Genomic DNA, 142,426 nt, shown 5'->3' with positions numbered 1-142,426 from the left:
CACATCTTACAAAGAAGATGAAAACAGTATTTTTCCAGTCACAGGAGGGCCTTTGCTAAATAAGTAAAATACAAATAGAAATACAAGTGGCATCAGCCAACATAAACATCCCATGACATTCCCTCCTGTTTTTACCAATTTAGCAACCTTACAGTGGCTCCTAATTGAGCCTTTCTAAATGCTAAGGCTTTATTATATACAACGAGTCACATCATCTACATCAGTCCATGGCCACTTGTTGGAACATTTTTAGTCAGGACTTAAGCAGTGCCTTTATTACATTGAAGTTTCATACCAGTCAATGACCTCTTCTACATCATGTGGTAGGGTAATGTACATATTAATTGAAGCCGTTACCATTTTCGACACCATGTTCTTCAAACAAGGTATGACACATGAAGTAAACAGACATAGTAACAATAGTAGAACACCAACAAAAACAAGTCCTTTAATCAGCAGGTACTTCCATGAGCCGCTCAAGAGCCACGTGAGCCAATCCTCTGTGTTTGTAACATAGTCCTTTTGTTGTACATCCCGAAGTTGTCTGAGTGTTTTCAGAGCGTTGGTCATATTGGATGAATGTACATTATCTGGAATGTATGTGCAGCATGTGTTGTTAAAGAGGACACATAGTCCTCCTTTCTCGGCGAGAATCATGTCCAATGCTACTCTGTGTTGCATCACCGCAATGCGCAGAGCGTCAATTTCTTGATTCTGTGCGTCGTCGATTTTACATCTTTTTTTCGGGTGAGTGTTAATAAACTCACCAGGAGTGCAATACTAGCCACTAGGAGGACGAGCGTCTTCATGATGACCAGACGCACCAAGTCCTATAGGTGAGTAGACTAGGGGCGAGAAGAACAAGGGCGGGATTCTACCCAAACAGCCCTCTCTCCACCTTCCTAGATCACCTACAGGCAGGGGCGTCGGCGTCTCTTAGTCTATGTTGTCACTCACTTTTTTTACAGTGGCTCTGATGAATCCAAGAGGGTCTTTCGGCAATTTTGCACGCTGTTGGTGTGGTCAGGATTACTTAATATGGTCCTTCCCAACGGGGTGAGTTCCAATTCTTTCTCTGGAGTATTCGTATAAGGACCCAATCGCCTGGCTTTAATCTGCAAGAGACTGGAGAAGCGTTGCACGGCAGTTCAAAACAATATCCCTATTTTCTACTACTTTTGCCTTCCCTTCTATTAAAGTTGTCTCTCTAACAGATTTATCTATGGGTTCATTTGCATCAATTCATGCATCTTTTCACTGAGGTCTGATTCAAACTATTGTTCTTCTGATTCTTTCCAAAAATAATTTCACATGTAACAATTTGTATATGTGTGTTTTGTGTTTTTGTTTACCTCTTTGTTGTGATCTGGTGGACATCTCTAAACACCATCATGAGTTCAGGCTTCAATTTCAACCCAATTATACTCCTCTGGGCTTCACCTTCCCACTGGCCCCTGTACCCTTCTCAAAGTGTCCTTTGTTGTCTTGAATCTCCAGCAAACACAATCTGTTTCTTCTCTGTTTCTTTTCAGTATTGTCTTTCAAAATTACTCCACGCATGGCAAATCTGACAATCAGTGTCCAGTGCTTTTCCACAGTTCAACTGCCCAGCCTGTAATTCACAGCGCATGTTTCCATCTCGTGGTTCCTTACATGCTGCTGCTGGTGTCCTCAGTTGACAGTGTCAATGGTTCAGAAGCACTGACTTTTGCCTGCTATTAATTCTTCTCAAGTCCACGATGTTCTGTCGGTCTTCATCAGGAGATTAACTGTCCTTTGAGCTTCTTCTCAGGATCGTGACAAGTGGGAGGTCAAGCTGTAAAATTTTAAACCAAACTCTGGCTGTTTGGTTTAAAACTCTGTTTTCTCCCAATTATGTTAATCTATGGTTTGAGAAAAGTCCACCTTTATTTATTTGTGACCTGTATTGACACACTAAACCATACCATTAATATCATTTTCATTTCTTTTCTTAAAACCTCCATTTGCTTCATTGGGCTAGAGTCTAACTCATCTCTCTCCCTCTGGGTGCTTACTTTTATACTTTTTGTTAAAGGACCTGAGTACTTTGTCCCACACTGAAAAAACTTGATAATAAAATTATTTTAACATTAACAGGTCTCTAGAGTGCAACCAATTTGGTCGCAAATAATTTCTCAATGGTGTGACTAAAAAAAAGCCTTGACAGCACCGGTGCGACCAGCCCTTTGAGTAAAAAAAAGTCTCTGCAACTCAAAGTCTCTGTGTGGTCAACAACAGACACACATTATGCCCATATTGTGGTCGAAACCAATCAGAGATAGTCAAGGGCGGAACCTCTCAGATGCCCATGTCCAAGGTAAGATGTTCAGATATTGAGATGTTCAGTTTAAAGCCTTTGAGGCTCTTTTTATTTTGACTTTATTTTTATTTTATATATCTTAAATTATTTTAAGTTTAAATGTCAGCTCAGTGAAGCACTTTAAGGACAAGACCTTTTTCAGTACCATATTATTCGGACTACAAGGCGCAACTAAAATCCTTTCATTTCCTCAAAAGTGTGCCTTATGTATGAATTCTGGTCAATCTGTCAAAATGTTTTAGTATGTTTTAGTGGTAAGCTATGAAGCTGCACCGCTTGATGGATTGTTGGATCATTACGGCTACTGTAGTCAGGAGCATCGCAGAGTAATACGTACTGTGCTTCAACATAATATTACCATATTGTATGTGTATAAGGACCCCAAAATGGCACCTGTTAAGAGACATGCTTACGAAGCGGATTTCAAACTCTATCAGTCACGCATTAGAACATGGAAATAGAGCAGCTGCGAGAGAATTCCACATTAATGGATCAATGGTACAGAAGTGGAGGAAACAAGAAGAATTTGATGAGTAAAGTTTGACTTATTTGACTGTTTTGTTTCGCTTAATGCACCTTATAATCGGATGCGCCTTATGATCTAGCTTCTGTTTGTTGTAGAACTGTGCTCCAAATAAAGAACTTTGTGTTGACAAGCTTGTGAGTTAATCATTTACAAATCAATATTGTCTGTATGGACAGCAATTTTTTTTAAAAAGTGAACATGTAAAGCTGCGGTGTTAAGCGATGCGGTTGAAAAAATTTGGGTGCACCTAACCTTTGTGCTGGTGCACCTAAGAAAAAAAGTTAGGCACACCAGTGCAACCATGGCAAAAAGTTAGTTTAAAGCCCTGATTAACTAAAAAAGATGGATTTAGGAGAGATAGTTATTTTAAACTTTTCTACCAGTCCTTCACAAAGAGAGAACATTTTCTCCTGCTCGCTCCATATCTCAGCTGGTGCTGGCTCTTCTTTCTCCTCCTCATCCTCATGCAGTGCTGAATTTCTCCTGGTGTATCATCAGGAGTGGAACCACCGTCTCATCAGCTCTCCCTAAGAGATGATCACAGATGATCTGAAATAGTGGGTTTCTTAGTCTGTCCTGAATCTGGACATGTGCAGTTCTCAGACACAGAAATCAAATGTGTGATAAGCTGCAGGATTCAAATTTTAACTTATAAATACATGTCCATGGGAATGTGAAAGCAATAATTAGCTGATTGTCATGGTCTTCCTGTCCTCCACGGCTTTCTGCCAAGTTTTAGGCAGCATTCACAACCTGTCTACATGTTTCAGCTTGTTGTGTTTGTTGATATTCTTATATTATTTATCCATAAAATGGTAATCTCTCTGTAAGGTTAAAGTCAATCTTTGAATGGTTTGCATTTTAAAAAACTATTGGAACCTGAGCTGCATTAAGTACAAAATTTACTAACATAGCTTTGCCGACATGTAGCCAAATTTAACGTTTTTAAATCAAATCCCTTTTATTGTCACATCACATGTGTGAGTGAAATACTTCACAAACAACAGAGGTGTACCACCCTTCCTCCTCCGCCTCACAGCCCAAAGCGCTGTATGGTTTTGGAGGTTGTTGTGGACATACAACTGGACATTAGTGGTAAAAATAACAATAATTTAATTTACAATATTCATCAAAACCGTTTTATAAGATAAATGCATGGCATGTAGATAATCTTAGTACTTGTCATTCTCCACCCAACTTTATTTTAGGTCATTTACCCACAAGAAAAGAAGTCGCTGTATCTTGATCCACTAGATAAAATCTGTACCCCTCCCTAACTTTTGCTGGGAGGAGGAAATCATCTCCAAAGTTACTGTGGTTATTGGTTATACTCTGATTTATTTTGCAAATAAACTCCTTCGTGATAGCACCGCTAGTGTGCATTACAGAAGTGTAAACCCAGGATAAATTCACCGGAGAGCGATGTGTTGACATGATCCCGTCTGGTTTTACAGTATTACAGTGTCAACGTCTTTGTCTGGACAAACTATTCCCAGCAGGTTATTTCAGTGTACAGTTTAAGGTAAATAGTCTTCCGCACGGCACATTACAATGTCAGGAAATTAGTATTAAGATCCATTCACAAATCAAGTCTGTTATTTTTCAGCTTTTACGCTTTATTGCAACGACTGCAGATCAGTGACAAATAGTGTACAGAAACGAACCTGGGCAAGTGGCTCCTCCTACTTTGCGCGCTCTCGTAGCTCGTAACAGTTTTTGCCGGGGGTAACTACTTTGGCACAACACCTGTTGGTTGGCAATGTGCAGTGAAAAAAGTGGACTAATCGGCAGGATGCGAGTAAAGATGCAGGAGGAGAACTGTACCGGGGAGTTAACAGCATATCACTGCATCATACATCAGGAAAGGCTGTGTGGTAAAGTCCTAAAAACGGAGCATGTAATGAGCACTGTAACGCAAACTGTAAATATTTTCCGAGCTTAGGTTTAAATCACCGTCAACTTCAGTCCTTCACGCGGGAAATAGATTCAGAGTTTGATTCAGAGTTTGCCAACATTCCTTAACAAATAACAAATTTCCCACGCGTGGGACTATTAAAGGACTAATAAAGGTTATCTTATCTTATCATACAGAGGTCCGTTGGCTGAGTTGGGTAAAAGTTCTCAGTAGTCTTTGAGCTCAGCAAGGAAATCTCAGTTCATGGACATGGCATGTATGATGCCATGTTTTTATTCACATTTATTTTTAAAAAATATTGTTTTAGTGTGTTCAATAAATGTTTATCTTGTCTGACCTGCGACCTAAAGTGTGCAATTGAGTTTGACACCCCTGTTTTATGGACACACAATTCTTTAGAACTGTCACGTACTGCGGTGGCAGACCGTGGACTTGTGGGGAAGTGGGACCCAAACGCAGGACTCTGGTGCAGATGAAGAGTGAGTTTTATTTACAGTGAACCGTGAAACAAGAACTATGTACATTCCCAGGAACTGTGGTCAGACCCAGGCCATGACAAGAACCTTCTGAACTTAAATCATAATTTGATATCGCGTTTATCTTAAAGTATAAAAAAATCTATTTTATAGTTTGGGCCTTGGAATTGAACAGTTTATTTTATATATAGGCTCCACTTACCACAAACTGGTAATATGTTTTATTTACCTTGCACCTACCTGATGTTGTGTGCTGTTTAGAACCTAAATCTGCTCTATGTCTTCTTGTATATGATATTTAGCAAGTTTATTTATTCAAAATAGAATAAATATATTTTGCAAAACAGAATGCAAACAAAAATAATTTGAAACAGAAATTGTAAAGCAGCACTTCAACCAAACTGGAGGTTTGTTTGTGTTTCACCTTTTACTGATAAACTCTGGCTTGTATTACCTTGAGCTCTTTGCTTCACTCAAACAAAATCAATCAGCTTTCTCATTTTCATTTCACTTTTAAATTTTCTTCTTCCTTTGTACCAAGTCATAAAACACTAAAAGAGAAACTAGATAAAATACTTTAGTATGTTTCATAGCATGCGGTCAGATTAAAATACATCATCAAAGCTGAGAAAAATCATGAAATAAATGGAGGCTTCAGGAGATAATATGTAGGACAGACCTGCACTCTTTGGCTAGAAGTCTCTCCCAGTACTGACAGTCTGCAGCGCTGCCTGACATGGTGCCCAGCAGGTACGGGTTGATCTCTGTCACCTTGTTCACATCGTTGGATGCTGCAAAGACATGAATAAAATGTATTTTACAGTATTATTCCTAAAGTCTTGAACCACCTCATGACTGATAGTGTGTGTTTTTCTATACAGGTATGCTTTTACTGCATTGGCAGTGTGTTTGAGACTTCAGTAAACAGATGGATCAACTGAAGAACCAGACGCATCTCTTATGTTGCTGGATTTTTTTCCCCCTGTTTCTTAAGGACACAGTTTTCAAATTCTGTTCATTTGCTTTAGAAAGTTTTTTTTAAGCCCAACATTTCTTCTTTTGTCCTCCACTTGTTCATATTTTTTAGGACCCACTGCACACCGTGCTGAGATAGAATCTAATGAGCCAAATTTACAGTCTTCTGACAAGTGAAGCATGTAGAGCTTTTGAAATCAACCAAGACAGCTTGCAGACTTTGCAGAACTTCACACAAAGTTTGTGTTAGCAAAATCTAATTGATGCAGATCTCCTTAGAAAAATACACACAAGACAAAGTAAAAACACACTCCTCAAACTATGAGAGCCCTCACTGTCTGTGTGCTCTTTTAACAGCTAGTAGTACAAAGCACAGTGAAAACATGTGTATTTGATGCCCTCTCTTAAAGAAAAAAAAATGACAGGTTGGTGCTCAGTGAGTATATTCCTTCAGAAAAATATATACATATACAAGAATATATCTTTTTTTAAAATTGCATTTTGGGGTTGTTACAGTGAGATAAATAAAACTCACACGTAAGTTTTCATCTGAAAATGTTGAATTTGAGTAAAAACCAACGCTCCGTAGTGTGACTGTTGGCGTGATTTTGATAAAAGTTGTCATTGTTGTGCTTAAAACTGTAAAACTTGTCCTGAACTGCATGTTCAGATATTTTTCTGTCCTTCCCCTACATCTAGGATGGTGGGGGAGGCTATTAGCTATAGTGTTTAACCGCAGGCACACTTGCATGTAAGATTCTGGTTTCCTTATTTAGTAAAGAATGTTTACTTCCTGCCATGTATGGGCTCACCTGTACTTGTATATGGTGGACCAGTAAAGGGGTTAAGCCATATATATTGGCTGAATAAAAGGCTGCGAGGGGAGGCTGGTTTTTTTAAGTTGGCTGGGATCAGGTGAGGAGGTGGCAGCTCTGGATCCTGACCGGACTGGCTTCCCTTGCAAGTTGAAATGGATTTAGCTCTGAGTGTCTTGCTTCGTTCATGGTGATAAGTCTCTGAGCTAACGAGGCCTGTGAGTGCAGACCTAACAGTGATACTATCACTACAGGCAAAGTGGATGTTTAAAGCCATTGGGCGTGCATTTAAAATGCAACACGTCTCCTTATCAGCTGGAAATATTAAAGCCAAAACTTACAAGACAAAACTTATGACATCAATGCTGGACCTGTTCTAAAATTTGAATGCACATGCATTGAAATTACAGGTCTTCTTGAGTCATTAATCAAAAATGTCTTAATTTGTAGAGGTACAAAAAATTTAAATTTTTGTCTGCTTGAATATCAGTACAGCTCTACTTATCATTGTTGAATCATTTGTTGTTATCTGTTTGTGATACTTTTTGAATGAACAATTGGATTGTTTAAATTTTCCAAGAGTTAATTTATTTGTTTGGTTACTTAAGTAGTAGTCATATTGAACGCATTGTAAAGACCTGCACTTACATCCATCTAACAGTACAGGAGAGGCACAGCTCAGCAGGTTCTGAGGTAGCTGTTTACAAACTGTTGTATCCTATCTGAAGATTCTTTACAATTTTAAGTTGAGAAACATTATTCTTAAAATATTTGACCTGTATAAAGTGTGCACTATTATGTAGGTATTAATAAATAAGAACTTAAGAAGTGACATGCTTAATTTCTTGAGAAGCATAAAGATAGAGGGATCTTTATTCAGAAGTTGAAATTATGATTGTAGCTCAACCATTGTACAAAAACTTAAAAAATCTAGCGAGTGAAGACGTCCCTCGGGATAGCTCATCAAAATGACTCAAAAAAATCTTTTAATATGCTCAAAAGTGTGTCAAACCCATCTTTTCACCAAATCAATAACCTGTTGATTACTTTGGATATATTTCTGGGAGACTTTTGACAATGGTGAAGCCCAAACTTAAGAAGAATGATGCGAGTTATGTAGGCCTGGAAGCCTCTTCGGACTCACCTGGTGGGGACCCTTCCCCAGCACTGGAGAAGGAGAAATGCGTCATTAATTTCCTGTCTGATATAGACATAACAGTTTATAATATGGCAGCATCCCCCACAAGGGATATGAAGCCATTGCACACCAGCACTGCATTTATATTATACTTCAATCAAGATATAGTGTGGCGGAGGTGTGGTCCCGGGCGCGGCTGCAGGGGAGGAGTGGTGCAGTGAGCTCAACGGGGCGGTGCTGGAGACGCAGGTGAGAACAGCTGATGGCGTTTGGACTGATGATGGTTTCCTTCCCTTTTATAGTGAGACGGGAGAGGAGCGGAGGGGAGGCTGGAAATCAGCTGAGACCAGAGCTGTCAGACTGTGGTCGGTCATAACAAATGAAAACGATAAATAAACGTGGCATCTGGTGACAAACACTGTGCGTGTGTGTACGTGTGTGAAGTGCATTTCACAATAGTTATTGATTTATTATTGATTTATTTAGTTATAATTATTAGTATTTAATCATATTAGCACAATGGGGGTGACAAAAATATTTCACATACTAGAAATGCTGCTCAGCATTTCATAAATTACATTTTCAACAAATGTTGGAGTAAAAACACAGTTACAGTGAGAACGTGTCTGTCTGCAAATATTAACTAAACATTTCTATGTGCTACAGAATAGACATAATGGTAAATGTGCTGAGGTGAAACTAAACTTTAAATAATATTACCACTACAGTCTGTTAACCACCAAATTAATCTATGCTGGTCAGCTAGCTAAACGTCTTTACTTTAGCAGCCCAAATCAGAGGCTAACATTAGCATTTGTTAGCGTCAGCCAGGAAGGTCTGAGGCTTAAACTAGGGTTAGTGTAACTTTGCCTGAAACCCTTTAAAAGGTACAGTAGAGCCAACTGTAAAACACAGGTATTGATATAGTACTTTTTAGAGTCCTAGAATAATTTCTTCCTCTCTATACATCAGTAGAACCATGAAGTTTTTCCCAGTTATCCACATCGCTGACTTTCGCTAATTAGCTAATTAGCAGTCACAGCTGTGTAATACCTGGAGAGAAGCAGACAGCTAACTATGGTTATTATGAAAACTGGTTCAGCCACTGAAGGGCAAAACTGGAGGTTTCATAGCAAAGGTTATTTTAACATTAACTAAAATGGAAAGCTTAAGTCATGTTAAACCTAAATAATTATTATTTTAAAAATGAGTCAGCAAAATATTCCTGACTTGTCTGGAGACAGCAGAAACCAGTTAACAAATAAATTAACAATTCTTTCTAAATAAAAACGTGGAGTCTTTTGAGAAACATTATTTTAACAAAAGAAAATTTGAGTTTAAATATTTACCACAGAAATTTGAAGGCAGTTTCTCCAACTCCAGAGTCCAAAATCCAGATGAAGACTAAAAGAAGCCTAATGGCTACTCTTGCTCTTCCTTTTCCCTTCTTTTGGGGTTATTTTTCCCACAATGCATTGCAGTAGTTGAGAAATACAGAAAAATACCTGTAAATGATTAATACAGAAAATTCCTTCACATGTATACAGTAGATTGTACTGTATTTTTATGGATCTTTTCTACAATGCTTGGCTAAGGCGTTATTCTTCAGGACCCTCAGGAGTGCAGTCGCTGCTGTGCCTTCTTGATCATAGCTGTGGTGTTTGTTTTCCAGGATAGGTCACCACTCGGGTACAGGCCCAGGAACTTGAAGTCAGAGACCCTCTCCACACAGTCCCCATTAATGTGTAAAGGCTGAGGATCAGATTTGTTCCTTCTGAAGTCAACAGTTATTTCTTTGGTTTTTGTAGTGTTGAGATCCAGGTTGTTTTGGCTGCACAATGGTGACAGTTTTTCCACTTTGTCCCTGTCATCTCCTCCCGTGATGAGCCCGATCACAGTTGTGTCGTCCGCAGACTTCACAATGGCGTTGGGTGGGTGGGTGGAGGTGCAGTCATGAGTGCATAGAGTGTACAGCAGGGGACTCACCACACATCCCTGAGGGGAGCCGGTGTTAAGGCTGTGTTGAGGAGAGGTGGGGCCCTATTTCGACTCTCTATCGGCAGTCTCTGAGGAAGTCCTCGATCCAGAGTCAGGTGGAGTGTGGGAGGCCGAGGTCGTGTAGTTAGCCAAGTTAAAATCAATAAAGAGAAACCTGATGTAACTGTCCTGTTGTTCTAAGTGAGTTAGAATTGTATGGAGGGCTATGGGTATGGCATCCTGTGTCGATCTGTTCTTCCTGTATGCGAACTGGTGGGGATCGAATGTGGCTGGGAGTCCTTGAATGATGTGGGTTCTGACCAGTTTCTCGAGACACTTCAAAATGACTGGAGTAAGAGCCACTGGCCAGAAATCATTTAGGCACTGGCTGGTAGTTTTCTTTGGAATGGGGATTATGGTAGAGGACTTCAGGCAGGGTGGAATGGTGGCCTATGTTAAGGACAGATTGAATATTTTAGTAAAGACCCCTGCGAGCTGTTTTTTCCTTTAGCACCCTACCAGAGACGCCGTCGGGACCTGCTGCTTTCTTGGGGTTTACTGCCCTTGTGGTGGCTGTAGCTCAGGTGGCAGAGCAGGTCAGCCGCTAACCAGGAGCTCGGTGGTTCGAGCTCAGGCTGCATGCCAAATATCCTTGGGCAAGATACTAACCCCACATTGCTCTCCGATGCATCCATCGGAGTGTGAATGTGTATGAATGTTAGATACTTAGCACTTAGTGAATGGGTGTGATTGATTGTGTGAATTAATTAGTTGTGTAAAGCGCTTTGAGTGCTCAGATAGAGTAGAAAAGCGCTATATAAGAACAAGTCCATTTACCTTAGTACACACCTCACATCATGCTCCTCAACAGTGACGATGTGGCTGGTGGATGTGATGTAGCCTCTTCTGGTGTTTTCTGTTTGAAGCAGGCACAGAAGCAGTTCAACTTCTCTACGAGTGTAGCATCACCATCCACAGCATTTGTTCTGGGTTAGTAGTTGGTGATGTTATGGACTCCCCTCCAGACCTGCCTTGAGTTATAACTACGGAGGTGGTCCTCAATTTTGTTTTTGGAGTCTAGCTTAGCCCGTGTGATGCCGTTTTTTTAAGGTTTTCCCTAGCTGCACTGTACAGTTCTACGTCTACAGACCTATAGGCAGCGTTTCTTTCCTTCAGCAGGGTCTTGACCTCTCTTGTCATCCAGGGTTTTTGATTGGCATACACGCAGATATGTTTTTCAATAGTGACAGTGTCTGTGCAATGCTTCATGTAGGAGAATACAGATGTAGTGTACTCCTCCAGGTACTGAGATTGAAATATGCTCCAGTCTGTTAGCTTAAAACAGTCCTGTAGTTTTTCTGAGACAACTTCAGGCCAAGTTTTCACCGTTTTAAAAATGGGGGAGGTTTCTTTTCCTGAGGGGGGTGTGAGCTGGCAGCATAAACAGGGATATGTGAAGCTATATACAGTGCCATACCTTTACAGCGGTATGGCATCACACTGGAGCCTATCCCAGCTGTCATAGGCCGCAAGGCGGGGTACACCCTGGACAGGTCGCCAGTCTGTCACAGGGCTAACACAAAGAGACAGACATCTATTCGCACTCATATTCACACCTATGGGCAATTTAGATTTTTCAATTAACCTATCCCCACTACCTGCATGTCTTTGGACAGTGGGAGGAAGCCGGAGTACCGGGGGAGAACCCACGCAAACATGGGGAGAACATGCAAACTCCACACAGAAAGACCCCGGCCTGATGGTGGAATTAAACTCAGGACCTTCTTGCTGTGAGACAACAGTGCTAACCACCGTGCTGCCCCCCTTTACAGTGGTATTTAATGTAAATGATATCATAGTAATTATTTATGAGTTATTGCATATCTCAATGCCACCATGCATTGTGTACAATATCTGTTAGTGGAGTCTAAAAATAATAATATGAAACTTACTCTAAATACATAAATGTGCATTTGCTTACAAATGTGTAAGACTATAGATTAAAGAAGAGGTACCGACGGGCAGATAAATGGGACTCCTTTATTTTGTGATGAACTTACATTTCAACTGTAAAACACACAAATTTGACATGAACAATGATGCATCAGTTTTGATATTAACGAGTCAGAGGAGGGATAACAAGAATATTTTCATGGATGGAAACTATTTAGACATTATGCAAGATATTGACCACTGTTAAAGGTAGTTCTGCATTTCGGGACAATGAGACTTTTGCTGCGTGTGCTTCGATGGTCCATCGTGGAGGCATGCATGGGCTGGGAGGGGTTGTCCATGATACAAAGAAGCTTTTTTAGCATTCTCCTCTCAGACACCTCCTCTAGGTTCTTCGGTCTGACACCCAGGACAGAACCAGCCTTTTTAATCAGTTTGTTCAGCCTGTTGGCATCAGCTGTCTTCACCACTGCCCCAGCACACAGCTGCAAAGAACACAGCGCTCTCTACCACAGAGTGATAGAACATTGTCAGCATTTTCCTACAAACATTAAAGGACCTGAGCCGCCTCAGTAGGAAAAGCCAACTCTGCCCTTTTTTAAAGACAGCATTGGTGTTCTTGGTCCAGTCCATTTTACAGTCCAAGTGTACCTCCAGGTACCGGTAGTCCTCCACGATCTCTACATCAGCCCCTCTGATGATGACAGGGGTAGGAGGAGGAGCCTGCTTCCTAAAGTCCATAATCAGTTCTTTTGTCTTTGTGATGTTAAGTTGTAGATGGTTAAGCTCACACCACTCAACAAAGCTGTCCACCACACTCCTGTACTCCTCCTCCTGTCCATCTCTGATACATCCCACAATGGCAGAGTCATCAGAGAATTTCTGCAGATGACATGACTGAGACTTGTCTTCATGACATGTGAATTCAGAGCCACTGGCCTGTAGTCACTGGGGGTCGACGGGTTCATCTTTTTAGGGACAGGAACCAGGCAGGATGTCTTCCAGCGTGATGGGACCCTCTGCAGTTTCAGACTCATGTTGAAGATCCATTGTAGAACTCCAGACAGCAGGGAAGCACAGCACCTGAGGGCCCTGGGACTGACACCATCTGGGCCAGCAGCTTTACTGGAGTGGAGTCTGCCCAATTCCCTTTTGATGTTATCTTCTGAGAGGGACAGGGTAAGACAGGAGAGGGGGGAGGAGAGGGGGGAGGAGAATGGAGTCGATGGAGAAGATGAGAAAAGCTGGGTGTGGAGACAGGAGACGCGGGGCAGTCGAATCTATTGAAATGTAGATTTAGGTTGTTTGCACTTTCAACGTCCCCATCCATCCCAACACCTCTGTTTTGTTTCAGGCCAGTAATGGCCCGCATTCCATTCTACACCTCCCTGGTGTTGTTTTCCTGCAGTTTGATTTCCAGCCTCCTCCTGTAAGACTCTTTTCCCTCTGCAATCATGGCTTTCAGCTCCTTCTGCACCATTTTCAATTTTAGAGCTGAGCCCCAACAGAAACCTGCTCTAGAATAATGCAAGGACTTTGTTGATTTTATTTTATTGAAACATTGATTCACACTTCTACACATAGACTGGTGCACAATAAAAACATCTCTGCCTTTTTTCTCAGGAGTTCACACAGAGCAACAGTCATGTTTCTTTCTTTTACTTTCCCCAACAGTTGCAATTACATAACACTGAAACATAGCTGAGACTGTGTTAGAATAGTCTATTGCAATGTCTGAACATATACTACCCATCACACATGTCAGCTGGTTTATACGGACGAATAGTTTGCCGTAAAACAACTCTGCATAAATCCTGCACTCCACCTTAGGACTGCACAGTCCCCAGTCATTTCTATCAGAAGAATTCACTCTTTTATCATAAACATAGCCGTACTTCTTCAGCGTCCTCTCATTGTTGTCAGAGAGAAAGAGAAAAATACATGCATAGAACCTTATATTAAATTATTTTGTGACTATATCACTTGCTCTGTAATTTTTGAGCTGCTGTTGTTAGAATGCTGCTGCATTCGGTGTGGTCCATCAGAGGTGAATTCACCTGTTAGCTCAGGTAAGGCATCACAGGTCTGATGGAGAAGCCAACAGATTTGAGATTCATCACAGCTAATCACGTGAATGCTGCAAAGATTGATACAAAGTGCCAACTTGACTTGGTTCAACATAAAATTGATAGCAGACTGACTTGTAACCATTTTATAGCTGTTTAGACATCAAAGTCACTTTTAAGATGGCAACAGACTGGGAGAGGTCTCAAACCTGGTCCCTGTCTTTGAAGCAACCATTTCAATGTCAGAGAGACCTCAAACTGGTTAGACGTATTTGCAGTAATTTTGGTTACAGGGCATTCTCTAACCCTACTGTGACTGTAGTGAAAGTATCAGAGTAACTCATGATATTAAAACGGCAAAATCTGTCTTAAGTCCAAAGGCAGGGTAAGTAATACACCTGGGCTTTTTCTTCAAACATCAAAATGTGTTTTGTGAAAATCATCTACTTTCACTAAATATTACCCAGTTACTCATTATTAATAAATGAAAGGAAGCATTTTTACACAAGAACACATTTGTAATGATTTTCTTCAGCAGCTTTTAAGTGGAATAAACTTGCTGTGCTCTGTGGTTTTTTACTTTCAGCCACTCCATTTCTTTATTTTCTTTTTTGTGTTGCAGGAAATGTTTCTGCAAGTTTATTAAAACAGAATTTTATTTTTTTAAACCTTTCACTGTGTGAATATGACCTGAACATATCCTCTCATCCCTTACAGTCCCACTGTATTCATGTTTTGTCCCCTATCTGCACAGCAATTGACGACATCGCAAAGCAGCACTATTTTAACAGCTTTTTCAATGTTATGTGCTTCATTATGGCACAAAAGGCCAAGAAGATGTATATTAAGTATATAGGTTCTAATTTAGCTGCGACATATTCTTTAGTTTGTTGCTGATAGAAAGCAAATGAGAACTTCCACCTGGTAATATATTTTTAGCATTTCATGATGTTTTATTTTTAAAGAAATTATTTTTTATATTTTGTTATACAAAACATAAGTTTGTACCTGAAACTTGATGATTACATAACAGAGTGAGTTGAAGAAAAGTCTTTATTTGGAGCTGTTGTTCTGTAAGTAAGTTAACTTTAATCATTTGTCTTTTAACCACAAAACATATCCTAAACTGCATAAGCTTGTAGGGCTAGAGCATTGAGATGTTCTTTTACATAATGTAAAGTTCAATAACCAATAATCATGTTGAACACACATCACTGGATGATGATGATGATGATGATGATGATAGTTTGCTGATATTGGAGTAAAACTCAGAACATTCCCTTCCTGTAGCGATGGATCAACTCGGACACGTCCTCCTTACACACTTTTATCCAGCCGTCCTCCTGCATGTGGTACACTACAAAAACACACAAACACAGGTGAACACTTATAAACACATTATCCTGCATACATGAATGTGAAGACAAAAGATTTACCGCAAACACAAATGAATGTTTATAAAACTTTCAGACTACAGAGTTTTTAAAAATAATTTTCGATATATTAGATGTCAGGAAAAAGACGGTGAGAGGAAAAAGAGTAGAATCAGAGACATATTTGAGAAAAATGAATTCTGAATTGAAAACTATGAATTTTTTTTACAACAGCAACGTTGGTGATAGAAGTAGTATTACAGCACCACACACACGCTAGAAATTTGTTGGCTGCACATCCTGTTCCTGTTGCAATCTCCTGTTCCATCAAATCCCAAAGCTGCTCTATCGGATCGAGATCTGGTGACTGTGGAGGTCATATGAGTTCAGTGAACTCATTGTCATGTTCAATAAAATAAGTTTGAGATGATTTGAGCTTTTAAACATGGATCGTTATCCCACTTTAAGCAGCCATTCAAAGATGGGTGCACTGTGGTCACAAAGGGATGGACATGTTCAGCATCCAATCTCAGATAGGTTGGTGTGTTTAAACAATGCGAGTTTGTGCTAAGAGCTCCAAAGTATGCCAAGAAAATATCCCCACACTACTGCATCTAAAGCAGCCTGAACTGTTAACACAAGGCATGATGGATCCATGCTGTCATGTTATTTATGCCAAATTGTGACCCCACCATCTGAATTTGGCAGCAGAAATCGGGCCTAATCAGACCAGACTACATCAAATCTTCTGTCGTCCATGTTTGTTGAGCCTCTTTAAATTGCAGCCTCAGTTTTCTGTTCTTTGCTGAGAGGAGTGACACCTGGCGCGATCTTCTGCTACTACAGCCCATCTGCTTCAAGGTTTGGCATGCTGTGCTTTCAGAAAGCTCTTCTGCATGCCCTGTTTGTAACAAGTGGATGATTGAGTTACTGTTGCCTTCCTATCAGCTCAATATTACCCAGAGAACTGCCGCTAACTGAATTATTTTCTCTTTTTCTGACCTTTCTCTGTAAACCTTAGAGATGATTGTATGGGAAAGTCCCAGAAGATCAGCATTTTCTGAAATACTCAGACCAGCTCGTCTGGCTCCAGCCACCAAGCCATATTCAGAGTCATTTTAATCACATTTCTTCCTCATTCTGATAATCAGTTAGAATTTCAGCAGGTTGTTTTGAACATGTCTATATACCTAAATGCAGCAAGCTGTTGTGAGATTATTATACACACACATATATATTTGTGTTAACAAACAGCTAAACAGATGTACCTAATAAACTGACGGGTGACTGTATACTTCAAGGCCACTGTTCTCATTTCCTGTATTCTTTGAATATTTGCCAAGGTGTAGTTGCTTAAACTGTGTACATGCAGTATACAGAATACTGTATATATATATATATATATTTTATATATCTTATGCTACCTTATACTTCTAATCAAAGAATTGTTGAATCATTATAGGGCTAGAGGCCACTTTATGCCCTTGATTAAAGATTGTGCAATCATTACACTGTTTTATGATGCATTATATTGCTGAGTATAAGAAATGCTGCTTGTGTAGAATCATGGCCTTCCTTTTCTGATTACAAAGAACAGAACATACTGTGTAGAGGTTGTCTGCCCCATCTCACCAGGAGGAGATGAAACAGGAAGCCAAGGCCGTCACTTATATATATATATATAAATCTTTACACATCTTTATATGTTTATAATTTTGTTAACAAACAGCTGAACAGTTGTACTGCATCCTTCAAGGCCACTGTTCTGATTTCCTGTATTCTTTGAATATTTGCCAAGGTGTAGTTGCTTGCACTGTATACATGCAGTAAACAGTATATTTTAGTTTTTATCAGTTCTACATACATACTTTTATTTTAATTAATCAAAGGACAAATGTATACAAAACAACAGGAAATGAAAGACTGTCAGACTGCATTTGGCTCTTTGAGCTAAATACTAACATGAGCAAATTCTTACATTGAGTAGTTGTACCTTTATTGTCAGAATCAGAATACTTAATTAATCCCTGAGGAAATAATGTATTATTTACAAAGAAAACTTTGTAGTATTAGCTAATTAGCACTAAATACCAAATATCACTGATGCTAATATGAACCACTGAAGTTTGTGCCTGACATAGGGTGAGGAAAGATTACCCAAGTTCTTGGTTCTCTAGGGAACACCAATGTACTAACTGATCTATCCAGTAATTCAGATATCAGTCTGGCTCAAGTGAATTTATTTACTAACTGGTAGACCAGAATGGTCATTCTTTTAGTTATGCTATCAAATGGCTTAAAAAACAAACAAACAAAAAAACAACAACCCTCAAACAAACAAGAAGTTTCTTGTGCTCTGTGCATACTTACTGTTTACCACTCCACCAGAGTAGGCGTCTCTGTGTGTAGCGTGAGCGATGCCCCGACGGCCGAGTTCATACGCCTCCTCTACTGTCATGTCTTCCCTGTAACCGCTGTCCACCACACCGTAGGCATAGCTGTTCCCACAGCCGGTGGAAAACATGCGGCCAGACAGACGCGTCCCATTATCATCCACATAGTACAGACCAGGACCCTGCAGAACAGACAGTCTGTTATGTAAACTGAATTTTATTATTTTAAAGGCTAAAGTGGACATAGTGCATTTTCTTAAAATTATTCTCACATCAGCTGCTCTCATTAATTACCAGCCTGCACTGTAACATTACTACCTTTTGATTTTAGCTCATGTAATTATCTGATATATGCAGTACTGTATATGCTTTTACCTTCTAATGTCTTTAAGATTACACTGATGATCACAAGATTTTGAAGCCTATTAGATGGTTTCAGAGTCATACAACATTTTGATATTATTTCCTTTTATACATCATTTAATCAATATGTCATGTTTGTTGTGCTATTATGTATGTTTCTTTAAACTGCACAGACACTTGTGTGGTCTTAAAAGGGGTCACTGAATTTAAGGATGTGGTCATCCAACTTCTCGTGGATTCTAATCAAAACCACAATGTTACTAACAATGTTTTTACAACATAGTAGTGTACAATATTAGGCTCGGCTTTAGCTGAGCTAATGAAGTGAGACAATCATTTTTCAGTTGTGAACAGTAAAATCACACAAACCCACCCTCAGCTTACCTCTTTGTCCCATCCACAGATCATGCTCCCCATGGAGAGGCCCATTCCTCTGTAGCCCAGCATCATGTTAGATAACAGCTTAGAGGCAGCAGCCACAGAGATACGGTGGTTGTTCCTCAGCCTGTAAAGTCTGGATGAAATTACAATAAATTATTGATTTATGAACAAGTCATTTCACAAATTGTTCAACTATGTGGTCAGTCCAGATTATCCTGAATTTATAATCTGTCAAAAAAAAAATCCTCCATATAGCCCTCCTGATGTTTTTTTTAACATTGTCTCTTTCAAAATGGAAAAGAACAAGGGAACCGAGTATCACACAGTGGATAAAACAAATGATGGTGGCTTTGCCATTGGAGCGGATAACATGTATACTGAAAAGGAAATTGGATGTTTTTGAGAAGGTGTGGAGACCATTTGTGAATTTTGTAGAAGGATTTGTATTATCTGAGGAGGACGAGGACTGAGGGCAATGACATTTGATTTGGGATAATGATAAATTTAGGCCTTTAACGGAGTGACAAATCTGATGACTTTTTTGTTTTCTTTTTGCTGTCTGAGAGGAGTGTATGTTCATGTAGTATTTAGAATGTTGGACTGTTTGTAAGTCATTAAAATGTAAAAAAAATAATAAAGATATTGTTGGAAAAAAACATTGTCTCTTTCATTGAAAGAAAGCCCTCCTGATTTTAAGACGTGCAGGAAAGTTCACAGGCGTGGAGCATATATTTTGTTTGTTGTAATGAGATGAAAATAGAAAAAAATTGTATGTTTTTATATAAAAAACAAGGTATGTGATGACTACGTCAGTTTAATAAATCTGTATTCATTGTGTTTCAGTAAGTTATAATTCTCAAAGGCTTGACTTGAATTCCACACAAGAACCTCTTGTTGTGAAGTCTTAATTAAGCTCTTTGCTCCACTCAAACAAAATCAGTTTTCTTATTTTCATTCCACTTTTAAAGTTTCTTCTTTCTTTGTTCAAAGTCATAAAACATTCAAGGAGAAACTAGATAAAATACTTTAGTGTGTTTCCTATCATGCGATCAGGCAACAATACACCATCAAAGCTGAGAAAAATCATGAAATAATTGAAGTCTTTAGGAGATAATATGTAGGACAGACCTGCACTCTTTGGCCAAGAGTCTCTCCCAGTACTGACAGTCTGCAGCGCTGCCTGACATGGTGCCCAGCAGGTACGGGTTGATCTCTATCACCTTGTTCACATCGTTGGATGCTGCAAAGACATGAATAAAATGTATTTTACAATACTATTCCTAAAGTCTTGAGCCACCTCATTAATGATAGTGTGTGTTTTTCTATACAGGTATGCTTTTACTGCATTGGCAGTGTGTTTGAGATCATTGTCATACTGAACAATTAAGACTTCAGGGAACACTAGGTGGATCAGCTGAGGTCCAAGCGTATCTCTTAGGTTGTACAGATTTTTTAGGATCCGCTGCACACCATGCTGAGATATGCCAAGTTTTCAGCTAAGGACTGTTTTGGGAATCATCTTGTTGGTATAAAAATAACACTTTATGTCAAACTGTGTTATTTATGGCATTTTTCATAGATTCAGCTAAAGATATGCAAACAAATTGTGTTTTTGGCTGCTAGTATCAAAGTAGCTAAAGATAAAAATTTTAAATCACCTCTTTTCTAACTTGTCAGTTATGTGTGGACAGAACATTGGTTCCCCCTTAGAAGCTTTTATATGCTTGAATGAGTCAGAAGTCAGTGTTAAGTGGCTTACCACTGGAAGCAAAATTTAAAAGGGCGTCTCAAGTCTTCTTTTACAGTACTGTAGGAAATGTATAAAAATTAAGAGTAACCACATGGAGAAGCAAATCTCTACCCTCCTTACACACCTGTTGTGTAATATTTGGACATTTTACTGGAAGCTGTACCACCTTAATTGTGGCTGGACAATAACTGATTGGGTCATTATTCCCTTCGCCAAATGTGAATGCATAATGTTTCCAAATCATTTTGTGTATTTTAAGTGATAAAGATCCCCATTTACCTAAGTAACGCCCGGCTGAAGCTCTGGAGTCCACAGCCACGATGACTCCATGCCTGAACTTGAAGGCCAGAGTGGTGGTCCCGTGGTTCATTTCAATGCACACACCTCCATCGCTGTTACAGGACTTCAGAAACCCTGACGGCTGAAATGAAACCCCAAAATAAACAGAATGGGACGCGTGATCTGTGATAGCGCATGAAAAATGAAGTTTAATGTTTCTGATATTCTTACAATCACGATTGTTTATATAAGTGATTCAACAGGAAGTAAAAACGCTCAATGAGCACAACAGACGCGTAAAATTTAGGCCAGGGCGCGTCTGACGCTTACGGCAGGTTTACTGTAATCACTTTGTTAATTTAATGCCAGATTTAAAGTCACTCACCTCTACACCAGGCGGAACCGCAAATTCTTGAGTTTTGCTCCCAAATTTGTAGTGGTTGGTTCGGTCAACGAGGTGCCTCTGTCTCACTGGAAGAATCTGTCCGCGGACTTCAGAAAAAGACTGAAAGTCGCTCACTTGAAGAAGTGCCATTATCTACTTAAATAGATAAACTATATTTTAAATTTATATATGTTTATGCAGAGTAGGTGTCGAGTTTTCTAAAAATGACGAAGGCGATTGACACCAAGGGTGGTTTCCTTGTACGTGACAAAGAAATAGAAAGTGAAAGGGTTTTTAATGGTTCGTTTAAAATATTAAATTGTCTTTTCTTTTTTTAAAAAAGATACAAACATTGTAAACAAAATAATACCGAGATGCAACCATTTGCATATACGAATTTGTTTTAAACCAAAAACTTAGTTAATCAAAATAAACTCTGCTGCAGAAGGCTGAAAACCGAACTGACCAATAGAAAAACGTTATTTTGTCATCATCAGTCTCTAAGCGGAAATGCAGCCCTCAGGTTCTGTCACTAATGAGCTCACTAACATCAGTTATAAAAAAAAATTATAGCCATAATTTACTGCAGTTAGATTAAAATACAGTACAGTAACCTGCTTTGTAATCATCCTGTTTGGATATTACCATATTAGTTTTAATTATGTTTATTGTTATTTTATTCCTTTTATTTCTTTATACCGATGTTCCAGTATTGACTTTTTTTTTATTAATTTATACCTTTGCTTTCATTTTTTTCCTGTTTATTCCCTACACTAAGGCGGTTATATCTTGGTAGTTTGTGTGTCTGCAGGTCATTTTGTGTGTAAAGACAATAGCTCGAAAAGTTTTAAATTAAGGCTGATAAAATTTTGTAGGGGTGTAGAGTGGGGTCATGTTAATAATCCATTATAGCCCTTTAAGGTCAACTTAAAGATTTATTGGTCGGAAGTTCAGTCAGAAACTATGACTTTTACGACTGTGGTGTTTATTGTCAACATATAGAAAACACTGTATAAAGATTTAAACTATCATGCCACATTTGACCTTTGACCTCAGTAGATTGACCTGAAGGTCAAAGTGATAATGATCCTGTATAGACCTATTTAAAACTGTTTCTTACTGCCATTGTTTGTACAATCTGACAACATACAGACATATGGAGATTTTAAATGTCACATTATAGTTTGTATCCACATATGATGTCACATTTCGCCTCTGATCTCACTTTTATGTTTCACATTTGCCTTTCTTTCAAGTTGCCCCTAAAATGCGTTATATCTTTAAAGAAAGTATTGTCAGTAAAAGAGGATAAGCTGCCTGGTTAGTTAGAAATATAGTGTAGTATAATATCATTAAGCTCAAGTCCAGTTATTTAAAAATTAAAACACATTATCCATCACCCACTCCTATATAATGTTTGTACAAAGTACATGATCTACAAACATCTTAAAAGTAACTTCAAAAAAGTGCAAAGAAAAGAAATTGAATATATAAAGAATACAATACTATTCCCTTAAAAGTAAATACCACCCAGAGAGTGAGATGCCTTGGCGGAGGTTTGCTTCTTGTTTACATGCGTTTTGTAACCAAGTTTTGTGAAACTTGGAAAGTAAATGAAAGTGCTTTAATTCAGTTCCTTTTGTTTTAAATGTGCAATCCTACTATAATTATCCTATCGTTTGTATGTATACATGTTCCCTATCTCCTCCTAGACAAGTGCACCAATCGTATCATATGTTCTCTGTCTTCTGCACATTTGTTATTATAAATAAAATAAATAATAATAAAATAAATAAAAGTGTTTCAACTAACTTGACTAAAGAGGGTAAGTAAAACCTGTAAAGAAAAAAGGCAACAAAGGTCATGTAAATCGGGTTTTATTCAGTGTTTCAAAGATTATTCAGCATTGTAAAAATATCTCCTCTCTATGGCCAGCAGCATCCTCTATGTTTATAAAACCCACAATATTACAGCTTGTTTAATAGACCACATCATGCTGAAGCAGCAAAAATCATGATGAAAAAAAATGTCGGAGATGTTTTTCTATTAATTTTTTTTAGAAACACGATTCGAACATGATTGACTGAAAACAAAGATGGTGTGTATGTGTTGGTTGTTTGTTGTAGCTCAGGCTGTCTCCATCTTCTGCACAGTCTCCTGCACAACTTCCAGCTTTAAAGGGACAACTTTCTCTGTCAGGACTGGAGTAGTGCCTGGACGATATTTATACTTCATTTTCCTGAAATAAAGGCACATAGATAAAACATTCAAATCTGAGGATTTATAATGTGCAGTCAAGGTAGATTTGAAAACTTCTTGTGCATATAAAAGTCAGAGTTAGTGGATCTTTGTCCAAAATAGCATACAAAGTGTTTTACTAAGGTTAGATAAGAGTGAATGAGGACGAAACATGAGTGAAGAACTCAAAAGTTACATGTAAACATCCATTTTTAAAAACATTCCAGAAACGTGAGACAAAATAATGTTTCATTTTTTAAGTGGAAAGTTAAAGAATTGAAAAGCTTTCTTGTTTTTCACTTCTTTGATCTACTTTTGCTGTCCATTATTTCATTCTCAGTTTTGTTTGTGTTTTCTTAAGTGATTTGTAATTATACTTATTGTTTATAATTAATCTGCTGAGTTTCAGTTTTCCTGCTCTCCTGTGGTCCCCATGTCTGTTTAGTCTTTTGACAGGTAGCAGGAAATTTTCTTCCATTACTCCTGTTCTTGCTGGCTTGCACTGGCTGCCAGTTTAATACCGTATTCAATTTAAAATACTACTTTTCACATACAAAATTATCAATAATTTGGCACCGAGCTACGTCAGTGAGCTTCTTAGCTTACACACCCCTGTCAGCACTTAGATCATCTGCTGCCCAACTTCTTCTGGAGCAACCTCGTTCTCGGCTGAAGTCTCGCGGCGACCGTGCGTTTGCTGTAGCTGCCCCGGTCTTATGGAACAATCTTCCTGTTGCTATTCGGGCGTCTGACTCTATGCCACTGTTTAAATCACGGCTGAAGACTTATTTGTTTAATCTTGCTTTTCCACCTAGTTAATATTTGGTGTGCGTTGATACATTTTTATCCGTTATTCTTTGTTAACTACTTTTATGTATTATGATTGTCAAGGTTTTATAATTGATACGTGCCAGGTCCTTTCTCTTTTCCCTCCCATCTCCTTTTTCCTATTTTACTTTTTGTCAAGCACCTTGGTATACCCTTGGTTTTTTAGTGTACTTTATAAATAAAGTTTATTATTATTTATTATTATTATTATTATTATAGTCTCCATTTTCGTGTTAAATATTCCCATGCATAGTTACTTCCTGTTTTTGTTTGATAGTCTCTTGTTTCATGTGCATTGTATTTAGTTTTGCTTCCCCTGTCTTGTTATCCCTGATTAGTTTCAGCCATGCATGCTAGTGTTGCCTAATTACCTCCGTGATTATTTAAACCTTTAGTTTGCAATAGTTTTTGTTGTATTGTGCTGTTTGTCCACCATTGTCCCTATTTGGATTTTTAAAATTTGTTTTCTGCTTCACCAGAATAAAGGTTTATTTTCTGTTTATTAAGTCCATCTTTGAGTCTGCATCCACACAAACTATGAATGGTTATATGCATACCTGTTGTCTTTGTACTGTGACTCCTGGTAGGGTCTGATGTAGTCCACTCCTTGTTTGGTGATCACACAGATGTCGATGTTGTTGCCTGAGCCGAGGTCGTTCATGATGCCTGCTTGAATAGCAGCTCGCACCAGCTCCTTTGCTGGCTCCAGCTGAGAGCGGACAGAAAGCAGAATAAAAGAGGAGCAAAAAGAGATGACATCAAGCAGAAGAACACAGAAGCATTCATCTTACACACTCTTTCCTGTTTGGTAACAGAAACAACCATTTTATCAGCTGTTTGTTTAATTTAGATAAGGTTTAGTTCCAATAGTCCAGCCACCCTCAAATTATTCAATTAAAAATGAATACTATGTGAAATAAGTTTCTATAAAGGTTTAAATAACTACATATCACTTTACTGCAGAAAGAACAGTTTTTGTCAACTGACGTACCTCTAAGTCTGGTTTGAATCCATCCTCTAAAATCCCAAGAGCAGCCAGATCACCAGATCCTGCATGAACAAAATGTAAAGTCAGCTAAACACAGACTGTATGTAGTCTGTGATTGAATCAAATACAGACCTACAGCACATTAAAATGTCATTTATATTTGTTAACAGAGTCATTATCTCTGATATTTTCTTGTAAACAAAAAATGTTCTGACAGCTGAACTGCCAGGGAAAAAATCATCACAGAAACACCAACCAAGAATCCAATTAAAGATCATATGCTGTTGTTATTAAAAGCAGTTATATCACATACCCATTGAAAGGTAAGGCACCTTGTCTACATCCCCGTACGGCCCCACAGTGTACAGGTGGTTTCCAGTACAATCCACTCCCCCCAGAATAAGATTAGCACCTATTTGACCTCGATACCTGAGAGACAAAACATGTTTTACTAAGACCACAGACCACATCTAATGATCCAAACATCTCTGGATACATGTACCTGTTTCTGTGAATCACTCACCTGTAAAGCATGTCCTGCAGTATGTTCACAGCCATGACAACTCGAGGGTTCCTCCCACTGTTCAGGGAAAAGATGGTGAGGTTGGAGGACAGAAGGTCTGTGGTCTTTTCTGTATCTGCTGCCGTACCTGCTCCACAACAACTAAACACAAACAAAGAGAATGTAGAGATCATGAGAAACAAACAAACAAAAAAAGATTTGATAAGCCAGAGGGAAAAGATAAAGGAAGATAAAAAGAGGAAAAACCTGCTTTAAGAAACACAGAAAGCCATTATTATAAAAAAAAAAAAATACTGGTTGTTCACTCTCAGTGGTCTCAATATCCCATTACATCATGTCATTATGTGAACAGTTCTCAAGTATGTCATCTCTTAAGTTGAAGAAAGGGAGGCAGTTAGCAATTACATATGCTACAAAAATGAGAAATTGAATTACAGTAAACAGTGCAGATTAAATGTTGTGAGAGTATTGAAGTATTTCTCCTCTAACAACACTTACTATATATTTGGAGAGATGTAATGGATCTTGGCACACATTTTATCAGCCACCACTTCATCGGACGTGGCTCTGGTATCTGCACCCAGCACCACTCCATCCTGCAGAAAAAAATCAGGTTGTATGATACAGTTTTATTCCTTTAATTACAACTGTTAACTTTCTACTGCTCACTTTTATAAAAGTATACAGATATCTCAAAATCCATAAAGCTTTCAATTATATTTCAGTCATTTCTGTCTGTGTGATTTTTAACATTTTAAACTAGTTTTATGCAAACACGTATATCCATCAAAGTGAGAGCCAAGACAGAGGTTTGTACTCAATCTGTTATTAGTGTGCCTTTTGTCTGATTCTCTGATGCTAAGATTATTGCGTTAATACAAGATAAAGTTTGATTTAAGAAAAAAACTGGAGTTTGTGTGGCAGTGATGAGAGTGAGTTTGGTATGATTTTAATACTTCATAATCAAAGTTATAACTCATGGACTAAAACACAGCAGGTCACTATTTTATTCATTCATACTTCTATCAGAGCACTGTAATACTCACCTTGAACACCACTCCTGCGATGGTGGTGCCTGTTTTCATAGGTTTGGGAGGCTGTCCTCCATCAAAGAGACCCTTTAATGCAGCGTTTCTATAAAGAGGAGAGAGGTGAGGGGGTGCAGGCAGGTGGGGTGTGTGTGTCAATCAGTGCCAACGTAGTGTAATAACAGTTATAATTACACGGATCTTTGCATTGTCCCACTGTCTAATCTGATATAAAATCAGGAAAAGTTAGTTTCGTTTTTGATCTGGATGTAAGTTTGGTCTTAATGACGGTTTAGTTTGATTTCTGTCGTCACTGATTCAGTCTGCAGCTCTGAGAACATTAAAATAAACTCTTACCTTGCTGTATTATCGAAATTAAAGCCAGGTGCGGGAGTTTCGAAGACATTTGACAGCGCCATTGTGGAGGTGAGTGCGGCTCCTCTGCGCGTCTCGGAGCGCCTGAGGTCGCTGTTCTGAGCGTCAACTCCTTCCTCTCTTTCGATCCTGGAGTGAAAATGGAGAAACACTGCACGGACTCACGAGTCAAAGGAGTCAGCACTGGGGTAAGTAAACCTGCACCAGGGGACGAGTGTTTTTTATCTAAAGATGAAGCATAGAAGTCAACGTTTGTAAAATAAGAGGTTTAAGCATCTAGCCGATATCGTGTTTGAACAGGTGATGCGTTTACCTGAACACGAACCTAAAACTAACTTAAATCACATCCAGTTGATGCTTCATACTTAGTAAAAGTTAATTTGTGAGCTCTGAACAAGTATTTATTTTTGAAGATTCTAAAAAAGCAAACGATCAGCTTTGCTTTCGTTTTCAATGAGCAGCCGAAATCCTTTATAAGAACTCTAAATCCCACAATTCATAGCGTGGGTCAGTCTTCATGAATGAACAGAAAAGTATGAGAAAAGGTTGCCTGTGATTCTGTGTTATGTTTTTTTTTATTGTGTTCGGTTTCATATTGAAAACTGACCATCAGTCCCTCTCTCCTCCCTCAGACCACCATCCTGGCTGCTATTTTTGATGGAGGGGTCGTTATTGGGTCAGACTCCAGGGCTTCAATGGGAGGGTGAGGAAGCTACCTTTATTGTTATCTTTTAATGTAACAGAGGGACTGCTAAGTAACCCTTTTAATGAGGCAAACAGACAAAAAGATGACCATGACCTGACTGCAAATGAGTTTCAAGATTTCACTGATAACCACAGATTAAACATTTACTGAAATCTCAGAGTTTTGTGCCTTTGTCCACTGTAGTGACTTCAGGAACAAACTAAGAGTCACTGAGATGCTGTGTTTGGGGGTGCTGAGTCCTCTGAGGTGTTATTTAAAGAAATATCAGAAAAAACATGTTTAAAACACAACATATTAACTGCTCAAAAACAATCCAAAAAACTCACAATAACCACAAAAAATGTGTCACTCAGCGATCAATTTCCTAATAACAATCAAAATTACTGCTCCATGTGACTAATTATTAGGATGTTACCAAATAAACCAAAATCTAATCATACAAGAAACCATCACAAAAGAGAATGAAAATCAGCAGAAAATGATATTTTGTTATTTTAAACATTTATTAGGCTCAAACATTCATTCTCACTTCTTCTTCAGAGAGTATGTTTCGTCTAAGACCATCAACAAGGTGATTCAGGTCCACGACCGGATCTTCTGCTGCATGGCCGGTTCACTCGCAGACGCTCAGGCCGTCATCAAGACCGGAAAGTTCCACCTGTCCTTCCACAGGTATGACTTTCAGGTGTCTGCACAGAAAAATCATGTACAACACACACAGACATATGTTTTAGTAATCATTCTTTATCATTGATTAAACTTTTTTTTACTCCTCCAACACCCTTCTTCTCTCATACATACTGTACTTCAGCGGTCCCCAACCTTTTTTGCGCCACGGACCGGTTTGTGCCCGACAATATTTTCACGGACCGGCGTTTAAGGTGTTGCGGATAAATACAACAAAATAAAACTAGTACCGGTACCGAAAAAAAGAAGATTTATTCATAACACACGTGAAAAGACCCAGGAAAACCGAGTTAACGATAAAAAACGGTAACAAAATAACGCTGAAAACCGATTAAAAACCCTGAAAACCATACATTTCACACCCGAGTCTCACTCTCGCGGCCCGGTACCAAATGACTCACGGACTGGTACTGGTCCATGGCCCGGGGGTTGGGGACCGCTGCTGTACTTGATTCTTCACCTACACAAATTAAAAATAAATAAAGCTCTTTGTCCTCTGTGACCTGCAGTGTCCAGATGGAGAGTCCTCCTCAGGTGATCGCAGCAGCATCCGTGTTGAAGGATTTGTGCTACAAAAACAAAGACGAGCTGCAGGCCGGCTTCCTGACAGCAGGCTGGGACAAGAAGAATGGACCACAGGTAGGAGATCTCTGTGAAGCTATAAACAGTGATGATGACAGTGAGTCCACTCTGCTGTGTGTAACTGCAACTTCTCTCTTCAGGTGTACGTGGTGTCTCTGGGCGGGATGTTGATCAGTCAGCAGGTTACTATTGGCGGCTCAGGGAGTACGTACATCTATGGCTATGTTGACGCTAAATACAAACCCAACATGACAAAAGAGGAATGCCTGCAATTTGCCACTAATGGTATAGTTTTCTTTTCATTTTGTCAATGCACTCTAAAAGTTTTAACCTGATTCATATGAAAATGTACAAAATGGCTTGAAATTTGTATTTTGCTATCAAAATTAAGAAGTATGCAACGTGATGATTTTCCAAGTTAGTTAAATATTTACTGTGGGACAAGAAAGTTCCACAGCCAGTCAGAGTCATTAGCAAAGCAAGAACATACAGAGAGCCATGCTAATGATGCAGACAACATTAAATTAAAATAAAAAAAACAAACAAACTTATTAATATACAGTAGTCTGCTTCTACAACTTTATCAGTGTGATTTATTAAAATGCAGATTAGCTTATATTGCATTTTCCACCATGGAAGTAAGATGTAACATCATTTAGCATATGTGAGCTGTCCAGTTTGTTCCAAGTCAGAACCACTGAACATTTCTATTTATCTGTATATTTACAACAGTGTGTAAGTTATAGAGATGTTTGTATTTTTTATCATCTTTCAAGCCCTAGCTAAAATATGAAAGCTAAGCTAAAAATAACGTAGCTTTATAAGATGAGCTAACCAGAAAGAAAGAAAAAAACACAACACTAATTGAATTTTATACTTATAAGAAAAACATTTTAGGACATTTCATTTATTAAATATTTAAAACACAAACAAAAATATCAAATATCGTTATCTAACAAATCCGAAAATTCCCTCTTTTAATGAGGGATTGTGTTAGAGCTTACCATTGTGGTACCTTCACTATATTAAAAAAGTCACTGCCATATTCTCTTTGCATTATTAGGGATATTGGAATTACTGGTCTCAGCCGATCAGTCACTAATAAACCAAACAATTATTGATGACTTTTTCCCACCACAACCTACGAGACTATTATTTTGAATTTTAGACTGTTATTTTGAATTTGTGGAGAATTAATAGTGACTTTAAGAGTTAATTATGTTTATGTTGAACATCTTATCACTTTGGATCCTTGTTTACTTTGATTAAGCTGTTTTCATTTTGCTAGTTATTTAGTAAATATATTTGACTTATTTGTCTTTTTGTTGTTTGGTTAATTTTCATTAGTTCCTTGTTTGCTTTACTTTTTGGATTTATAGGAACGTAGCAAGACTAGGAGCAGGTATAAGGCCGGGGAGGGTCAGTGGCTGTTTTACCAGCACATTAGAGCAGATAAATTAAACTAGTCATATAATTGAACATCTTTAGCAGCATGAAAGGTCAAACATCAGTGAGATTATTAAGCTCTTGTCGCAAGACATAATTACCTGAACTGAACCTGAAATGTGTGGATGTCATGTAAGGAATTTATTTATAAGAATACTTCTGTTAAGAGAGTTAAACGATTGTTGGTGATGAAAAAAATTATTGTTCATAGCTGATTTATAAACTGTTTCTCTGCTTGTTTAACTGATTTTTTTCCTGCTTTCTTTTCTCCTCCTTTGCCTCTCTTTGCTTCATCCCTTCCTGCTCACAGCTCTTGCTCTGGCCATGGGCAGAGACAACGTCAGCGGGGGCGTCGCTCACCTGGTGGTGATAACCGAAAAGGGGGTGGAGCATGTGGTTGTACCTGGTGACAAACTGCCCAGGTTCCATGATGAGTGACTTGCTTCCTTCCTCCTGCCATCAAACCACCAATGAAATCGCAGAGTAGCTGTTTCAAAGCTGGACTTGTTTAACCTGTTTAGTCTGTTTAGGATCAGGATGTAACAAAGTCAGACACACAAAAAGCGAGATAATATTCAGCTAAATATAAAACCTGTGAACTACAGAAACACTGCCGTAGAAAATGAGTCTTATTATGAAATCATGAGCAGGCTCGTTTATACAGAATTCATCTGTCTGTTCTGTTTTGTGACCAAATTACATGTTTTTGTGTTTTTATGTGAAAAAAAAAAGGAAAATGTAAATTCAATTAAATAAATATTAAGATTTCCCAAAGCTTTTGTTTTCTCTTTTAGACAAATTAAAGGGAATCTAAAATAAAGTGTCTCAAGAGGGCGATGGGCCACCAGAGAAATTTCCCTGTTCTTTGGTTTAGATGACAAAATATTTAAACTCTGCTGGAGGAATGGAGGACACTTCTTCCAAATGAAGTGTCCCTATTTTGTAAAATATGATTCAGGTCATTTTCATTTTCTGTAAATCATTTGGTGACCCCTTATATATTAGAAATGTTTCATCACAGGACAAATGTGTTCAGCTATAGAGCAAATCCATGGCAGAAAACTGCCCTCAGTAGCATAGCAGAGCCACTGGACCCCCTCATTGTGGAAGCACTGAGTTCAGGTACCTGTATGTATGATTCATATATGATTCCCTAAGTAAAAAATATGGTGACTCTTCACTTTTTTCCTACATCTCTGCAAACCAATGGCTATTGTTTTACATCACTGAACTGCAACCTTGTTATAAAATCCTTTTCATATGGAACATCAGTAGATCGTGATCTAATCAAGCACATTACATTATTTTTCCTTTATATTTCAGATATATTTGTTTCCAAACCTTTTTACTGATGTATTTCTCATAGATATAAAAACTGACATCACCTTGGTCACTGTAAACACCATCAACCTGTTACTAAGTATGAAGCCATCGGTGCCCTAATGAAATAAAAGTCACAAAGATAGGACTCTCTCTTTCTGTCAGAAATAGCTAGGCGTTTGCAATCATACACGCTACCGAACATGATGTCTACTTTGTGTGTTATATTTTCCTTTAATTTGTCACGTGTTTACATTTTGTGTTCTGTAAATATGTTATTGTTGCCAGGCTTTATTTTCTGTCCTCTGTAATTGAACACTTATAGATGTATATATTATGCACAGTGAAGCTCAGCTGGTTGAATTACAGGCTGTGACGCTGCAGAGTTTGAACGATATAACTTTCAGTTTCAAATTTATTCAGGAAAACATGGCGTCCGTCTAAAACTTGACTGTAGAACCGATTTGGTCAATCAGACCCACTTTAAACAAAGACACAGTTTCGCCGAAGGTTTTAAAATCCTAAAAAGTAAAATTTAACCGGAGCTGCTCGGCAGAACATTTCGGTTTACGTTAGGAGTCACCTCCACTGTCCGTGTGTCGTTACCGGAGTCTCTGCAGTTCATTATCATGTTTGAAGAAACAGGACCAGAATGGCTGTCCGAGGAGGTGAAAACAGGAGTAAGTACCGAATTTTCCTTAATGTCTATAAGAAACTTGGTGAACTGTTACTGCGCTGCACTCTTTCTGACCTCGTGACACCAACGCGGAAATGACCGCTGCAGGTTTGTCGGAATGAATCCTGAACACAGCTGCTGTCATTGTGTGTCATTGTTTGCAGACAACCATTATCGCCATAGAGTTTGATGGTGGGGTCGTGCTGGGGTCTGACTCCCGAGTGTCTGCTGGGTAAGTTTCCATTCCATCATAATAATAATGTGTTTAACGCAGACATAACACTAGCGTGTGTGCTTAAATGTGCAACATAGCTCAACTTGACGTAAAACATCTAAAATGTTCGCCATATGTGCTTCTAGTCCCTTAAACACAGTTGCATTCTCTCCCTTCATCCTTCATGCAGGGCATCAGTGGTGAACAGGGTGATGAACAAACTGTCTCCCCTCCATGATAAGATCTACTGTGCTCTGTCAGGATCTGCAGCAGACGCTCAGACCATCGCTGAGATAGTCAACTATCAGCTGGATGTGCACAGGTAAACTCGTGAAAGAAGTACTAGGACACTGTGATCCTGTCATAAATTAGGATATAATTTATTATGTATAATAATGTACTATATTGTAAATTCTTCCTCTCACATGGAAGGTAGAATACTCCTCAAGCTTGGATGTTAAGGTGACACACTTCCCACTAGATATGTTTTATTACAATACAAAATAATTTATTTTTTCCAAAAGTTTCTAAATTACTGCATAAAAGAAGCTTAAACAAGTTGAACACTCCAATTAATCAAAATCTCACATGAAAAGAAGGAGCATAGATCTAAAATGAATGGGGTGGGGTACTTTGGCTGAGGGGGTTGAGCGGGCACCCACATGCCGCAGGGGCAAATGTGGCGGTCTGGGCTTAGTTCTGAGGCCCTTTGGTTCATGACTTCCATGCTCGCTTTTTACTTGCTTTCCTGTTTCCTGTTCACTAAAATTAATAAAGGAGAGAAAAACAAAAAAATGCTGTTGTTTTTTTAAATGAATGCAGGTATTGTGATGTGAGGTGGTAAAGATCAGAGCTGAACATGCAGTAGCATGTTCGGTAAGTGGTGTGATGGTGACCACAGGGTGTTCTGGAACCATTGATTAGCCACAGATGACATGCATCAGCTGATGAAGGAAAACAAACATTGTGCTGACTCAAATTTGATTCAAACAGAGTAAAAGAGTAATATGCAGCTCAATATTCAACACACAGTTTACTGTGAAGTTTTTCTACACAGTAAACTGAGATTTGACCATATTTCCGTCATAGCAAATGCAATCCCTCAACATTTTTTCTGATTGCTCAGTCCCAAAGACAGGTACGATCACACTGTGGTCCAGGAAGTGGGAGTATGTCAGAGTGCCTGTGCAGTGCTCCGTGAAACACATCAAACTCTCTCTGTGGCCTAATCAGCTTTTATTATTCAAGCACCTCACATTTAGCCTCATTTATGCATTTCCAGCTGTGTTTTCCTGCTTTAGATGGCAAGGAGAGTTAACTTGAGTTTCTGATCCAGTTTCATGATGTATTTAACTTTATTTTGTCTTCTGTCAGTGTCGAGATAGGTGAGGATCCTCAGGTTCGCTCAGCTGCTACTTTGGTGAAGAACATTTCATACAAATACAAAGAGGAGCTCTCAGCACACCTGATTGTGGCCGGCTGGGACAGACGAGATGGTGGGCAGGTTGGTAAACGCGTTTTTAGCTACAATGTAAAAGGAAGAATTCAATTCATTTTATTTATATAGCACCAAATCTCAACAACGGTTACCCCAAGGCAGTTTAAATTGTAAGGTAAACCCCACAATACAGAAAAACCCCAACAATCATATGACCTGCTATGACTTTGGCAACAGTGGGAAAGAAAAACTGTCTTTTAACAGGAAGAAACCTCCGGCAGAGCCAGGCTCAGGGAGGGGCGGGGCCATCTGCTGTGATTGGTTGGGGTGAGAGAAGGAAGACGGGACAAAGACATGCTGTGGAAGAGAGACAGAGATTAATAACAACCGTGATTCAATGCAGAGAGGTCTATTAACACATAGTGAGTGAGAAAGGTGACTGGAAAGGAAAAACTCAATGCATCATGGGAATCCCCCGGCAGCCTACGTCTATTGCAGCATAACTAAGGGAGGATTCAGGGTCACCTGATGCAGTTCTAACTATGTGCTTTAACAAAAAGGAAAGTTATAAGGCTAATCTTAAAAGTAGAGATAGTGTCTGTCTCCTGGCTCCAAACTGGAAGCTGGTTCCACAGATGAGGGGCCTGAAAACTGAAGTCAGCGGATTAAAAGATCACAGATAAATTTTATGCTAATAATGTGAAAATAATGTGTCTGAACTCCCTCTGAGGTAATATATCAGCATATAAGCTGCTTTTTAATGCTTTTAATAAGACATCTTACCGAACCAACACACTTGACATTTGTTGTGTTCCTTTGCCCTTTGACCTCCAGGTGTTTGCAACTCTAAAAGGGCTCCTGACACGTCAGCCGTTTGCAGTCGGCGGCTCTGGCAGCTCGTATGTTTACGGGTTTGTTGATGCTGAGTATCGCAGAGGCATGAGAAAGGAGGAGTGCCAGCAGTTTGTTGTCAACAGTAAGATTATTATTCCACTTTTTTTCTGGCTTTTGTTTAAAAAAAATTTGATTTGACTACCAACAATATTTTTCATTAAAAATATTTAAGTATTTTTTCACATGTTCTCTGCACCTGTCTTACTGATGCTCTTATTCTTTGTCACAGCTCTCTCTTTGGCAATGAACCGTGATGGCTCCAGCGGAGGTGTGGCCTACATCGTCACCATCGATAAACACGGCACAGAGGAGAAAGTCGTTCTAGGAAATCAGTTACCCACCTTCTTTGATCAGTGACATGTTTGTTGTCCTCAGAGCAGCTGTGGCAAACCTGTCAACCAAGTCAGCTTGTAATATGTAAACACTGAACAACACTTTTTGCCAATAATTAAATAAAAGAAAAATAACTCCCATGTTTCTGTTTATTATCAAAAGTATATTGTTAATGTTGATATTGAACTATTGAATTTAAAATATAACAACAATTAAGCTTATAATATTTTATCTTTGATTTAACTACCATGTTAATTTTATTGGTATTATTTTTTTTAACTACTTGACTTACTGGAGGAAATGCAGTTAACATGCTTTTCTTTGAAATAAAAACCCAGAAGTTTCTTAAGCCTGTTCGTAGACATACAATTTATACACACTAGGAGCAACAGCAGCTGTCTGAGGTATTTAGCCTGGGAGACCCTCCTCTTAAAACTGAAAGTCGGAGTTGTTTCACGGATCAAGAACAGTAGCTTATTCTTCCCAGTATTGAGAATACATGGAGCATAATTAGATTCTGAAAATGACAAACATATGACAAGTCTGACGCAGTCCTATGAAATTCAAATTGAAATATCATTAAATCTTTCAACAGTTTATAATCTTCCTTTCAGCAAATAATCACTTTAAAGGCTGTTTTTAAGGAATAATGTCTCACACACTGAATGTACAGTGTTAGTTTTAAAGAGAGTGATGCCTGTTTGGACAGCAGTAGTGATTATGGTTACTTATTTAGCAGGCCTGCATCGTGTTGCCTTCTGTATTTTGGATTTATGGGAAACCCCTCATCCTGTAAGAAAATGAAACTGAAAGCAAACTAACTCTAACGCTCTGGTTCTGCGACACAGCAGGTCATTTGAGGACGAGTGTTGCCGAAAAATGGCAACGATCACAGTAACGAAAATGCGCAAAGTCGTTGCTTTTATTTTAGCAGTTTCTGTCGACCTTTTGCTGTTTTACGCGTCAGGATTTGCGGTGTTTCACAGCGTCTTTGGACACTTTACGCGTCTCTGGCTCTCTGCGGCTCTCCGCTGGTTGGCTCTTATCGGTGTCTCTCTTCTCACGCTCGGGGACCCCAAAGCGCTGCTGATTCGGTTTATAACGGCGCACAGTCTGCTCCCCGCGGTGTTTGAGACCGGGACCAACGCGTTTTACAGAGAGGAGAGCGAGTGCGGTCAGCTGGGAGATGTGCGCTGCTGGCTGCTGTTCAGCGGAGCTTCACTCGCTGCTGCGCTGTTTTGGGAGATCACCATCCCGGACACCGAGGAAGAGGCCGAAGGTAAAAAGAAGAAACAGAAGGCGAGAGTGCTTTTCATGAGAGTCCTCCGCCTGTACAGACCCGACTATCCCCTGCTGTTTGGAGGACTTGTGTTCCTGTCGCTGGCTGTCATCTGTAAGTAGATTTAATATTTTAGGATTTGACAAAGGTGGTAGTGATGCTAAGATAACAGTAGTGTTGACATATATATACATGTACAGTTTGAGCCCTTGGTACTTCCCCGGCATTTCGTGTTCCTTCTTTCTGGCTCAGAGAAGAGCTCGAGAAGATGTGGAGGGTGAAGGTAACAGTGGGCTCAGTGGTAAGAGCACTAGGTGCAATGACTCCTAAGCTAGGCGAGTGGCTCCAGCAGATCCCAGGAACAACATCGGAGATCTCTGTCCAGAAGAGCGCAGTCCTAGGAACGGATAGTGCGCAGGACCCTCAAGCTCCCAGGCCTCTGGTAGAGCTTAAAGGACAGACCGCCAGCAGGGGAATTAATATTTCAATTTCGGAAAACAGCCTCAAAAGAGCTGGTATCTAATGGCTGGTCTGTAATCTAATTTTCAAAGTGGTGCTTTCGATTTGGGATTTTCTGGGACTGATGAATGTCATTATAAATAATTTCCTCAGGGATTGATAAAATACTCTGATTCTGATTGATATATCACCTGGAGCATCTCTTCTCAGGTGAGATGTTCATCCCTTTCTACACTGGGAGAGTCATTGACATCCTTGGAAGTAATTACCAGGAGAATGACTTCCTGTCTGCGCTTATTTTCATGGGCCTTTACTCTCTGGGAAGGTATGAGGCAAGCAGTGTTTTTCCTCCACATTTATCCTCTGTCTGTTCCTCACAGGTAACATCTAACAGATTTTCTCTTTGATTGAACAGTTCTGTGAGTGCTGGCTGCAGAGGGGGTCTCTTGACTTGTGCCATACACTCCTTTACTTGCAGAATCAAAGTTATGCTGTTTGGGGCTTTGACCAAACAGGAAATTGGATTCTTTGAGACCATAAAGACAGGTAAGGCTGACATATGCACACAAAGGACAAAGCATGTCAGATAAAGCCTGAACAGTTGGTTACATAATAGACTGATGATGGCACAGTGACCTTTTTTTTTTCTCCGTGCAGGTGAAATCACATCCAGGTTGTCCAAAGACACCACCCTGATGGGAAGAACAGTGTGTCTGAATGTCAACGTGTTGCTGAGGACATTCATCAAAACAATGGGCATGATCTCTCTAATGTTGAGCCTGTCGTGGAAGCTCACATTTCTCGTACTGATGGAGACGCCCATCACCGGCCTCATACAGAACATCTATGACACACATTACCAGGTAAAAGCAGGTTAACAGGAGACAATGAATTACAATTTGATCTGCAGAACGTCTTCAAACATTGTCAACATTCTGTCTTGAATCAATATAATTCCCCAGAGACTTATATGATTTCACACATCCCAGTTTGAGCTTTGATGTTTGCTTTGATCAGGTGTGTTGGAATTTTTCCTCAAGTCCAAAACCATGCCCTTGGTTTTTGATATGTTGAGCTGGAGATAAGAATTTTCACACCACCTGACAACGTGCTGATAGGTCTATGGCTGGTTTGCACAAGAAAACCAGAAAAATTCTGAAACATTGGTTCAGATGAAAGGATGTGTATGTCTTACAGACTAAAACAAAAAAGATTTCTCCTATGTGTAATATTAAACTCTAAACATATCTCCTTCCACTATAATGATTGATTTGTTCATGTTGATAACACAGGACTCCTGTTCCCTGTGATCAAGAGCAAAATTATTAATAATACTTAACTATATTTCTATATTTCCTTCTCCTTTATACTTTCCTCAGAGATTGTCTTTGGCGATGCAGGACTCAATGGCTTTGGCAAATGAAGCTGCAAATGAGGTAGTGTCCGGTATTCGCGTGGTACGGAGCTTTAACACAGAAAAACACGAAACCCGTCGCTATGACAACTGCTTGATGGACACACACAAGCTCAGCATTCGACAGTCCACTGTCAGGGCTGTTTACCTGCTTGCACGGAGGGTGAGAAGCTACTTTTTTTTGTGTGTTTCTCAGAGATCATTGTGTATTACAGTTTTAACACCATGTAATGTGTGTGTGTCTACAGCTGACAGGGCTGGTCATGCAGGTCTTTGTGTTATACTACGGTCGGCTTTTCATTCAGAGAGGACAGATGACCACAGGGAACCTCGTTTCCTTCATCCTGTACCAGTCAAATCTTGGAGACAACATCAGGGTATCCCATAATGCTTTGTGCTCTATCATTTACTTTCATACAACCACGGCTCACATCTGGCATGCCAAAGTACTTTATTACTTTTGGCAGGACAATTCATACAACCCGTGGCACCATTTATGCATTTGCTGATAAATAAGAGGTACAATTTGTAGACTCTTAAGGTAAAAGGCATTGAATACAAACACATATTATTGTTGGAACATAAGACCTTACACCAGCCTCACAACATTTTTAGGTGATCCTCAGCAGAGATGGCAGAGAGAGCAGATGACCTAAGATGTTTCAGTGGTTCAGAGCTTTTAAACTAGACTAAAATATATATAATATTACACTTTTTAAAACATCTGGTTATCTGAGAAAATTAATGCATTTAACATACTGCACCTATAGACACTGTAAATTAAAACATGTTTGTTAATCATGTCCTGTGACTCTAATCTTCCAGACGCTCACCTACATCTTTGGTGACATGCTGAACTCAGTGGGGGCTGCTGGGAAAGTGTTTGAATACCTGGACCGAAAGGCTCTCGTCAGCACAGATGGCAAACTCCAACCTGATCAGCTGAGAGGACACATCAGCTTCAGGAGTCTCAACTTCTCCTATCCTGCAAACCCCAACAAAACAGTGCTGCAGGTGAGATGGCAGGACAGATGGTTTGGTTAGTGGGGGTGTGATTGTCCTATCCATTTATTCTGTTACCATAACCACTGCTGTTCTTAAATTTATCACTCTTTTCAGGACTTTTCCTTGGAGCTAAAGCCTGGTCAGATGATGGCACTGGTGGGTCCATCTGGAGAAGGAAAAAGTACCTGCGTGAGTCTGCTGGAGCGTTTCTACGAGCCTCGGGAGGGAGAAATACAGCTGGATGGAAAACCACTAAAATCCTATGATCACCAGTTCCTCCACAAGAAGGTGATTCATCATCAGAGCTTTTTCCTGATCAATCAAGCTGTTCTTTGATTAGAGCGTCAGTCTCCTGTCTGTTTTTAAATTACCTCTTTGTTCAAATTTAACAAAAATAAATGGTTATGGTATTAAATGTGTAAATTCCTAATTCAATTCAAGTTTCAATTCAGTTTAATTAATATAGCACCAAATCACAACAACAGTCGCCTCAAGACACTTTATATTGTAAGGTAGAGACCACACAATGATAACAGAACAGCTCAACAATCAGATGAACCCCTATGAGCACGCACTTTAGTGACAGGGTGAAGGAAACACTCATTTTTGAGACTGGGTTGGGAGTGAGGGGAGGGAGACGAAAGAGATGAATTATATTAATAATCTATGTAAGAAGTCCATATGTGTCTATATGTATGATGTGTTATGGTGTTATGTGTGTTCAATAGATTGCTGTGGTGAACCAGGACCCTGTGCTGTTCTCTGGCACTATCAGACAAAACATTGAATACGGACTTAAAGGCTGCCCTTTAGATAAAATCAAGGAAGCAGCAATGAAAGCCAACGCCCACGACTTCATCATGCAGCTGGAGAAAGGCTATGATACAGGTGAACACTCCTCACAGGCTTTTTTACATGGCTGCATGCAGACCTGCATTTGTATGTCTGATAAAATTTTACAGCAAACTAGACTCTGTGCATAAAAAAATGCATTTTTTTGAGAGTTAGTGTGATTCATGTTTCTTGTATTTTCGGTTGTTTCTTTTTTTACATTTTACATATTAAATCTAAATCTTTGATTTTATGATGTTGTCCATTTCTAAGAGGTGGGTGAAGGTGGAGGTCAGTTAGCTAAAAGTGAGAGGCAGCGGATCGCCATCGCTCGTGCTCTCGTCAGACGGCCCAAGGTCCTCATCCTGGACGAAATCACCAGCTCTCTGGACACTGAGAGTGAAAATAAGGTATTTTACATATTTAAATGTTTCCTCAGCAGACAAAAGCTTCTAGGTTTATGTCTCAAGCATGTCTGATACTAGAGATTAAACAGTGAAGGGTCCGCAGCTTCACCACTCCAGGAATCCATAAATAGGAAAACAGTTCTTACTAAAAACCGACTAAAGTGGGAACATTGCTTTTAGGATACTGAATATAAATTGCTTGTTTAACTTAGTTTTCAGTATGATAATCAGTGTCTGATTCACAAAAATGAAATTTTCACTCAAAAATGCAAAGATTAATGTGCTTTGACCCCCCAACGTAGTGTTTACTAAACGCAAAAATACTTATAGCTTTAAGTGGTGCTCTAGCAAAGTGACCCCTGCGAATTTGAGAAAAAAACAACACAAAACACAAATTTTGGTGAAAAAAACCCTAAATATGCCCAACAAAATGAAAAACATGACAACACTCAGCGAAATACTCGAGAGAGCTGCACGTGGTAAACTGTTATGATGCAGGAATGCTGGACTGCCGGAGAGGCATTAAGGAGAAATGAATAACGCTCTCTGATTGGCTACTTTCAAACCTCACACCTCTGAGTACACGGGTATTTCACCATTTAGGTATTTCAACCTTTACAGTTGCTTTGTTTTCTCTCCATGGTACTAAAACATGCACATAGATTTATATATTGTTTATGGAAACTTAGCGGTATTTCTGTTAACAATTTATGTCTGTTAGTGACAATTAGTGAATTATATTGTTCTAAATAATTTAATAATAAAACGCATGACAAATTATATATTGCCATAGAAAGACTGTAGAGGTTATTTACAGTTTCTGTGAAATTGCCAGTGTTTCCATGAATTATTAGTTATGTTTCAAGGATCTGTTGCTAATCAGTCTTATCTTTTATTTATTTCACAAAACGAAGTGTACTCACAGAATTAAAACCCAACACACCTCTTATTTAGGATCATTGAATGTATAAAAATAAATGTATTTCAAAACAAAATAGTAATTGCTTTAACAGAACAGCTTATTCTGTCTCTGTTATGTCAACTAATATTTGTTATTAATTTATTTAAAACATGTCCTGATAATGGGAGTGGTGTATTTTTAAATTCCTTCTGTGAATACAGCATAGGCTCCTACTGATGTCCATGAACACTGCTTTCACTTAAAAACAGACTCAGTTGGTACTAATAACATTTTTTTCCTTCTGCCTCTGCACAGATTCAACAGTCTCTCTCTAGCATCCCCAACCAGACCCTCCTGGTGATCGCTCACAGGCTGAAGACCATCGAGAACGCAGATCAGATCGTTGTTGTAAGTGGTGGAAAAGTTGAAGAGCGAGGGACTCACAGGGAGCTGATGGACATGAAGGGAAGCTACTACAAACTGAAAGAGGAGCTCTTCACTGAAGGAAACTCACCACAGTGAGAAACCACTGAGTCTGTGCTGAAGCTCGATGTCCTGAGATCTTTGTCTGTAAAACTCTGCTGCAAACAGATGTGTGAGAACGAGCCGGAGGTTATGTAAATATTGAATATATGTTGTTTTGTAAATATTTGGTAATAAACCTTTGATTAAATTATACATATGTTTAATTTTTTTCTTAAATATGTATCTTCATGATATAATCTTGTTCCATTTCCTGGCTTTTGATAAAGGTGAATAAATGTTTAACACGTCAAACGTATGAAGCCATAAACCTTCATTTATCGTTAATCAGAGAGATCAAAGGTTACTTTATTTCCCTCCAAAAACATCACAGAAAATTAATCACAGACTCATCTAAATGTGCTGGATTGTTTTCCCATATTTACTTAAAAAACCTTTCACTGGACATTTAATGGTTTTGGCCATTTGATAAATTTTTCCCAATGAAGGAAAAACTGAGATGGTCACATTTTCAAAATGCCACAAAATCGGTGCAGCTGAAATTAAAATAATAGTAACCTGTTACGTTACTGTGACGGGAAAAACAATTAAAAAATAATAAGTAATTGTACTAAACACCCAAATTACATTAATACTCATGCTTGTAGTAATCTAAAGGTTTCTGTGATTACATATCGGTGCCTCTCCTGTTCATCGCGTCTCTGGTATCTCTGCTTTTGAAGGATCTAACTGCATTTTTTGCCCAGAATGAAAATGAAAGAATTTTCGATACATGCCATCAAATCTAAGCGAGGGTTGGGTTTTATTGTTCGAGCTGATGGAAACTCCCCGAGTGTCAGAGCTGTTTTTACTGGCAGGGAAGTTTCTGGAAAGTTGCCTGATGCCATAAACACAAAACACAGCAAAACACCAACCCCCCCTATCGACAAAGATCAGGCTCACCTGAACCAACGTGTCGCCATTTGGTCATCAGTCTGTGAATCCACAAAATGGCGGCTGAGGTCAGGTGACTCAAACAGGGTCAGAATTTGTTTCTTTTGATCATTAATGAACTTTAAAACTTAACCAGCGCTGTGACTTTAAAGTTTTATGAACATGTTGTATTTGTACTGCAGCCCACAGCTAAATGTGTTCTGAAACCTTGTTAACACTGCATTTATAAAAGATGACATGAAAACTCAAACGATGGAAACATCCCTGCTGTGTCTGCTAACGACAGGACATTTAAAACAAGTTTAATCATCTTCATTTTTAGCTCGTTTTGGTGCCATATTTTCCCCTAACATTAGATTAACTTATTTTCATTAGCGTGGAGGTTAATATTCTTGTTCAGGAGTGACATTTGGTCTTTTATTTTCACCTAAAACTCCGTGTCACAGTCCATCTGAAAACAAAGACTTTTCTTCGATGGTTAAACTCCGATAGTTTGAAGTTCCCAGGTTTCTGCTGCAGGTGTGACTCATTGCTAAACTTGGCTGTTTCCCATCCACAATCCTGCACCGCCTGCAGGTTAGGAAGGCAGGAGGGCACAAACTCCCATCCGCCATCTTAGGCCGACACTGAACACTGAGTCACAAAATGGCTGACGAGTGCAAATAAAGTTAGACACTCGGTAAAATGACAGACGATTCCCCTCATAGCGTTGGCATAAAACAAAGTGTTGTGTGTTTGGTGGAGACTCAATGTGCACCTATAAATATGTTTATGCAGCATATACACGTGTGTGTTTCTCTGCGTGTTTGTGCCTCGAAGCTTTTGCCTAATCACGTCAGCACCACACGCTGCACCACACCACCGAGGTGGAAAGTCCCCGCTCTTCATGCTTTCACTTTCTTTTTATTTGATAATGCTTTTTATTCTGTGCCAAACTTATCCAAACCACAGACACGCCCAAAGTCTTGTGACCAAAAACATTATGTCTGTGAGTCTCTTTTTTAAAAACAATACATACACCAACAAATTATTATCGACACTAAATTGAACGATATCGATCATGTAGCTGCAGAGGATCGCTCTAAAGGTAGAAATTTCCTCCTGGTGTTTATGTGGATGTTACTTTGGCACGCACCACCCGCTGAAACACTGCGGCAGACCGAGTGTAACAGGTTTTATTTTTACTCTGTGCTATGAAGGCTGACGAGGTTTAATCTGACACAGACAATGACGTCACTTTTCTGGAAGATGCATCTAAAAGAAATATAAAAACTGTCATGTTAAAATGTGCACTAACAGCAGCGCCCCTCCACGCATCGAAAATGTGAACTGAAGCACAAACTCACAGATCCCAGTCTGAGCAAGGAGTCAGATCCACAGAGGGTCGACCTGCAACCCACCCAGACCCAAAGCCTCCATCACCAATGTCCAGACACAGCAGGACACCTGCAGAGCTCCTGTCTCCACCCATGCCCTGATGCTTCACAGCTGCACATTTTTGCATATTCTTAATTATAATCATTATTCCAAGTGAATCTGTTTGTTTATTCCAGTACAAAAACACCAATCAATCATTTATCCAACTAAACTGATCGTGTAGTTACAGAGCTTTGTTCTGCAGGAAAATATTGTGTTTGCAGGAACTGGTGCATTGGTTTGGCAACAATAACAGACAGCTATCAGGCGCCATTTATGATCCTGGTGATTGATTTTATTATAATGAATAGAAAAAGAATGATTGAAAATCACATTTAACAGACATAGTTTGATGAACCCAAACTGAGTTTGACGTTTGGTGGATTTGTCACCTGACAGGTTGTATTTGTGTTTGATTCTATATTTGATATTATTTAGTTCAGTCTGCAGGCCAAACAACTAAAACTGAACTACATGGATGTTTTTCTGTGTTGACTCTGCTGAGTCATCCTCACAGACTGGACTCAGTATAACATTACACTCACTTCTCTCTAAATCAAATGCATCAAATCAGCCGATGCAGCACGACGCGCAACAGAATGACACCAATGCAGCTTTATGTCATCACGTGTTGCTTGAAACATGAGAACGTGAGTTTGAACAAAGCAGAAATGAGCAGAAAAGGATTAGAAGAGACATGAGGAGCGTGCTGCTGTATTAAACCTGAAAAACTTCACTGATCTTAGAGAAATAAGGTGATTCTTGACAATTATTTTGATCTAGTTTTTCCTGAAGTAATAACAGCTGCATATCTTCACTGTGGGGTATTTTATATTGTTTTACTGTCAGGTAAAACTCCCCCAGTCTTCTGTGAATCCCCCAAATTCCCCAGATGATCGCAGAAGTTGCAACATTTAAGGCAGGACATTTGTAAGATTACAGTCGAGAAGTCGTTTCCCAGCTTGATTGCAATGAAATCTCCAATCAAATACATGCTGTGTCATGCGGTCAGCTGGGGGAAGTCCCGGCAAAAATACTGAAGCACTGATCTGAGATCTGCTGTTGAGTCCAGAGAAAAAAACAGAACACATGACCTGGATCTGTGATACAGGCAGAGTAAGAGCGCCGCGCCTGGCTGTATCTGGCACTTTACCAGCAGCCATGTGACTTACTGTAAGTCAGTTTGGTAAAGTTCGGGACTCTCAGAGAGCTCAGCACTGAGAGGACTGACTGCAGATGACTGACATCTAGTGAGAGAAAAACAGCTGAACATGGAAAACAAACTGCTCTGACTCATAAACCACAACAAGTGGTTATAAGCAGCGCTGCCACGCTTCTCACACCCGTCAAGGCTCTTTGTTATAAGATTTATTTTTCCCACGCGTGGGAAATTTCTTATTGTGTTATGATCAGTGACAACAGTGTGTGAATCCACAGCAGCTCACAGAAACCCAACAAAACCAGATCAAACAAGACAGAGAAGGCAACTTTTCCTGCTTATAACTATAATGTGATTTATGTGCGTGACTCACTTTACATATAGTTAAGCTCTCTATATGTCAGCAGCTCTACAGATAGACCCTCATTATGTTCTTGGACTCTGCGAGAGGCCTGACACAGAAGCTTTATTCAAAGGTCACACGAGGACAGGCAGACGTTCAGGATGTCGGGGCTGGTGGGAGGATTTACTTAAAAATAGAGCTGTGATAAAGAGCATTAGAAGACCAGCAGACCCCCAAAGTGCTGATCTGCAGAACTTTCACCAGAAAACCGAACACGTGACTTCCTGTAATTCAGCTGCTCAGCTGCACTCTGTCACTCTGGCTGCCTTATATCTGGGCAAAATATTGAAATAATAGATATTTAGTTTCCCACTGAAAATATTGTATTAACACTGTTGTATTACTCAAACTCACACTTCTATTTGAAATTCTTACCAAACTGCCCAGAAACACCAGACAAAGACAAACTGGGACACCTGTGGACCAGTTAGATTGAGCTCATCTGGTTTTTATGCCAGTTCACTGGAACTGATTCCAAAATCCACAGACTCCCGTTTTAAACTTTCTTCAAATTATTTCGTAACAAAAAATTTGCATTATAATAAACAGGATGCTGTTTTTAGTAGCAAATATTCTTATTCCAGCTTTTTATTATTACAAATAGATTCAACAATTTCTCTCCAACATTCCCGACCAGATCATTTTGGTGAGATCACAGGCTGAAGACCATCGAAACGCAGATCAGGTTGTTGCAGTTGGGAGCTGATGGACGTGAAGGGAAGCTACTGCAAACTGAAGCTTTTCTCTGAAAGAAACTCGCCACAGTAACAAACTGCTGAGTCTCTGCTGAGATCATTGTTCTGCACAACTGTGCAGCATAAAGCTGTGTGAGAATGCACTGGAGCTTATGTGAATATTTAATAAATGTTGTTTTGTGTTTACTGCAATTAAAGGTGAATAAATGCTTGACACACATACAGGAAACACCATAAACCTTAATTTATGATCAGAGAGACCAAAGGTTGCTTTATTGGTACTTTATATCCCAAATAAAGATTAATAAACAGCATCAGAGATGAATCTAAACGTGTTATGGAATTATTTTTTATGCTTTGTGTCCCACATTTATTTAAAATAAAACCTTAAATACATTCACAGGACATTTAAATGACTGCGCAGTGAGAACAATGGATTTGGCTGAAAGGTGATCCTGTTTCTTTTACTGAAGTAAAAACCGATGGTGCCACTAAATGGGTGTGACTGTAGTTTGATGCAATGAATCAAAGAACGAAAGAAACTGATGAATGCCTTCACATCTAATGGAAAGTCCCTGACTATCAATGCTGTTTGTTTTTGGAAAACTACCAGATCTCCTCCCACAAACAGCATAACACCAACTCCCTCTGTCGACAAACATCAGCCTCAGTTTGACGAACACGTGTCGCCATTTTGTCACCGCTCCGTGCTTCCACAAAACGTCACCTCAGGTCACAGCCGGACATCAGTCAGTGTTTGTTTCTACTGAACGTTAATAAACTTTTGTCATCTTTAAAGTTTAGCCAGCGTTGAAGACTTTATGAACAACACAGGTATATTTAATATATACCTGTAGACGGGTTTTGCTGCATTATTTTTCCCCAAAACTTTGGAGCTACTTATTCTCATTCGCTGAAGTGTAATAGTACTTAAACTCTGACAGCTGCCAGGGTTTTGGGCAGCATGACTCATTATTATATTTGGCTGCTTCCCATCAGGAGTCACGTACCGCCTGCGGGTTACGAAGACAGGCGGGCACAAAATTACAGACCGCCATCTTAGATTGACAATCAACACACATCCAGTCACAAAATGGCCGACAACCATGTAAAGAATGATAGATACCTAGACTGATTACCACAAAAGAAAAGAGTCGTGTTTATACTCAAACCTGTGTGTAAATATTTTAACGTACGTGTTTTTGTGTGTATGTCTTCGTATGTACGTTTGTTTGCGTCTCGAAGCTTTTGCCTAATCACTGTAGCGCCATATCACCACACTTCAGAGGCGGGAACTCCCCGCTCTTCATGCTTTCACTTTCCTTTTTGTGTAATGCTTTTCATTCAGCGCCAAAACTGACCAAACTAAAAACACGCCCAAAGTCTTGTAACTGAAAACATGACGTCTGTGATTCTCTGTCACAGTTTGTGTTTTGTTTTTTGCAGTGCTTTACATCAAACAGCCACATAATTAATATCACTAAAGTGAATAATACTGATAATCTGATTTCAGAGCTTTGTTCTGCAGGTAAATATTTCCTGCTGGTGTTTATGCAGATGTTTCTTCGCCACGTTCCACCCACCGAAACGCTGCTGCAGACCGAGTGGAACAGGTTTTTACTCTGTGCTATGAAGGCCTGATGTCTAATGACAAACACTGACATCATAAATTTTACTGAAACAAATATCTCAGAAAATCATGATGAAATATGAAAACACTCATGTTAAAATTTATGCACCTCCCCAATGGCAGCGTCCTCCACTGAACCCAGCACACTTCAAAGAAACGGACCTGATGGCGTTCACCCGACTCTCAAACTCACAGATCCCAGTCTGATCTGATGGATCAAGGTCAGATCATCTGAAGCCCACTGTGTAAACTCCAGGACCCAAAGGATCAAATGCCAACGTCCAAACACAGCATGACACCCTCCACAGGTCCTGTTTCCATCCTCGATGGTTCACAGCTGGACCGTGTTTGGATCTGTTAGGATGTGAGGATCCTAACATGGAGGATTTAAACTTCAAGTCACCAAGTGTGTGCTACACCATTTTCAGTCTTTAAAGTATTTCCTACCATGATATGGTTCATTTATTCTCCAACAACTTTTCATAGTTTTCACAGGGTCGTGGAAAGTTCTTGCTTAATGCCCAAAGTGTCAATGCAGACAGAGCAGAGTAATTTCCTTTGGGCTAAAAATGACTGAAAGCCATGTTTGATGATATTTAAGCATTTTTAGAATATCAGTCGCAGATAAAGACGAATCATTTTATTGTCATTGTGTCTTCATACAATAAGATTTTATTTTGCAGGTCTCAGCACAGAAAAGATGAGACACTAAGCTCGCCCTTTTACATGCACATAAACACGCACACCTGGACATACACACAAAAAAGAAAGACTATATAAAGCAGCGCTATCAAACTCCACCATGTGTGCGGGTCTGCAGAATAAACATGAGCAAGAAGTGGATTTCACAGCTCTGGGGAAGAAGCTGTCTCTCAGTCTGGTGGTGTATAAAGAGTCCATTTCCAGGGTGGGTGGGGTCTGCAGCGATACATGTGGCCTATTTTTGGATCCGTCCAGCGAGTCCAGCTGTTAAAGTTGACTTTGAACAATCCCCAGTGCTGTTCTCACCACCTGGGCCAAATTCTTTCTGTCTCGTGGTGCAGCTGCTGTACACTTTCATACTAAGACAGAGGATGCTTTCTGTTGTTGCTCTGTAGAAGTTCAAAAGCAGCTCAGAAAGTCTGGCCTGTTTTAGCTTCTTGAGGAAGAAGAGCCTCTGTTGGGTTTACTTAGCAGTTTGGTTTGATTCGGCAGCCTTTAACCAGGAAACAATGGAGTCAAAAATTAAATCAGCTGTGCAACAGAAAAACAACATTTTTGGATCTTTTGTATATTTTACATTTTTAATATCCAAAAAAACTCTGGTTGCTTATCTCTGAACCTTCACGGCCCGTGTAGGATAAAGAAAATACTGACTTCACAGACTGGTTTCAGCATACATTACACTCACTTCTCTCGCAACTGAAACTAATAAAGCAGTCGATGCAGCACAAAATGACACCAGTGCAGCTTCATCATCACGTGTTGTTTGAAACATGAGATCATGAGTTTGAACAGAGTAGAAATAAATGGAAAAGGACTGGATAGAATAATCAGGAGGAGCATGGCGCCATATAAACATCACTGATCTTAGAGAATAAGGTGATTCTTGACAGTTATGTTGATCTGTGTTTTTTCCTGCAGTAATAACAGCTGCATATCTTCACTGTGGGGTATTTTTATTGTTTTATTGTCAGGTAAACCCCCCCGGTCTTCTGTGAATCCCCTAATTTCCCCTGGGTATCGCGCCATTGCAACATTTACTGCAGGAAGTTCGTAAGGTTACAGTTGAGAATTCGTTTCAAAGCTTAATGTTAATGAAACAATATCCAGTCAAACACGGTCAGCTGAGGGAAATCTGGGAAAAAATACTAAAGCACTGATCACCAGAGAGGAAAAAAATACCAAACAGAAACTGATCGTCCGTCAGCAAAACAAAACCCATGACCTGGATCTGTGACAAAGCCTTTAAGGCAGAGTAAGAGCGCCGCGCCTGGCTGTGTCCGGACCTTTACCAGCAGACATGTGATTTTCAGTAAAAGCTGTGAGCCTGGCAGTTTGGTAAAGTTCGGGACTTTCAGAAGGCTCGACGCTGAGAGAACTCACTGTGCACGACTGTCATCTAGTGAGAGAAAAACAGAGCTGAAAATGGAGAATAAACAGCGATGACTCATAAACCACAAGAGGTGGTTATAGGCAGTGCTGCCATGCTTCACATGCCTTTGAAGGGTTTGTGTTGGTATGTTATGTGAGGATCAACAGGAAACCAAAATCATGTGAGTGACAGGAGTGTTTGAAGCCACAGCGGCTCACAGAAACCCAACAAAGCAGCTCAGATAGGAGGCAGCAAGTTACAGAGAGCAGCTCCTCCAGTTAATGAAAACACTGCTGTAATTTATTTTCAGTGCATGAGTCACTTTATATGTTCAAACTCTATATTTCAGCAGGTCTACAGATAAAAACTCCATGATTTTGTTTGACTCTTGAAGCCTCGACACAGAAGCTTTATTCAGAGGTCACATGGGGACAGCCAGACTCTCAGTGTGTCTGGAGTTCAGCAGCCTGGTGGGAGGATGATGTCATTTACTTAAAATAGAGTCGGGATGAAGAGCATTCAAAGACCAACAGCACCCCGAGTGCCGATCTCCAGTATTTCACCAGAAAACCGACCACGTGATTTCCTGTAATTCTGGCACAGCTGCTGGGTTGTTGTTGGCAAAAGATCTGAATGATAGACTTCGACTGTCCCAAGTGGGAGGAAATAAACCTGAATTAAATGCTGTGAATGTTGTACTGACACTAATACTCCGGTACTGGACCTGGTGTTGCTCAGACTGCAAAGCAGTTTGGTTTGATGTCAGGACACAGTAACAGTGTGTGAAATGTTATCTCATTAAAACTGTTGTCGTTACTGGTTACTGGAGGAGCAATAGCACCTCATTTGTTGATCCGAGACATTTTTCAAAACAAGACAACCACCTGATTTCCTGTAATTCAGCTGATCGGGAGAACCATCAGCTGCACTCTGACTGGGTTTGGTGTTGACAAAATGTTTGTACGTAGATCTCGAGTGCCCCCCTGTGGGATCAAATAATAGTGAATAAAAGGACACTAACACTCAGGTGTTGTTCAAACCAACGGCTTTTAAATTAAAACCAAACTACTTGAACAACTTCAGGAGCTTAAAAATGAAGCTGACATAAAGTGTGCAAAACTATTGTTTCTATATAGTGCAGCAGATCATGTAACATTACAGGGAACTCATTCACAGGTGGATACAAGTACCAGAGTGAATCCACCATCTGACCGGGGCCTTTCTGTGGAGTCAGCATGTTCTCGCCTGTTTGTGTGGGATCTCTGTGGGTACTTCGGCTTCTTCCCACAGTCCAAAGACATTCAGTTAGCTAGGCGCTAACTGATGATTCTAAATTGCCCATAGGTTTGAATGGTTCTGTGTCTCTCTGTGTTAGACCTGCAACAGACTGGTAACTTGTCCAGGGTGTACCTCACTTCTTGCCCTTTAGCTGATGTAAGATACCAACAAAGTCAGAATAAGTTTTTAAGTAATATATTTGACCTCCTTATAGTCAAAAGCATGGATATCCAGAATGAAACCTCTACATTTTTATCTAGTGGTTGAAAGTCTGTAGTAAAGCATCTGTTTCCTAAGATGGAAATTAATCTGAAAATGTAAAAATTAAAACAGCTGCTAGGATTTTTCAAATTACTGGAACAAACAAAATTGTGGACATGTATCTGCTTTCAATTATCTATGGGGCACTTAATTTAGTGCAACATGTTACTGGCCCCTCACATAACATCACATGATGTATTCTAACTTTGTTCATCTCAGTTCCAGTAAAACTGAGGTTCTTGTGTTTGGCCCTGACAGTTTCTTCTACGGAGGTCAGTCAGTACATCGGTCCTCTCACCAGTAACATCAAATTACCTGCTAAGCACCTTGGTACCATCTGTGGTCTTGGATCTCACATCTCAAAGCTCATCCAGCCTTGTTTCCTTCACCTCAAAAATAAATCAAACCTTTACTGTCAGTTAATCACCTGAAACTTTTAATTCACCCTTTAATTTTCTCCTGCCTTGATTATTGTTACTCACTTTTCAATTCAATTCAATTCAAATTCTTTATTGTCCCAAAATAGAAATTAGTTTCACATCTCTCAGTCCTACATAGTTTATCGTCTCAAAGAATCACAGCATCGAGGCCCCTAAAAAAACTAGCCGACACACCTATTCTTGCATCACTTCATCTTCCAGTGAAATTCAGCGTCCACTTTAAAATCCTGCTAATTTGCAAAGCTCTACATGGACAAGCCCTCTTTATATTGCAGTGGACTCATCACTGCAGCTGGCCTCTCTGATTCCCCAACCAGGGTCTACTAACTGTCCTGCTGATTTTAAAACCAGAAGCAATTGTGGTTTTAAAGCTGTGGTGCCCAAACTACGGAACAACTTTCCTCAACCTACCTGGTCGGCTGATTCTGTGGTTAGTGTTAAATGACTGCTGAAAATACATTTTTACAGGTAAGCCTTCCCATAATCTTTTCACCTTTATTTTGGGCCATAGATTACAACAATTTGCATGTATGGAAGTTAAGAGGATGAATAACAGCCTGTTTATAATCTTGAGGGACGGATGATAATCAGTGAACTGTTGTTACTGTAAACACACACGGCCCAACATTACAGAAAACGTTGAGTAAAAAACATGGATGAAACATCAGGAATATTTATGTTATCAACCGCAGTAAGGATGATATCAATATTAGCTGAGACATGGGACGGGATGAGAAACAGAAGGATTTATGTAGCTTTGATATTATTAATTTTTCCAATAAAAACAAAAAGTTTTCAGTCTTCATTATGCTGAATGGCTGTGGCATTTTTGGATTCTCTCTACTATTACAATCGCCTGAGAGGAATAAGCAGCCCTTGAATCTTTCAAATGTGATGTTAAAAGAAAATAGAAGTTCCTCTAAATGAATGAGGTGGAGCTGTGTTGTTTTCCATAAATGCTCCACTATCAGCTTTGCTGTGGTTCAAGCTGCGAATCTTTGTGTTTATCCACGAAGCGTAATTGTTAAAAGCAGCATTTCTCATTTTAAAAAGAGCTTTTCTGTGTAAAACAGACAAACCCTAATATTAACAGAATCTACAATAATGTAAAATATTTACATGAGAAAAGGGAGAAGCAAATTTATCAGCAGTAAGGTGATTAAAAATCACATGTGGAACACAGAAAATCCAAATTAAGAGACAATAAAAAAAAGCATGATGAGAATAAAATGTCCACAGAATAAAGAGAAAAATAACCCAGAGTAATAAGAGGATCTGAAACATGTCCTTTGTTATGTATAGGGCCAGCACATGTTGGGTCAGCTTTAAAGATTACATCAGTGTGAGGACCTTTCCAACATATTTATCTAACGTTCATCTATGTGAATGTTAAAATCTCCAACAATAAGCAGTCTTGACGGGATCAATGTGGAAGACAAAGAGTCACAAAAATCCTTCAATAAGGAGGTACATGGACCAGGTGGATGGTAAATAACAACCGTAAAACAGATTATTTCTTCCATCTTTAAAGATCTTAGACTCAAATGAAAAGGTTTTGGAGCTCACAGCACATAAAGCTGCAGCCAGGCACCACATCCTGAAGAATATGAGCTGAAGAATAGAAGAGAGTTTCACAAGGGAAGTGTGTGTTAGCCAGAAACAGGAAATCCATCTCCTTGGACACACTATAATCATTCAGAATGAAATTGAGGAGGCCCCGAGGCAGACCCAGGACACGCTGGAGAGATTATATCTCTCGGCTGGCCTGGGAACGCCTTGGTATTCCCCCGGATAAGCTGGAGGAGGTGGTTGGGGAGAGGGAGGTCTGGGCCTCTTTGCTTAGGCTGCTGCCCCCGCGACCCGGCCTCGGATGAAGCGGATGAAGATGGATGGATGGATGGAAGATGAAATTCTTATTTGAGTTCCTGAGAGGAGATGAGCTGGGATCTTCACTGATGACAGCTGGGCAAAGAACACGAATCACCGTGCACATAAAACTCATCGGTGGGGAGACCACAAGACCTGCAGAAGTTTTCCTTCTGTGCTGATCAAAGTTTGACTGAGGTAAGTGCACTTGGGACAGAACGCCTTTCGTTGCAGGTCGATTTTATAACTGTATGATCAAATGTCTTGAACACTGAGGTGAAGAGAGGCGCAAAGCTAACAACTGATCACTGCCTGGTGGTGACTTGGATCAGGTGGTGGGGGAGGATGGAGAGGCCTGGTGTACCCAAACATATAGTGAGGGTGTTTGGGGAGAATCTGACAGCATTTCAAAGGAGGCTGAAGATATTGAGTCCAAGTGGACTGTGTTCCACACCCCACTGCCAAAGCAGCTACAGAGAGCTGAGGCGGGTGATGGGCGCCTGTCTGGTCAGTAATTCCAAAAACCAGATGGTGAACATCAGAGGTGAAGGGAGCTATTAAGGTGAATTATATTTATCTTATCAGGCTCGGTTGTGTTCTACTGTGAATAAAATATGTATTTATGAGGCATTTTATTTAAATTTTACACAGTGAACCAGCTTTTGAAACTTGTTGTATACTTCCACCCTCACACATGGTCACAAGTTCTGAATAGTGACTATAGGTCACTGAGAGGCCACCTGATACAAGTGGCAGAAATGAACCCCCTGAGAAGGATGGCTGGGCGACAGAGTGAGGAGCTTGGTCATTCATGGAGGCCTCAGAATATCTTATTCACAGTATAAACTACATACAGCACTTTGTAAAGCACACAAACGCTGATGATTCTCCCATTTACACAGAAATACTGTACATGAAAACAGGACACGACCCAAACACAGCCTGAGGCACAGCTGCTCCTATTTGAATAGAAGTATGTTGAACAATACCCACGTATAGTACCAATACAACATATTAATTGCATTTCATTCTTCTCCTTCTTTTTTTTTGAATCCCGCCAGGGGGCACTCATGTTCAAATCTTTTGGCAAGAACAGTCCCACCAGTGTACTGTTGACACGTCACCAGGCCAAATAATTTACATGAAATCAAAGGGTAATCTGGCTTTATGGTGAAAAGTAAAACAAACACACACACACACACACACACACACACACACACACACACACACACACACACACACACACACACACACACAATGAGGTTCCAGTGTCTTGACTTAAAAACAGGCGCCAAACCAAACTGTTCTCGTTTTGTTTATCTGTGCTGTGTTTTTATTTGTTAAAAATAAAACTATATAGGATAAAATTAAATGTTTCACACATTTATTTTAAATTCAGAGTTACACAAAAATTATTTACAAATGTAGCATACTTGTAGCATGCACCTATAACACCTTATAAAACCACCGTATCAGTTTTACTTCATGATATTAAACTAATTTATCCATAAAGGTTCAGATATGCATTATATCACATCATCACATCGCATAGTGATGGACTGACATGACGTATTGTAGAGCAGGACCTTAGCATTGCTGAGGTGCCACAAAAACTGGCAAATTTTTCCCAACAAACAAACTCAAATCAGTGAATACAACTGCTCAAATGTATATAGACATTTATATAGACACAAAAGGAGAAAGTGTGACTGTAGAACAGTGAATAATAGAGCCTGAGGTCCAAGAAGGAAGCCAGGCAAGCCTCAGGTTTCCAAAATGTTTAGATGGGAGAAAACAACACTCAGGCTAAAATAATGGGAGTGCTCAATATCATTTCTCCTGAGACACTCATTAAAGCTCTGGTGAAAAAAGTTTAAAAAAGACTAACAGACTACAAGAAAAAGAAAACTGGGTGATTACAAGGGCCATATGATCTCTCAGGCTGAGACGAGGAACTCACTGCAATGAAAAAATACATTAAAATTCTCCAGCATCAATGGGACAGTGCCAGAAATTACACCATAAGTGACAACATAATTTTAATGAGAGACAAGAACATTTAGTATACGATAAGATGAGATGATAAGGTGTCATAGAACATGTCTAAATCAGCAGATGAATCTAGGCTGCTGCTGCAGTGATACGGATGGTGCACCGGTCCCTCAAGGTAAAAAGCCACAAGGGACCAGTATGTCCATGAGCTTTAGTAACCAAAAAACCAGGATCGCGATACAAGCGGCAGAAATAAGCTTCCTGGGAAGGGTGGCCTCTTTCTTAGAGAAGGGGTGAGGAGTTCAGTCATTTGAGAGGCGCAACACTAGTCCTCCACATCGAAAGGAGCCAGTCGAGGTTGAAAGTTTTAAACAGACTGCTCCCAACTGTCCAGCATAAGTTACCACAGTGATTTAACCAGGTAAAGCTGGGCAGACACTGTGCCATTTTTTTCAGTCGCGTTATTCAGCTTCTGCTCAAACTGTACGATTGACTCACAGGGGTTAGAAGTTCGTAGGTCACGATGCAGAGGCTCACACTATACGGCCCGATGCTCTGATGCGACCTGAGCGCTCGCACTGTGCGTCCATAGCATGAAGGTTATAACACAAAATCTGTCTTTTCCTCTCTGTCTTTCACTCACACAGACACACACACACACCACCATCACCTTTGCTAAATTGCTAATGAAAAACATTGACCAGGCAGCTGCAACTGAGCAGCATCCAACTCTTTTCACGGTTGTTGTGGTCGTGATAACTTTGTGAGGCCACATCGAAAAGGCTCGGATGAGCTTGCCAAAGTACTACAACCTGGGCATCCATCGCTTGTGTCCAGATCACACGCTGCACTGCTGTGCTGCTCCGTCTTTTTCACTTCAATTTCTGTGTTTGCACATGCAAGAGAGGTTGCGTTGACACCCTCATGAGGGGCGACAGGATTTCAAACAGGTTTGATTTTCTTGCGATCCCGATTGCTGATCGGGAGCTGGTTGTGAGGTGTTAATCGCTTCTTGTTACCCCATGTATACAACACGATGCACGACACACGATTAAGGTGAAACTCGGGTCGATCCCCAAAACGGTCGCACGACTGAAAAATCTTCTCACAATGGGCCAAAAATCGCACAGTGAATGCCCAGCTTTTGTGACACTGTAAACTCTGACTTTAAGCTAGTTTACGTCTCTGGCAAACTGACAACATGGCTCAGTTCTCACACTAAACAAAGTCGCACTTGCTAAATCAGGAAAATAAAAACATGTGGGTAGCAGCATGAAGCATTCCCTGAGCAACCTGGGATTTATAACAAGAACTTTCTGATTATTAGAATTTACTGAACGTTACAGCAGCTTACAGCATCAGAACACTTTTTAAGTTACATACTTGTTAAAATTATTAAGTGATTGTGATATAGCTTACTTCCTCTTGGGCTAATAATGGGGCAAATAAGTGAAAATGAAACACTACATGTACGAAGGCTAATCTACACCATGGAGCCCCAACGCTGAAAAAACTAGAATTTTTCAGGGTTCTTTTTTTGTTACTGCTGGCTGCACTGAAACATGACAATCCATTCGTTATCCACTTTATGGATGAGGCCTGTTTGGAGGAGTGCCCGTTTGAGTCAGGTGCACTGGTGCTTCACTGGGCCAACGAGCTGGAGTCGGAAAGACTCATCAGGTCAGGTGTACACACCAATAAGTTACTAAACGCATATCACACCACAAACATAACTAAGCTTATTCTGGAATCGTAACATTCGCATGTCTGTAGGGGGAATAAAATGAAAAAAAACCAACCAAACAACAACAACAAAAAACTGTAACCTTCTACATAATCTGACCTGCACCTCCTGAGAAATGTTACTACACATTGTGTCAGCACATAACACAATGACTTGAATTCCATGGAAAGCTGGCATGTAGTGATAAGAGGAGTTTCCAGTTACAACACGAGTTAGGACGTAGAGTTCCCGCAAAAGCCTAAATCAAGTCTATAAACTGCGAGCAACAAACGAACCAACCCAGTGATGCCACATTGTGTACTGGCACAAGATGGCGCTAAACATGCTTAAAATCTTTAAATTAAAACACTTTGTAATTCCAGCTGTTTTTTTAGTGAAGCGTTGTTTGTGAATGAGGTGATTCTTCATAGCGAACAACAAGAGCCGAGTCCCTCCGAGCAAACCCGAATCTTCAGCCCTGCTGAGAATCCATGCAGGCAGGGCCGGGGCTACGGCTCCTCACACCCTCCAGCAGATGGAGAAACCTTTTGAAAACAAGCGCGCTGATCCAAACAGGTGTACACACAGGTGTACACACAGGTGTTCACAGACACAAACCACACCTCTCTTGGCTGCTACCTCAAAGCACATTGTGCGCTGTCGGTCCTGCGTGCTGCACAACAACATTCAATATTTAGTATTTACTGTTATTTACACTCAGATGGATTAATGTGATGGTGCTGTGTTTATTATGTTTCTCTCTCTTTTTGCTTGTTTTCTCTTTTTTCCTCTCAACAGGTGATCCGGGAGGTTTTTTCTTTTCAAGTGTCCTTTCTCACTGTCCCTCTTCCCCCGTTTTTCTTTTCCTTCATCTTTCTTTCGCCCTTTCCTACCCCCAGCCATGTCTGTCAAATATTCAAGCTAACATTGATCACAGCATAGAGATCAGATTGTTTATGATAGATAACTAGCTAGCAGCTTTGTTGCTACCAACACAGATTCCTGGAACTCAATAAGTTATTTATTGTGAAGCAGCGGGCCGGAGTTTGCTTCAGTTCACGTCGCTGCTTCATTCAGACTGAATATGTCGGCTGGTTCAACATGACGGGCAGAGCTTTGAAACTTTGGCACAAGACTGTTTTTAAGATGACTGAAACACCTTTTCACGTATTGTACCATTTGCACTGTGCGTTAGTAAAAAAGTGTTGCTTTAGTGTATTTTGGACCCATCAAGGAAGCGTTCGCAAATGTGGGAATATTTTGAGTTGGCGACACCGAATAAGATGAAATACATTTACTCTCAGTGTTTAGTCAAATATACTCGTGCACACTAAAGACATCCTAAACAACTCTGATGACCCATTTTAACATTTTTATTGTAGAAAAAATAAAAAACAAACATCAGTACTTGTAGGCTCTGCTCTCTCCTTTGTAAAACTGAGATATAAAAAAATCATTCACTGCCTTCAGACTTTTCAGTTTTCATACAATAATACGCGAGCTGTGTCAGACATATCAATTTCCCTTTGGGATCTATACATTTATTCTTATTCACAGTGTTATATTATCAAGGGGTTCCTTTCTTACTGACTGTAAATAAATAAAAGATGAAGATAATGTAGGGAAATAAGACAGAAATCTGGAGTGAAAGCAAAAATAATGACACGAGTACAGACTTTCCATATAAACACATCACAGCACATCAGTCACACCCACTGCTTCATTAACATCTTCCCTGTCCAATATGTAATGTATAATCAATGACAAATCCATTTCTCAATGCTTTTATAAAATTATTATTTTCTAGATGAAATTATTCAGGCAGGTGGTTTTTTTATATGGAATACAAATAACAAATATATAAAATTATAAAATTAAGTCAGATTGGGAGGACATTTGAGTGATTCTTGCAACATTAGTTACAATTCTAGAAAATGTTTGAAAGGTGAATCACATATGTGAGGCTTTATGTGGCAGTGCAACAACCACTGTTGCCACTAGATGTCGCCCACCTTCATTTTCATGCACTTTCATTTTTACTGCTGCACCTAATGAGGAATGAGTTATTTACTCATTAATCACACAGCTAATGCACTAAATCAAAGCTCTGAAGACAACTGTCTGCAACTTTGTGATTGTGACAGGACAGCAGAGCATGTGGTCTCCTGCTTTCTGATATATATATATATATATATATATATATATATATATATATATATATATATATATATATACACACATATTACATCTATGTATATATATATATATATATATATATATATATATATATATATATATATATATATATATATATATATATACATTACATCTATGTATATATATATATATATATATATATACATATTACATCTATGTATATATATATATATATATATATATATATATATATACATATTACATCTATGTATATATATATATATATATATATATATATACATATTACATCTATGTATATATATATATATATATATATATATATATATACATATTACATCTATGTATATATATATATATATATATATATATATATACATACATACATACACATAGATGTAATATATATATATATATATATATATATACATTACATCTATGTGTATATATATATATATATATATATATATATATACACATATTACATCTATGTATAATTAGGGGACCACGTCAACTGTTCAGTGTATAAAATAGATTTAGAGCAGGAAAACTGAACTTTTGAAGTATTGAGGATAGAAACTGGATAGATGTCATGGAATTAAACTGATACCATGGTTTTATAAGGTGTTATAGGTGCATGAATGCTACAAGCGCTGTGTTGTTGTAGCTCATTGGTAGGTGGATGCCAGGTAACATGATGGAGCCATAATATGTGATATAGATCCTCTAGACTTCAGGAACAAGATATACCTGTGTGCCAAATTTGGATGCTAAAGTTTAGGAGAAGTTTCTAGATTTTTTTGTAATATATTTCAGATCTGTCACTCTAATTCTTTTTCTAGATTTACCCTGTATCCAATGAGTGTGCTGTTAATGGTTCAGAAGGATGACTGAACTACAGGAAATCATATGATTACATAGTTTTATGGTAAAAATGCCTGAGCTTTGAAATTGGGGTACAGTTTGTCTTCTACTGCTCTTCATTGTAACTATATTTTACCCATTTACACATAAGTCTACAGCACAGAGAGTATAAAAGATGGACTAAAATATTTTAGCATTTTGCAATGTTGTGTTTTTGGAACCAGAAGTTAGCGCAAACAGATGAAAGGTTAAAGAGCGAATTTAATGATTCATTTAGTTACAACTCCAGCTTTGACACACATCATTACAAACTATCATGATAAATATAACTACATCATTATCATCATTATAAATTACAGGGGTGCAACGCACAGCCACACATATCAGCTAATCAGTGCCAAGTAATACACTAATAAAATAATGTAATTTCACTCATTAAAACTGATGCACAAACCTCTTCGGGTAACATTAGTCGGATAATCCATGAATCCAACTTTTGAGAGGTTACAAAACTGCTAAGCATAAATGATTTGTTAGATATAAGGCTATACTGTTAAGCAGGGCAATAACTGCAGGACAGACAGAGGCTTACACCGCACAGTAATTAGATTATTAAGCCTGGATGTGAAATATGGTCAATGTGAGATGATAATAAACTGGAACTGGTAAAGATGAGGTGGCTGACCTTGAGACTGGGAAGCCAGGCGGAATAACAGTGGTTTGTGCAGTTGGTGGAACAGCAGCCGTCCAGGGACCAGGTCCAGGCAGACTAATTACGCATAATAATTAAGACTGACTAATTGGAGGGACAAGTACTGATGTTGAGAAAACACGTAGGTCCTTAGCTTGTGTGGTGGCCACGGGCGAAAACTCCATGATAAACTCGTTGTTATTCCTGAAGTCCAGCTTCAGACGGGTATCGTCCTGTAACACTGAGTAATGTCCACACACAGCATCGCTTGAGGTTAGCAAGCTGCTAGCAGACAGGCTAAAAACAAAGCAAACCAGGGTAGCCTACGTAGCAGACAACGTCAGGAAACCAGCCTAAAGGGGCGTGCTGGGCAGCAGCCGTTACGCCGAAAGAGCTGAAGAAGATGTTATAGTCTCACCGCGACCCAAGATTTAGTAAATCCAGAAAAAACGTTAAAAGCCGGACAAACTAGGTATCCCCAACAGAATTTGTTTCCCCTGCGTCGGGAGCACACGCTGGACTGTCCAAATCACGGACAAACAGTATCCCACATTGTTGGTTTTTAGTTTACAAACACTTCTTATAATGACTAACTACTCCTGACATTTTTGAGATGTTAGCTCTTTATACAACGAAGTTATAGTGGGATACAAATAATACCAGGCTGATCCTGCCACAATTTGTTCCCCCTGTGTAAATCACGGACAAACAGTATCCCACATTGCTGATTTTTAGTTCACAAACACTTCTTATTATGAAGCATTACTCCTGAAACTTTGGAGGATTTAGCTCTTTATATAGTAAAGTTACAGGAGAATAAAAATAGTTATCAGCCAAAAAGGTAATGGTTTATTAAAACAATCCCATCTGATACCCCATGAGCAATAAATATATAATTTTCTGTTGTAACCCTCAAACTGAATGGTAATGTAACGATACTAATTTTTCACTTTTTCACAAAATGAAAACATCAGTACTTCCTGCGTGCTCCCAGCACAGGGGAAACAAATTCTGTCGGGGATACTTTGGCACGAAACCGGTAAGATGGACAAAGCGGTCCGGAAGTTACGTCAATAAAAAAAAGCTATCTTGGCTCAACAACAACAAGAATATTCCATTCAATTTTATTTATACAGCCCCAAATCATAACAACAGTAACTTCAATTCGCATTACACACCTCACTGCAGTTTGTATTGAGCAGAAGGGTGGAACAGTATGAGGTTTTTCAGGGAAAACCACACGCTGGTAAGTGTAGAAAAGCTTACTGAACCATCAGACCACATCATCCACATAACAGAGAAGTGACAAGTTTAAGAAAGCCCTGCAGAGCCCTACACAGGAAGTGGTGGCACTTTTGATTTCTTTCTTTTTCCTGCCATGGGCATGCTTACTGTTTAAAATAAACAGTGAAAAGAAAAGAAAAGAAATGAATCATAATAATAATTTCCACTGTTATGCATTTAATATGTACATTTTAGGAGTTGCAAGTTCATTGGTGCTTCACTGAGCACAGCAGTGGCGCACAAATTAGAGGGGAGACACTTGCTTGTTGAAGTTAAGGGAATCTATGAGCGATTTACAAGCTCAATAGAACTGGATCTACAGAACATTATTTTTTCCTTTTTTCAGCTTTAATTGTTTAGAAATGTCTGTGTGAACAAATATGTATGAAAACCCAGCCACTTTTACAGTCAGCCAGACATTAACTTAGGCTACACCAATCTTAAGATGTATATTTACAGTATTTTATATCTTAAGTCTGCAATTATTTAAGTTTGTTTAGAACAACAAAGTTCTCATAAGCAGAAATGTTTTCTTTTTCTTCTCCTAATGTTCATTCAAAATTCCATCACAGTCTGCCTTTCTGCAGACTTTCAGCCATTTGGGAAGGAAAATCATTTGTCCTCATTTAGTTTAAAAATGTTTTCTCTCAGTTTAACTGAAGCTGATTTGAAGCATCAGCAAAGTTTATAAAATCAGGTGGTTAACTTTAAAAAAACAATGCCTGAGATGCACTGGAGCAGTAAATAAAGAAAAAAAAAATGAGCATAATACTAAAGAATAAGATAATACCTTTTTAATTTATCTCATTTTATTCTGAGCTGTAATTTGACCAATAATAAAGATTTTAATTAGTTTTGAGAAAATATGCTGATTCTAGAACATAATATTATTTTGCTATTATTAGTCTGTCAAAGCCAAATTGTTTGGAATAAAAAAAAAATAGAAAACTAGTATAAAAACTACTTTTATTTCATTTTCCATAATGCCTGAGCTTATTTAAAATAAATAAATACAGTTTGCACTTTTGGAGTGACAGTATGCAGGAAACCAGGAGCATAAAATATGTTTATTTTAAAGTTTCACATAGTCGCCATCAGATGGAGACATAATACAATTTAAATACCAAGTGTGACTTGTGCTCAGTAGATGGCGCCATATGTTTTTCTAAACAGGTTAGTCGGTCATGCCCACATCAAGTTTCAGGTTCAGGCTTTTTCAGTAATCAGAATATCGTAAATGTGAGAACACGTGCACACAGATGAGCTCTAAATGGAGAGACTGTGAATGTAAACATCAAAACAAAGCTTCACATGGCTCATTCACAAGAGGGCGCCGCATCATGCAGCTCCACATGATTCACTAAAAGCTTTGAAAAATAAAGCAGACAGACTCATGTTTTTATAAGGATAATAAAATGTTTAATTTAAGGGTCCATAAACAAATGCAGATACTTGTCTAATTTCTCTCTCATTATCTACATCTTAGCCTTTTGTTGGTAGCTCGTGCGACTTCTCCATTCAGAGCTTTTCTTGCTGCTGTGTATATACAGACTATGAAGATGCATCAGGCCTCTGCAGCCACAATGGAAGCCCTGAACGAAAAGTTAAGCCTCAATATATGTGGGGATGATCCGTCCGATTTTGTAGGCAGCTAAGCCCCTTCGAGTGTTTAGTAAAGAACTTATATGTCTAAAAATGAGAAGTAGGCCATAAATGAAACTAAGCTGCAATGAAGGAGAAACTCTGGTTTGTGTTTGTGGGGTAATAATTGCAAAATCATCATTAGGCTGTAACACAATGAGTGATGTAGTAGGGTTTCAATGGCAACACTATTGTCTTTGGAACAACAGGTCAAGGTTCAAATTTTGCATCCAGCAGGGGTCATGAGGCTTGCCCCCCCCCATGCTACCCAAGCATACCTCAGAATATGAGCAACATACATAACTGAATGCCAGATTAAAAGCAAGGTAAAAAGGGTTCAGTAAGTGTAGTTATTTGATATTCTACAGACTGCAGCTGTGAACTACAAGATCTGCTTGTAAGGCCTGCAAATAGACTCATATCCAGATGGAACTACAGCGGGGAGAAGACAGTTGTTAATAAATATAAATGTACTGACATAAAAACATTCATAACTTAGTTTTAAAACACAATTCAGAAAAGTTTAGGATTTAGATAACTGAGCTCTCAAAGATGTAGATCAGATCTGTTATACGAGCTCCTGTTTTACAGGTTGGACACAGACAGACTCGACCACACAGCAATTTATACACTGAATGCTTAAGTTCAAAAACAGATAAAAGATCAAATTAATATCTGTGTAAAATTCTAAATAAAGATCTTGTTTGTTAAACTTGGAAACATGATTAGACTTGCAGATATTTCCCCTCCTCTTAATGACTTCAATGCACAAAATAAAAATATATCCACCCCAGAGGAGAGCTTGTTGAAGGCTACCGTAGCGTTCCTTTTCCACTCTGTAAAGCAGTGGTTAATCAAACATGTCATAACTGTAAGTCTCGGTTTTAATAATTTTCTGTGTTTTAGACATTGTGTGTTGTGTGCCAGTTTTTCAGTGCTTTTTAATGTTTGACATGTAACGTTATAGTGCTAATGTTTTTGTTTCACCATTCCTGTGCTTAGTTTCTTAAACATGTTTAGATGAATCTGTATCTCATTTACAGACAATATCTTTCTTTATTGTCTGTAAATGCCATCAATCTGCAGATGAACATTAGCTTGGATGATTAAAGCTGATATATTTATGAACTTAAGGGCTTGTGCAGATTAATGTGCACTGTCGCTTTAAATAAAGTAAACAAAAACACAACTCAAGCGTCTCAAGTCTGAAAGCTCTCCCTAAAACTGAATCTCCATCATTTTGATTTACGACTGTGGTCAGAAGTTTACATTCACCCATTGTGGGCATAAAGTCAGTAATTTAGCCTTTTAATAACTTATTTGAACTGGGTTTTTTTCCACGGTGAAATGATTGTACAGCATACATTAGAATCAGAGGATCAGAGGATGTTGTCCTCATTTTGGACAACATCCGCCTCTCTGACACCACCTTAAGGGAGTCCAGCTTCATTCCCACAACATTACTAGCCTTGAGTCTGCTGATATCTGCGACCCTCAGCCTGCTACCCCAGCATGCAACAGTATAGATGATGACACTCAGCCTTACTCTGTTCTTTCCTGCAGGACTGAATAAACAAGCCAGTTAAACTTTCTACCAAACCGCCGTTGGAGAGTTTCAAAGGTTTAACAATTGCACTGTTTTGCATATTCCTGTGAGAGGTAAACAGACGAGGAGAGGAGGCACAAAGGGATGATAAGCCTGCCTTCACACCTGAGGACAACCGTTTTTCTGGCTGTTAAACACACTGAAACAGTTCTGTCTCTATGTTGTCTTTCACTTTCTTCTTTCTCTGTACTTTGTATATTGTAACTTTCTGCTGCAGCCTTAAAGAGTGTCCAGCAGCAGTTCACAGCTCCACCCTTCAAACAAAACTAGCAGCCTCAGAGGCATATGCTCCAAAAGAGATTACTCGTGTAGGATTAAGCATGATAATCTCATCTCTTGTTCATGATTATCTTTGTTGATTTTGCTTTGGTGTAGCTGGTTTATGAGCTGAACAGTGAGCAGAGTGCAGTGAAAACTGTTCTAAACACATTGATCAGAGCACTTTCATTTCATAGACTCCCGTCTTTATCTCCACCCAGGAAACCTTCCTCAAGAGAGAGACCATCTCTATTCATTTGGAAATGTCTCACCTCTCTAGTCACGACTACCCTTTTGTTTTTTTGTGAAGTGTCCTACTCAGTTTCACACAACTCCCATTGCATGAATGCCTAATTAAGCTACTGTTGTCTTCCTAGTCATTACTTCTTGCAGGAGTCCAGCCTGTGAGTCTTTCAGTTTCAGGATCTCTGCTCTTTAAACTGCTGAAAGTATCAATGAGTAAATCTCAACGTGAATGTGATACAATAAGAAGCTTAGAGGACTTTCTGTATCTGTGACAGCAAAAGTGAAAGGGATGTTAGAGAAAGTGTAAAAGCTGCTCTAAATGAAAATGTAAATGACACTCAACAAGTGTGTGTGTGTGTGTGTGTGTGTGTGTGTGTGTGTGTGTGTGTGTGTGTGTGTGTGTGTGTGTGTGTGAGTGAGTGAGTGAGTGAGTGAGTGAGTGAGAGAGAGAGAGAGAGAGAGAAATCAATATTCATATTACACCTTTAGGGCTGTGATCATCATCCTAATATCCTCCTGTTGCTGCCTCGACAGGATTGCGCTCGTTTGTATCCTCCTGATTCGTATCTTCTAACAATGAGACCGTTTTGAACCTCTGGTGGGGATTTTGTACCTAATGCAGCAGTGCAAAAATCTTCACAGCTGCATGCATGAGTAGGCCTACCCATTCATTTCAGATATTTCCATTCAATTATACACTCAAACTGAAAGTGAAGCATTTACAACACTTTTCTAGTCTTAGAAAACTATTTCCAGTTTATAAGACCAGTTAAGCTAAAATGTGTTATATGAAGCTTATCTGGAGCACCTGGAAAAAAAACAGCAGGAACAAGAAGAACAAAGGCAAACAGCCTGCATCCATCCAGTCTTTGCTAACCCAACACTGACATACAAGACTGACAGAATGTATTTAAAGTTTGTCCTGTAACTTAAAAACACAGAAAACTGTGAAAACCTAAAAACTGCAAAATATAATATGCTCTATATTGATGTATCTTATGTATCTTTTACCTCAATATCTCCACACCTTAAAATGGTGCTAATATGGAAACTTACATACACCTTTGTGGTCCTTGAAAAGGTGCATTGTTGTCTTGAGGTGCATTAAGCCCACATTTGTGTAGACGGTACCTGTAGGGCAGGGCTGCCCAATCCCGGTCCTCGAGAGCTACCGTCCTGCAGCTTTTAGATGCATCCCTACTCCAACACAGCTGAATCAAATGGTTTGATTACCTCTTCAGCATGCCATCGTGTTTGGCAAAGGCCTGATAACAAGCCATTCATTTGATTCAGCTGTGTTGGAGTAGGGATGCATCTAAAAGCTGCAGGACGGTAGCTCTCGAGGACCGGGATTGGGCACCCCTGCTGTAGGGACAGAAACAGACTTCTGCTGAACCCCAGGTTCTGTGTTTCTGTCACGGCTGTCGAGGCGAGCCGTGTGGTGTTGGAGGGAAAAGGACCCAAAATGCAGGCAGTTGACTGATAATGCAAGTGACGTTTATTTACATGTAATAGGGTGACAGAGCTGACAGTGAGAAATGACTAAAGAAACCTAAACTGGAAAAACTAATTAACAAACCTGAGAACATAAGAAACGGGGTGTGGCGCAGAGAGAGGAACGAAACGCCATGGAACACAGACAAGCACAGACTGACACCCACTCACACACAAGCAAATCAGGTAATCACACACAGGAGGGAAGAACAGCTGATCCCAGTACACAAAGACGATCTGGAGGATACAAGCTGAACACAATGACAACAGACACAGACCTTCAAAATAAAACAGGAAATCCAGAACACGAACAGGGCACAAGGGGAGGACACAGAACACCAAAATCAGAATAACTAGAACAGAAGAAAATAACCATAAAACACAAAACGCTGGGTCAACGACCCAGCACCATGACAGTTTCTGTGAGTGCATGTTAGCAAAGTGAAAAATGAAATAATAGAGGCATGTGCATCAATAACACAATCAGCCCAATGGAAACAGTGCAAATGTGTTCAGCTTTGCAAAGCAAACAGTGGCACATTGGGATGCAAATGAAAAAAGCAGCGAATGGAAAATCAGCAAGTCATGTGATTCTGCACATGTGAGCCCGGCTGTTGACATAGTAAGCATGAGTTAGCATGTGGGTGACATGAGCGTTTGCAGGGAGAAGGATGTTTAAGCGATATCAGCACAGAAACGCTGCTGAACGGGAACCTGAACTGCACAGTGAGCTTCTGTATCCGAACACTGCTCCTCACATCAGCAGTAAAAGGAACTGTTGTTGCTAGGGAAGGCTTGTCAGCCATAATGAGTGAATGGACTGAAGCAGAGAGCTGCACATACAAGGTTACGCAAACACGAGGACAAAACCCAGGCACTCAGAAAGCGTTTATTGTAGTGCAATCAATTTAACAACATCTAAGATCCCCGAGTCTGTCTTTTTGTAAGGAATGAAAAAGCTTCCCTGGCAACTGTTTCTGGACTGATTGCTCTCATGTGACAAGATTACGCAGTCAAACATGGAAACAGAGGGGGGAGTGTGTGTTTGTCAGGGAGAGAGCAGGGCTGATGAGTCAGAGGAGGCTGATTCTGACGCAATCCTCCCTCCTCTTCCTCTGCCTACATTACTGCTTCTTGAAGGCTGATCCTTCTTCCCCTGCAAGAAACAAACATAAAGGCATTAATGTAACTGACCTACTCTTTACCATCGCTGATTCCATATGTTATGTAATTCTGGATATACTTCACAGTATTTCTTCAGGTTATCATTATATGAGCCTGAGCATTAGTCTTATGCATTACATTTGGGAGATTATTTCAAGATATCTCCAACTTTAGACGTACACTCTACTTAAATCTAATGCTATGATATCTAGAGGTACACCTAGTTTAAGTGTACAGGCCTGTGGATTGTTGATTATTTGGTAATTCAGTTCTTTTTAGTTAAAAAAAACATTTCAGATATCCACAGGGACATTATTTCCACATCCACAGTGGTTATACTTACACATCCATGTTATTTGTCCATGAACAAAAATGACTCACGAGTCGTTCATGAGGCTTTCACTTTCACTAAATACAGTTTCACTTTTTCATTCTTGAAAAAAATCCTACGGTTCAAATGGTTTTCTTTTATAATTTTTCAGATAATTTCAGATACAAATTAGATTTTAACAGGTAAAAGTTTCACTTCAGATGTTTAAAATTAAAAGTAAAACTTTTTAAGATAAAGTTGCAAATATGTATAAATGTTTAGCAGTGGACAGAGGATTAAAAAGCTCCACTGACTATTAAACTTATGACATCAACAACAACATGTGTCTCAGTCAAAATTATATTCTTTATAGTGAGAACCAAGAAAGACAAAGTCAGTAACTGTACTATAAATAGAGTATCTGTATTTTCTATGAGATACTTATCAACAAATACTGCAGTACATATACACCACCTATCAAATTTCAGCTTGCACTGGTGAATGCAAGTGTTTACTTTTAAAATGTGATTTACAAAAGTTGCAAGACTGATAAAGAAAAATTATGTAAACAAATTTATGAAATGTGCATCTTTGTTGTCGTTATCAATATTGCCTCTATAAGCTCACCAGTAAAAATATTTGTTTAACAATAAACAGTCAGTCGATACAAAGATATGATCACATACAGGATGTGCAGTTCAGTTTCCATCCACTGTGCAACATTTTCAGGCCGGTTGCACAATAATCACACCCTTATTGTGCAGATTGAGTTTTTATCTAACATCCAACAGATCACCGGCTGTTCCCTGAGTGTGCCTGGGGGAACATGGTTTTGAATAACTGCTGTCTAAATGAATTACCTGCTAACTGAAATCTGGGATCAAAAGATGTTGCTTTTATTATTTTGATAACACAGTTACGTGTCTGATAATCTCATTGGAATCCAGCAGTGAAATGATAACTCCACTTTAACGTGATGCAAAAGTCTCGACTCATCAGGGACTACTTCAGTGAAGCTTATTGTCCATTTTCAAATCTTATTTGAAATACAAATACTAAGGTGCACATAACACTCCACAGGCACATAATACCTGAAAAATAACAAGACTAGAGAAATACCAAAAACATTTTTCAAAATTACATTAAAAAATAGAGACAAAAGCGGAGATGATGGATATGCGTCTAAAGAGACATACATACTAGATAGGACAGGGTAGGGGAAGGAATAGATTGTAGTTTAATGTCAGAACAAGTTAAATTGTTGTTAAAAAACTATTTATATAAAATCCCCAGTTTATCCCCTTTTCCTGCTTTAATCTGTAAAATAACACTCATCACTTCCAGCTGAATCCCACCTCCTTCCAGGGAACACTAAGTGCAGAACACAAGAACGTATTTTATGGGTAAAGCTGCTCCTGGATCAGCGTCGCTCTCGCACACTGGGGGCATTGTTGGCAAGGCGTCTACGTGGGATAAGCGCATGCGCCATGTTTCATGGTGCAACGCAGACGCAGATCGACAGCAATCACGATCAGAAGAAAAAAACAGATGTCAGTATTTTTCTTTGACAAACTCCGACAAATGAGATGTGGATTATTACGGCGATCATAAACGGATTACAGGTGCAAGAGTTCGGCAAACAGCGCAATCAATAAAACTGCAATCGTTTTTTAGTCACGTGGTCACGCCTGGCCAATCAGAATGAGCCAAATCCTACGGAAAGTATGTCCTTTGTTCGGATATTTCGACAACTTTATTCGCCTAATTGTGGCGAATAATCTGCGCGTCTCTCTGGATATGGACACGGTGTTTTTATGAGCTCGGGCTCGCGTTGAACACATTTTATCGCGGTGTTTGCAGAATGCCACGTGTCCAGATTTGATGAACGGGCACGAGCCGTCACATGACTCCCCTCCCCCACCCTGCGCAGGGAATGGGGGAAGAAGGCGGACATGTTTGAGGGAAATGTGTTGGTTAAAAAGTATCGAGGTGGAAGACAAGAAGATAATTTGAAGAAAGGTTTCGCATTATTTTGGGATTTATCATTGGAATTTCTTACTTACTTTACATTCCAGACTTTATTGACTTATACTCAACATTCATTTTATATTTTTTATATATATTTTTAAAAATGTTTAGTTTAATGTTTGTTTTTACAGCACAATGTTATGAAAACGTTAGAAATATTTGAATCTGTATTAATATGTGCCAGTGCTGTATTGTGTATTTCAGTGACATTGCAGAGAATTTGTAACCTTGCTGTGGGGGATGGGCGCAGTGGTTAGGTAACCTTTTGTGTGTCGTCGTTTCAATGAGTTTAAGTCGTTTTGTTTTTTTTTTTTAAAAAAAGAAGCCGCTTATATAGGTTTATTAAGTACGATTTTTGTACTATTATCTTGATGTTATTTGGTCTTTTTATTGTTTGGTTGAACCACAAAGGTGTGGTTTGATGGTTTAATCTTTAAAACAATAGTCCAATCTTTAATTTAATTATTCCCTTGGACTGTATTGGTTAACGTAGTTGTAAATATTTCGGTTGGAGCTTGATTTAATCAGGCTTTGGATGAGGTTGTTAATGAAAACTGCTGTGTCATTCAGGCGTTGGTTTCTGTGACCTTCTTATAGGTGTTCGTGTTAGGTTTTTATTGCTGATGAAAGATGTAAATGATGGCTTCAGCACAAACATCGTTTAGTTAAATTATGTGTAAGGCCTGATCTGCGCCCTTTCACAGCGTGTAACTGCGGGTCGTGGAGGCCTCGTTTTACAGGCTTGGCTGGTCTGACTGTTAAAATTGTGGCGCTTTCTTCACCAAGTGTTGGGATCTTACACCGTTTGCGCGTGTAAATCGAATATACGGCGTTTTACAGGTTTTTCTTGACATTGTGTGTTTTGAGTTGAGGGTTATTTGATCATATTACTGTCTCTCAACGTGCTTAAAGATGGCGGCTGTGCTTCGTTTCCCTTAGATAAAAAAATGCGGATGTACTGTTTAGTACAACGCTCGTGGGAAGAAGCCCTTGGCTCTTCGAGGGTACGCGTGACTGGATGCAACAACCAATAGGCTTCATGGTATTTACCCTGAAAGCCCGCGTTACAGCAGCTTTGACCAATACCCGTCGTCGCTCTCAACACGTTGACGTAATGTAATATGATATGGAGCAGGCTGGCTTCCTTGCCCTCGCTTTCTGGAGGGATAATAATGGCGGAGCCAGTTGCATACAGTATATCTTAAAGGCTGTAGAAGGGTGGACCAATAGTGTTGTGCAACTTATTTGACGGACAGGAAAATCTTGCGAATAGGCTGACATGAATTGCAGGTTGGAGAGTTTCAGTATCCAGGGGTGTGGTCATTTTAACTTACGTCGTGAACAGCCAGTAGAAATCCAAGGGGCGGGGACGTTTTGGGGTGGTGTGTCCAATGGGTTTTGCGACGGGTCTATAAAAAGCCGGGTGTAGTCGCATAGTCGCCATTTCAGCGAAGCAGATTTGAAAGAGAGCTCCGTGGCGGGGAACGGAGAGATCTGACGACTGGAGACGGATCCTGGTTTGAGTGTAGCTAAAAACAGAATCCGGATCCATCCCGATGGAAATGGCTGTTAACCCGCCCATTGACAGGTATCTACCGGTATAACTGACTCTCAGCTTTCCATCAGTCGGAATATTGTGAACATTTATGGTTATTTATTTTAAATATAACGGAACGGGCACCCTGTTTGCTGTAATGCCAGTTGAAGAGAGGTGGACGCTGAGTATGCTACAGGAAGGACTTTATCGTGTCGTTACAGGCATTAGAAGTGACTTTCATGTGGAAGAAGTAAGGTTGTTTTGGGCTTTTTAACATAACAAACTGCGACTGTTGAGCGCTGTGCCGGCGCCATTTTCGGCTGCCGTTGGCCGCTCTCTCACACTGTCTAGCAGTTAGCATTACTAGCTCTAGCCTGAGCCCAAAGGGTTGCTCATGAGACGCGTAAGTATCACGTTTGGTGCTGTATGTCTGCGTTTATTGACAGTGACAATTGACAATGCTGACCTGGCATCTTTTAAGAAGGCTTTATCTAATGTATAAATGTGGCATTTGTGTAGCACAAAACCATAGTTAAACTTGATCGTTGTGCAAGTACATACGTAGGGGGGTCGGGCGCACTGCCACGGCAGAGTCACTGCGTGTTTCGCTGGTTTGTTGTTGTAGCCATGTGGCGGTCATGGGGTTGTTGTGATCGCCGGTGTAACGACTCCATTGTAGCATAACGGCTAACGCTCCGTTATCAGTAGCACCACTACCAGTTATTTATGTATTATTAAAGTAGTATTGTCACACATACAGAGAGCCTGTCAATGTCTCTGGTAAATGTTATTTTTAATGTAGGGTTATTAGTATATATGTTGGGTGTTTCCCTTGGTTGCCTGGTTACAGCGCACACTAGCCCCAGTAGTTAGCAGCTGCTATCATTTTGAACTAATCCGATAATGCCAAAAAACTGTCTCTAAATATGATAAATTTTTAATACTTTAATGGAGAATCTATTTTTTGTCTCTTAATTTGTTAAATATTTTTTGGGCCAACATGTTTTTTGTGTAGTGCTGTTATATTTTGTACATGATTATTTCCCTTTTTAATAATAAAGTACACTAACTGTCAAATGTGTTTCCAACAGTTGTATCATTTAAAATGACTGGTTTACAATAGCTTTGCACTCCTTTTGTTGTGTCATGTTGCTAATTCTTCTTACATTTTGTGTGTAGGGTGGATCAGTGCAAACATACCTTTAGGCTATGCATAGGAGACTTAAGCTACTAACCCCATGGTTATATTACTTGCACTGTTTGCTTAAATGTGGAACTTAAAAAAACCAATTTTCTGTTTTGACTTAATGGTAATGGTGCAGCATCCAATAATACAACACCAGCTGTTTCAGGCTTTTGGTAGAAACCAGTTTTCAGGCGGGTGACCTTAAATACCCCCTCTGGCCTTGGTTAGTCTTGTAAGTCTTGTGGTTCAGATGGTGGGCCAGTGAAGGTGGATCATGGTGAGTCAATACTTTGCAGCACTGAAAGAGGACAACTGAATAAACAGAATTGCTGGTTTTTACATTTTTCTTTTTAAATTAAAAATACTAGCATTAGTGTCACTGTAGATTTGATGCTAATGCCACCAACAGTCCCCATCCAAGTAACCAGACTCTGAAAATACTGCACAGTTAATGACATAAAATACAACTACTGTTACTTTATATCCAGTACCCGTAACTATGCTGTTTGGCTCTAGAGTGTATAAGGATATGCTTTCTTTACACCTTAGTGTTATTAAAGGTACACATGGAGGCACAATGGTAAGTCAGGTCAACACCAGAGTTCAACAGAGATGGTCTTCCTTCGCTGGTGCAAAGTGTCGTGTTACGTATTGGTAATGTGACTTTTGTATAGAACTGTTTTCTCCTGTCATCTAAACATAACTCTGAAGTCACCAGGCGCTCATAGGTACAGTCATGGTTGCAGAGAACGAGTTTAGATAGTCGGTGTCTCGCACCTGTCAAACACAGAACAACAAGAAGTAGGAGTGGCTTAGTGTTAATACTGTGACAAGTTAATGTGTACCCTAAGCTCTGTTTATATATAATCACAATCCTGTGTTAATGACTAATGGGTGGCTTGTGGTAGACAAGGTTAGGAATTAGAATTTGTGTGTAAATTTTCTACACTATTCCAGTCATTACAGTAACATGGCAGCTTAAACTCCTCCCACAATCTAAGTTGTTGTTTTTTTTTAAAGCATGGAAATGGGTGTTGGGTTTAAGTCTGAGTGAGACGTGTAGAAGAGGAAGTGCTTGTACCAGTTCACCCAGTGTGAGCGCTCAGGGTCAGGCAGATGGGTGCTTGCTAACAAACGTGTAGTATCCTTTTTGACTTTGTATCAAATTTGACATGATAACAGGAAGCATACGTCAACAAGGGAACACTTATTTATTATGAAAGTTGATTAGCTTACATGGTAATCCCAGGATGTACAGCACAGAATATTCATTGTAACCTTTCTATAATGAGAAGAAAAACTTAATAGAATTTCATCATCACAGCTCAAACCAAAATACTCAGTTCCTTTGTAACTGTGCTCTCTGCAGCTCCCATGTTGGGCCCGATGCCAGTATGTTGGGAATAATGATGGATCAGAACTGTGGCACAGCTGGAAAACGCATCCGAAAACCTTCACTGCTCTACGAGGGCTTTGAGAGTCCTGGAATGCCCCCCCACAGCCAGATGACCCCTTCCGGGCCCCCGCAGCCCCCGGTGAAGGACCCCAACCGCCAGGGGAGGATGACCAACCAACTGCAGTTCCTGCAGAAAGTCCTGCTCAAATCTTTGTGGAGGCACCACTTTGCCTGGCCCTTTCACGAACCCGTGGATGCTGTCAAGCTCAGCCTGCCGGTGAGTGTATAGTTTCAGGTTTCAGTTCCTGTTTAAAGAGTGAAGTTTGAATGTTTCCTACCCTGAAAATGCCTCTCTTCCTCCAGGACTATCACAAGATCATAAAAAATCCAATGGACATGGGCACAATTAAGAAGAGATTAGAAAATAACTACTACCGCAGTGCCAGTGAGTGCATGCAGGACTTCAACACCATGTTTACCAACTGCTACATTTATAACAAGGTAAATCTGCCCTGGTCAATATAACCAAAAATTGTAAAAATATATAGTATAAAATATTTAGAGCAATACTACCCTTGTATATTATGTATCTGTATATAATTATGTCTTTAGATGTTGCCTATAGTTATTAACTATAGTTAATGAATGTATTATGTATAAAGTGTGTTAATATCATTGTTTTAAAACCATTTTGTGTGAATTTCCTTCACTGCAGCCGACAGATGACATCGTGCTGATGGCTCAGTCTCTGGAAAAGGCGTTCCTGCAGAAGGTGGCTCAGATGCCTCAGGAAGAGTTGGAGCTGCCTCCCCCACCTCCACGCAGCAAGTCTGCAAAAAATGGCAAAAAAGGGAAAAACAATGCAGGTGAGCAGATGTGTCAGGCCAGCAGCTGTAGTACACTCAGGACAAGATCAGTCACTTCACAGCCTGATTCTCCTCTTTCACTCTTTCAGTCTCTGGAGGCGTGACAACAGCTCATCAAGTCCCAGCTGTCTCTCAGTCAGCATACTCGCCTCCCACTCCAGAAACGCCCGACTCAATCCTCTCCACCCCACCACAAACCATTTTGTCCAAGAGCATGCCCCACGCCTTTCAGACTGAGCAGACCATGCCCACAATCACAGGTCTCCTGCCCACCCAGCCCACGGCTAAGGTAACTGTAACGCTTGACTTCTTGTATTTATATTTTTGGAATGTGTTCTAAAATTCATGGAGACTAGACATGAAACGGGATTCCTCTGACTTCCTCTGTTCTTCTTTTCTCATCTACAGAAAAAAGGTGTGAAGCGGAAAGCGGACACAACCACTCCGACCACCGTACCCATGCCTATAATGAGCACGATGGGCGTTAGTGGCATGGGGCTGGGGCACAACTCACCGCTAACCCTGACCTCTCTGAGGGTGGACCACAACAGCGGCATGGGCATGGGGATGGGAATGAATATCAACATGAATATGGGCCGACCAGCAGTGGTTGTAGGCACCAAAGGAGCAGGAGGGAACAGGAGGGGAGTGAGCGGACGACCCATCAAACCTCCTAAGAAGGACTTACCAGATTCTATCCTGCCGCCGCCGGTGCGCCGCAGCAAGCTGAGCCCTCAGATGCGTTACTGCAGCGGCGTCCTGAAGGAGCTGCTGTCGAAGAAGCACGCCGCGTACGCCTGGCCGTTTTACAAGCCTGTCGATGCCTCGTCGCTCGGTCTTCACGACTACCACGACATCATTAAACAGCCCATGGACCTCAGCACCATCAAGGTACGCATTCATTCCACAGACTGAATTTATCACTTCTGAAACTGAAGTTCAGAGACTGTTTATCTAAAATCTTTTCTTTTGTTGTTTTAGCGAAAGATGGACGGCAGAGAGTACCGTGAGGCGCACCAGTTCTCCGCTGATGTTAGACTGATGTTCTCCAACTGCTACAAGTACAACCCTCCTGACCACGATGTGGTGGCCATGGCCAGAAAACTCCAGGTGATTTTCTTTATTTCAATGATTAAAAAAATTAATTGGAACTTTTAAATTCTCGCAATTTGAAACTTCTACTTCTCATTTTCAGTTGCATTTTTTTTAAACCAAACCATTTTCTCTCTCCAGGATGTTTTTGAGTTCTGTATTGCTAAAATGCCAGATGAGCCTCCAGCACCACCGAGCTCTTCCTCGTCTTCCTCATCCTCTTCATCCTCCTCTGAGAGTGAGCTCAGCAGCGAGAGTGAGGAAAGCGACAGCAGCCCAAGCTCCGACTCTGAGGAGGAGAGGGCGAACCGTCTGGCAGAGCTGCAGGAGCAGGTGTGTACAGCAGCATGTCTGTAAACACATGTTCACACACCGGTTGTTCGCAGCACTGATGCCATTTTATCTTTTTATTTTTTTGATCTTTCAGCTAAAAGCTGTTCATGAGCAGCTCACCGCACTCTCCCAGGGCCCCATCGCCAAACCCAAGAAGAAGAAAGACAAGAAGGACAAAAAGAAGAAGAAAAAGGTTGAGAAAGAGAAGCACCGGAGGATAGAGGAGGATGTGACACCTGTCAGGCCGCCCAAGACCCCGAAAATGACCAAAACTCCAAAATCTAAGAGCAAGAGTGTGCCCTGCCCCGTGATGCCGATGAAGAAGGCACCGAGCAAGAAAAACAACAAGAGCAAGTGAGTGCTGCCACCTACTGGACAGTTTATGAGTTGACTGCATTGTGCACATTTTTATTTTGTTAAACACTCCCTGCTTTCCTCCAACAGATCCAAAAAGGCCAACGTCATCCCGCAGGTGGCCCACGATCCCCTCGTGAGCCATTTTGACTCAGACGAAGAGGAGGAGACGGCGCCTATGTCGTACGACGAGAAGCGCCAGCTCAGCCTGGACATCAACAAGCTGCCCGGCGAAAAGCTCGGCCGTGTCGTTTACATCATCCAGTCCCGTGAGCCGTCGCTCCGAGACACCAACCCCGAGGAGATTGAGATAGACTTCGAGACGCTGAAGCCGTCGACGCTGCGGGAGCTGGAGCGATACGTCATGACGTGTCTGAGGAAGAAACCCCGAAAGCCTTACAGTTAGTGAACCTCATAAAACATTGGGAAGAAAATGAATAAGCACTGGGTTAGTTGATCTTTGGTTAAAGTTCTCCAGCTCATTGATGTTCTCGTCTTCTGTCTGCAGCGAGTAAGAACAGTGCTGGAAAGTCGCGGGAAGAGCTCGCTCTGGAGAAGCAGATGGAGCTGGAGAGAAGGCTGATGGACGTCAGCGGTCAGCTCAACTCTGGAAAGAAGCCGATGAAGACCAAACGTAAGTCGTCCATGGTTGAAGAGTGAAACTTTATCAACAACGACTAAACTGGTCCCGGTGTTGAAAAATGACCAAAAACTACAGCCATGGAGCATAATGTAGTTTTCCTTGTTTTCCTCTGAACACATCTTGATGTTGTTTTGTTTTCTTCCTCCAGCCGAGAAGCCTGCAGCCGACACCCACACCCAGCCGTCGCGTCTCAGCGCCAGTAGCTCCTCCTCTGACTCTTCTTCATCATCCTCTTCGTCCTCGTCCTCAGACACAAGTGAGTCAGACTCCGGCTGAGAGACAGACTCTTCATATGAAAAGATGTCCCGTTGGACTCTTTTCTCCCCGAGTGGACTGAACTTATTTAAAGCTGCTGACGGAGCTGCAGGAAGGGCTGGCGAGCCCGGCAGAGATGGAGCGTTCCCGGCGCTCAGCTCCGACATGAAGGAGGTTCCTGCTCTCCTCCCTGAAGAACCGGCCTCGGCGGGTGGAGTGAGGGATGCTCCATCTCCTGCACATAAAGAAGATTGAGGCGTGCGTTGGAGGGATAAGGGTGCTAGAGCCAGAATGTGTCTAATTTCTGGAGATAATTTTCCCTTCTCACCGTGCTCCCTGTCTTTATGCTGTATAGACGAGGTGTACAGTACTCAATACATTTCTTTTATAAAGAAGCATTTTATGGAGCTAATTTATTCCCTCATTGTGGGAACAATGAAACTGGCATGAGCGAAGTCGTTTTTGTTTGTGTTTCTTTCTTTTTTTTCCGAGTGGATAAAGAGGGGAAATATTTGTGTGTGTGTTTCTGTGCGAATGACGTCGTGACGTTCTTCATAGTTTTGACGCAGGCGTTGAAAAAGTGGGTCTGCACACAGAAGCACCTTCAGAACGCATGAGATACAGAGGAGCTGACGAACATCTGCACACATCTGTTGGAGGGGCATGAATGTTTCTGTGTCGGCTGTTTTCTCATCCTTTTCTCTGTAAACGTGTTGCTTTTTCTAATGTGACCAATCTGCTAATAAATTGTGGGGGCGTTTCGTCCTGTGCTCAATAACATCTGTTCCTCTGATTTCTTTAATTCAGTCACAAAAACATCGGATCAGAGAGGTTTTAAATCCAGAAGTTTGTCTTTAAACAATCGGCCTTCGAGATCGACGGCAGCTGAAAGTTTCAGTTTTATTTGACTTTACTTTGTGTGATTAAACTTTAGTACAGCAGGTTAGAGACGGCGAGTTTGTTTTGATCGAGTAGACGCCGACGATGGATTCGTGTTGTTGTGATGATGCACTGTTTCGTTTTGTTTGTACTACTAAACCAGTTTGTGATTTTTAGGGTAAGGTGTGTTTTCTGTTCTTCTGCAGCGGATTATTTATTTAGGAGGAATTTTAAAAAGGAGAAACTTTTCATACTGAAAGCAAACGTTTGTGGACAGGTTACGTGTCGGGATTGTGGAGGTGTAGATAACCTACAGCCTCTGAGCATGTTTTTGTTTCCCTTTGATTCCTTTTTTAAAGTATTTTCAGTCTGAAGTTTGTCACAACCCTGAAGCCTGTGTACTCCATCGCTTCACCTGAACATCTGTACATAAATAAACTGAGACGTCTTTTCACCGACTTTGGCAACGTTTTATTGACATCCTGAGTTCAAACAACACGACATAAAAAATACATCAAAGTTTTCAGTTTGGCGATCAAAGAGAGGCGCAGATTAAAGTATTAACTGCAGTTTGTTTATTCTTTTGCTGAAAGAACTTTTTAACCCTAATCTGGACTTTTTAAAACACGCTCTCATCACAGAGGGGAACAACACACAACTGGAACTGAGCATTAAAATCGAGTTCCTCTGAATGACGTTCTCACAGTGCCTGACTTCATGTATCCTCACATGTGCAGCCTGCATCCTGCTGCAAGCAGTTTTCCTGCATATTAAAAATCCTGAGATTCTCTGACATGTTTATATTGATTATTAATAATTATTACTAATAATAAATAAAAGGGAACAAGAAGACAAAATCCATTTAATACTCCAAAACAGTCCTGCTGCACTGTGTAACCCCACAGACCAGCTGAAACTTCCAAACATGAGTTTTTTGACAACAGATAAAAGTCCAGAATAACACAGAAGATCATTTAAGTATTTGGTGTCACATTTAAAATCTATTCTTAACTTGGGAGTCTTAATAATATTAAACTGAACCTTTTATTAACATTTTATTAATGATATATTTATATCAGCCTTTAAATGTATTCAGTAATGATGCTGACAGCTGGGACAAAAACATGTAAAGATATTTTTGTGATATTTTAATTGGATTTTATGTAAATTAAGGTGTTTTATCTGTTGCAGCCGAATTAGTTTTTGCTCTTAGTCTAGTTTGGCTCATTTTTCATGAAAGCTCCTTGAAAGATGAAAGTGAAAACCAGATGAAGCAGTCAGAAGTTACCAGGCAACAGGATCTCTTCTTGGAAAATAAATAGAGCAAAGAGGACACAGTGAACTGGACTTCAGCACATCGCTGACGCTGCTGATAAATTTCTGTTTCATTTCTCAGGAAAAAGCTGGACTAGAGTTTTTACAGACACTTAAAAGTGCAAGAGTAAAAACAGACAACAGAATTATGACGGAGACGATTGTAAATCAAAGCCACGTGTGGCTAAATATATAAATGTTCCTCTAAAGGTTTCTGCAGCACATCAGTGTCAGATTTACTGATCATAAGATATTTAATGAGAATATTGAAATAAATCTACCCAGTAAATGAGGAAAATTAACTATATTCTAAACTATAAACGTTTCTGAGTTCTCACTGCGGTGTAGACTGATGCGTTGAGTGTTTCTTCTTCAGTCATCTTTCTCACTCACTATGTGTTAATAGACCTCTCTGCATTGAATCATACCTGTTATTAACCTCTGTCTCTCTTCCACAGCATGTCTTTATCCTGTCTTCCTTCTCTCACTCCAACCAGTCGTAGCAGATGGCTCTGCCCCTCCCTGAGCCTGGTTCTGTCAGAGGTTTCTTCCTGTTAAAAGGGAGTTTTTCCTTCCCACTGTCGCCAAAGTGCTTGCTCATAGGGGGTCATATGATTGTAGGGTCTACGTTACAATATAAAGCGCCTTAAGGTGACTGTTGTTGTGATTTGGTGCTGTATAAATAAAATTGAATTGAACAGACTGATAACAGAGATTGACTGCCCTCCAGTGGCCACAATACGTATTTACACCACTGGTATCCTGCCACATGTAAATACTTCCGGTATTGTGGCAACCACAAGAGCACCTGGCTTTAGCCACTGTAAGGTGAGGAGCGCCACAGTAGGCGGAAACGTGTGACTTCGACTTTAATAGCGAAAATTAAATTGCGTTTTGACCACATTGACAGAGCAGAGAAAATATACTAGACAACAGATTAAGTTGAAATTATGAGATAAAAACATTTTGCATGTAAAAAAAAACAAAACAGTTTAGGTTTCAGCAGAAATAACATGTTACACTTAGCATGTAATAGATTTGGGGAGAAAAGTCTTTACAAAAAGATACTTTACAAGATACTTTTGTAAATTGTATGTATTGACATACAATTTAATAAAGGCTAACTAAACTAACTAACTGGGCAATAAAAGACATGAATAAAGTGCAATGTGCAGTAAATGGAACAATTTACATTGATGTTACAGACAGTGAAAAGTAGTGAAGTGAATTTGTTCAATAAGAAGCAAAAAACAAATACATTTGAAAGTGACCGCTACATAGGTGTCAAAAGAACACATTTTTCTTTACTCAAGTAAAAGTATAGATACCTCTGTTTAAAAATACTCTAGTAAAAGTATTGACTCGTGTTTTTACTCAAGTGGAAGTAAAAAGTACAGGCTCCAAAACATACGTAAAGTACAAAAGTATAAAGTAAGGTAAAGTAAAAGTAGAAACAAAAAAGTAGCAAAGTAAAGGACAGATACCCCAAAAGTCTACTACTAAAGTACAGTAACAAAGTATTTCTACTTCGTTTCTTTCCATCTCTGATGCCAACAATAAATCATATTTTAATGCAAAATGTGGTTTAAAGACTCCAGCTCTCTTACTTAAATATTCCCATGTTGTAACGCATGATCAGTGTAAGCGGACTTGTTGATTCCTACTAACGGTGAATGACTCTGTTCCAACCTTTACGATCCACTTGCGCGGTTTGCAAGTCACGTGTTTCTGCCTACTATGGTGGTGACGTGTTTCCGCTTACTGTGGCGCTCCACAGTGGCTGCGCTGGTATTTAAACAGCTGTAAATGACATGTTAGACTATAATCTGTGAAACATGTTATGAAGGAAATTTCTTTGTTAAGAGTGAAATAACAACAAATATAACATAAAAGTGGCCAAAAGTTTGGATTGATTATAATGTAGAAACAATAATCATACAGTCATAAAGTTGCCTAAAAACAGGGCATTTATTTGTTTTGTGTAAATCCTGTTCACTACAGTCTATTTGACATTTTAGGTAAAGACGTTACACATAAAAACATACACAACATTTTTGGTAGACGGTCACTTTTTGGCCCAACACCGGTATCGATTTCAAAATAAAATGCCTGTATTGGCTTTTATTTTTTTACTGATGATGTTGGGTTTTGGTCATTACATTAAACACTGTTTACCTTTTTTCATCGTTTTTTATCGCCGCCTGATGGACAAACCTGAAACTACAACAACAGCAAACTGTCATGGCGGCTGCCACAAGGCTCATCTCAAGGTTGACGCTGGTCACCGGTTAGTTTATGTTTTATTACGGATCCTTCACAGAGAAATAAACCCGACCGTTTCTTTTTGTCTCAGATGTTTTTGCTCCGTTAAACCGGGAGAGGTTTTCTCCGTTATCTCCGCAGCTGAAGGAAACTCGCGCTTCATTAAACTTCTCTGCGAGTTCAGAGGAGCTGTGAAGTTTCAGACTGACGTTCAGACTAAGGAGATTTATTTTGTATCATGTGAAGCTGTTCAAAGTATTCAGCAGCAGCTGATTCATATATAATTAGACGCATCTGTGCAGCTCGGTTATTGTTGCCGTGGAATAAACTGACGACAGGAAAGGCGAAAGGATCGTTCATATAGCCCACTCCTTCTTCCGGTCAGTTTCTCTAGCAAATATTCCCAAAGATAACAATACATTATTTTTAATGCACACTAATTAATTATTCAGAGTTTAGGCTGCTTGCAGGTTATAAAGAGATTAAAATGTAGGCTCCAGCTCAACATCTGATGCATAATAAATTTCACCTGTGGAGAAAATGTGAGTTCATATTGTGTTTTAGTGGAGATAATGTTTTTTATCGTAGCTCAGGTTAGTTTCCTGTCATTTGCTCCTCATGTTCAAGTCATTTGTAGTAAATCGCAACCTTTCATTTTAAAACAGGAAACACAAACATCAGAAACGTTCATTTCCAGGCAGGTGTAACCCACATAAAAAATAAAAGAGCTGCATCTATAACTAAGCCGAAATTTTAAATTCCAATTGGGAGCGTGCCCGTGAAGGCATCGCGACGCGTCATGGCGCGTGTCTGCACATGCCTGTTGTGACCAATCACATTCGCGAGGCACCGATATATGCCTTCCGGGTTGTCGTCTCGAAAAGACGCGGGGGAGAGGCGTTAGCGGATGGAAGCAACAGGTACGTAGGGCGAGCGCTTTTCGCTGTTTACTATCTTGACTTGTTTTGAATTAATTGTGGATTGCGTTCAACAGTATTTTGATACCGCCGTGGGTAGATGCGTGGGGCTCGTATGTGACATCGCACGTAGTGAATGGTGAGTGAGTCTGAATGTTTGTTTGTGTAACCTGTATCAGTATGCCAGTGCTATTAGCTGATGGGATGGCTGAGGCTTACTGCATTACTACTGCTCTCACTTTATGTGGCTGTAGTTTTGTTATTTGAGATTGTCATTTGTTTTAATTCATTACAATGGTTGGATATGTATTTGTTGTATTTTCTCATGGATTTTATGTGTACACTGGAACTAAAGCTAGCTTGGGAAGTTTAGATGAATTTTGCTAATAGTGGTTTTGTGATTGTAGTGCAGGCTAGTGGTGCCCTGGAGAGACCACAGCGACACCACTACTTTGGATGGCGAGCTAGGCCCAACGAGCCAGAACCCCAGCTACAACTTCCTGCGGTCTGGTAGGAGGCTGCTGCGGCCTACACTCTCCCCTCTTGGTTTAGTCCCCTAAATCTCACTTCTGAGATTTCAGCTTTGGAATCTTAGTGCTGATCATCCTACTTCAAATTTCAACCTGTCTAGACTGTCATACGCGTTGGACTTATATCACTCATGAAATAAACTTTATGGACATTGTTGCCAGAGGTTGGACGAGGTTCATGCACTGCCGTGCAGCGGATATTTTACAAGCTTGAATTGTTTTATTTTTTCCTTGTCTGCAGATTTTGTAAATATTGGTGTTTGGTAGTTGCACTTTGTTTTCACTATAAATAACATTTGTAATCACAATATTTGTGGTTGTACGTTTATTGTACTTCACTCACCTCCTAGAGCCGAATCTGATATCTTCTGAATTAGCCCAACTATTCATAACCAACTTAAATTATTTTAGCTTATGTACTTGCTACATAAGACAAATTAGTGGCGAGCCAGCCAGGAGGTTGTGTCAAGTATAATATTGTTGTGTACATTCAGTCTCACTATCTCACCATATTACTATGAACATGGACTTGTTGGAGTCATTAGGTGTTAAAATACCAAACGCGGTGTTGGTCAGTGGCGTCCCCGCATATGAGGTTGAGGAGGTTGAAGATTTTCTTCTCCAGTATGGTGCTATTGAACGCTCCGTGCCAATAAACTCACCCGGTTCTGAGTTTAATAATATGCTCGTTGTTGAGTTTAAAACGGGGTCTGCTTTTGATTTATTGGGTCCGATTCTGCCGTATACATTTAAGCCCTTAAATAATGAATATCATATAAAAAGCTTGTCTAAAATCTATGCGGCTACTGTCGGGTGCACAAAGACTAAGACTTATTTAGCTGACTTAAAACAAGTAGCAAAACTGTCTGGTCAGGATTTTGCTGAAGTTCTCCAAGAACTAATGACCCAAATAAATGGAGCTGTTTCAGAACTGCGCCCAGGAAAACCAGAAGGGCTCAAGCAGGAATGCACTGCCGCATCTGAACACAAAATGGCTGCCACTCCGGATCGACAAACCCACAACATGGCTAGCCCTGTCACTTCTTCAGCTGCCCTACATCCTACAACAACAGAAGGACATTCTATCAGTATGTCTGCGGCTGAGTTGAATCCACCTGAAGTACAGAGGTATGTTGTGGAGCATATAGTAAAGAGCGAAGATGTAAACATACGCTCATCCCATAAGCTGCGCATGTTTTCTGGGAGACTACCACACCCACAGCATGAGGTGGACTATGATACATGGCGCTCTGGAGTGGATCTCATCTTAAAGGATCCAGCCATTTCAGAACTGCGAAGATCCAGACACATCCTTGATAGTCTTTTACCACCTGCAGCGGACATAATCAAGCACCTTAACCCCGACCTACCAGCAGAGACTTATATTCAACATCTTGATTCTGCTTATGGAATTGTACAGGACGGGGAAGAACTTTATGCGAAGTTCATGGACACGCTGCAGAACTCGGGTGAGAAGCCATCCGGCTACTTACAGCGACTTCAGGTGGCCCTGAGTTTAGCTGTTAAGCGGGGAGGGGTCAAGCAGGGTGAAGTGAACAGGCACCTGCTCAGCCAATTCTGTAGGGGATGTTGGGATAGTAACCTTATCTCTGAGCTCCAGCTGAAGCAGAGAAAATCCAACCCACCCTCTTTTGCAGAACTGTTACTCCTATTAAGAACTGAAGAAGACAGAGAAGCTAGCAAAACTCTGAGGATGAAGCAACATTTGGGAACACCAAGACACAGAGTTGCAGCTCAAGCTCAGTTCGCAGTAGAAGAAGAAAAGGGGGTCTGTGCTGCGTTGTCCACTCTCACCCAGCAGATGGCGGAGATACAAAAGCAACTTGCCGCCTTAACTGCCTCCCAGTCTCACCAGTCCTGTACTCCTGTTCCAAAGCAGCACCCGAAGCAAAGAACGGATACACAGGGGAATATATCATCTAACCCCAAGCCTGGGTTCTGTTTCAGGTGTGGGGAAGATGGACACATTAGACCACAGTGTGAGAACAGACCCAATCCCGCATTGGTCAATGCAAAACGCAAACAGTTCAGTGAAAAGAAACCAAAATGGCAGAAGCGGAATTCATCAACTGGACATTTAAACTAGATACAGTTTCTGTAATGGGACGTACAGGAACTGTGCAGGACCCACATTGTCCCGCAAAGGAGGAAATTGTTCACTGTGTAGACCTACACACTTGTCCGAAGGCAACTACAATGTTACCTCATGGGTTAGTTGGGTCAAGATGCACAACAGAGGTGACCCTAGCAGGCCATCCACAGAAATGCCTGCTTGATACAGGATCACAGGTTACTACAATACCTGTATCCTTTTACAACAATCATCTTCATGACCAACAAATTCAACCACTCCATGATCTTCTCCAGGTGGAAGGTGCTGCGGGTCAAACCATTCCATATCTTGGATACATTGAGGTTTCCGTCAAGTTCCCCAGAGATTTTGTTGGTGAAGAATATGAAGTAACAACATTGGCTCTAGTTGTTCCGGACGTACACCCTGACGTCCCCGCTACTGTGCTAATTGGGATGAACACCCTGGAACCCCTGTATGAACAGCATCTTAACCAGCATCCGAGCTATCAGCCTAGCACTCATGGGTACAGAGCGGTGTTGAAAACACTACAGCTGTCACACAAGCAGAAGGAGAATGGCAGCATTGGGAATGTGAGGCTACTAAGCAAAGCTCCAGTGCGTGTTCCGGCCGGCCGCACTATTGTCATCCAGGGCTCTGCCAAAGTTTCCACCCCGTTGTTTAGCCAGAGTGTTCTCCTACAGCATCCTGCTTCCACCTTACCTGGGGGGTTGTGTGTCAGCAGTTGTCTCATCAACTTCCCAGCTCTTTCTCCATACAAGGTTCCTGTGGTTATTACAAATGAGTTGGAGCAAGATACCTTCATTCCACCTCACAGTGTCATTGCGGATTTGGAAACCTACCACTGCATCTTGTCTGAACATCGCGTGACCCATCTTCCAGTCAGGAACACTACCACCAGCCTGAACTTTGATTTTGGTGATTCTCCACTGTCACCTGAATGGAGGATGCGAGTCATAGGCAAGCTGAATGACATCTCGGAGGTCTTTTCGCATCATGACTTGGATTTTGGATGTACATCAGCTGTCAAACATCATATTCCACTCCATGACAATACACCATTCAAGCAACGTGCCCGGCCAATCCATCCACAAGATTTCGAAGCTGTCCGCCGTCACCTGCGTGAGCTCCTGGAAGCCGGCATTATAAGGGAATCATCGTCTCCTTTTGCTTCGCCTATCGTGGTGGTCAGAAAGAAGAACGGTGAGGTCCGGCTGTGCATAGACTACCGGAAACTAAACCTTCAAACCATCAAGGATGCATACCCCTTACCTAATTTGGAGGAATCCTTTTCAGCACTCACTGGTTCTAAGTGGTTTTCAGTGCTCGACCTGAAGTCCGGTTACTACCAGATCCAGATGGAGGAGGAAGACAAGGCAAAGACTGCTTTTGTGACTCCTCTTGGGTTCTGGGAGTTTAACCAAATGCCTCAAGGTGTTACCAACGCCCCAAGCACCTTTCAGCGCTTGATGGAGCGATGCATGGGGGACCTTCACCTAAAGGAAGTGCTCGTTTTCCTGGATGATTTAATCATCTATTCGGACACTCTTGAGGAACACGAACGAAGGCTGCTGAGAGTCCTGAACCGGTTGAAGGAATATGGGCTGAAACTGGCACCGGAGAAATGTCGATTCTTCCAAAAGTCTGTAAAGTACTTGGGTCATATTGTCTCTGAGGAAGGAGTTCAAACAGATCCTGAGAAGATAGAGACCATCAAGACATGGCCGGTTCCCCAGACTCTGAAACAATTAAGATCTTTTCTGGGTTTCGCTGGTTATTACCGCCGGTTTATAAAAGACTATTCCGTCATTGCCAAACCTCTCAATGACCTGACTCGTGGATATTCTCCAGTTCAAAGATCAAAGACTCTGAAAGCTCACAAGATACCCACCTACAGGCCAAACCAACCCTTCGGGGAGAGGTGGGATACCAAATGTCAAGTTGCATTTGAAACCTTGATTGAGAAGCTTACAACTGCTCCGGTTCTTGGGTTTGCAGACCCGTCTCGTTCATACATTCTGCACACCGATGCGAGTGTGACCGGACTTGGAGCAGTGTTGTATCAAGAGCAAGAGGAGAAACTCCGGGTCATAGCTTATGCTAGCCGCGGATTGTCGCAGAGTGAGAGCCGTTATGCAGCCCACAAGCTGGAATTCCTCGCCCTTAAGTGGAGTGTGACCGAGAAATTCCAAGATTACCTGTACGGGGCAGATTTTACAGTGGTGACGGACAGTAATCCACTGACCTACGTTTTGACAACAGCTAAACTGGACGCTACTGGACACCGTTGGTTGGCTGCATTGTCAACGTACTCCTTTAAACTTCTGTACAGAGCTGGCAAACAGAATTGTGACGCTGATGCGCTTTCGCGGCGACCTTACTCCTGCTCCAGTGATGAAGTTTCTAATGACCATGAACTCATTCGTCAGTTCATTTCTCAACACACAGCTGATTCTGATGTCCTTCCAGAAGAGACTGTGAGAGCAATCTGCCAAAGTCATTTGGTCAGAGCCACACGGCCGGGTGACTGCGGTGAGGTTGGCTTCACACTTGTCGAGTCTTTGTCAGTTCAAATGGATACCATCCCTGACAGTTACTGTTCCGAGGACTGTCATCGGCTGCCTGTCGTTCCTACTCTTAACATCAAAGAGAAACAACACTCAGATCCCTGCATTCGAGAGCTTATTCACCAGCTTGAGACGGGGGAGAGGGTTCCACCAACAGCTAGAGCTGAGCTCCCTGAACTTCCGTTCCTGCTCAGAGAATGGTCCAGGTTGGAGCTGGTGGATGGAGTCCTGTACAGGAGGAGACGGGACAATGGAGACCTTTCATACCAGCTTGTCCTTCCAGAGGAGTTGCGACCATCAGTCCTGAAAAGCCTCCATGAGGATATGGGCCATATGGGGATTGAACGTACACTTGACCTTGTCCGTACGAGATTCTACTGGCCTAAAATGGCAAAGGATGTTGAGCAGAAGATTAAGACTTGTGGCCGCTGTGTGCGCCGAAAAGCCCTGCCGGAAAAAGCTGCTCCACTTGTCAGCATAAAAACATCTCGACCCCTTGAGCTTTTGTGTATGGATTTTCTTGCTCTTGAGCCTGACACTAGTGGCACTCGTGATATCTTAGTCCTGACTGACCATTTCACTAAATTCGCTGTTGCCATTCCAACACCCAATCAAAAGGCAAGAACTGTGGCGAAGTGTTTATGGGAGAATTATATCATTTATTATGGCATTCCTGAGCGAATTCATACCGACCAAGGGCAAGATTTTGAGTCAAGACTAGTAAAAGAATTGTGTGAGTTTGCAGGCATTCAGAAGAGCCGTACAACCCCTTACCATCCGAGGGGAAATCCAGTGGAGCGATTTAACAGGACGTTGCTGGCAATGTTGGGGACCTTGGAGACAAAACAAAAAACAAGGTGGAAAGAGCATGTGAAACCGCTGGTTCACGCCTATAATTGTACCAGGAACGAGGTTACAGGGTTTACTCCTTACGAACTCATGTTCGGTAGAACACCTCGTCTACCTGTGGACCTGGCGTTCAATCTGCCACTGCGGGAATCCCAGCAAAAGAGTCACTCACAGTACATTAAGTCACTCAAATCGAGATTGGAGGAAAGTTTCAGTATTGCCTCCAGTAACGCTACAAAGGCTGCCGACCGAAATAAGAAACGCTTTGACAATCGTGTGATATCATCAGCATTGGAACCAGGTGATCGTGTGCTTGTGAGGAATGTCCGCCTTCGAGGGAAGCATAAACTTTCAGATAAATGGGAGGAAGAAGTTTATGTGGTTGTCCATCGGGCTGGGGACCTCCCGGTCTACAAGGTAAAACCTGAGAACAGCGATGGACCTATGCGGACCCTTCACCGCGACCTCCTCCTTCCATGCGGCCTCCTCACGAGCAGTGAGGTTAACTTGGAATCACCAGAGCAATCGCTTCCGCACAGACCAAGAACTCGGCAGCAGAACCCGGATTTAAATTCCTTCACAGAACCTCTGGTTGAGGATGAGGATACAGGAAGCTTGGTTTCATTATATGTTAATCCTCCAACGTTGCACTTCACTGTGGAAAAACAGAATCATTTTCCAGATTCATCTGACGGTGGGAGCCTAGGACCACTGATTTTGGATCCTTCAGTTGAAGTGGAAGTGCAAGGGGAACCAGCCTCTGTGTCCAGTGTTCTTCCTCCAGCAGTGGAGTCTGGTGGTGGGCAATCTGACTCTGATGTGGAAGACATTTTGCTTGAACTTATTGAAAGTCACCCTGAAGATAGAAATAGCTTACCTGGAAGTGGAGACATACTTGTCAACATTCCTGTCGTTGCTGTTGAAGATTCTCCTGAAGAGTCTAGTGTTATTGAACAGGACACCGACATAGGTGACGGGCTAAGACGTTCACAACGACAAAGAGCACCACCTGATCGACTTCACTATTTCACTCGTGGTAATCCTCTGGTTTCCGTTGTCCAAACGATGTTGCATAGTCTTTCCGATGCATTGGGCCATAATGCTAGCCGTCCTTCGTCTGTTCACGTTGTCTAGCGTTTAACATGCGACGGGACGTGCATGGTTAAGGCGGGGAGGATGTAACCCACATAAAAAATAAAAGAGCTGCATCTATAACTAAGCCGAAATTTTAAATTCCAATTGGGAGCGTGCCCGTGAAGGCATCGCGACGCGTCATGGCGCGTGTCTGCACATGCCTGTTGTGACCAATCACATTCGCGAGGCACCGATATATGCCTTCCGGGTTGTCGTCTCGAAAAGACGCGGGGGAGAGGCGTTAGCGGATGGAAGCAACAGGTACGTAGGGCGAGCGCTTTTCGCTGTTTACTATCTTGACTTGTTTTGAATTAATTGTGGATTGCGTTCAACAGTATTTTGATACCGCCGTGGGTAGATGCGTGGGGCTCGTATGTGACATCGCACGTAGTGAATGGTGAGTGAGTCTGAATGTTTGTTTGTGTAACCTGTATCAGTATGCCAGTGCTATTAGCTGATGGGATGGCTGAGGCTTACTGCATTACTACTGCTCTCACTTTATGTGGCTGTAGTTTTGTTATTTGAGATTGTCATTTGTTTTAATTCATTACAATGGTTGGATATGTATTTGTATTTTCTCATGGATTTTATGTGTACACTGGAACTAAAGCTAGCTTGGGAAGTTTAGATGAATTTTGCTAATAGTGGTTTTGTGATTGTAGTGCAGGCTAGTGGTGCCCTGGAGAGACCACAGCGACACCACTACTTTGGATGGCGAGCTAGGCCCAACGAGCCAGAACCCCAGCTACAACTTCCTGCGGTCTGGTAGGAGGCTGCTGCGGCCTACACTCTCCCCTCTTGGTTTAGTCCCCTAAATCTCACTTCTGAGATTTCAGCTTTGGAATCTTAGTGCTGATCATCCTACTTCAAATTTCAACCTGTCATACGCGTTGGACTTATATCACTCATGAAATAAACTTTATGGACATTGTTGCCAGAGGTTGGACGAGGTTCCTGCACTGCCGTGCAGCGGATATTTTACAAGCTTGAATTGTTTTATTTTTTTCCTTGTCTGCAGATTTTGTAAATATTGGTGTTTGGTAGTTGCACTTTGTTTTCACTATAAATAACATTTGTAATCACAATATTTGTGGTTGTACGTTTATTGTACTTCACTCACCTCCTAGAGCCGAATCTGATATCTTCTGAATTAGCCCAACTATTCATAACCAACTTAAATTATTTTAGCTTATGTACTTGCTACACAGGCAGCTCCTAAACTATTAAATGTGGATGTTTAATCAGAGCAGGAAGCTTTGAGTGGACCTGAGAGCCCTGCAGTCGTGTTTTCACGACTAACTCTAGTCCAGATGTTTTTGTGGGGGCTTTTGTTTTCATTTCAGAAACATCCTGAGCTCCTGACGCCTCAGACGCTGCTGTTTCCTCCTCTCTGCTCCTGCTCTGACTTCACGCTCCTCTCTTCCCACCCAGGTGGAGGCAGTGGGATCGGGCGGGCGGTGTGCCAGCGTTTGGCCTCTGAGGGCGCCTCCGTGGTGGTCGCTGACATCAGCGAGGAGTCGGCCAATGAGACGCTGGGGAGTCTGCAGAGCAACCTCAGAGGGCAGGTCCACACGGCGGCTGTAGTGGACGTGTCGTCTAAAGAGAGCATCAAGAAGCTGGTAACGAGCGTGCAGGTGAGAACAACGCTCCTGCTGTGCGTTCGTCTTTTCCTCCTCCTCCTCCTTCTTTAACGTAAGCTCGTTCCTCCTGCAGACTCGGTACTTCCAGCCTCCCTCGGTGTGCGTGAACGCAGCCGGCATCACTCAGGACGACTTCCTGCTCAACATGGAGGAGGAGCAGTTTGATAAAGTCATCCAGATCAACCTGAAGGTAGGCGGCGCTGACACCTGGCAGCTTCTCCTCCATCTCACACTGCAGGCTGAGAGACGACTGAACACAGTTTAAAATGATGCGAACAGCAGAACAGTGACGGGCTGTTTATTTGTTTCCTGTTAGTGCTGTTAGTGATTAAATCCACTCGAGCTCACAGGTAAAAATATATTTGAATCTTGTGTTAGGTCAGAGTGAAAGGATTCATTTTTCATTGTTCTCTCCCAGGGTTCATTCTTGATCACTCAGGCGGTCGCTCAGGCTCTGGTGGCCTGTGGAGCGCCCAAAGGATCCATCATTACTGTGGGCAGCATCGTGGGAAAGGTGAGATATGAGCAGGCGCGGTTTGGGTCACAGTTTTGTACAGAAACATAAAAAAATGAGTCAAAGTTGGAGATTTTTGTTCTTTAGTTTAATTTAAAGGGAGAAAATAAAATAACAAAAAGAATTAAAGACAGAAAAAAAATCTCATTGGTCATTATTCTGTTTACACACACAGAAGTAAAAAAACACCCGAACATAAACCTGTAGGCAGGCTTTGAGTTTACAGTCTGTATAAACTGCCCTGTTTATGTCTCTGGTTCCAAACCTGCACATTATTAATAAAACTCTGATTTTTTTACTCTGAGAATGAAGCTGAGCTGACAGCAGACTGAAGTCTCAGCAGTGACTCGTCCTGCAGCTCCACTCTAGTCGAGATGCAGTCAGTGTCCTGTGAGACGATCGAGTCACGACAGTTTCAGCGTCAGTTTATTTTCCTGCTTGACTTTTCTTTGAGTTTCTTCGCATCTGTTTAAAATTAATTGTATTTACATTTTATTTTTACATCTTAATTGATATATTTGTGTAAATAAAAGCTCCAACTCAGAATTGGATCTTGTGTTTGTGCTGGCTTCAGGTAAAAGTGCAGTGCATCATCCTGCAGATGATGTCTACTGAAGTTTTTGTTGCCTTGAAGTTTTCAAAGTAAAAGATGCATGAAAGATATTGTATTCCTGAAGCAGCTTTAAAAACCACTGCAGGTGTTCCTCTCTCTGCGGGTCCTTTATGGTTTATGTGGCCTTTATCTCATGTCTGTGTTGTGGTTGTTGTTTGCAGGTAGGAAACATCGGTCAGGCTAACTACGCTGCCTCTAAAGCTGGAGTCGAGGGTTTAACAAGGACCGCTGCCAAAGAGCTCAGCAGGTAAAACAAAGTGATGCAGCGACGCGCATGAGCTGACCGGAAACTCACCTGTGTCTCCGCCTCTCTCTCTCTCCAGGTTTGGGATTCGCTGTAACTGCGTGCTGCCAGGGTTCATTACGACTCCAATGACAGATAAAGTGCCAGAGAAGGTTATTAGCAAGGTACAACACGCACGCACGCACACACAGGTGCACACACGCACACAGACATCCACACAGACACACACAAACAGGTACCTGCTGAATGTGACGTGAATTTAGTTTTTTCCTTTTTTTAAAACAATTTCCTGGAGTCTGATCACTGCAGCGAGCTGTTAAACATCATAAAAACTCGTAAAAATATTGTGACTGAAACAAAGCTGCCAACATATTTATTTACTTCCTGCTCCTCAGTGAAGCTGCGGCCATGTTTGTGTTTCAGATCGAGTCCTTGGTGCCTCTGGGAAGGATGGGCGAGCCGGCGGGTCAGTTTCATATCACTGATGCTTTTCACTGTCACTCTTCATCCAGGACATCAGATTCATACATGTGTCGTTCTGCTCCGGCCACACCGACACCAGCTGCGTTTAAATGAACACAAAGCTGTTGGATGAGTGGGATTTGTCCAAACATCTATATGGAACATGAGAACATCAGTGTTTCTGCATTTTAGAGTCATCAGCCACTTTAACGAGTGTTAAAATAGGACTGTGCTAGAAAACAGGAGTCACACTGAAACTGTCACACGCGGTGAAACAACCGTTCAAAATACAGACAAAATGCACTTTTTTGCGTTTTTCTCAGAGAATCACGAGAAACAGATCAAACATCTGTTTCTGTTACACTGCTTCATTAGGATGATGCAGTTTCAGAGTTGACACTGTGACACTCACAGCTGGGAAACAATGATTGACGAGTTGAACTTTTTCAAACAAATGTGTTTTTCAATTCTGAAACAAAAGTTTAGAGGGCTCAAAAATGCTGAAACAAATTATGCATTTTAAAAAATGCATAATTTCAGCCCAGCTCTCTGACAGCTGTAACTCAGCTGGTGGCATGAAGGTGAACGTTTGCATGGCCTCATAAAACAAACTAAAGTTAATTCATTAAAAAGATCAGCTGATCGGCTCTTTGCGTCCTCCAGAGGTCGCTGATGTCTGCGCCTTCCTCGCCTCGGACGACTCTCAGTACATCACCGGAGCCAGCATCGAAGTGACAGGTGCAGTTTCTCTATAAACTTTTCATTTCACATGACAAATGTTTTCAGTTTAACGAGAATACCAACACATCAGGACTCGTCTTTCTTTGTCAGGCGGACTTTTCATGGGTTAAATCAGCCGTCCGGCGAGCGCCCGACTGAAGACTGTGAGACTAGTTTCTACGTAATTATTATTTTTTGACTTGATTTTGATTGCGTGAATGTTTTTGTAATTTTGATGTGAACCTGTCACATGTTGTCTTAATAAACACTAGAATGTAATGTTGAATCTGAATGAAGCTTTAAAAAAGTTTTAACATGTTTGTGTGTTTTTGGGGCACAGCTGGGATTTGAACCAGCTGCTTTTGAGTTTTTAGTGTCTCCACACCATCATCACCACCAGAGCCTCCTCAGGCTTCCTGTCTTCTCTGAGAAGGTTTACATAATAACTCTGGCTTTAAAAACATTGTTGGAGGTCAAAGGTCAGCACACACAGTTTGAACCTGAAGGCTGAGCGTCCTCAGATGTTGCAGGTGTTTAACTCTGAGCTGCGAGCCGAGGTGCTGGCAGGCCTTTCAGGGCTGTTTGTTTCATAATCGGAAGCATCTTTGCTCCATCTGTGCTGCAGTTTTTCTGTCTTTTATTGTTGAAACCACAGCAGTTTCCACTTTGAGTCGTCTTCAGCAGATGCTGTTTCTCAGCTAAACATGTGAGTTTGGAAACAGGACCCATAATCTCAAAGACGACGTACCAGCACATTACGTCCCCCTCTGAGTGACACAGCTGGGATTGACTTGGTTTTAGAAGTTTAAATACAGCTGCTGAGAGGAGGAGAAAACAATAACGATGCCAAAATCTGTCTGCAAAACACTCAAGCAAAGAAAAACTGAGGTTTCCGTTTTTGTCTTTATAAAAAGTGAAGCTAGCAGCTCTCCAACAACCTGTCTTTTACTCACAAACGCATAAAATGTCTGAAAGCATTTTGAAATAATTACTTGCAGAGAACAAAGTTACGCTAACGAGGTTAACGAGTTAATCCCAGTTCTTTAAAAGTCTGTGACTAGTGATGAAACCGAACTGATGCTGATCTAGAGGAAAACAGGGGCATAATTTCAGAATGGCCACAAGATGTCGCTGTTTCACCTTCTAGTAACAAATAGAAACAGCAATCACTAAAGTAGACCATAATAAATATTTAATGGAGAGCACATAAATAATTTGAAGTTAAGGATATTTTGTTATATTACCAAGAAATAAATTAATATTGTCACCAATGCAGATTATGCTACTAAGGATTTGGGGAAAATACATTAAAGTAAGTCAAAAAACAAAACATGAAGCTGATCCAGAAGATAAATTAATTAAAAAACGCACAGAAATAAAAACATAATTACCAAGAAAACCTGTAGAGCTCTTTAAACTGCTAAATAATAAAGCATTTAAAATACATTATTAATAGACATCGTTCCCTATGTTGTTGCCTATGAACAAGTACTTTGACAAATAGCGACACCTTGTGGCCCTGTGTAGTAAAATCATGACAGCAGTTTGGAAGAAAAACAAGAGTCAAGCAGCTCTTTTTAAAAAGATTATATATTACAGAAACAAGAATTTAAAAAAATTACTTACAGACATTATAAAATACTTTTTTCTTTTTTCAGCACCATATTTTTATGTTGAAACGGCTTCAACACAATAAAAACAAACAAATAGTTGAGGTCATTCTCTCTGGAGGAGGGCAGATTTTTTTGGTTTTGGCTTTTTCGGTCATCCATCCTCCGGTTTCCTGCTATATATATTTAAAAAAGCACAAACAAATAAAACCAGAACCCCAGAATTAAATCGCCCCATCATTTTTCACTTTCCATCCCACAGTGGCGGACGACCTTCGCCCCCCTGCCTCTCTCACAGCCTCTCTCTCCCCCGTGGTGGTTCAGTATCTTTACCATCACAGCTCAGATCGATGCAGACTTTAAGTAAAAAGTTGTTCCGCGATTGCAAACCTGCAAAAGCCAACAAGTGAAACAGCAGCAAGGACAGGGACGTGACAGAGGTGGAGAGTCACCGTTTAATCATTACAGTGGAAGCAGGATGTAACAGCACAGTACAGTCGATGCAAACACTAAGACGGGATCTTACAGTAACGTGTGGCCACAGATTCTTATTTTTATTCCGTACAAAAGGAGTTTGAACAGGGCGGAGCACCGCGGTGAGTTTGACCTTCAAGTGTCAGCTGCAGGAAATAAATACAAACCACATGTGACTGAAATATTGGTTGGTTCTTGTTTTTTTAATCTCAAAGCACCCTGTTAGTTTTAAATAAATACAATAGAATATCACTATTTCTGTACAAATGGTATGTAATGCACATCTTCCCCAGGTACAAGCTTTATGAATTAGAAGAGACTACAGGAAGGAGTCGGAGTGGACACTACACCTTTGACACGTTTGTGTAATTAGCACCTTACCACACAGGTCAGTAAAAGCGTGCATTTTTATTTGCTGCTGCAGGAAAAACAGGAGGAATCTCTGAAGCTCTGACATGTTTAAACACTGATGGAAAACAACAAAGAGTCCAGACTCAGCAAACACCGGAGCGGCGTGGTGTTAGCGGCCTCGGTGAGGAGTGATTTAAAGAATCGGGTCTTTAAAAAAAGGCACCAGCAGCATGCAAATACAACAGCACTGCATTTAGCACAGTTTACAAAATGAATGGCTTTGATTTCACTGGTCACACGTCTCTCCTGCCTCGTGCATGCATCACATCGGCTCAGCGCGGTCTCGCTCCTCTCGGGTGGAGGAGGGATTGTCCTGCACCTCGCCACACGTTAACCTCGGTGCTCAGTTCCCTGTGTTTCTGCCGGTGTCGTTAATTCTTTGGTTCCTTAAAGTGTAAAAAGATCTGAATGTTACTCTGTAAACAGCATGGCTGAAGAGTCGCCCCTGATGACCTCACAAAGAGCCTCATCTACAGCTCAGGGGAACGTTTCTGACCTCTGGCTGTTCTTTTATGGTCACGTTTGTCTCCTGTTTTGCTTTCATGTGATTTTAACTGCATCACAGATAAAGGCGGCTGCACGGGAGCCTCTCACAGCCTGAACGACCGTCAGTCATGCTGCCTGCAGAGTGAATGTAGATTAGAGAAGTGGGAATGAGTGTGACCCGTTTCTGGGAGGAGATGTTGGATGGGGAGGTAGAGGGGCATCAGACCTCAGGTTGCCGGCTCGCTCTCAGGTCGGTGACGTTAAAGAAAACACTGTTTTATGTTGAAGAACGCTCCCTCCTGGCTTTATCTTCGTCTCGCGCGGCGGGTCGAAGGTCTCCTCTCCGCGAGTTTTTCAGATTTCTCTCCTCTTTTTTTTTGTTTTTGTGACGTCCATTAACTGTTGGGAGGATGTTGGTTTCCCCGGGCACGCACTTTACTGTGAGCGCGTGTTTGTCTCACAACAACTGCATGTATATGTAAGTGTGTGTGTGTGTGTGTTTTATATCATTTACAAATTAATTTACAAATTACTGGGCATGAATGTTTTTTTCATATATAAGTGTGTCTCTAAGTGTGTGTGTGTTTGCATGTATTGTGTGTGTTTGTGTTCTTAGGCTTGGAAACAAACAGGTCCCACTTCAAAACCAAACTGCTGGTTTTTCTCCCCAAAGTCTGACACCTTGATATCCCGCAGAGGAAGATGCTCCAGCTGTGGCGTGCTGATCTCCAGGACCGTCCTGTCGAAGCCCTTACGATACTGAGGAGAGACACAGAGACACGCACGTCAGGAAACCACAAAATGAAAAAGGTTTATAAAGTTTGTGTAAGTTGGCACATTAGGCTGAAGTTAGAGCAGACGTGGTTCTTCTCCTTATATAAAACAAACTCTCCCGTTGTACCCGCTCAAAAACAAACAGCTAAACACTTCATAAAATCCTCTAAATGTTCCTCTTGTGTTTTGCAGCTACATGTGAAACCGTTTGTCATCATAGTGTAATTAGTGATCGTTCTCAAATTTAAATCAACCTCAAAGATCCCATTAAATGAAAACTGTCTGTTATTGATGAGGAACGTGACACAGTGTGGGGTTAAACTCTTGTGCTTTCTCCAACAGCTCAGTCACACGACATAAAACTCCAACCTGTTTGTGACAATAAGTAAAAAAGCGGCTGCTCTCAACTTATGAGTGAATGTTTTTGATCTCAAAGCGACCGCCTGGTGTAAGGCGAACTGTCTCCAACCAATCACAGTCCAACTTGGACCGACTGCAGTCACTCTCAGACAGATTGGTGAAGGTTTGCCAATAATTTTTGTTCATCTACAAACACAATTTGCTCAGATGCTGCAATTAACCTGAGTCAGTCTGCATCGATGAGCACAGCTCGTCTGTTTTGTGTTTCTTTGCAAACAGCAGACTCGACTTATCTGGTTGCATTTCTGGTTTAAACTATGCAAAAGTCTCGAGTCTGCTCTTATTTCTTCATGTTTGTCTCGTTGGAGTCAGACTATCTTTACATTTTTTAAGTGGTCAAAGTTTTTCTTTGCACATCGTCTACTTTTTCATTACTTTCAGTTCATCCTTGCACCTGAGCATTTTCAGAGGGAACAGGTCAGAGTTCATAGATCGGTGTTAAACCAGTTAAACATTCAATCGAGAATAAAAAAGGCACCTGACTCAGCATGAATCAGTGTTCTGTCTACAGAAAACAGACAACTCTAGACAGTTTGTTCCATTTCTTTGGCTGAATCTATGAAAAATTTAAAAAATGACACACTTTAACAGACAGAAAATCGTATTTTGTGATTCCCAAAGAGCGACTAGTTGAAAACATATCTCAGCATGCTGTGCAGTGTGTCCTTAAAAAATCTGAGGAAACTGGACAAGATCAAAGTAGTGGTGCTAAAAAGTCCTAAAAAAACTATAGCAGCACCAAAGTTGCACAGAAGTTTTCAACTGACTGTGAGTTGTCGTAGACCTGCTCTCTGTCTGCAAAGCAACCATTTCCAAGGTAATGAGAGCGCAATCATTTAAAAACACTGTTTTTTCTAATGTGACTGCAACATCACAGAAAAAGAGGCAGCTTAATTTACTAGGACTGGATGAGGGTCAGACTAACTCTGGTCCATCATACATGGTTACGATGGTCCAGAGGAAAGATGTGACAGCTCCTCATCACCTTCAGTAACACGGAGCCTTTAACAGGTCTGGATGTAGTTTTATGTGTGTGAACTCACAGAGCAGCCATCGATCAAGGCTTTGATGTACGGGTTGGTCTCATAGCTCAGCTCCTCGTCGTTGGCACCCAGGAAGTGCAGCGCCCTTTGGTAGTTGTTCTCGGCGCTTTGGTCGGCCCAGGCCACGGAGCGGTGGCAGTGGTAGGTGAGGTTCTGACGGGCCTGGACGCTCAAGAGGCGCAGGAAGCCCAGCTGGACCACGCCCACGGGATCACCGTTGGAGTCGACGTAGGAGAACTGGGAGGAGGATGAGAAAGGAGAGGAGAGGATTTAATGATAAGACAACAAGCAGCAAAGAGGAAAAGTGTAAGATGAGTGTAAGGATGCAAACAAACGAGGGAAAGAAGGTTAAACAGGTCAAGAACTAAACTATTAAACTTAATTACTAACCTTACTACCAGTGGAAAACTGACTGTACCACGATCCTGGAGTCTCTTTGTCCCAGGAGCTCATCTCCACCTGTGACCACAATGATCCACGTCACACATTGTAGTTAAAGTTTCATTTAAACTCTGTTTTCACACAGACAGATAAAAACACCTTTTTTTTAAACCTGGGTGGCAAATTTCCTCAACATTACTGCTCTGACATCTTAGTTTTGTTATAAATGTTAAATAATTTTTTTTTCTTAGATAAAATGAGAAAATAGAAACCACCACAAACGCTTCGGGAACCCAAACATGTTGATTTAACCAAATTATTATTAGTTTAGTTAATAATAATGTTTTTTGACACAGTTGTTGTTTTTGCAGATTGCTGGACTGACCGTGTTGACGTCCTTGCTCGGGTACAAACACGTCTCTCCAGCACTAAAGTTACAGAAGACCTTGAAGGAGTCTCTGGAGCAGCCCTGATTGGGGTCGATCCAGTACTCTCCTGCAGGTGGCGACAGAGAAAAGAGGTGGGAAAATGTAAAAGTCTGACTTTGACTCTTAAAGATGTTCATTCATCATCGTCCTGGTACTGATATAAGTGCCAGGATCAGCTGCCAGGTTTGTTTTGGGTTTTGTGGTTTGTTTCCGTTACCGTCTTTGAGGTCGGGCTGGCTGAGGTTCAGGTCCTGGCAGGTGCGCGCGGGGCTGTCCTGAGTGCCCATAGGGAAACGCATCGTCTCGATCTCTTGACGGAGGGAGTTGAGAGAGCCAAAGATCTCCTCCATGCCTTCGCTGCCCATCAGGAACTCTGTGCCGGCGGTGTCAGATGCCGGCATGTCAGGGTCAAACTCCGGCGCCAGCTGGCTGGCATCGATGGAGCGTTTGGACTTGGGACTCCTCTGGATGGGCAGCGGCTGAATGACCTCACCAGGTGGGCCCTGGGAAGCAAGTTTACATCATTAACTGCAGTTCAGAGAGCACATGGAGAAGATTTAAATGAAGAAAGGTGGAGTACTAACAGGAGGTCCAGGAGGTCCTTGTACTCCTTTTTCTCCCTTTGGTCCAGCTCCTCCCTAAATCCAGCAGGAAAAGGAAAGAAGCATTACATCATCACATCGATTCATCTTTGAATTTTACTGACACTGCACTCATGTTAGCGTGGTTACTCACAGATGAACCCTTAGCTCCTTTGATACCTTGAGGACCCTGGAAAAGATGTCAGACTTTAATAAAACGGCTTCAATGACAGGTTTGAGGAGCAGGAGGAGGAAGAATGACGTCATGTTCCTGGAATAAAACAGCACAAATACTTACAGGAAGACCAGGAGGACCAGCAGGGCCGAGGGGTCCGGTGCCTCCAGGAAGTCCCTGTGTTACAAGACATGAGAATCATTTCCATAAAAAAGAGTCAAATAAAATAAAGGTTTCACTGCCTGCTCTTCATCGTGTGACAGAGGTCAAACTTACGGTCTCTCCTTTGGGTCCAGAGGATCCCTGAGGCCCAGGAAGGCCTCGGTCTCCCTTCTCTCCCTGCTCTCCCGGAGGTCCGATGAGACCGATAAGACCTTGGTGACCCTTCTCTCCCTTGGCTCCGGGGTCTCCACGCAGGCCGGGCAAACCAGGCGGTCCCTGCAGGAGGAGAAGCAGAGAAAAGAAAAGAAGAGGACGAAAGCAGGAGGACAGACGAGAAGAGGAAAGATGGAGGATTAAAGAAGGCAGCAGGAGCAAAGTGCAGCGTGACGGAGCATCAAGTGCAAACTTTGTGTTTGCTCTTACCAAAGGTCCAGGCGGTCCTTTCTCTCCAGCAGCTCCTGGTAATCCTTGTCCACCCTGAAACACAATTATTAACACACTTAGTGAGTGAACAGCAACACATCAAACAACAAGTGTCACACACAGTGAATTTGTTTAGTTGCTGTTTGAATAAACCCAAAAATGACTGATACACTGAACTGACCACTGATCCTGGGAGTCCTCGAAGACCTTCGGTTCCTGGTTTTCCTGGTTGACCCTGAGGGCCGACAGGACCCGTCTTTCCTGGGGGACCGACTGCACCTGGATCTCCCTGTGAAGGGTGACGCCAAAGAAACGCGATTAAAAGATTCCTTCTTTGCATCAGTAAAAGTTATGCATCACAAAAATAAGATTGATAAGAATCTGAGAAAAACAGAGTTAATCATTTATTGTAGAATCATTATTAGAAATAAAGGGTCAGTAATCAGATGTAAACATAGTTTTGTCTTATCATCTGAGAGCTTTTACTCACTGTGATCTGTGCAGATCATTTAGTAACTGAAGGACTCACCTTGGTTCCCTTCTCTCCCTGACGTCCCTCTGCTCCTCTTGCACCAGCAGGACCCTGACATGTAAATGAGGTAACAGTGCATCAGTGAACATAAGTGATAAAATACTGTATTCCTTCAAAGTTAATAAGCTTTCACTAAATCGTATAAATGAATTGTATTTTAAATAGAAGCCATTTAAATACGACTGCAGGAAAGAAACAGAATAAATGTTTGATGGTGTCCAGGATGCTGCGCTCAGGTTGGGTGTTTGGGTGATGATACTCTAAACATGACTGGTCAGTAAACACAACCTTATATGCTCAGGTAAATAAAAGGTCAAACTGCAAAACTCTGTGATTGTTTTCACCCTTTTTCAAAAGCTGGAAGCATTAAAAAAATATTGGCTGCATGAAAAACTTGTTACTTAAGTGATTTTTCACAGCAGCAGGTTGCCATCAGACTGAGTGATCTTACCCTCTTTCCTGGGGGTCCAGGAGGTCCGTTCTCACCAGGAGGTCCGGGCGTGCCCTGCGATAGGAGGCAGAATGAAAAGATTGATCCCTTGAAAAATTATATAAATGAAACTTGTCTGTTTTGGATATTTACTAAAACAATATATGAAAGTAATGAGAAAGTGGCCACTTTCATGAGTATTTTATAAGTTTTTACTATTTCTTTTCCATATGGGTGAGGAGCTGGATCATTTCTAATCCTTCATTTCTGCATCTCTGCTTTTTTACTCACAGGTTCTCCTGCTTCTCCGTCCTCTCCTCTCTCTCCCTTGGCACCATCCTGGCCCTAAAAACAAAGACGATGATGTCAGAGGTTTTCTTTGGGTTGTTCGGTTCAGCACGAAGCTCAAACGTGCAGTGAAGAGGCTGAACTGAACTGTCGGCAGCTGTGGAGCCACATTTAACATCTCTGCAAATAAATAAACGTGAATCATTCAAAAACGACACTTACTCTGGGTCCAACCTCACCAGGGGGGCCGGGATCACCAGGGAAACCAACAGGACCCTGAAATTAATACAAAAAGATCAATGATTAAACACAGTAAAGAGATCGGTGCTCACTGATCTGTGCGGCAGTCTGTGTATGTTCTGGTGTGTCCGGTTCTCATACTGGGTTTCCTTTGGGCCCGTCGTCTCCTGGTCCTCCTCGTCCTCCGGCAGGTCCAGCAGTTCCAGGTTGGCCCGCCTCTCCCTTCTCTCCGCGCTCTCCACGAGGACCCTGTCCACAGAAGTACAGACCTCTTTGTTTGCTCATGGATGATATTTAGATATCAGCGACAGCATGACCTCCTGATGCATCGGCTCAAAAAAGCATTAAGATCACATCGTTCACCTTCTTTCCAGCCTCTCCTACGATTCCAGGTGGTCCGGCCTCACCGGGCTCTCCCTGTGGAACAAATATCACATATTTTAATCCAGTTTTTCTGTTTTTGGACACAAAGCTGTAAAAATATTCCTTCAGTACTGCACCTTCTCTCCAACAGCCCCAGGATTACCAATACCACCAGGAGGACCTTGAGGACCCTGAAAACAGACAAAAACTGATCAAATAATTTCCATCAACAGTTACTCGGAGGAAAAAGTATCAGATAATCTACTTTAATTAATGCTGAACATGAGTTTCATGAGAATTTAATCTGCTAAAATTAACTTGATAGAAAAGGAGCGAGTTTCACAGAGGTTCAGTAAAAGCTCCAAACACTCACGTCAGCTCCGCTGGGTCCAGCAGGGCCACGGGGTCCTGGAGGGCCTGGAGGACCCTGGAAACATAAAGAGGATTTGGTTATTATCATCATGTTATTTATTTTGTTGCATACGTCATTACCAGTTATTACAATATTCATGTGTTTGTGAAACTCACCATAGGTCCGACATCTCCCGTCTCTCCTTTCTCCCCAGATGGTCCTGGCAGTCCCTGCAGAGCAAAGGTCAAAGTTCTGGATTAGGAGCTTTGCACAAGAGCGATGCTCGAACTGCACGAGTATTTACATCAAATCCAACGTAAAGAAAGGAAGTGTTGCTGTTTTTTGACATTTTCATGTTTTTACCTGGAGTCCGATGGGACCTGGGGCTCCTGGGAAGCCTCGGGTTCCCTCATCACCTTTAGCTCCGAAAGGACCCTGCTGCCCCCTCGGTCCAAGATCTCCATCAGCACCCTGCACCACAGAAGAAGAAGAACAAGGACAAAAGCAGGACATAAGAACAGTTAATGTGCTGTTCTCCTGACTGGATGGATCTAAACTAAAATCTGGAATAATCTTGTATATTCATCACATAACTACATTTTCATTTTAACAAGACCTTTATCAAATCTGTAAAGTAAAAACTGCAGCTATCATCAAATGCATGCACTTGAAATAAAAAGGAGTTTCTACTCACAGCTGGACCAGGCTGACCTACAGGACCGAGCGGCCCGGGTGGACCAGGAGGACCCTGCAAATAACCAGAAACAAGCACATGAACACAGAGAAACAACAATCATTAGGGGAGAAACAGCATTATTAGATCCTGATCGTTACCATCAGAGGTAAACATTAACCCCTGATTTAAGTCACTCACATGCTCTCCTTTGGCTCCTTTGGCACCCTTCTGCCCAGGCTCTCCAACCTCACCCTGAAACAATAAATAAAATTCATTTTATTTTACGCTCTGAGCTATTTTGACTCTTGACACCTTCTGAGGTGAAACATTCACCCTGCAGCTTTCCAAGAATCTTAAGCTAAGGTGTGATCTCTGTTACTTAGAGTTACTGGCCTTGTCTCCGTCCTCGCCAGGAACTCCAGCTGTTCCAGCAGGGCCGGGCAGACCCACAGGACCCTGCACTCCGTCCCGACCTGCTGGGCCAATGGGCCCTTTCTCACCCTGAGCAGGAGAAAGAGAGAAATCAATAATTGATTTTCATCATTAGCTGGACAGACTAAATTTGATTAACACATCCGGAAGACTCACAGGGACTCCCTTCTCTCCAGCTGGTCCAGGTGGGCCCTGAGGGCCTGGTCTGCCAGGAGGTCCGATGGGTCCAGCAGTACCAGCTGGTCCCCGCTCACCAGGAGACCCCTAAGAAATACATGAGGTCAGCACCAACCACAGCAGGTTTTCATTAAGTGAATAATTCATTCTTAAGTTGGAAGAATAAGTAACAGATTTTAAAAGTTTTTAAAAGATTTCTATCTCCTAGTGAGAGACTTGAAAAATTAAACAAATACAATGATGGTTAACATCCAAACTCAGAGTACGCGCTGTTCTCTCCTCACTTAACTGAAAGATCCAGACTTGCATCCATTATTTCTGAACTATGAACATTTCTTTAAATGAGTTGTTTTTTAATATGAACAGAAACCTACAGCAGGTCCAGGAGGTCCAGCAGGTCCTTCGCCTCCCTTCAGTCCTCCACCACCCTGGAAGAAATGACCATGCAGGAATAATCAGGACTCTTATTCTAATGACTGAGATAAGAAATGTTTCTTAAACACCTGGATCCTGGCTTGATTACATATGCTGGATCATTTATACTCACAGGGGTTCCAGGAAGTCCTCTCTCTCCTGGGAAGCCTCTCAGTCCTGGAGGACCATCTTTTCCAGGCCGTCCTGTGGGTCCAGGGTCCCCCTTGGTGCCCTCTTTCCCTGAGGGACCAGGAAGCCCCTGCTCACCAGGTGGACCTAGAGGTCCGGGATGGCCACGCTCGCCCATGGGGCCGGTCTCTCCTGATGGGCCCTGGAAGATGGACATGGAGAGGGTTGAGAGAAGAAGAAAGCAATGATGGAAGGAAGAATGCAAAGCAGCAGGGTGTGAATATGGAGAAGTGAAGTGTGTAAGTTGGCTCGTGATGTGATTTACTGTAGCAGTAACAGTATGTGCACCACGATGAATGAACTCACCTGAGGTCCAACAACTCCAGGAGGCCCAGGTGGACCCATTTTACCTTGGAAACCCTGCAAGACACAAACTCAGTTAACAGTTTATCTAGAAAACACAGACGCTCAGATCTGAAAGGCAAAGACGTGTCCACTCACAACCATCATCACAGTCTGTGACTGAGATGAAGAAAAATCTGCTGTGATGACTTTTTTTGTTTATTTGACACAAAACACAAATAATTCTTCTCCATAAATACAGATTCAAGCATCTCTGTGCATTAAATTTCACAGATCACTACTTAAATACTTCAGACAGACAGAAGACAGCAAAGCTGGGAGGAAGCCATGCAGTCAGTGGTCTGGATTAAAACCCACATCTATGGATTAGCCTTAAGGCATATGGGCCACCTGCTCCACTCAGTGAGCTCAGGTGGAGGCACCTCTAAGAAAGAAAAATAAATAAATAAATAAATAAAAAATACAAATTTAACTTACAACTTCTCCTCTCTGTCCGGGATGTCCTGGCAGGCCATCCTTTCCTGGTGGTCCCTGTAATAAAACAATAAACCAATTTTATCAAACTGTACAAAGTACCTCAGTTTTTTTATTAATAGCTCAGTGATATCACCCTGAATTTGTATCATTACTAAAATCAGTCTGTGAGGAACCGTAAATGAAAACGTTTACTTACAGGAGGTCCCTTTGGTCCGGGGAAACCATTGGCTCCCTGAGGTCCTGGCAAACCCTGAGAAATCACATGTGGTAAAGTAAGAACATTAAATATTTGACTCAAATTTAAAAGTAAGTTTTTCCAAGCAGGACACACTTCTGTGAACTTCAACACTCACCCTCTCTCCAAGAGGACCATGAGGTCCATCACTTCCTGAGGTTCCCTGACAGGAGCAATAAAAGAAGAATGAATTAAATACAAACTCTTCTTTTCTTTATTTAAATTATTTACAGGCAAAAATCAAAAGCAATAAATGTAAATGGCATCGAGGGTTTTTAGGCAAGTCTTGTTTAAAAAAAAAAAATCCAGCTCTGACATTTTTGTTCAAATATTTATATAAAGATGAGATACGAGTAATTTCTTTCACACATTCATGTAAAATATGAAGTGAAAACAGGATTCATCAGTAAATCACAGTGTGGACAGTTTGTTTCAGGTGTGCAGACGAACCTTTGCTCCTGGTTTCCCCGTGGCCCCCCTCGGCCCTCTCTGCCCTCGGGGGCCCTGATGGTCAAAAACAGCACGTATAGTTAAGTTACTACGATGCACTCAAATCATATGAAGCAACAATTAAACAACTCTGAAAACTGTGTTTCTGCTGATCACCAGAGGTTACACTGATGATGGGTGATGTACTGATAGGTTATTCTTTAACGCTGTGAGCAGAGCAGCTTCTAAACCCTGAGCATAATAAACAGAAAAAGTACCGTCGGGCCTCTCTGTCCTCTCGGACCTGGTTTGCCGGAAGTACCCTGAAGAGAATCAGACAGACAGTTAACAGTAAACATTAGTTAACATTAGAACTTTTGTTATAACCTGAGAAACTTTATCCTTGTTAGGTTTAAATGTCTGAGTCTTCCACAGAGACGTCGTCTTACCCTTGTTCCCTTCTCGCCGTTTGAACCAGGGAATCCTGGGAATCCAAGAGATCCCTAAAAATAAACCAACATGTCAGGATCAGCTGTTCCATCAGGATCAACCACTGATTCAGTGCTAATGAAAGGCTTGTGCTTCTCTTACCTTTGGTCCTTGTCTTCCAGGATATCCAGGAACTCCAGGTACACCAAGTTTACCCTGGAAACAAACGATGACGTCATCAATCACAGCAGGTGTGACTGCGTTTTCTAACCTGCTCCACTACAAACCAGCTGGTTATGACTGATTAATGCTGGCATGTAGGTGAGAAACCTGAGAAGCACTCAACATGATGCACAGGTGTAACAGTCACATTATCTTGTAATAAAGTTCATGTTATAAAGTTAAATGTCAGGTTTAATGGAGAAATTCACATCAATAAAACATAAAAAACTCCTCAAATATTTAGAAATATTCAAATAAATACTTGTTTCAGATCCCAGGTACAGGTGAAATATAATTCTTACACAAGTTATAAAAGTATTAAATGATGGTCTGAATGATAAAAATAATTACTTTTATGCAGTCTTGCTGTAATGAAACAGTTCATACCTTCTCACCAATCAGTCCAATAGCTCCAACCTCACCGGGGGGTCCAACACGACCCTTGGGCCCCTCCGGGCCGTCCTCTCCTCTGGGCCCTGATACTCCAATCTCTCCCTGTAAGAGATCAGAGTGGAAACACAGCTGTGAGATTAAATCTGTGCTGTATACAAAGCAATAACTCAGAGCAAATATTAACATGGGTTAGATTAAAAATCTGGACCATCCAGTCCTTCATTCAGCCATCTAGTGTTACATTAAAGAACCAGCCAACTGACCAATCAGCTGCTTCGTTATTCAGACTTTACCCTCTCTCCCTTGACACCGAAATCTCCTTTAATTCCCGGGAAGCCGTCTTCTCCCTGGCAACAAAAACAAATAAAAACACAATGAATAGATGTACATGACACCAACCTTGTTTTTAATTATAAAATGCAGTCACATGATATCTCCGTTTTCCTTTTTTAATCACCAAATGTTCACATTAACACGATGTTATTGTGTAAACGTGATATTTATTAATTTACCTTCTCTCCTTTGTGGCCTTTCAGGCCGCGGATGCCTTGTTCTCCCTGTGATCACAACAATTTCATAATCAATACATTTGCATTCTAATAAATCACATTTAAAAAATGTCTTTGCTAATTTGTTTTACGACACATTAAAAATGAAGTGCAGTGACCTTGACGCCCCGAGGACCAGGATAGCCGATAGCTCCCTGAGGACCGTTAGGACCCTGCAGACCAAAGAAAGCAGGTTTACAGCACAACACACACACTGTGGTAACTACGACCACAAGGACAAACCTAACAGAGGTTACAGGTCTCCTGTTAGGATGGATAATAATAGTAATATGAATGAAGTAATATAAAGTGATGGAGTTATGGCACCCACATGGTTTCCCTTGGTGCCAGGAGGCCCCTCCTTTCCTGGGTGACCCTGTAACATGAAAACAGAGAGTTTAAGGCTTAGAAACGACATCACCCAGCTTTAGGTGGTTCAACTTAATAAACGATATAAAGAAAGACAAACATACAGGAGGCCCATCAGCTCCAGGCATTCCTGGGAGACCTGGTTTTCCTGTGGGACCCTGGAGAAGGAGACAAAGTGTATATAAGGTCAATAAATGCTCCTTATTTGAAACGTCTCATATCTGAATGAAGCACACTTTTCTGCTTCGTCGCTGACGAGCACGACAGACTCACATGGTTGAAGTGTGAGCGAGAGAAAAGTGCACTGATACAGAGAACGAGTGTTATTCTATGAGACTCAGAGTGCTGATACCACTGCTCGGTGGGGAAAGTGTTGATGTGAATGAGGTAAGGCTGCACAATTTCACTTTAGTTTCAGAGATATTCATGCTGTCACTGTCACAGCTGCAGTGTCTGTGGGTCACTGAGCTGTATGTGGTAGTCGGGTTATATGAGAGTGACTGCAGTCTTCATGCAGGCAGCTGTGTGCTGTACTGCGTGTGCATGAGGTAAACCCTGCACTTCATATCAAACTTAATTTAGAAGATTCATTTTTAAGTGGAATAGCATAAGATCGTCATCTCTGACAATAGCCATCATATTTTCACCTTTGTGAGATGTGTGAGTTTGATTGGTTACTATAATTCTTAAACATCCCACAGACTCCTGCTGTAACAGGTGTTTAAAGATCTCTTCCTGACAACAGCACATCCTACTCCCTTTGTTTACTTTCTCGGTGTCGTCACTGCAGTATTTAAATGTCAGAGTTGGAGAATAGAGTTGAATAATGCAATGAATTAATAATATTCCAACTATTATATGACTGTTTATTGTTGAATACTTGTTTAGAGCCAACTTTCATTATGTAAATGTACTTTAAATAGAGTATGATGAATATCTAAGGTCTTACTTTCTCTCCTGGGGGTCCGATGGCCCCTTGAGGTCCCGGCATTCCCTGCAAAAAACCCCAAAACACCGTGTGACCTTTAATCAGTTTATGTAATTATTACAATTTGAGCATTAATCTTTCCTTTTATCTTTGTGTGCATGTTCCTGCATAGCTATTCCCATACATTATCACGTATCAGGTACGTCATAATGACCAGGTGTTCTCTCTCTCACCTGAGTTCCTGGGGTTCCCTGCTGACCTGGAGGTCCTGGCTCACCTTGGGGACCCTGAGGGACAGAAACAGAAGAGGAGAGAATAACGATCAGCGCAGGGCAAAGTGAACGGCAGAGGAGGAAGAGAGAATCTGTCAGAAACTAGCTAAAAGAAAAGTTTTGTGTTAACATTATGAGTTCTGATCTTAAATGTTCAAATACACACGATAACAGGATAACATGGAAACTGTTACTGACCAAGCTTCCTTTGGAACCGTGGGGTCCATCGTTTCCTCGAACACCCTGAGAGAAGATCGAGAGGAAGAAATTAAAAACGATTCCCCATAAATGTCTAAATGTCAGCTTCTACTCAAAGCATCCAGGGAACAGGAACTGAAAACATCATCTCTGGTGCTTTGCTCAGCATCACTCATAGAAAACGAAACATGTTGATGTTGATGCAGGTTTGTCTTTGTGGGCATCTTCCTATTTAAAGTGCAGTCGGCTAATTTTACACAAGTCTTTGGAAAAAAGTGCACAAAGTATTTGTCTGAAAGCGCTGGTTTGTACTTAAACATGTTATAAAATTTCAAAACAAATGTGAGAGTGTAAGGTAATAAAAAGTGTTTACTGTGTTTAACATTACATATTTAAAATCTGTAAGAAAAATACATGGAACAAGAACACTGATGTTCCTGCTTCTGTCATATTAAACTGATGGAATAAACTTCCCTTAAAGCTAAAACTTTACTTTAGCAGAACAAGCAGAAAGTTTAAATATATCATGCATTCATTTTTTACATGTTGGTATGTTTTGAGGAGGCTGTGGGAACATCACACGTTCATTTTTAGATTTGGGATGAAACCAGGTTACTGGCTGTTGGTTCAGGTGGTGCTGTGGGTGCTCAGTGGTCAGAGTGGGGTAAAACAATGCAGCCAAAATAACAGCAGAAGGCTGGGCGTGAAATCGCTTCTACTCACAGGAGGTCCGGGGATTCCTGGAGGACCTTTGGGTCCAAGCAAACCACGAGGTCCCTGCAAACACACAAGGACACACAGGCGTCATGCAAACCAGGATCATTCACTCACACATACTATTGTTTTTAATGGAAATGAAAGGAAAAACATAAAGAAAGAGAACTTATAAATATATAAAGTATAAATACAGAATGAGCTATTTAAAGAGGTAATCTGCATTCTCCTTCTTTATCAAATCTAAAAGACTGACCCACAACTAGCTGCATAAAAAACACAACTCCCTATTTCAGTGATTCTAAAAGCACGTTGGCTCCTCCTCCGTCTTTGTGTTACTGCACTACATTATTAATTACAGTAAAGATCCCTAAAATATCATAAAGGTGTGATGATTATGAAACAACAGGTGCAAAGGTGACCTTGTTATGTGAGATATAAAAACAGAGGCATGTATTTTGGGAGACCATTTAAAACACAGACAATAAAAGCACAAGTAGAATATAAATAGAAAATAGTGGGAGGTGTAGAATCAGCTGGGCTGTGACTGAAACACTCACTGGTTCACCTGGGAGACCCCTGGGTCCAACGTCTCCATCATCTCCCTGCAAACACAGAAGAAGCACGTTATGGATGAAAAGATGCTGATCAGCAGTGACACAATATCTGGATGTAATAATATTCGCAGATCTATGTACCCGCTCTCCGTCCTCTCCTGGGCCCCCTGGTGGTCCCAGTGGTCCAGAGTCACCCTAATAAAATATAAGGATGAAGCAGATGTAAATAAATGATTCTCCAGCGGTAATAAAGATTATAACTGAAAAACAATCATTGTTTTTGAGTTTGTTGGACGTACCCTGTGTCCTTTATCACCAGGCAGACCAGGAAGACCATCGAAACCACGGTCGCCCTGTGATAGACACAGACATAAACATTACTATTATCTCACTGTAGAAAGTAGAAATGCATCAGAAACAATCTCAATACAATAACAATGAGCACACAGCTGAGGCCTCAGGATCCATGAGAAAGACTTTGATACAGCTGAATAATCAGGGAGAACAAACTGACTGTGTCGAGCTTTTGGCACCAAAATGACACCAGTATTTAAATTTTAATATCAATTCTTATTGGACCAATAAAAAAGCTACAGAGACAGGGTGGAGGCTTCAGGCTGGTGGTGTTTAAATAAAGGCAGTGAGGGTACCTTAGTTCCAGGCTCTCCTGGCATTCCTCTGGCACCATCAGCTCCAGCACGGCCCTGCGAGGAGCAGAGGAAGAACATGTTTAAGTGAACCTACGTTTAAAGACAGCTTAAACAGGAGCACAGGTGAGCGTCTGGATGGACAAAAACTGGCTTTTAGAGGTTTTAAAACTTTCTGGTGACAGCCTGAACTGCAGGCCTGAAACGACACCTACTCTCATAAAACTTAAAAAATAAAATTTACAACAACAAGTGATACACACATCTTGATAAAAATGTCAGCTGTTCATACTCACTCTTCTTCCTGCTTTGCCTGGAGGGCCCATCATACCGTGGGGTCCCCTTGGACCCTGAAAATAAACCAGCGGCCCGTCAGAAGTGTCAGTTATAACTGTGATCTCACAGACATGAGCTGAAAAGGTTCACTTAGAACACAATACAGGAGTAATAATAATAAAGTCATTAATAATTTTACACACAGCTGTTGTTATTTACCTGAGGACCGGGGTCTCCAAGCTCTCCCTTCAAACCAGTACTTCCTGGATTTCCCTGAAAGAGACTCAATCGTCTCAGTCTCATTTTACTAATGACGATGTCATATACACTTAGAGAACAGACCGATTATTATGATCCAAATGAAAGGTAGCATACCAGGGGTCCAGGGCGTCCGGTGAATCCCATTGGTCCAGGAGGCCCCTTCAGAGCCATCTACAGAAAACACGACAGCTGCTTATAGCAGTGATTCAGGAAGAAACTCTGTTTGCATATTTATGTTCCCTGGATAAGATCATCGTCTTAACGTTCACAGAATACATCATCTCTGTTCTGTGTTCTCTTACTGACCACATTAAAGTCTTATTTTGATTCTGAGTTTTCATAACATAAATAGAAAAACGAAATAATTAACAAAGTGCAGTTTTAATAAAATATTGGAGACAATGTCATTTCACAAAAGGTGACAATACCAGGGCGAAACAAAGCATCATAGATAGAAAAGCTGAAATAAAAACTCATATCTGACCCTGGCTTGGGATAAGATGGCTGCAGCCTGAGCCTCCTGTGCAGAAACGACCGGCCCCTTGTCTCCTCCGCTCTGCCCGAAGCGGAACTGCAAACACAGAACGAACATTCAGACTCAGACCTGATCAGTGACAGTGACGCAGGAATTACTCTAACATATATATATAAAAAACAAGGAATAAACATTTGAATAAACAAACAACTCAACATCTGAGAGCATTCCTATAGACTGTAGCTGTGTTCAATGAGGAAAACCCGAAATAATCCAACTCTCGATGCTTATAAAAAACCAACACCGACAATAAAGAGTTAAAACACATTCAGATCTGGTTTAAACAAAACATTTGCCCAAATATGACTCATATTTATAGCTATTCTGATAGTTTCCATAATCAGTAAAGGCTGAAAGGTTAAAGGTGACTTACAGGCAGCATGAGTGAAGTTCCAGGAGGTCCAGGAACCCCATCAGCTCCAGGAAGACCAGGCCTACCAGGAGTGCCCTGCAGGATATCAGAGGGGCAACGGTGAGTCGGCCAGTATAAGAATTTAAAAACATAATCAATTGAGCTCCTTTTGTATAGCACATGTGTAACACACAGATTCAGATGCATGCCTACAAACCTTCAGATAAAGGAAAAATACTCACCCTCTCTCCGGGGTCACCGACAGAACCAGGAGGTCCAGAAGATCCAGGAGGTCCAGTGGGACCCTGCCAGATAAAAATTAAGAGTTTAAATATTTGTCGACAGAAAGTGAGGATTTATTTTTTAAGATGGAGAAAAATAATATTAACTTACAGCAGGTCCCTCAGGTCCTGGAGGTCCTTCAATCAGCATCCCCTGCAAAATCCAAAATAAAGTAAAAAGACAGACAGACAAACCCTCCACCATCAGGTGTCCTCTTAATGTCTACTCCATTAATCCTCTAATGAGCAACACTTCAGAATGTTTCTTAACTGGCCTCACAAGCTACAGCGCCACAAATATCTTTGTAAAGGTAAATGTGTATAACTACAAGGTTAACTGGCCACTTTGTTAGGTACACAGGTCCAGCTGCTTGTTAACACAAACATCAAATCAGTGGTCTGAAAAAGAGAAAATATCCAGTGAGCGCAGTTCTCTGGGAGAAAATGCCTCAATGATGTCAGAAGTCAGAGGATAAGGACTGCTTCAAACTGACAGCAGGCACAGAAAACTCAATTAATCACCAGTTACAACCAAAGCATCACTGAATGCAAACTGTGTTGAACCCTGAACAGATGAGCAGACCAGGCTGTGCTCCTGTGAGCTCAGAACAGGAAACTACAATCAAAACTGGACAACTGGAAAAATGTTGCCTGGTCTGATGACAATGCAGGAAGATGAAGCACAGAGCTCAGATTTCCTCAAACTGTTTTTTTTTTTGGATAAGACAGTGAGTTTACTGTATTCACATGATCTCCACAGCCACCAGACCTCAGTCCAACAGAGCACAGAGGATGTGCATTACAGATGTGCAAATCTGCAGCAGCTGTGTGATGCTATCATCACCAGAGTCTCTGAGGAATGTTTCCAGCACCTTGCTGAATCTAAAGAATTAAGGAAGTCCAAACTGACTGTAACAAGCAGCTCCTAACAAAATAATTGGTGAGTGTATTTCTTGGATTACTGTGAAGAGCAGGATAGTAAGGGGAAGGTTGCCAGTGCAATTCCCTGTAGCTTCTGGTAAAACACCCCCCCCCCCCCTCCCAAAACACCCGGTCAGGTAAAACTGTTGAATTGACTCACAGGCTCCAAGACAGCAGGCTCGCCCTTTTCTCCTTTCTGGCCTCTAACAGCAGCCTGAGGAAAACACACATGCAGTCAATAACAAGTACGTACACACACACGAGGCAGAAAAAGTGTGCACAAAGTCACTGAAAGCAGATTTCAGTGTTTTGACTGCATGCACATACACATGTGTCAAACATTATCGTACTAGAGTTGATAAAAGAGTAAAATAAAATGAAAACCTGCTCTGCTTGAATTAAAGTGTAAGTTTGTATCCAAATACCATTGATTCAGCAGCTCTCCAAACTGTTGGTCCATGACTTACAGACGTATTTATGCACAGATACAGAATCCTCTGAGCTGGGCACCAAAATACAAAGACATATACTCAAAACGACATTCAGGGCAAAAGATCACCTCTGAATGCCTCTTTATGGAGCATATGTGACAGTATAAGTTACTGTAAGGCTCAATACACACACTGTAAATTAAAACCCATTTCAACCACTGCTGTGATAACTTTGCCTTGAAACGCATTCGCTGTCCGTTTCTCTGTGACTGACTGAGTTTGCAAGCTATAAAACGGAGACTGTGAACAAATTTTACATGAATGTCGTCCACTCTGAATTCACGGTTTGGTGAATGATGGTTGATGCATCCAGTCTGGATAGCTGAGATTTCTAAACTCCTTCCTAACTCCATGTTTGAGGATCATCTCTGTGCCAGTTCTCAAAGCAATGTTCAGTGTTTGAATTCAAATTAGCAAATTAGCAACCAAAACATCAGTAGCTGAATTAATGTAAGGCTTAATGTAAGATAATCTCTCTCTGCAGTGCAAACTCAAACAAGTCACGTGACGGGACACTGAATGCAATTTCACGATACTTTGTAGAGCTGGTTGAAATGTTTTTTGTGTTTTTGCCTCTGAAGCAAAGCGACTTACGCCTCCCTCGTCTGTCACAGCGGACAGGGCGGGGCCAATGTTGCCATCAACCTCTGCAGTCTCTGGTGATGGTTCATTGTAGTCTCTGTAGTTATAGTCGTACTCCTTAAGGCCCACGTCCCCAGTCTCATACTCCTCAGTGAAGAGCTCTTCTCCAGTACCGCCCGCCTTGGCGGCGTCTACCTCTTCTCCCACCAGTGCTGGCTCCACCTGAGGCTGCGACGAGTTTATTGTAGCCACAGCGGGATGGATGGAGGGGCACGAGAGAATGATTCAAGCAAAGGAAAAGAAAAGGTGCAGAAAGGACGAGGAGAATAGTCAAAGAGAGGGGGAGAGGTGTGCAGGACGGGGAAATGTTCAGGGTGGAATTGAAATAAAGAATGAGAGGAAAGCAGCGGTGGAAGAGGAGGATACAGAAAAAAGTGAGTCTTACCTTTTATAAATTAAACAGTCACAGAGGGAGAGAACACAAACAGACATCTGGCAGACCGTACAGGCGATCAGGTTTATCCTGGAAACCCTAAATCTTCCATTAATCATCTGAAGTTTAGTTTATTCTGGAATAATTTCACCAAAGCTTTTTAACATCAGCCCTCGTGATGACCGGTGATCAAATACGTTCTCACAAATGTAAAAGTTTGAGAAGTAAAAACACATTTAATGGTGATGTTTGCATCGTACGTGCACACACAGAACTGATGTTAAACACTTTGTGAAGACGAGCTGCTACGCAAAGCAAAAACTATGTTATTTCTTTTTTTTTACTTACCATGTAAGTTTAATAACAAACAAGAATCCAGTGAATTTACTGCACAGTTTTCTAATATAAAAAAATCCACATTGCATTAATATATCTGACACACCCTCCCTGATAATTATGAATAATGTCGGTATTTGGTTTCTAAATCATATGCTGATAAAAAACGCAGCAAAAATCGAAACTGGAAAACAAAACAAAATCAAAAATGTGATGAATCTGCAAATCATCTAGATCTTTAGTACAGTTAGATTGTCTCTCAAACAAGAATGCATTTAATTCATCTTTTTTTGCTGAGGTTCAAAGCACACATCAAATATTCTCATGTGGATCCTGTTTTCACAAGATTCTTGTTCTTATGTCGAGATAATGACAATGATGGATCTCGAGATGAGAACAAAACGGGACTCTTGCTGTTAGGAACAACGGGAACCGCGTAAAAATATCTGACGGTACACTCGGATGATTGCGGTGCATTCTGTTTTGAAAGAGGTTTTCTTATGGCTTGTCACGTGACATCGATGCCAACAAAACAGTGATGAGTGGTTAGAAAAGTAAACGGAGAAACAAAGAGCTTAAACTACTTTGTTACACTACAAAGACTGGGCTCACCACCACACAGGAATCACATCCTCCTCTCCCTCAGAGGTTTTATTAAAACACTCATATGTGAAGTTTAAGCTGTTCTGTGGACTCTAGCTTGACCTGATGTGTGTTTCTGATAAGTGTGTCATCTTCTTTTTACCTGTACAGCGTTTTCTTCTTGTCCAACCACCTCACCCTCTGGCTGTGTGAAGGTCTCCTCATAGTAATAATCGGTCTCTGTAGGGGTGTGGCCAGCCTCAGAATATTCAGTGTCTACATCCTAATTGGTCAAGTGGACAGGAAGTGGGGGAGCAGGGAGGAAGTAAGCAAATTCGATTGAGAGAGTGTGGTTAGTTCAAAGTCTTCTGGTTCATGATGAGTTAAAAGAAGAAATGAGACATGAAACTGTGGTTGGCAAAGGCAAAGAGCTTTTTAGCTGCAACTCACATCTTTAAAGTTTAAAGAACCATTTTTGAAAAGAAATTTCAGGTCGTTTCAGAATCTCAGTGACTATAAATGTTGCCTTACGCAAGATTTAGAGAGTCATTGAGATAACTGTAGTGAGATTTCTTTTCGTTTCTTCGCTGAACCATTTTTGCTTTTTAAAGCTCACAAGCCAAGACTTAAGAAAGGGTGAAATATGATCGTATTGGTGGTAGAACTGAGAGCTTCTAGCCATCCCATCAGGTGAAAACATCATAACATGATGCTCTGGGATGAACTAGTTTCACCTCAGGATGAGACAACAGTGAAACAACCCCATTTAACAGCCTCACAGAACACGATTCAGTGAAGTCAATCACTGCTTTCCACAGCATGGAACATTTACTGAAATTCTGATTTTAAGCAAAGCATAATGGAAAGTTCTGTGAAGCTGCTTTACTCACATGAGATACAAAATATGACAGCAGACAGGGAGACGGAGATCAGGGAGAAAACACAGGTACGCAAAAAACAACCAAAACATAGAGAGGACAGAGTGACAGGGAGGTCTGATGTGTTGCAAGTGTGTAAAATATGATAGTATGTGTTGCATTTATGTGCCATAGCAATCCATGCTCATTCATTAGACCCGTATGTTAAAGGTTTCCCCGGAAAGAAAGAAACAGAGGGCTGGAGTGCGTTTATGTTCTGACATCCAGTTTCAGCAGCTTGAAGGTAGGAGTGAAGTAAAGAACAGTGAAACCGTTCGATTAGCCATGCTTCCCTTTGCACCGCTGTACCATATCATATGTGGAAGCTGGTGTGATCATGGAGATCATATGATATATGAACAGACAGCTTGGTATAAACCAGCTTCCATTCTGAAGGCCAGATTTTGCATCATCGAGGATTTGCATCAAAATTACTGAAAGTTCAAAGAATTCACAAAAGAAAGCAGGAAAAAAAAGAGGTTTCATAAAACTTTTGCTGCAGATCCTGGATGATGGAAAGATCTGGAAAAGAGATTGGAAAGATGGGACATACGACCCGGGCTGTTCCAACCCAAACATCGGCCTCCTGCTGTACCTGCTGATAACGGTTGGTAACTTTCTTCGGTGGGACTCCAGTTCCGCTCAGCGCTGTGTTGCCAAACGGTGGGAAAGGTTTGTGCGATTTTATATCCGGCACTTTGTTGACTCTTGTGGGTCTGGCTGGAGTCGGTCGGACTGGGGCAGATGTTGCCACTGACTTCGTCGGGGGGGAATCCCTGACGAAGTTATTCCCCCGTTTGCTCACCGGGGGGACTTTGGTCACAGCTTTAACGTCTTTGACGTCTGCCTTGCTTTGGGTTTTTACTTTTGGAGCTTTGGTGGCTGCAGATTTTGTAGGTCCTGGTTTTGATGCTTTGGTGGGTTTAGGTGCCTTGGTGGCTTTGACCACAGTTGTTTGAATTTTTGTTGTAGTTTTGTGGTTGCCATTAGCCTTAGCCCCACCATTGCTGTTACCTTTTGCTTTAACATCGGTGGCCGTTTTGCCGTTTCCATTGGCTTTCTTCTCTGTTGTGGCTTTTCCATTGCTGCTAGCCTTCGAGGTAACAGGAGCTTTCTTCTCAGCTACAACCTTACCATTGCCATTTCCATTTACTTTGACCTGAGGTGTTGGTTTGGCTCCAGTTGTAGCTTTTGCATTACCATTTGCTTTCTTCACAGCGCCAGTTTTGCCATTGCCATTCTTCGCTGGGGCAGCTGTGGGCTTAGATTTGGTTGGTTTGATTTTAGACAGGAGGACGTCTGCTGCAGTGGGCTTTGCTTTGGAGGACTTGGAAGCTTTGGTGGGAATAGGTGGCTTGATGACGAGTTTATATGATCCAGACTTGACGGGCTTAGCTGGAGTGGGCTTGGATTTTACAAGTGTGGGTTTAGCAGGTGCTGTTTTTTCAGTGACTGCCTTCTTCTAATAGCCGTGATTATTGTTTGGTTGAGATGTTATTTTGTATGTAAACGTGAATATGGACAAAGACAATGAAAGAGAGTAGAAGATGACAAAGATACACGGAGATGGGGAGGGGGATGAAAAGCACAAACAAGGGATGACAGAAGGAGAGAGAAAGACAAGAACGCATGTTTTGAGAAACAATGACATAAAGATGGCTAAGGCTCGGATGATTTACTGAGACTGTACAGGCATTACTGGATACAGCACAGAAGTACACTGACACCCCTTAAGCATTAAAAATGGAATTTACACCAAGATGGCCAAACAATATGAAATATTTCATGTCTATGAACCAATTTATTTGAGTTTGTTTTTGCTGATCTCTCCAATAATGCCATTCCCAATACTAAATAACAAAGCAGCATCTTCGTGCTAATAAGAACTGAGGCTGTGGTTTGGCAGAGGCACTGAGAGCGTGATGGGGCAGGTAAAGCTGGCTGCAAAACACTCACACATACACACACAGGTACACGCAAACATACATAACGCTGATACCAAACCTGCTGTGTTGTGATTAATGCACCAAGCAAACTGTAAGAGAAGGCTGCTGCAGTTTAGTCATGCAAAAGAAGTTGCAGGGACGGCGGTCTGGCATGCAAATGCGTGTTAGTCACATAAAACCACAATGTGTAAAGTTGTGTAGATCAATGACTCTAACCACCATGCTGCTACAATAAAATACATGCAAATCAAAACTGTATTCACAAACAATCGCCTACAAAAATACGTTATGAAGAGAAAACAGAGGAATATACCCTCCTCACAAAGGTCAGGGGAACAACCATGAATGCATTTACTAACACAATCACGTGCACTGACATTCTTGTATTTACACAGACGTTGATGTAGAAACTTTTGGTGCAGAAGCACAGTAGGTGCATGCGGTAACATCCTCCCAGACAATGAAGTAATCATGCAAAACAGTAACAGGACATCAAAGACTGTGTGTGTCATTAAACCCCATGTAGTGAGCGATCACAGGAAAGCTTCTGTAAGTGAAATAAGCTGATTACCCAATGTATGACAAACCACACCTAGTATCTGGTAACATGACAAACATGAAATCCACTGCATCTGTAATCTAACATGTAATCACTGTAATCCAAGAATTTTAAATATCTTAACGCTCTCTTAAAGTCCAGTTTATATGATTATGAAATCATATAAATATCAACTTTATCTCACAGCAATTCATTCAAAAATCTCCCTTTGAAGGTGTTTGACATCATTTGTAACCTAAATAAAACAACACAGCTGCACCCTCACTGCCCCAGTGCCCCCACCTGGCCACATGTGAACACACAACATATATGACAACATGTAAATGACAAAAATAATCCTGTGTGATGGGGATGGAGGTAATCACATGTCTGCATTAACGAGAGAAGCTGATGTAATAAAACAAAAAGGGGGTGTGGAGTAATGAGCGCAGAGCGAGAGAGAGGCAAAAATAAAACAAATAATTTATCGTGTAAGAAAATTTCGATTACATCCCAGCACTTGTAAACCTAATAATACAGGATGGATTATGAGCCACTTATGGTTTAAATGCCTCTCTCTCCCTCTCATTCTCCCTCCCTTCCACAAACCCTGCTCGTGTTTTCCTTCACTCTCGCTCCCTCTTTACCTGTTGGTTGGGGGCCCCAGGTTGGGGAGAGGGGGTCGCGGAGGAGGAGGCAATGCCTGTTGTTTCCTCATAATAATAGGGGTATTCATGGTCATCCTGCTCCTCATCAAAGTACTGAGACAGATGGAAGGAACGCGAAAGCGAGAGGAAGAACGCATGAAGAGGAGTTTAGATTTCCACGGGGAGGTTGAGAGAGGTTTTAGAGGCCATGTAGGGATAAATGAAGGTTAAGATGAAGAGTATGTGATGCAGCATTGGGGACGGGGGGAATAAACAACAGTAGGAGACAGAAACAGGATGATGAGAAAACACAAATCTTTGACTTTTTTCCCACTCATCAGAATCTGTGTCAAAAAGTGTTTAAATATGTCGGTACACAAGAATCTGGATGAATGAGAAAATAGCAAAAACAAAGCAATAGTGGAAGCCAATGAATAAAATCACAGAGATTTCTATTCATCCAAAAAAGAAAAAGTCATCTCAACAGCATCAACATGACAGGGTTTGGGAGTGTCGGAGCTCTGAAGTGACCGATAATTTATCCTGATTTAACATCAGACAAACTTCTAAAACAAAGTCTGTGTACTTTGGATGGATGCAGACGATGCAGTCACTGCCAGCTCACAAATATCAGTTTGTTTTACAGTGAAATTAATGAATGTAAGCTTGCAAAGCCTATAGTACTTAATGTAACGTGCACAACCAGTCTCAGTAAGTAAAGAGGCTCCACCTTAAGCCATCGTGATGCCAAATTCTTATACTTGAAAACCAATCAGAATTTAACATAATTCTATGTTCTAACAGGTCCTTTTCTTTCAACTCATTATATATAAAAAATGTCAAAAGACACTGATGTTTGCTTGTATCATCCTCATTCCCCTACCTTTCTGTGTTCCACTGCTCTAAAAAGTCAACAGCATAAAATCATAAAAGTGTAAAAAATGTAAAATCACAGCTCTGGGATGGGACGATGACAACGCCTCTGCTTTACGTCACCGAATGGGAGACACAGACTGTGGCGGTGAGGAGGAAAGCGGATGGATACAAACTGTTGCTGATGACGAGGATGCGAGAGAAAGACAGAAAGGGGGAGCAGCACTTTGATGACATCATCAGATGACCCAAACTGAACCCGAGGACTTCATTTTCAGACGAACTTTAGTAGATTTAGTTTGACAGCTAGACTTTTTAGAATCTTAAAAACTTTTTCCAGAAGGTTTAAAATATATTGTTTACTTTTTTTCTGATCTCAAGATGTTTTCAATATGTTGTGTTGTAACATAAATAAAAACAATAAATAGTTAATAATCCTAATGATAGAACTTTAACATAGGCAGAGGAACTGATGGATATAACAGAGATATATTTGCACTACTTTGCACTTAAGGCGGATGTTGCACAAGGATCAGCGATATTCACTGACTGCTTAAAGTTTATTGTAAGCATTCAGCAGGCCGGTCAGTTTTCGCTCCTGTTCCTGCTTTTTATCTTTCAATAGCTACAAAATACATTTTTATTTAAATTATTGGGATTCGGTGAAAAGTTTTCTTTCTACAGGAAGTGTCACAGAAATCCAAAACAAAGTCCGAGATTCTGTTTGGGCATCTTTTACCGGAGCTACAGACGAGCCCTCAGTTTTGTGAATGAGCTGTAACCTCCTCAGGACTTTATATTTACTTTGTGTTAACAAAGCACCACGAATGCGACTCTAACAAAGGTTACTGTGGGAAGATTCTTTGATATTAAATGACTAATGAATTGATGTCTGTTTCTGGACTTGTTGTGGTGTTACTCACGTATGTGTTGGGGTCCTGAGCTTGGGTTTTGGGCAGAGGGGAGTCACAGTCAGGGCTGTAGTGTTCACAGAAGTCATAGGCAGCTTGAGGGTTGGAGGCAATCATCAGCTGCTGGATGTCTCCCTGTGGAGGAAAAAACAAACACATAATTAGAACTTGTTCCTGTGACCAAAACACGAACAAACGTGTGATTTTCCTGCTGAAACTTTGTTGCCACCCAGTCAGTAACATCACAGTTTATCTTGATCGAGCTCCTCACCTGGAACACCTCCTCGTCCAGCAGGCGGGCTCCAAACACTGTGATGCCATTGGTGTCAACCACTGCCTTGTTGCCCCTGGGCAGAGGGCGGGTCATCTTCTTCTTGCAGTCCAGCAGCAGTGTCACATTCTTCTTGGAAACAGAGAAAGCAATGCGATGCCACCTACAGACGAGGAGGAGGAACCACAGGCAATTCAATGAGCAACGTGAGAACAGCCCTAAATAAACAGCCATCAGCAACCCCACAAAAAATAATATTGAGTTTCCACACAGCAAACACTGGTCCCATTCACACCTACACCACCACAATCATGTCATTTCAACTGGTCACAAACTGGTTGTTGTTGCTGGTTACTGACTTGCCATCAGCCAGGTTGACGCCTTTGAAGAGTGGGTAGTCCTCGGGAGCTGGCTTGCCGCTCTGGTCCTCATACAGGAAAACAGGTGAACGTCCCAGTTCGATACCCAGCTGCTGGACGCCCTGCTCGCTGTAGATGGAGAGGAGGAAGGCCTGGAGGCCAGCCTGGGCTTTAACCAGAGCCATGACGGAGAAATTCTCCGGGAAACGACCTGAGGATGAGAGCGAGGGAAGTATTAACCATATTTGTAGATGAGGAAAGATGACAAGAACGAAGCAGATGTGCAGACTGGAAAGAAACATAGAGGCAGAAATGTGAAAATAACACTAATGAAGAGCTTTAATTTATTAAATACACATGTCAGCATGAAGTGGTTACATAATGTCACGCTATGATCCCATGTGGAGCTGGCATAGATGGTGTATCACATAATGACAGCTGGAGAAAGAAGGCTGAACATCAGCTTTGACTTTTGAGGATTTATTCACAGCCACATAAGTGCTACCGTCTCCTTTCTGCCCTCACTCCGGGGTGTCAGGCAGCTTCTAAAGTTAATTTGTTGTGGGTTTTCCACATACTTTAACTCTGCTCCTGCACTGAAAACACATAATTATACTTAATATCCACGAGCATCACGCAGAGGGCTCAGCTGCTCCACGCAGCTCAGTGCAAACAGATACCAACCAGTAAGGATAATTACAGGTTTCCTGTCTGGAATTCATGGTAAATATTAAATGCAAAGCTGTTTTTACACTGTGAGGTGGGACAGGTTTAAATAATACTACCTTAAATGTTAAATTCCTTTCCCCCAAACAATCTGAAATATTAAAATAAGATAAGATCTGCTATATGGCGGTAATACTGTGCAATATTGATACAGCTAGCAAAGATAATTATTACAACAGAAGCTGTTCTGAGCTAACATTGGGTATAATATGCAAAACTTCACGACATGGATGAATTACTTTCTACACGATCAGATTTATGGCACATTTATGAACAAAAGAAAAATACTTTTTTCTGTCTGCATGCAGACTGGGTTTGTTTCTTTGGATGGCACCTATGAGGAATTACAAAAAACAAACAGTCTCTTCACAACATTTAACTCTCGGCCTAAAATGTTTTTACACATATAATTATAATGTTCATACTTTAAAAGATTCCTTAAATGCTTTACAATAAAAGCTGTTGTTCTGCAGGACTGTGCAAAAATCTCCCTTCACTTCTTTAGATGTTGCCAAAGAGACATATTTGTTCAGTTTCTAGTCTCGAGTAAAAGTTCTGCACGATTTCAGGAAGTCATGCTTTTTATCTCCTTTTCTGTCCTTGTATCCGAACATTTTCACAGGAATGTTTTTGTTTGTTAAACCACTTTAAATTGACCTGTGAATCATTCAAGCGTATAAAAGGCACCAAACTCGTGGGATAAACTAGAATTGTGTTTAAAAATAACTCAGGCACTTTGTTACCACCAGACTGTCATCAAAACTCAATTTGTTCCCATTTGAAATAGTTGAAAAACATAACAGAGTTTGACTTAAAATTTTTGTACCTACAAGAGCTGCTTTCTAAAAATATATCACTGCATGATGTGAACCTTGATGTGAAAAAATAGGAAAGTAACCGGTCAAAAGAAAACTATCTGGAGCAGTGAAGCATTCCTGGGCAGAATAAACCCAGAACTCAACATTATCGAAGCAGCGTGGATGCACTTTAACGGAGAACAGCATCCGAAGGAGAGCTCTGAATGTCCTAAAGACTTCTTAAATTAAGAGTTCAGACTGTGTTGAAGAATAATGATAGTCATATCAAATATTCAAGCTGTTTTTGTGTCATATATTCATACATACTGTGCATGTAGGTTTGCACATTTAATAAATTGTTGCACCCATTTTGCATTTTTTAAGAAAAATACCGTGTAAACCGAATCGATGACATATCAGGTGTATTCACCCGTGAACGGCTGAACTCTGCAGCTTTACTTTAATCATCTTGAGAAAAGTGTGAGAGAATACCTCTGATAATGTCATTACGTTTTATTCTTACATCATATTATAGAAGTCAGTCACCTCAGTAAGTAAAGTAAAACAACAACAAAAAACAATTAGGTTGTGTATAAGGTTAAAAACAATTCTTGAGGCTCTTTACAAACCAGTCAGCTCAAAGACTCTAACACTTTGACGCCCAGCCGGGTGGAGGCCTACCTGAGAAGAGCTGCTTGGTGGGTGCGGAGATCTGGGCCTTCTTGGTGATGCGGAAAGCATGATCGGGGCTGCTGGAGCGACGGGATGTGCAGAAGCCAGGGACCTTCTTCACACCCTCAGGGAGAGAGGGAACCTGCAGAGCCCGTAACACATCGACCGGGTCTAATGACAAAGAAACAAGCAAAGAAAACAGTCATTACGGTTATTTTTAAGACGTGACGTTCACTAAGTAAACAAGTAAAATCTTAAGGCTGATGGTTTAGTTGCTAGAAATACTGCAACATGACTCTAAATCAGCACCTTACACACAGTCATCATTAACACAAACTGGTCTGTGGAGCTTTCAGAACAATGGAAACTAAAGAGATAAAATCTGAATTACAGCTTTTTCTGCACAGAGTACTTAACTCTTTTTCTTGAGTGAGAAAAAAACAGCCTCAGACCTTGAACGATTACTCCACAGCAGACCTAAATATTGTAAGTTCAGCTGTTTCCTCTAATAGCTTTCTGGAAGGCTGTCCATCCTGTAAGCTGTATAGAAATAACTGAAAAGACCTTTTTAATATTACCAAATATTTTACAAAAAAGGGCAGTTTTATTTTTCATTGCAGTCATTCTTTGCAATTTTCCCCAGAGAATCAAAAAGGTCGATCTCAAATGTTCTCGAATCACTAATGTGATATAGGATCAGGTCCAGCAGATGCCCACAATGGCCGCCACTGTACATTTAGGTTTAATGTAAGAAAGGAGGCCCTGTGTCAGAGCGAGTGGGCGGCGGTCCAAGCCACATATATGAAGCAGTGCAGGGCAGGTACAGGAAAGCTCAGTTTAATGCAGAGCGTAGACAGTGGCGTCTATTCTGCTCGCGCTTATCGAGCAGCTGAAACAAGCGGCTGTTGACGTGATCGCGCTGAGTCAAACGAAGATTTGTCTGACACCACACAATCATTTCACAGTCCCCCCCTGACACGTACACGCAGGAATGCACGCGCTCGCTCGACAAATATTCAACACATACCTGAACATCGTACAATCACACACACACAGCCTCACATCCCGTCTCCACATCGGAGGTCAGTCAGTCTGTTTCTGCGGCTGACTTTCTCACATTGCTCAAAGGCACTGTCATTGAGGAACCTCTGGGGTTCAGGGTGTGAGTCCCTTTATGATCAATTTTAACAAACAGAACTGTAACAGCAGAAGCAGAAGTGCTGCTCCCTGTACATCAGGAATATTTCTGCTTAAAACCAGAATCTTTGAAGTATTGATTTGTATTATTGGCATGTTTTAAGGCTGGATAGTTTGATATTTATAATACTTGGTGTTGAATCCTAAAAAGGCTGCTTGTTGGCAGCATCAGGGAGACGTTATACTGTCACTGTAGCAGGTCCAGAAGTTTTTTATTATGTACAAATCTACATGATTCTCATTTGAAGACTTAAAAAAATAACAGTGAAGTTTGTTTCCTATGAAATGCTCAGAGCTGCTGGGAACTCTGCTGTCCACTTAGATAGAATAATAAATACACATGGCACAAGTGCTGCCAAGGCGTGAAAACAACTGGCCTGCATAAAAACCCAGTGAAGTCTAATTATAAAGCATATCTCACTGAGGTTTTAAAGTGAGGCAGTTCCATCCTCCCTCAGTGTTGGCGAGCCTCTCTGTGTTTGAGCTTACTTTACTGTTAACAACCAATTAAACTCATTTACAGCCAGCCCTGCTGTGGCACCTCTCATAATAAACTCACAGCATCACTGACACGTTTCTCTGGTACAAAAAAATGACAGAAAAAAAAAGATGTATCATCTTCTACATGACAAGTTTCTTTTACTTTTTTCACCCTGCAGCCACATTAATAAACCGTCATTTCCACGTACTTCAAATAACGACCTATTTATAGACAACCTGTAATTATTCCACCCTCAGCATGTTTAAAAAGCACAGTGGACCATATAACAGCAGGGCACTCACTCAGGGCCACTGTTGCCACTGTGGACATCACAGCCAAACATGTGAACAGCAGAGAAGTGAAAAATCACCGCACAGTGTGAGACATGTGTTTCCTAAACTAACGATCAGGCACAAAGTTCATCAGACTTCCGAAGACAGAATCAGGAGTAAAGTTTCACATTCAAAGTGTGAATGAGAGAATCAGAAAAAAGAAACAGTTTGACTACATCAGCATCATAAATGACTTTAAGTTGGCACAGATCCTCAGTGTCACCTGTCTGCTGCTGTCAAACATAAAGATCCACAGTCGGCGGCTCGTACTGTGACACTGTGAGGCTGTTTATTGTGTTTATCAGCCATTTATGAGGTTTACACTGTGGTTTCCTCAAATCACACTCGTCCCATCAGAGGTGCATATGTTTAGGTGACACCCAGTTTATCAGGGGCACAGTTTATGAGATCGTGCCCACAAACTGTAATATTTATTCAGACAGAGCAAACGGTGCATTAATATTGGCTCCTCAACCACAGCCCATTAACGTCACTCTGCTTGAAGTTAGTGAAAGTGGAAACATGAGACAGGTTAAAACAGAAAACACATATGAAGAAGAGTCCTTCAATAATATAAAAAAATTCTAGCCTTTTCTAATTTTTCATTTCCAGACATAGGTGTCTCGATGGCACTAGCTGTACATGATATAATAAAGTAAAAAGAGGTAAAGAACGAACTGGAGAAAACTAGGCTCCATACTTTCCCTGACTTTCAATGGAGTTTCCTTAATTAAAAAACTTTCCAGGACCTGGAGGATGCTGATCTGTTTATCTGCATAACTTTGAAGTCTTTTGCAGATCTTTGCAGCAAAAAGACAGAGAAGAGGTTCAGGCAAAAGTGGTGTGTGTGTGTGTGTGTGTGTGACAGCAGACAGCTTGGTTCTGTGATGGCAGGATACTGGATCGGATTGCACCCCGAGCTCCCCCAGTACGCCCAGTACAATGTGCCGCTCTGTTCCCGACTCCCTGTCCAGCTCACATTTGCAGACGGGGCCCTTCCTGCCTAAAGGACCACAATCAGGACAAAAACGCACCCACAAAAATAACACGCTGGGCCACAGAGCTACACACAGAGAAAATTGCACCTATACGTGAGACGAGGAGTGGCAAAAATGAAATTAGACAAGGTAAGAAAACAGACGGCCGAGGGGCACAAGCTCTCCTTCTTCACTTCTCTCTCCTTCCTCTTCCCAGTTCCTTGCTCGTTCGTACCATAAGCGCTAACAGATGGCTGCAGCCTTTTGATGTAAATGTGGGCTAATTACTCTGCTGTCATTAAGACAGGAAACGGGGCTCCCAGCCACCTGAGAGCACATTACAGTAGCCTGTACAGGTATACCTACTGACAGCCTGAACATTTAGAGAACATCTATCTATCTATCTATCTTGAACACAGCAAGTGTAAACACTGAAAACATCTATTAAGTGAAACTGAAAACTGCCACAATATATTTTAAAAAGATTATCAGACTCGGTCTGTGTGTTTTATCCTTAAACCATCGAGTCTGGAATAATGGTTTGCTGTTCAGTGTATAATGAGCCTGGAGCATGGAGTAGATGTATTTTTGAACAGGTGCCCCACGACTGAAACAATCCTGTCCCTGTTACACTGGGAGCCACCCAGTTACACACAAACCACAACTGACCAAACACGCAGACCACAAGCTTCTTCCACTGTGATAGGAAACACATGTGATACTCAGGGTGGCGATCACACTGTAAAATGACTCGTGCAGCTAAAACTGCAATAAGCTCCTCCATAGTTTCAACTGCTGCAATTCCCCAGAGTCACCACTAGATGGAGCCGAAAGAGACTTAACTAACTGTGACATGAGCACAGTCAGGCCTGTTGAAGTCCCACATGCCACACCAGCACACATATGTGTTTACATGTACACACTCAGTGCAAACAGACACACTCACAGGAGTGTGAGATAAACTGCTAACAGGAGTCGGTACACTCTGCTAACGAGCAGCTTCATTGACTTAACAGAAAACACAAAGCAGCTGGACACGCAGATTAAACTCTGTCTGCACATAACGTCAGAAAGAGGATTACTGGGGAGGAAAGCATGCGCAGAGAAGGAATAAAGCTCATTGTGTTCCTCATAAAGAGCACAAGACCTTAAAAAACTCCAAAAATATCAAACATTAGTAACAAGCGACTCATAGTGACACGCGTCCGATCCATCCACTCATTCTGTACAAGTGCTTCTTGGATTAGAGTTTATCGTGACGTACAATGACTCAAAGGACACTCTGGATACGTTTAAAAAGTTTAAAACATCAAAATAAAGAATAAAAGAAATAAAGACAAAATTATGGGTTAAATATTAAATATCAATATTAAATTAAATATCACAGTAGCTTTGTTTGTTGAAACTGGTTTACCAGGTGACTGAGTTCACTTGCTTCCCTCTCCACTGCTTTGTGCCTAAGATTATTTGTGTGTGTGCCTGTGTGTGTGCCTGTGTGTGTGCATGCCCTTTGTATTTCTGGTACAGCTGTGCCAAATACCAGACACACACTCCAGCTGACACTATGACCTCTCACCTCTCACCTTTACACAACTACAACGTTGTCAGACACAAAGAGCAAGAAAAGTGCTATATTGACAATGGACACACACACACACACACACACACACACACACACACACACACACACACACACACACACATGTACACAGATAAGCACTTTAGAGTCACTCATATAAGAAAATTCTTTAAAAAAATTAAAAATTAAAACTACTTTCAAAAACTGTCTCATAAAATTTGTTCTGTGATCACCAGCTGTGTCTCCATCCAGCCTGCTGACCACGGAGGCTTGCAGCTCAGGCTCCAGGTTATAATTTCCAACATGCTGCTCTATAGTTATGATTTATTTATAATGCCTGTGTATACAGACAGAAAATCCATTATGAGAAGCCGTGCCGTAGAAAGGGAGTTATTTGAATTGACATGATTTATTTGGTTTAAGTCAGTGTGTGGCTGTTTGCAACATAAATGTTACACCATGTGACACAATCTGTAACTGAAAGAGAGAAAACCAAAGCAGGACTCGCCTTTGTACCACACGGATGTCAGTAAATCCTCCCTGAAAACCTGAAGGAGGCCAAAAAGAGAAGAAACTGAACAGACAGTAGCAGATAACTGCTGCTGTCTGTTCTGCTGTCAGCAACTAACACTGGAGGTAACACACATGGATTAAGAATATCATAATTCAATAAGAACAATTAATCCCCTTAAAACATACAAGTTATTGCCATTCATCCTACTCTGATCCAGAAAGCAAGTCGAGTTTGTGAAGTTATTTGAAGTAGAAGATGATAATGTTATTTTTAATATGAGTATCTGCCACTGTACCAGTACATATATGAAAGAAAATAAGAAAAACCTTTGTTGTTACGCCCCTCTGCAGCCCCTGATCTCCTCAATGTGTTCAGCTGGTAATAATTGGCCACGCCTACTCAGGTGTGAAGAAAAGCATACCTGAGGCAAGCTTCCCAGGAGCTCACTAGTCTTTGTCTTGGTGGCACCAGCCAGTTCAGCCAGCCTGCTGTGCCATTTTAAGCTAAAACCTCTTCTCACTAACACTCTGGTATTCGTCTCCTTTTTTTATTTTGCAGCTTTTGAGCCGGGTCGTAACATTTCTACTAAACTTGGTCTTATTTTAAAGGGCGTCTCTTTTGCTTTCTTTGCTTATCCTGTCATCTATGATGGTCCTTTAAAGTCAGCGCTCAGTGAGTGTTAACTGTACTGTAAGTCCAATCATTCCTTTGAGAAAACAAACAAAGCATCTCTTTGTCTTTATACTTAATCTCATATACTTTGTTTTCAGCTTTTAATACCTGCCACTAAGTTTAGAGTATCTGCACTAATGAATCACAGTCTCCGTGTGGTTTATAAGTAACTGCAGGGCAGTGCCAACATTTACTGTACGGCAGCTCCCCGTGTGCCATTATGTGGTCTGTGCCAGTCTGCGTGTGCGTCCCCGATGATGCCAACGTGTATCATGCAGAGTCGTGTGTGGTTTCAAAGCTGCAGGCCGCAGTCTCAGTTTGGATCTGAGGGTGACTACTGACACCACAAGGCCTACCCGGGACCAGAAGGCCCCGGAGCAGGAGGCAGTCACGAGTGAGTCCCTGTAACTTACTATCACACAGAGCAGACAGAGAGAAAAGGCACAAATTAGACAGCAGTCTTAAGACCGTTGGTGCCCCTGTGCTGAATGAGAGGCCTTCACAGCTGAGCTCTGGATGTTCTTCACAAGTCTGAACAGCGCACATCACAATCTACACTTTTAACTGAAAAGCACTCGTTACACTGAACACTTTTATAACAGAGAAAGAAAAATGAGCATCAGTGCCAGTCCATGTGGGTTCACACAATTCTCTCGTTATAAAAGCTGTTTGTAGACTCCACACACATAAACTGGATCATTTCACAGAGAGACCTTCTGAAAACTGCTACTGCACATTACCCACAATCTATATTTTACCATTTAAATGCTGTAAACTAACACAGATCTGAAATTATCCACAGTAGAGATAATAAATTTACCATAAATCAAACACTTTAAGTAAGAATGAACCAGACAAAGAGGCGATAAGAAAGAGAGGAATGGGAGCAGTAAGCAGTTGGAAATCCCCTAACACACACACACAGACACACACACACACACACACACACACACACACACACACACACACACACACACACACACACACACACCCTCATCGTGTGTTCTGTGGCAACAATTTAGCTGCAGGAACACATGTGAGGCGTCGGCGGGTAAACACCACTTCAGGGGGAATGCGTGAGAACTTTGACTCGTTGTAAAGTTGTGTTGAGATTCTTACTTATGCGGGAAGATTATGCCTTCAGGACTGCAACATTTAAAGCATTCAACCCTCAGAACTCCAAGAAAGAAGGGGATAAAGTCTGAAGACACCTCTGTAAATCTGAAAACACCGACTCTGAATACTAGAAATTCTGTCGTTATTATAGAATTAACTCTGACTTTCCCTGTCTTCCACACAATACACGCTGGGATAAACTCCATAAATGCCACTCCACCTGTGAGCTCAATAAAGACAAACAGATTTAGAGGCAGGATTAAGTGGGACAGCTGGTGGTTACTGCATTAAGAAAATGTAAAGCCCCAAAAACCTTCAAAGTGCTTTTCTGTCATCGTTCATGCTTCAGGGTAGCATTTTCCAGTGAAGTCTAAAAACATAACTGGTTAAAGCCACAATTTAAAACTATTTTCAAATGCATAGACAGCATTGATGTCTGGAAAAAAGATGTACATTAACATTACATGTAAAATCACACAGCTGCTCTCCATACCCTCCCACATCAACTTCCTTGAAGCAGCAAAATAACAGTGACTAGGAATAGCATCCTATACAGACAGCCTGTCATTATAAAGTTGGCACGCTCTCACGTCGTTCTTGCACATCTTCTGCTCAAACAGAATGTCTCCCAAGAACGACTATCCCCACGCACAAACCGCTAAATCATCACCTATAAAACTGTGGAAACGAGACCAACTATCTTCAGCTCGCTCCAGTCTGCAGTGCTAATGTGGTTTTGTCTGAGAAAGGATTTCAAATATTCACCGTCTGAGGGAATGTCGTGGGCTAGAAATGAGGCCTGAGAGTGTTTCAGCATATCTCAGCTTTGACGTATGCATGCTTTAATCTTGTCTAGACTGAGAGAGTAGGTCAGCGTGTCACACATTTTGTTACAATACTGGATTCAATAACGCATCAATCCAAGAGTGAGGACAACCTGTGGAGGCTCGAATCCAGGAAACACAGGAAGTGTTAAAGATGAAAAGGAAACCGTGCACAGTGTAGGCTGCGCTGTGATATCTGTGTCACTGTTCAGCTTCCACTTTGTTAATAGTTTTTGAACTGCTGGCTATTAGATGGCATTCTGACAGGCATTAAGAACATGGGCTGTGTTTGCCCTGAACTGTGCATTTCAGGCAACCTGCTCTCACACGTCGTGTTCTACCACCAAAGACACTTTACATTACATATGGTTAGGTTTAGATTTAAGCACTGGTGGAGATTTATTCATCCCAAAAGTAGACATGGAATGAGAGGGTGCATGAGAACTGCCTGCAAGGCTCAACTTAGGGCACAAGTCAGCTGAAAGTTTACTGTTTTACAAAGTCTCTGAGAAAAATCTAAACCAGATATTGTAACTGCAAGTTTTTCCCCACTGTGGTTAGACAGAGCTCGTTATCTCATTTTTAAAGTGATGGCTGTTGGATGTAAAATGTAGATATTTGATGGGGGAAGGGTCCTGATGTCCAAGTGTAAAAACTCTGAGAAAAGTGTGCAAAAAAAGTACAACAGAGGAAAGAGGATAGATGTGTCACATCAGGGGCCCAGGGGAACATGATGACAGGGTAGGGGAAAACCAAGGGTTAATGCTGCTAAACTGAGTCACGTGCGGCTGAAATACCACACACTTCCATTCAATCACAAGAATGAGCTGTCAGGCTCCTGCTCCACCGCCACATAGAGTGGCTCTATTCACTGGCAGTGAGGGAAGGAGAGAGAGCAGAGTATGTTATGTTTAGCCTGAGTGAGACAGACTGCCCTTTGAGGAGCGGTCGCCTTTGAAATGGGGTTGAGGAACATCCATGTCAAGAAAATATTGGCCTCTGAATTTCTGCTTCTTTGAACAAAACTCTGCTTTCATGTGTTTCTGGGCGTGTTGCTCTCTGGGTGATGGCGACGTCTTCATTCTCTCAGGACACATCTGAGAGCAAACATCTGAGATTCAGACCATCTTCACCCCTCTGAATCTGCATTTCACCGCCGCAGTGTGGCGCTGTTACAGTTTACTCTGACATCTGCTGCTGAGCCACACCACGCACACAGAAACGCGCAACAGTCCGTGCACGGGGCCAGTGCGAGCAGGAACCCCCACACGCGCACGTAGCACAGACCTGAGAGGTCGCGTGAGTGTTTTACTTGCGTCACGCTGACATTATCACAGAGCAGGTGATTATAAAACTTTTTTCCTACCAGCAAACGAAACCCTGTGATTTGGTGTATAAGCGCTCACAGCCTACTCGGGCTGCTGCACACAGAGGCACATTCATGCAGATGAGGCATACGTTTCCACACCCTGAGCTGGACACAAACAGCCATAGCTTGCAGACGCACATACGCAAACACAAGTGCACAAAGCGCGCACACACGCGCAGATACTGCTCGCTTTCAATTCCGAACCCCGACGACCGAGCTGCTCCGCCGCATAACAACCTATTCATGAAAAGCAAAAATGTCTCAGGCTCCCGCCTCCAAAATACACACGGGACACGGCTGGAAGGTGCAATCGCCTCTCGCAATCTGAAATTGGAAACGCGGCCAAAGAATACAGTGGAGGAGGCGAGTTATACCACAGAAGCCCCCGCGGTCCGTAAACTGCTGCAACTGTGCCAACAGCCAACCTGTTAACGTCCAAAGCAACAACTGCTTCAAATTATAAAAGTTCATGAAAACGCAAATAGAAAGTGAAAAACTATTTTTTTATTATTATGAAAATAGTTGCAGTTTGCGCTAAAACAGCTTTTTTGTGCCACGCTTTAAAAAAAAGAGTTTCTTTTCAGGTAAAACTAAAAAGCATCAAATGCACGATTTTTGTCTGAACTAATCCAGACTATAAACGCGGATAAATGGATTCTGTTAAAAATAACTTGAGACGACTAGCGGTCTATCAAGGAACAGCAGCGCATACGGATCATTCCTTCAGTTTAAAATCCCAAACTAAAATAATCCTGGAAAACCAGCCGGGTGTTGGCTGGGAATAAAGTTCACTTTGTCTTATTGAGATCCCTCAGAAATCCCTCCTCTTTGAACAACCAGAGGCAGTGATGGATGGACTGGTGCACAGGCTGAACTGGTAAACACATTCATATGGTTCCAGCTGGTAGCCCAGTGCACACTGAATCCAATATTTAGTCAGAATAAAAGAAAAAAACCCTAAAAATACTAGAATCCAACAAACCAAATGTTTTATTCGACAAAGCTCATCAGAAACTACCAAACAGGACTTTGTACCGTTTTATCTCATGCCCCACTCCGGGTAGGGGCACAGAAATGAGCACCATCCTGTCAGAACTATTCGGAACTCTAGATAACAAGGTCAGGTTAATACAGAGCACATAGAGTTCAGATCGGAGGAAAATCACAAAGAAACTGATCAGATTAAAACAAACAAATAAAAAAATATCTGTATGTTTCGTAACAGGAACAGATGATGACACCTGTCAGAAGTCTGAATGCAGAGAGGAAGACAGATTCCACGAATGGGAAATTAACAGCTTCTTTGAAGGCATTATTTTTTTAAATTGATAAAGGCCGTTAATGGTCATAGAGAAATACAGAATGCCCGAGAATATACGTTCTTTTTTTCAGATTCAGAATCGGACACCTCTTTATCACCTGATCAATATTTTCCGACCAATATCAGTTCGATATCAGCAGTTAGTCGTTAGTATGGTTCAGATTCAGGCCCCAAAGAGAAACACAAGTCACAAAAGAGCGTTTTAGGAATAAGTCCTTTAAGTCCTCAAAATATAAACGTCTAAAGACGTAATTCTTGCATGCAGCAAATACCAAACAGATTTAGATATTTGGATACCGTGGGGCCCACTGATGGGGCACTACTGCCCTCATTCTTCTGGGAATAAGTAAAGAAGCACGTCAGGTGCGCAAACGTCCCATAACGGAGAGATACAGACTCATTACGGCCACAGTTTATTCAAACAGATGGCGTTTCAGACAGAAAAAAACAGGAAACCATATTTTAAATGTTATTTAAAGAATAAAAATAACATCACCAATAAAAAGTGGAAAATCTGTCTTACCTGCTTGAACCACAGTTGTTTGGCACAGGGCGAGCGCCACGGTTACCAAGGCGAAGGAGGAGAAGTCCATGCGCCATGGTCTCCGTTTCTTCCGGAAGGGACAAGCTCCAATATCCATAGTGTTGCAGTAGTTCTCCGGCCTGGGTCAGCTGTAAATGTGGGATATGGGGGAAGTTATCCTCTCACAGAAAGCCAGCCGACGAGAGGAGCCCGACTGACCCTTCTGTGAGGAAACAGACAAAAAAGCACGCCTCTGGAGACGTCTTTACCTTTCTCCGGAAACCTTCCTTAATGAGTTACCTATATTAATGCACCAAACCTAAAGACTAAAATGGGTTTGGGGTGAATAAATATATTTGATATTGAAGTTTAATCCCTAGCACTGAAGCCCCATTGACTCAGATTGGGTACGAGTACCCAAAGTGGAGAGAGCAGAGAGAGACCTGGAATCACGCTCTCTCTCCCTTCTCTCTCTTTCCCTCTCTCCTTCTTTACTTTCTCCCACGAAGAGTGAGAGCGGTTGTGTATGTGTGTGTGTGTGTGTGTGGAGAGAGAGACAGAGGGGGGGGGAGAGAGAGAGAATGGCAAAGGTGGAGAGGGAGGGAGAGGGCGTGCGTAATAGCGCGCCGGGCGCACGTAGAAGTACGTGTACGAGGAGAGTCTGGGAGTGGAAACTGGGTCTTTTCTTATGATCGAGCTGCAAAGATGTTTCAGCTTTTCTGTTAACTCTGAGTTATTAACTCAGTGTCCTTTTTGTCTTCGTCTCGATTCCCTCTGAAAAGCCCAAATTACTGAGATGAGTATTTATCTTTGCCACTTCCTGCTTTCTGCGTCTGTACCTGCGACAGGTAAATGCAGGCTTTGTAGAGCAAGCAGGGCTGTTCAGGTAAACTGAGGATGAGACGGCTGCTGTGCAGAGTAACTGAATGAACGTTGAGTCAGCCAATCAAACGTCTGTCCGCGCTACTAGCCACGCCCCCTCGGCTAAATCCTCGAAGTTCTACCCTTATTCTGATTGGTCAGCCCCACGTGGCCTTGTTTTGCAGGTGTTGGATGGCGATGGGAAACTGAAGAGTATGATGAAGCCTGATGCTTAAAAGGAAAAAATGTTTGCATGCAAGAAAACATGCAGAGACTCCAAAGTCTCAAGGCATAAACCCAAAAAATGAATTTAGTACTGGAAGAATTCTGAGTTATGCTTCAGAGACACTTGAAGAACGTAAACCTGATGGTTTTACATTGTACTCATCCATTTATTTAACAGCACAAATGTCCAATGAGGATCACTCATTACTATCCATTAATTCCCATCCAGATTTCAGCCAGTCAGGACTCCACCTCTATCTGTCTGCCCTGCATGTGCATCTTGCAGTAGATGGCACCATGTGATGGCAGCCTTTCTTCCTCAGATTTGATTCAAGCTCAAGAATGATTCACTCTCCCTCCTTTCCTGCGCGGTCCAGACGAGGATGGAAAGAACTAATGTACATTTCCAGCCTTTTAATATTTGTAAATACTGTACATCTGATTATCGCAGATTTTGACCTTAACTGTGCAAAAAGCTGATGTGGTTTAGGATGATTTAAGAGTCACCACAGGACATTTAAATACCAAAGTTAACACAGTTTGAGTGAATCTTTAGTAGCTACCCTCCTTACTCTTGTACCTTACTAACAATATCATGCAAAGATGAAAATAACTGGCATGTTTTTAATGGCTAAGGAATGCTGCCTTAAGACATAATGAACTCTTTGCCAACAAAACCACAACCTGTCATCTCCAAAATTACCAGAGATGAGTCAAGAGCAACTGAACATCATAAATTTTAAAAAATTGTAGTACAAAGACACTGAAGTAGATATTTTACAGTATCTAACAGGTGTTTATGACGTCCCGTGCTGCTGTGTAAACTGCTCGAGCACTTCTCACATTTCAAATTAAAAACCTAAAGTAATAAATATGTGTTCAGACACCTCAGCTTCTTCTTCTTCTTTTTTTTTTTTTTTTTTACATGCACGGGGGTTGAAATCGTCTCTTTAACAAACACAAACCCTGTTAAGCAGTAATATCAAACACACATTCCTTTCATATAAAATCAAAGCTGCTTTCATTGGCCTACATGTGCTATACGTATATTTCAAAGCTGCCTGTGTGCCCTGCTGTAAACGCTCCACACAGCCATGCTTACTCACTTTCTTTGAATGCAGACTTCACATCCAAAAAGCAGTAATCAACTGTAATTATCTCTTGATGTTCCATACTGCTCGCTCTTTCTCACCACCTTTCATTTCTTCTCTCCTATTTCTGTGTGATTCTCTGAGGGCAAAACAGGGGTGTGTTTGCATTCTCTGCTAAATCCCAGATAACTGGCGTCACTACCAACTGTTCAAAGGGCCTGGTGGTAATGGCAGCACACAAAGGAAAAATAGGGTATAAGTTATTTACTTAACATGCAAACAAAACAATTTTTCATCACCACAATGTCGTAATTCTTTTTGATGTTCTGCTAATGTTAAACCTAAAATAGAAAAGAATGCTTTAGATCTGAGCAGCATCACAGCTCAGGTGACTTTCAGTCAGTTTGATATGATGTCACGTGTGTTGACAAATGAATGATAAAGGTTTTGCTTTATTAAATACTCGTACTTCCAATCACAAGGTGACCTACTGCCCGCTGTTTTAATATTGCACGTTTATATTTAAATGCAGAAAAAGAGGAAGTGTGAGCAGATCCATTCCTAAATTACAGGAAAATTATATCATGAAATCGTCACCAGGCATGTAGCAAAAGTCTGTTTTAGGACTCCACTTCCTAAACTGGAGCTAAATGGTGTGCAGACGTTTTCCCTTCCCCCTGAGTTTTTTACTAAAATACTTCAAATGCAGCAGCGAGCAGCATGGCCCAAACTGCATGACAATGTCTGCGTTATTCATTGAAAACACTGTAAGTCTGACTCAACTGAAGAAAAATGAGATTCAGGTATTTCTTACAGTGCAGATAAGAAGTGGACTATGGCAGCAGACTAAACATAAGCATGCTAGGAGTGTATATTAAAAACTAAATATTTATGTCAGTGTGGCAACTTTGCTGAGTGTGAGGGTGATGTCTGGAAGCAAAGGCATTTCCCAGGAAGTATCTGTGGCCCTAACACCATAAACCATTACTGTAACATTAAAAGATGAATGCGGATCCGGGTCGTGAAAAACAAGTTGTAAAAAGGTTTGTTTTTACCACAACTTTTATAAATAAAGTTAGAATGTAAAAGCACAACCAATCACATTCCAGCAGCCTGTGAGCTGCATGAGAGCGCTGCAGAATATGAAAGTGTGTCATTGCAGTTTTCAGACTTTGTAGAGCCTCACTGGGGCTCAATGAGGCTCCACAAAGTTCTGTAAAGAGTTGCACAACTTTTTCTTAAA

At 41.1% G+C, this 142,426-nt stretch overlaps 8 protein-coding genes and 4 long non-coding RNA genes across 19 annotated transcripts; 7 read left to right on the top strand and 5 right to left on the bottom strand.

Annotated features, from left to right (window-relative positions):
* Positions 1–15,219: 15,219 nt before the first annotated feature.
* On the bottom strand, positions 15,220–21,378 carry psmb8a (proteasome 20S subunit beta 8A). Its single transcript, XM_024798370.2, has 6 exons — positions 21,107–21,378; positions 20,722–20,863; positions 19,821–19,932; positions 18,696–18,825; positions 17,926–18,130; positions 15,220–15,539 (listed from the first exon to the last, which is right to left on the bottom strand). The coding sequence occupies exons 1-6, from the start codon at positions 21,254–21,256 to the stop codon at positions 15,451–15,453; spliced, it is 828 nt and encodes a 275-aa protein (XP_024654138.2). The 5' UTR covers positions 21,257–21,378; the 3' UTR covers positions 15,220–15,450.
* A 1,589-nt stretch (positions 21,379–22,967) lies between these two features.
* psmb13a (proteasome 20S subunit beta 13a) lies at positions 22,968–27,167 on the bottom strand. The gene is made up of 8 exons (XM_004573039.5): positions 27,069–27,167; positions 26,730–26,817; positions 26,182–26,279; positions 25,684–25,824; positions 25,474–25,589; positions 25,164–25,222; positions 24,730–24,881; positions 22,968–23,345 (listed from the first exon to the last, which is right to left on the bottom strand). The coding sequence occupies exons 1-8, from the start codon at positions 27,128–27,130 to the stop codon at positions 23,234–23,236; spliced, it is 828 nt and encodes a 275-aa protein (XP_004573096.2). The 5' UTR covers positions 27,131–27,167; the 3' UTR covers positions 22,968–23,233.
* Positions 27,141–30,955, top strand: psmb12 (proteasome 20S subunit beta 12). The gene is made up of 6 exons (XM_014413772.4): positions 27,141–27,274; positions 27,719–27,789; positions 28,333–28,464; positions 28,989–29,118; positions 29,202–29,346; positions 30,818–30,955. Exons 1-6 carry the CDS (start codon positions 27,227–27,229, stop codon positions 30,943–30,945), a joined length of 654 nt encoding a protein of 217 aa, XP_014269258.2. The 5' UTR covers positions 27,141–27,226; the 3' UTR covers positions 30,946–30,955.
* Positions 29,006–32,559, bottom strand: LOC143414487 (uncharacterized). The gene is made up of 3 exons (XR_013095107.1): positions 32,434–32,559; positions 30,911–31,029; positions 29,006–29,137 (listed from the first exon to the last, which is right to left on the bottom strand). It is a non-coding gene; the product is annotated as an uncharacterized LOC143414487 (long non-coding RNA).
* Positions 32,198–35,524, top strand: psmb9a (proteasome 20S subunit beta 9a). Its single transcript, XM_004573037.6, has 6 exons — positions 32,198–32,507; positions 32,668–32,735; positions 32,908–33,039; positions 34,092–34,221; positions 34,990–35,131; positions 35,279–35,524. Exons 1-6 carry the CDS (start codon positions 32,457–32,459, stop codon positions 35,404–35,406), a joined length of 651 nt encoding a protein of 216 aa, XP_004573094.3. The 5' UTR covers positions 32,198–32,456; the 3' UTR covers positions 35,407–35,524.
* A 614-nt stretch (positions 35,525–36,138) lies between these two features.
* tap2a (transporter associated with antigen processing, subunit type a) lies at positions 36,139–42,455 on the top strand. The gene is made up of 11 exons (XM_004573040.6): positions 36,139–36,775; positions 37,331–37,445; positions 37,536–37,666; positions 37,778–37,983; positions 38,500–38,697; positions 38,783–38,911; positions 39,360–39,548; positions 39,654–39,827; positions 40,268–40,427; positions 40,644–40,780; positions 41,994–42,455. The coding sequence occupies exons 1-11, from the start codon at positions 36,262–36,264 to the stop codon at positions 42,198–42,200; spliced, it is 2,160 nt and encodes a 719-aa protein (XP_004573097.3). The 5' UTR covers positions 36,139–36,261; the 3' UTR covers positions 42,201–42,455.
* Positions 42,456–69,163: 26,708 nt separating this feature from the next.
* On the bottom strand, positions 69,164–71,211 carry LOC106676690 (uncharacterized). Its single transcript, XR_001342404.2, has 2 exons — positions 71,120–71,211; positions 69,164–69,446 (listed from the first exon to the last, which is right to left on the bottom strand). It is a non-coding gene; the product is annotated as an uncharacterized LOC106676690 (long non-coding RNA).
* A 64-nt stretch (positions 71,212–71,275) lies between these two features.
* On the top strand, positions 71,276–80,791 carry brd2a (bromodomain containing 2a). Its single transcript, XM_014413763.4, has 12 exons — positions 71,276–73,380; positions 75,885–76,188; positions 76,275–76,412; positions 76,627–76,777; positions 76,867–77,066; positions 77,186–77,668; positions 77,759–77,887; positions 78,011–78,202; positions 78,297–78,556; positions 78,647–78,957; positions 79,065–79,190; positions 79,348–80,791. Exons 1-12 carry the CDS (start codon positions 73,349–73,351, stop codon positions 79,473–79,475), a joined length of 2,454 nt encoding a protein of 817 aa, XP_014269249.1. The 5' UTR covers positions 71,276–73,348; the 3' UTR covers positions 79,476–80,791.
* Positions 80,792–83,858: 3,067 nt separating this feature from the next.
* On the top strand, positions 83,859–96,521 carry hsd17b8 (hydroxysteroid (17-beta) dehydrogenase 8). 2 transcript variants are annotated; one of them, XM_014413765.3, is made up of 9 exons: positions 83,859–83,934; positions 93,451–93,653; positions 93,733–93,849; positions 94,078–94,173; positions 94,948–95,033; positions 95,110–95,194; positions 95,454–95,496; positions 96,156–96,230; positions 96,324–96,521. In XM_014413765.3, the coding sequence occupies exons 1-9, from the start codon at positions 83,889–83,891 to the stop codon at positions 96,341–96,343; spliced, it is 771 nt and encodes a 256-aa protein (XP_014269251.2). In that variant the 5' UTR covers positions 83,859–83,888; the 3' UTR covers positions 96,344–96,521. The 2 variants fall into 2 exon arrangements, with proteins under 2 accessions (XP_014269251.2, XP_076735541.1); XM_076879426.1 differs by lacking the exon at positions 83,859–83,934 and adding an exon at positions 84,308–84,451.
* On the top strand, positions 84,686–85,525 carry LOC143414663 (uncharacterized). The gene is made up of 3 exons (XR_013095330.1): positions 84,686–84,829; positions 84,904–84,965; positions 85,234–85,525. It is a non-coding gene; the product is annotated as an uncharacterized LOC143414663 (long non-coding RNA).
* LOC143414780 (uncharacterized) lies at positions 92,141–92,896 on the top strand. Its single transcript, XR_013095461.1, has 3 exons — positions 92,141–92,280; positions 92,355–92,416; positions 92,682–92,896. It is a non-coding gene; the product is annotated as an uncharacterized LOC143414780 (long non-coding RNA).
* A 1,742-nt stretch (positions 96,522–98,263) lies between the features above and the next one.
* Positions 98,264–139,570, bottom strand: col11a2 (collagen, type XI, alpha 2). Of its 7 annotated transcripts, XM_076879736.1 has the most exons (66): positions 139,276–139,570; positions 139,007–139,155; positions 128,111–128,272; positions 125,907–126,117; positions 125,548–125,710; positions 125,289–125,411; positions 120,957–121,823; positions 119,608–119,727; positions 118,106–118,321; positions 117,181–117,234; positions 116,212–116,253; positions 116,061–116,123; positions 115,840–115,914; positions 115,416–115,502; positions 115,046–115,102; positions 114,890–114,943; positions 114,691–114,744; positions 114,398–114,451; positions 114,047–114,100; positions 113,889–113,942; positions 113,751–113,795; positions 113,200–113,253; positions 112,477–112,521; positions 112,240–112,293; positions 112,028–112,072; positions 111,183–111,236; positions 111,041–111,085; positions 110,829–110,882; positions 110,674–110,718; positions 110,455–110,508; positions 110,156–110,263; positions 109,709–109,762; positions 109,567–109,620; positions 109,396–109,440; positions 109,139–109,192; positions 108,807–108,851; positions 108,650–108,703; positions 108,454–108,507; positions 107,980–108,033; positions 107,618–107,815; positions 107,445–107,498; positions 107,050–107,157; positions 106,855–106,962; positions 106,660–106,713; positions 106,480–106,533; positions 106,149–106,256; positions 105,962–106,015; positions 105,807–105,860; positions 105,571–105,624; positions 105,434–105,487; positions 105,212–105,319; positions 105,053–105,106; positions 104,834–104,887; positions 104,564–104,617; positions 104,110–104,163; positions 103,762–103,869; positions 103,581–103,634; positions 103,272–103,433; positions 103,119–103,172; positions 102,975–103,010; positions 102,824–102,877; positions 102,457–102,742; positions 102,197–102,306; positions 101,821–101,889; positions 101,431–101,667; positions 98,264–99,952 (listed from the first exon to the last, which is right to left on the bottom strand). In XM_076879736.1, exons 2-66 carry the CDS (start codon positions 139,122–139,124, stop codon positions 99,806–99,808), a joined length of 6,186 nt encoding a protein of 2,061 aa, XP_076735851.1. In that variant the 5' UTR covers positions 139,125–139,155; positions 139,276–139,570; the 3' UTR covers positions 98,264–99,805. The 7 variants fall into 7 exon arrangements, with proteins under 7 accessions (XP_076735851.1, XP_076735852.1, XP_076735853.1 ...); XM_076879737.1 differs by having other exon boundaries at positions 120,957–121,820; positions 139,007–139,570; XM_076879738.1 differs by lacking the exon at positions 119,608–119,727 and having other exon boundaries at positions 139,007–139,570.
* Between the last annotated feature and the right edge of the window lie 2,856 nt (positions 139,571–142,426).

Source organism: Maylandia zebra, linkage group LG22 (genome assembly GCF_041146795.1).
Source record: "Maylandia zebra isolate NMK-2024a linkage group LG22, Mzebra_GT3a, whole genome shotgun sequence".
Taxonomy (NCBI): domain Eukaryota; kingdom Metazoa; phylum Chordata; class Actinopteri; order Cichliformes; family Cichlidae; genus Maylandia; species Maylandia zebra.
Note: the sequence above shows the minus strand (reverse complement) of the source record. Positions and strands in the feature narration are given on the sequence as shown.

Coding starts and splice junctions, on each gene's coding strand:
- psmb13a (XM_004573039.5), bottom strand. CDS start 27,130: ATGGCGCTGTCAAATGTCTTCGAAACTCCCGCACCTGGCTTTAATTTC. Junction 25,590..25,683: donor CTGCAGGACATGCTTTACAG/GTGAGTGATTCA, acceptor TTTGTCTCTCAG/GTATCGAGGTCAAATAGGTG. Junction 23,346..24,729: donor TCACAGTACAAAGACAACAG/GTATGCATATAA, acceptor CCTTTATTTCAG/GAAAATGAAGTATAAATATC.
- col11a2 (XM_076879736.1), bottom strand. CDS start 139,124: ATGGATATTGGAGCTTGTCCCTTCCGGAAGAAACGGAGACCATGGCGC. Junction 126,118..128,110: donor CACCAAGCAGCTCTTCTCAG/GTAGGCCTCCAC, acceptor TCTCATCCTCAG/GTCGTTTCCCGGAGAATTTC. Junction 105,107..105,211: donor ACGGGCCCAAAGGAAACCCA/GTATGAGAACCG, acceptor TATTAATTTCAG/GGTCCTGTTGGTTTCCCTGG.
- tap2a (XM_004573040.6), top strand. CDS start 36,262: ATGGCAACGATCACAGTAACGAAAATGCGCAAAGTCGTTGCTTTTATT. Junction 36,776..37,330: donor CCTGTCGCTGGCTGTCATCT/GTAAGTAGATTT, acceptor ATCTCTTCTCAG/GTGAGATGTTCATCCCTTTC. Junction 37,984..38,499: donor TCTATGACACACATTACCAG/GTAAAAGCAGGT, acceptor TACTTTCCTCAG/AGATTGTCTTTGGCGATGCA.
- brd2a (XM_014413763.4), top strand. CDS start 73,349: ATGGAAATGGCTGTTAACCCGCCCATTGACAG. Junction 76,413..76,626: donor ACTGCTACATTTATAACAAG/GTAAATCTGCCC, acceptor CCTTCACTGCAG/CCGACAGATGACATCGTGCT. Junction 77,669..77,758: donor TGGACCTCAGCACCATCAAG/GTACGCATTCAT, acceptor TTGTTGTTTTAG/CGAAAGATGGACGGCAGAGA.
- hsd17b8 (XM_014413765.3), top strand. CDS start 83,889: ATGGCGGCTGCCACAAGGCTCATCTCAAGGTTGACGCTGGTCACCG. Junction 95,034..95,109: donor GCTGCCAAAGAGCTCAGCAG/GTAAAACAAAGT, acceptor CTCTCTCTCCAG/GTTTGGGATTCGCTGTAACT. Junction 95,497..96,155: donor AAGGATGGGCGAGCCGGCGG/GTCAGTTTCATA, acceptor TGCGTCCTCCAG/AGGTCGCTGATGTCTGCGCC.
- psmb8a (XM_024798370.2), bottom strand. CDS start 21,256: ATGGCACTTCTTCAAGTGAGCGACTTTCAGTCTTTTTCTGAAGTCCGC. Junction 20,864..21,106: donor CGGTTCCGCCTGGTGTAGAG/GTGAGTGACTTT, acceptor GTTTCATTTCAG/CCGTCAGGGTTTCTGAAGTC. Junction 18,826..19,820: donor CTCTTGGCCAAAGAGTGCAG/GTCTGTCCTACA, acceptor AATTTCATCCAG/ACTTTACAGGCTGAGGAACA.
- psmb9a (XM_004573037.6), top strand. CDS start 32,457: ATGTTTGAAGAAACAGGACCAGAATGGCTGTCCGAGGAGGTGAAAACA. Junction 32,508..32,667: donor CCGAGGAGGTGAAAACAGGA/GTAAGTACCGAA, acceptor CATTGTTTGCAG/ACAACCATTATCGCCATAGA. Junction 32,736..32,907: donor GACTCCCGAGTGTCTGCTGG/GTAAGTTTCCAT, acceptor TCCTTCATGCAG/GGCATCAGTGGTGAACAGGG.
- psmb12 (XM_014413772.4), top strand. CDS start 27,227: ATGGAGAAACACTGCACGGACTCACGAGTCAAAGGAGTCAGCACTGGG. Junction 28,465..28,988: donor TTCCACCTGTCCTTCCACAG/GTATGACTTTCA, acceptor TGTGACCTGCAG/TGTCCAGATGGAGAGTCCTC. Junction 29,119..29,201: donor ACAAGAAGAATGGACCACAG/GTAGGAGATCTC, acceptor TTCTCTCTTCAG/GTGTACGTGGTGTCTCTGGG.